The sequence below is a fragment of the Rhinopithecus roxellana genome, chromosome 14 (assembly GCF_007565055.1).
Source record: "Rhinopithecus roxellana isolate Shanxi Qingling chromosome 14, ASM756505v1, whole genome shotgun sequence".
Lineage (NCBI taxonomy): Eukaryota > Metazoa > Chordata > Mammalia > Primates > Cercopithecidae > Rhinopithecus > Rhinopithecus roxellana.
Window position 1 is genome coordinate 107,225,011 of NC_044562.1, and position 144,179 is coordinate 107,369,189.

At 37.2% G+C, this 144,179-nt stretch overlaps 1 protein-coding gene across 1 annotated transcript; it reads left to right on the plus strand.

Moving 5' to 3' along the window:
• The first annotated feature begins 4,485 nt into the window (after positions 1-4,485).
• ACVR1C (activin A receptor type 1C) lies at positions 4,486-106,935 on the plus strand. The gene is made up of 9 exons (XM_030915936.1): positions 4,486-4,799; positions 47,588-47,818; positions 80,577-80,816; positions 86,558-86,788; positions 90,033-90,200; positions 94,328-94,484; positions 95,947-96,071; positions 98,397-98,527; positions 102,819-106,935. Exons 1-9 carry the CDS (start codon positions 4,727-4,729, stop codon positions 102,942-102,944), a joined length of 1,482 nt encoding a protein of 493 aa, XP_030771796.1. The 5' UTR covers positions 4,486-4,726; the 3' UTR covers positions 102,945-106,935.
• The last annotated feature ends 37,244 nt before the right edge of the window (positions 106,936-144,179 follow it).

A 144,179-nucleotide genomic window follows, 5' to 3' on the forward strand; every position in this document is an offset into this window, starting at 1 on the left:
AACACTTATACACTGTTTGTGGGAATGTAAATTTGTATGACCTCTATGGAAAGCAATATGAAGGTTTCTTAAAGAACTAAAAATAGAACTACAATTCAACCCAGCAATCTCACTACTGGGTATGTACCCAAAGGAAGACAAATCATTATTTCAAAAAGACACCTGAACTTGTATATTTATCACAGTACTATTAACAATAGCAAAGTCATGGATTCAGTCTAAGAGTCCATCAACAGATGGTTGGATAAAGAAAAAGTGGTATATATACATCAGGGAATACTAATCAGCCATAAAAAGGATGAAATTATATCCTTTGCAGCAACATGGATGGAGCTGAAGGTCATTATCTTAAGTGAAATAACTCAGAAACAGATAATCAAATACTGCATGTTTTCACATGTAAGTGGGAACTAAACAATTCCATGGGTACACATGGACATGAAGATAGGAAAAATAGACACTGGAGACTCCAAAAGAGGGGCAGATGAAGGAGCCAGGTGGTAAGGGTTGAAAAAGTATCTATTGGGTACAGTATTCGCTGTTCAGGTGCTGGATACACTAAAACCACAGACTTGACCACTATGTATTATATGCATGTAACAAAACTGCACTTACATCCCTTGAATCTATAAAAATAATTTAAAAATAAAGAAAAGAAAATTAGTGAAGGAGTGTAACCACTTTGGAAGGTGGTGAAAACAGATAATGTAAGTACTGAAAATAGACTTTAAGATTTAGCAGTAGCAGTTGAGCTAAGAAACAGTTTGATATCTCCTCGTTAACCATGTCCACAGAGGGGTCCATATTTTTCTTCTTTATGAAACCAGACCTGCCTCATGAGGTAGATGCATTGAGGACACATTGCAAATTTTCAATAAAGGTCCTGAAACACATGAGTATTTTCATGGAATGGAAATTAAGAATTGAAAAAAAAAAAAAAAAAAAAGTAAAAAAGAATAGAAGTGAAACCAAATTTCCCAAAGCAAAGATTTCTGGGATTAAGAGATGAGATGACATGAGTGGAGCTGAGTGTGCCATGCACTTCTTGAGGGGCAATATGAGTTTGGGGAAGGAAAAATGCAGTAAAATGAGAAAAGATTAGGCCTTGATAGTGCATAGCAAATTATTGTAGCATGCCTCCTCACCATATGCTCATTCCATGATAAATTCATGTTCCAAGATGAAATGAGAAATTAAGATGCATGGGTTTGGAGATTCTGGAAAGCGTAATAATAAAAGGAACCTGCATGATAAAAAAAATCCCAAGCCAAAAAACCACACCCAACAGATAGTCTTTTTCAAAGTTCAATTATTACACACATTTCTCTGCCTTATCAACTTGGGGTGTTATTCTGCAATGTATCAAATCTTTACAATTTACAGTTCCCATACCTGGATTCCTTGCTTATATAAGATTTACTCAGACAAAATCTGTTTTACTGATGGGCTATGAACCCCTCAATTATTTGTTGTTGTTATCTTTTGGTTTACGAGAATACAGGAGTCATGATGTAATGTTGCTATGGCAATGAATATGTACAAATAGATGATTAAGGTGGCGGGGGGGTGTTAAATCTTGAAAAACACATTTGCATGTAAATTCTTTCCAGTGAAATAAAAGAATCTTGCATGTAAATCTTTTTCTGTTATGTGCAAAAATATGAAAGAAAGATGTGTTATATCACATCTTGAATAATGCATTTATATTGTTTATATTAAATAACATGAACAACTAAATATGGTCCAAAGAGTATTTTTTATTAATGGTTCATTTTAAAAGATACTGGATTAAGACTGGATTAATTTCCATGGGGTGTGTGTGTGTGTGTAAATAAAGTATAATTGGGACACCTTATAAGGATTAAGATCTTTTCTTGGTTGCCATGAATGTGGCATTAAGAACTCAAGCATATAAGGAATATTTATAATTTCCTAAGAGTATACTTCGCTAGCTATTAGGATTCAATACACTGAGAGTAGTTAACACCTTACTGCAAAGTTTTCATAGTACTGACATTGGAACATGCACAAGCGGATGGGGAAAATGGTATTTAAAGACCTAGTTTAAAATATTCCTACAAATAAAGTACTTAGGTTTTTGATGTACTAACCTTTCTTGATGTTTTACAGAACTTTCAACCAAGAATTTAAAAGATCCTGATTCCTTTATTGGCTGACCATATACTGACTGACAAGATACGTAACTACTCATATATATATACACACACACACACACACACACACACACACACATACATACTGTTCTTAAGACAAGGTAAGGATCCTTGCCATCTGATGAGGATTCTTTAGACCAGTACTGTCCAGTAGAGATGTAATGTGGGCCACGTATGTAATTTAAAATTTTCTAGTAGTCACACTAAAAAGTAAAAAGAAATAGGTAATATTGATTTAATAATATATTTTATTCAACTCAATATGTCCAAAATACTATCATTGCAACATTTAAGCAACATAAAATTATTAGTAATGTATTTGATACATTCTTATTTTTGTACTAAATCTTTGGACCTAGCATGTATTTTTTATTTACAGCATATGTCGATTCAGTCTAGACACATTTCAAGGGCTCAATATCCACCCACATGTGGCTAGTGGCTACCGTGCTGATAATGCACCATTAGACTAAGCATTGAGTTTGTGTAGAATATTGAAATTATTCAAACTTCGACTTCTTGGAATAATAAGCTTTTTTATTGTTTTTTTTTTTTTTTTTTTTTTTTTTTTTTTTTTTTTTTTTTTTTTTTTTTTTTTGCAAATGAGAGCTTTACAACTTGCAGAGGATGTTGCTTACTAAATTTGAGACAAAATAAGTATGTGGGGAGTAAATCCCTGCCATTGTTGTAATGTGTATGGTTTAACAATGCTCTCTCATACACTTCCCTTTTTGATCCTGGTCAAAATTCTGGGAAATAGGGAGGAATTAAGTTCCATTTACTTTTGAGGAAGGAGACCCAGAAAGTTCACTACATTCTGCTCTTAGGCTCCTGGTATCATGATCTGTTGGCAGATCACAATTTAAGGTGCAGTTATCAAATAATGAGCAAGCCAAACCAGACAAAATATAATGTGTCCTAGCATTTTCTTGCCTTTTTAAAAAAGCATCTGTTTTGTGGGTGTCTGAAAGGGCTCAGATTTGTCCCACATCTCCAGTTTTTTGTTTGTTTGGATCCAGGATAAAATGAGAACAAAGTTTCTTTGTGCTTAGGAATATTTTGACTTATCCAAGGTGGTGGCAGAAGGGATCCTCAGCATGCCACCCACATCTCAAAGTCCAATGACCATCTCACCTCCAATATTGTGATGCTTTGATAATAAAGGCAATTATATACAACATTTCACCATAAGTCTTTCACAGAACTTAGACACCTAGCATATAATTTAGTGCTGAGCTAGTGAAGAAGCAAGCAATGTTTTACTCTAAAGCAATTTTTATGATGCTATCACTTTTCAAGGAACCCCCAACAGTAGTAATAATACCAGTACTGTACTCTTGCTTTTTCGTGTTGTTCAGGTTGAAATAATCCCATTCACTTTAATGTTCAGACTCCATAGGTGAATTGAATTTAGGTTAATTTCTATTAATTGGTAATGTTGCCGTTGTCCTTATATTTTCAGGCACAATCCACATGGGAAACATACCTATTTGACAGTTAGCCTCTGGGGATTAAACAATACTCAAACAAATTTCTCATATATTACTTTAAACAATTCTTCCCTTTCCCTTAATCCGTGTGTGTGTTTGTGTGTGTGTGTGTGTGTGTATGTGTGTTCCCCTAGTTCTTCAATTGCTGAAATTGTAGCTGCCGAAATATCTTCCATAAGTGAGGTCTTTTACTACCAGACCTGGGTCACACATTGTAGATGGCCACATTACCTGGCGCAGGTGGTCCAACTTTGGTCGCCATTCATAGAGGGGAGAGTTCCCAAAAGGCACCCGAGAAGAGATGAAGTTTGTTAAACCAAAGCTTATAGGTCCAGAAGGCAGTCGGACAACTGGTCATTTCCAGGGATGAACAGAGAGGGCGCCCTTCCCCAGAGGCGCAAACGGCTAGGACGTAGTGGTGGGACAAGCGAGTAGAAAGCCCGCGGGGCTCTCACAGCGCAGCCTGGTTGGACTTAAGGACCCTGGACAACAAACGTCAGGAGAGCTAGGGGGCTGGCTCTTCTGCGGGAGGCTATAGAGCGGATCACCAGGGTGCAATCGCCACGTAGTTGAAGTTTCCCTAAAGTCTCAGTGGGGCTTTCCCTCTCGTGCGGAGCCCCCTTCCGGAGTATCTAGTCCCGGAGGTTCCGCGACGCTTCCCCACCTCCCCCTTTTCTTCGCCCCAGCTCTGGGCTCTCACTGCTGGGTACAGGGCCGCCTTTGCCCGCCTGCCCTGCAGCAGCAGGCCCGGGCGGCTGCGAGAGGGCGCAGGGGGCGGAGGCGCGGCAGGGGCGGGCTCTGCCGCCCGCCCCACCACCCCCTCCCCGCCCGGCTGCGGGGCCAGTGGCAGGAGCTCCGCGCACTGCCAGCCGCGGGGGGCGTGGGATGGGGGCGGCCGGGGAGGGGGGCGCCCACACTGACTAGAGCCAACCGCGCACTTCAAAAGGGTGTCGGTGCCGCGCTCCCCTCCCGCGGCCCGGGAACTTCAAAGCGGGCCGTGCTGCCCCGGCTGCCTCGCTCTGCTCTGGGGCCTCGCAGCCCCGGCGCGGCCGCCTGGTGGCGATGACCCGGGCGCTCCGCTCAGCGCTCCGCCAGGCTCTCCTGCTGCTCGCCGCGGCCGCCGAGCTCTCGGCAGGTACGTTGCTGGTTTCTCCCCCGGCGTCCGCGAGAGTGGGAGCTGGGGGGAGGTTTGCGGGTGGGCACGGGGGTGGGGGACAGCGGGTACTCCGAGCAAACTGACCTTCGGGGCGGACCGGGAAGCGCCAGTCGGATTGAGGGGGCGCGGGATAGGGTGCAGCGTGGGCACCTGACGTCTGGCAGCCGTAGGGGTAGACAGGTGTGTTGGGGACGAAGCCACCGGAAGAGGGAAAAGGCGGCAGGGACGTGGGGGAATAAGTAGTAGGGGTGAGGTGGGTGACTAATTTGTGGGCAGTTTGCAGCGGAGAAAATAGGAGAGCGTTTGTGGGTGCGCGCATGGCTAGGAGCTGGGTTCACCCTGCAGGGACCGGGAGGGCTGCAGGTGTGCGTCGGACGCGCTCTGTGCTAAGCCCCTGAGAGCTGCTCAAGGATGGTGGCATGGTGGTGGTGGGAGGTGGTGATTTAGTCTGAGTTTTAGGAGGCGGGGAATACCCCAAAAGCCGCAGATGCCAAGCTATGGAGGCGAGAGTGGGAGCTTAAATCTGTGTGGTTTGCAACGCACATTGCTTTCGAGGTACGATCTTTACTCAGAGTTCCTGGGGAAAAAAATTCTGGCAAGCGCCCCAGAGTTTATAACAGGTCTGTGCCTTGATAGGCTAAATAGAGCCCTCTACCCAATCTAGAAGCCAGACGTTTCTTTATAATGTTTACTAGAAAGTGGGGCAAATGCATCTTTGATAAAATCATAATATGCTGTGACTAAAAGCCCTTTACCTAGAAAACTGTTTTCATTACATTGTCCTGGGTTATGCAGAGGAGGAACAGATTCTTTGCTAACTCGTTCTTTAAAAATTTCTATCAGACATTGAAGTCATTTGCACATAAAAATATGGTGTTTTCCCGTAGAGCTGTGTTTTGTCCGAAGCTGATTATGATGCATTTTGTTTTCCCAGATGACAATCTGTTTGACATTAATAGCTATATTCCTGGTGGGTCGTTTTCCTCTTAGTGACATGTGCAACAGAATGATTTGAATGATGTGATTGCTGTCATGTACAGATTTCAGTGTTTCAGATGGCCTGAGAGAATCACTAAATACAATATTCAAATACAAATTTGATTGTTGACAAAATCTGAGGATTAAAGCATTTCAGTTATCTTTTAGGAAAACAGCCCAAGACTGTCAGAAAGATAATGGGATAAAGTGAAATATTAGCGTTTAGAGTTAATAAATTTATAAGTGGGAGAAAACCAACTATGGGAAAGTCTTTAAAAAATGGGTGAAAACTCTGCTAACTTGGGATACTGAAAGTGCTCTTGACAATTTAATAGAATTTACAAAGAAAAGTCTTCAAGATATCACAGTTTTGATGGGGTGAAACTGCCTCTGCAGGCTGTCTGTACAACTCTTTTTATTTGGAGGAGCTGATAACTTGGCTGCACACATTTTAAAAACAGATTCAATTTTTTTAATGTAGCTTCAAGGGTATATTTTGTTGTATATCCAGAATCTTTAGAAAATTTCAGAGACCTTGAGCATAGCAACATGCCTCATGTTCTTGAAAAGGCGTGGAAACTTTTGACATTGAAATATGCAAAAAATAAAAAAAGATAATCCATTCAAAGTCGCTCACTTAAAATTTGAAGTCTAAGAAAAATGCATGATATGGAATAATATAGTAGAGACGTATTTATTGAAGTTGAACTTTTACAAAAAACTTTTCTATGTCAGGTGCAATCATTTTCAAATCTTCTTAAGAAATTTTTACCCCTCTGTGTCCCACATTAACAATGTATATTGCTACTTACAGTATTTATTCTTAACTTTGTAAAAATCTCTGGCTATTGGTAAAAAGATTCAAGGTAGTTTTGTTTTGCTTTTCATTTTTTCAGTTGGTTTTATCACATGCTTAGCCAACTGTATTTTTACCTGGTCACTTTTACAAATTACACTGTTAATCATATTGGCCATTTATGACATGTACTTGCCATTGTTGGAATGTTATATGAGAAGTCGTTCTTGATGTAATGACATAGTTAGTGAAACGGTGTGACAGAAGGCACCACCTTTCATTTGGCTCTGCAGAACAGGCCTAGAACTTTAAATATCTGAACACATGATAAACCAGTAAACCTTTTTTACTTTGGCTGCTCATTCCCCACATTGTTGTCACCTTAGGGATGTCCATTGCTCCTTTTTGAGAATCTCAGAAGATAACAGCTGGTGGAGACTTAGAAAAACTATTTATTGGTCTGGACTGTAATTTAAAAAATCAGGCTAGCCAGGTGCAGTGGCTCATGCCTCTAATCCCAGTACTTTGGGAGGCCAAGGCATGAGGATTGCTTGAGGCCAGCAAGTTCAAGACCAGCTTAGGCAACACAGTGAGACGCTGTCTCTACAAAAAATTTAAGAACAACTAGCCAGGTCTGGTGGCACACACCTGTGGTCCTAGCTGCTTGGGAGGCTGAGACAGGAGGATTGCTTGAGACAGGAGTTCAAGATTGCAGTGAGCCATGATCGCACCACTGCACTCCAGCCTGGGTGACAGTGAGGCACCATCTCTAAAAACAAAAGAAACGAAAAAATCAGGCTGCTCTGAGTTGCTCTGATTATGTAGGTACTGGATGCCTTGATGTCTGATAAGAGAGACCTGACATGGCTTCACAACATTCATCATGTGTACCCAAAAAAGAAGTGGCAGAAAGTGTCCTGGAGTTCTCTATTTTGAAGCTGTGATTTAGATGTTTCATAGATTTACATATTGTGCATTCTCTTCTAATTTCTTGAAATTCCTTTGTCCTCTGGTCCAGAAAGCATTATAGTCCAGAAAGCCATATGTTGTTACTCTAAAAATGGAATAAGTATCTCCTTAATAACCAGGGTGAGAGTGAGGGTTTCAAGTAATGAAATTCATCCCCCCCATCCCCCTGCACCCCTGCAATACCACCGCAAACAATAATTAGCAGTTTCCACTAAGAGTTTTCCACAGTGTTGCTGGAAGTGAAAGTGAAAGCTCAGGGCTGACTGAGTTTATAAATGCAAAAGATGTTGCCACCTTTGCCCTTCTTTAAGCATAGTCATTTATTGGTTGATTGACACAGGTGTGGCAAGAGGCTCCCTGGTTCCAAGGAAGACATCTCTGGCCCAGGAGAAACTATGATTAGAGATTTCCTCTGAATTGGTAAACTCATACAAAAAATAAAGGACTTTGAGCTGTGAAAGTGAGTAGCTAAGGAAGACTTACCCAAGCAATGGAAGAATGGACCCTTAATTGGGGTGGGGCAGACTGCAGGAAAAGCTGGTGTGGGGAGAGAAGGGTTGATGGTGACAGATACAGGAGCTCTGTTTTGGATATGTTGAGTTTAAAATACCTCTAAGATGCTGAAACGGAGATGTCAAGTAAGCAGCTGGTTTTCTGGGTCTGAAGTTCAGGGGATAAATCTGGACTGATGATAAAAAATTGAGAGCCAAGGGCATTTACCGATAACTTTTCAAAGACGCATTAAATAGAGCCACAGACTTAGCAAATAACGCAGAGAATACCTTGTTAAATTGAATTTGAGATAAACAATGAATACCTCTTTAGTGTAAGTGTGTCACAAGTATGACATGGAACACAAATATATTAAAAATTAATTGCTGTTTAATTCCAATTTAATTGGGTGTTCTGTACTTTTATCTTGCAAACCAACATAAATGAAATCCTGTTGTGAGATAAACTGTTGCTGATGCATATATTTCTGGCTCTTTTATTAAAAAGAGAAGTGAAGACCTATTTTCTAGCCTTCATCTCTAAAAACCTCTCCTGTTCTAGCTCTGTTACTGTCTTCATGTGCGTCTCTGGATGTGTCACTCCCAACCCTTTGCACAGGATAGCTCTCTTCTTCTGTATGAACCTGAAAGGCTGCCTAGCTTTTCCTAATCCTACATGAGTATCTAGACATGAAAATATGGGTGAAAAAAACAAGAATAACTCTTGATTCCCTTGATTGTTGCATGAAAGCAGTTGGTTTTTCCCAAGTTTGCTGTATTTTGAAACTGGTTATTTTCAGATGCAGTTTTGGAGTAGTTTCCTTTTGAATAAACTTTCATGTTTCTCTTTTAGGGGAAATGCTTTCAGGCAATGGCCAAGACCCACTTTGTTGTACTTTTCTTGGCAGTACTTGCATCTCTTGCCATAAATAAGGTTAAGAGGAGAGGAGATTGGATAGAGGCAGGAATAGGGAGGCTGCTGAGCCCTATGGGACCTGTTACTCCAATGTAGTTTGAAGTTTTAGAGCATGTTCCTAAGAGAGCAATGACACGTTTTTTGGGGAAGGGGCTTGGATACATAAATATCATCCTGAAGCTGTTTAGTTCCTGCTCTAGCTTAGTCTTGACCTGTAAATGTGGCTACCAAATAATTAATGTTATCTTCAATTTGAGATCTGTAGTGTCCTCTAAATGGACAACTGCAGGCATGGATCATTACAAAGCTCAAACAGATTATGTCGACATGTATATGAAGAGTTTATTTTAATAAATAATAGAACAAGAGAATTTTCAAGTATAATTCATAAACAGAACAAAACAAAGGAAAAATTCTAAGCATAAGGAGTGTACTACGTATTATACCTTATCATTACACAGTTTAAAATTATTTAAAAACATTTTGTGGGTACATCATAGATATATATATATGTATGGGGTACATGACATGTTTTGATACAGGCATGCAGTGTGAAATAAGCACGTCATGGAAAATAGGGTACCCATCCCCTCAAACATTTTATCCTTTGACTTACAAACAATCCAATTACATGCTTTATTTTAAAATATGCAATTAAGTTATTACTGACTACAGCCACCCTATTGTGCTATCAAGTAGTAGGTCCTATTCATTTTTTCTTTATTTTTGTACCATTAACTGTCCCCACCTCCCTGCCAACCCCCTGCTACCCTTCCCAGCCTCTGATAACCGTTCTTCTACTCTCTCTGACCATGAGTCTAATTTTTTTGATTTTAAGATCCCACAAATAAGTGAGAACAGGTGATGCTTGTCATTCTGTTCCTGGCTTATTTCTGTTAACATAATGATCTCCACTTCCATCCATGTTGTTGCAAATGACTGGATCTCATTCTTTTTATGGCTGAATAGTTCTCCATTGTACATATGTACCACATTTTCATTATCCATTCATCTGTTGATGGACACTCAGGTTGCTTCCAAATCTTGGCTATTGTAAACAGTGCTGCAACAAACATGGAAGTGCAGATCTCTTCCATATACTGATTTTCTTTCTTTTGGGTTATATCCATCAGTGGGATTGCTGGATCATATGGTAGCTCAAGTTTTAATTTTTTGAGGAACCTCCAAAGGGTTCTTCTTAGTGGTTGTACTAATTTACAATCCTGCCAACAGTGTACAAGTGTTCCCTTTTCTCCACATCCTTGCCAGCATTCATTATTGCCTATCTTTGGAATGCAAGCCATTTTAACTGGGGCGAGATGATATCTTTGTAATTTTTATTTGCATTTCTTTGATGATCAGTGATGTGGAGCACCTTTTCATGTGCTGTTTGCCATTTGTATGTCATCTTTTGAGAAATGGCTATTCAAATCTTTTGCCCTTTTTAAAAATTGAATTATTAGATTTTTTCCCCTACAGAGTTGTTTTAGCTCCTTATATATTCTGGATATTAATTCCTTATGAGAGAGGTAGTTTGCAAATATTTTCTCCCATTCTGTGGATTGTCTTTTCACTTTGTTGATTGTATCCTTTACTGTGCAGAAGCTTTTTAACTTGATATGATCCCATTTGTCCATGTTTCCTTTGGGTGTCTGTGCTTGTGGGATATTACTCAGGAAATTTTTGCACAAACCAATGTCCTGGAGATTTTCCCCAATGTTTTCTTGTAGTAGTTTCATAGTTTGAGGTCTTTTATCCATTTTGATTTGATTTGTTTTGTATATTGTAAGAGATGGGGGTCTAGTTACATTCTTCTGCATATGGACATCCAGTTTTCCCAGGACCATTTATTGAAGAGACTATCCTTTCCCCAGAGTATGTTCTTGGCACCTGTGTCAAAGATGAGTTCACTGTAGGTGGGTGGATTTGTTTCCAGGTTCTCTATTCTGTTTCATTGGTCTATGTGTCTGTTTTTATGTCAGTACCATGCTGTTTTGGTTACTGTAGCTCTCTAGTATAATTTGAAGTCAGATAATGTGATTCTTCCAGTTTTGTCCTTTTTCCTTAGGATAGCTTTGGCTATGCTGGGCCTCTTGTGGTTCCTTATATATTTTAGGATTTTTTTTTTCTATTTCTGTGAAGAATGTCATTAGTTACACCTTATCATTTGTATCTGTGAGGTTTCTTCTTGGTTTTCCATTGCTTTGGTCTTCTAGGTCGTACATTTTTCACAGTCAATAGTCAAAATCTCAAGATTTATCCTTACATTGTTTAAGAAATTGGGGTAGTATGTTTAAGAAATTGCGGTATGTTCATAAATGATACAGAAATGACTCTTTTGCTAATGGGACCTAGGAATACCCAAACACTGTCTTCTGAGTCTCATCTTCATTTAAGAGGTGACATCTAGAAAAAGGAGGTGAAACGAGGCAAAGTAACTTTTTCATATTACCTGGAGCTTTTGCCCCCAGTAGCATGGCAAACTTGAATACACTCTTCTTTTCAACAACTAAATAGCCCAAGCATAAAGGCAGAGGAGCTGTGATAAACCCGAACCCTGGATCCTAACTCCAGGAAACCACTGAAAAGCTATTCAGTCCTGGCAAAATGAAGCCATAGAGGTTGTGGAGAAAGGGACCTCTATTTACAGTACCTCACATTAGTTCAGCTCTCATGGAAACTCGAGCAGGAGTTCCAGGCAATAATTTCAGGGGCAACTGTTAAGTGAGGGAAAAAGTAGAAAGTCTAGAAAGAGGTGGCGGGATCTCTTCTACCAAGGAAGCAGGTTGTACCCTTCCCACACTTGCTGTGGAAAAGATGGGAGACATGGCCATGACCATGAGCCCTGTGTTTTTCTTATTATTTGAAAGTTGGATCCCTAAAGCATGTAGGCCACTTGGTTCCCTGAAACCCGAACAATACAAATCACTACTCCTCCTACTTAGGGATCCAGTAGAAAGTAAAAGGATGGAGGAGGTGAGTGGGAGTATGAAACAGACAAGGAAGACTTTATTTCCATAGAAGCCAACACTTGGCTACTTCTCAGGGCCTACCGTTACCTCATCCTGTGCCCCTTGAATTCACTGCTCTGATTGGCCAGCCAGGCTAACACAGCCCTGCTCTGTCCTGATTCTTCACTTTTTTTTCTCTGGAATAACTTCTCCTTTCTGTTGTTCTCTTCTGTCTTTTAGAGAGTAGGCATGCAAAGATACTGTTTCTTTGGAGCTGTTTTAAATTAATCTCAAGAATTCATGGGTGAATCACTCAGTATGACTCAAGAGCTTGGCTTATTATTATTTTTTTAAAACAATTTAAATTTGCCAATGACTTAAACATCCCAAATTAGATCAATCCACTTTTTCATTAAACTTTTCACTTCAAGAAAATCATTAGGATGCTCCCATTTTGAAAGTGAAACACACATTTTCTCCCAATCTATTTTGTCTTTCTTATCTCATGGTTAGTAAAAAGACAGGGATGGATGCTACATCTCTGCATGTTGATTAAGCACCTTATACCTTTCTGTGTGCAACTCCGTAATTGACTGAAATAAAGACTATGATCAAAAACAGGACTAGAAAAAAATCTAATTCATCAGGATGTGGATGTGTTCAAATAGCTAGAAGACCAGATTTTGAATGTTCTCAACATAAAGAAATGATAAATGTTTGAGGTGGTGGATATGCTAATTCTCCTGATGTGATCATTGGACATTGTATACATGTATCAAAACATCACATTGTATCCCATAAATATATGCAATTATGTATCAATTAAAAATAATAATTAAAAACAACAAATATTTAGTTTTTTAAATGCATACGTATCTAAGCGATGTTAATTGAGAAACTGGTAATCCAGATTAATACAGCTTTAAAAAAACAAGATTGTTTTACAACAGAGCCAAAATACATTAAACAGTATTAACTAATCACGTCTCACAACTTTATCTGGTGACATTTTCCTGGCCTACTCCCCTGGAAGTGTATTTTTTTTTTTCTTTATCATCCCCATTTTCATTCTCCAAGAGTAAAAATTCTACTCTGTGGACATTTGCCTGCTCTGATAGTCATGGTGAGATTGCATTCTCACTTAAATTCTGCTTGCAATCTGTCATTTGTATTTCCAGAAAATAGACATTACACAAAACTTGACAGGTTGAATACAGAATAATTATATAATTAGCAGAAGATTCCTTATAGAATAATAAATGTGTAACTGAATGAGACTCTTTTTGAAAATCTTTATTTCCTACAGCTACTCTTTAGCTATGTTATATTAAAAGGCATTCCCTTTTGTAGAGAGAAGAAAGTTGACTTCATTAAAACAACTGGACCCCTTTAGAAGTATAGAGAGTTATTGTGCCAAATCAAGATGATGTTCCCCAGAATGGCTTTTACTCAACTATGTTTTGGATATTGCCATTACCATGAAGGTTTCTTTTTGCCATATTTCCTTATTATACTTTTAATATTTATAAGATTTGTAGTGATGGCCCCTTTAATATTTCTGACATAGGGAATTTAAATTTTCTCTCCTTTTACCGTGATCAGTCTAGCTGGAGGTTTATCAGTTTTATTGATTTCTTGCAAATAAATAGCTTTTGGTTTTATTTATTTTCTCTATTTGTTTTCAGTTATTTTCTTCTCTTCATTATTTTCTTCATCTACTTTCTTTAGGTTTAATTTATTGCTTTTTATTCCAGGTTCTTTAGCAGGTACATTATACCAAGTGTTGGCAACATTTTCTCAAAGGGTCAGAGTTTATCCTATTTTAGGCTTGTGAAATGAATAGTCACTGTTGCATTCACTTAACCCTGCCTTTGTAGTATGAAAGCAGCCATGGACAATACATAAACAGATAGGTGTTGCTGCATTTCAATAAAACCTTATTTATAGTCAATGGCCCACAGTTTGCTGACCCATATTAAATTGTTAATTTAAGACCTCTCTTCTTTTCTAATACAAGTATTTAACTGCTAAGTTTCCTTCTCAGCAACTGCTTCAGCTCATCCAGAAATTGTGATATTGTGTTTTTATTCATACTGAATTAAAAATACTTCCTAGTTTCCTTTGTAATTTTTTGGAGCCGCCTGTGTGTTATTTGGATGTCTGTTATTTAACTGCCAAATATTTTAGTACTTTTCAGAGTTTTTTTTCTTACAGAATTCTACTTTAAATCCATTTGGGATGAAATAACATAATCTGTATGATTTCATTTATTTTGAATTCATTTGTGTTTGTTTTATAGCCTGGCATATGTCTGACCTTGTGAATACTCCATATGTACTTGAAAATACTATGTATTCCCTTTGGATGAGTGGAGTGTTCTGTAAGTGTCATTTAGGTCAAGTTGCTAGACAGTGTTATTGAAGTCTTTTCTATCTTTACTGATTCTCTGTCTTCTTGTGTCACCAGCTATTGAGAAAGGATTGTTGACATCTCTAATTTACTTGTGGATTTATATATTTCCTTTTTTTTGTTTTTTTCTAATTGTTGCTTCCTATATTTGAAAATTTTGTTTTTAGGTACATACACAATTAGAATTATTATGTCCTCTTGATTCATAGTTATGATTGGGAAAACTCCTACTTTATCCTTGGTAATATTTGTTTTTATGACATGCTTATCTTTTTTACTGGTAATATGCTTTGCCTTGAAGTCCACTCTGTTGATATTAATATAACTATCCCACCTTTCTTATGGTTAATATTTATATATCTACTTTTTTAAACTATTGATATAGTTACTCTGTTATTCCAGTTTTCTTGTGCTGAATGTCTACATGTTATAAATTTTCCATTCTCTTATGCTTAACTCATATATATCTTTATATTTAAATTGTGTTTCTTATATAGAGAGCATATGTTTGGGTCCTGCTTTTTTTATCCTGTCTTGCATACTTGTCTTTTAACTGGAGCATTTACAACATATACATTTAATGTATTTACCAATATGGTTGTATGTAATAAATCTGTCATCTTATTTTTATATATCCTCTTTCATTTCCCCCTTTTGCCTTCATTTCGTTAAATTGACTAAATATTAGCTTTATATATTATTTTCACTATTAGTTTCTAAGCTATGCCTCTTTATTTTTAGTGATTGTTCCAAAATTTATAATACCTTTGATTACCACAGTTTATTTAAGAACTTTACCATCATATGCCTCCATTTCCCTCTCTTTGTCTTTTGTGCTATTAATCTAATATGTTTTACTTCTAAATATTTTATAAAACTTAGAGTTATTATTTTGGCTTTAAGTATTTAGTTACCTTTAAAGAAGTTTTAAAAATGAACGTAGTATTTTACATTTACCCACCTATTTATCACTTTTAGTACTCTTCATTACTTGGTATAAATCCAAGTTTATATCTGTTGTCATTTTCTTTCAGCCTGAAGATCTTCCTTCAATTTTTGTAGTTCAGTTCTGATAGCAACACATTCTAATTCATTTTTGTTTGGGGAAAGTTTGATTTTGCTTTACTTTTCCTCCTAAGTTTTATTTTTAAACTTCAAATATACACCAGAATTAAAAGAATTTTAGTTATCACCCATATACTGACCAATTGGATTATACCATTATTATTTTATCATATTTGCCTTGTCACATATGTATCCATTTATCTATCCTTCTGTCCATTAATATATGTTATTTTCTGATGCAACTCCAAGTAAATTACAGATAGCAGTATACTTCATTTGAAATACTTCAGCATGCCTATTACTACACAGAATTCAGCACTTTTCTCTTTGGATAAAATATTTATATATAATGACATTCACAAGTCTTTTGTGTGTACTCATGAAATATTGAGAAATACATTCACCTAATCTCTTTCAAGGTATTAAAGATAAACATCATCACAGTGAGCTCCCTCATGTCTACCTAGTCATATCTCAAAGCAGTACTCCCAAAGGCATCCGCTGTTCTTTATTCCACCATAGATTAGTTTTGGCTGTTGGGTGTATTGTTTTGTAAATGCCAGTTAGGTGAGGTTTACTGATAGTGTTGTTCTCATCACCTGTATTTCTTACTAAGTGTGCAGCTATACTCATGTATTTGTTTCTCCCTTTAGTTTCATTAGTTTCTATTTTATGTATTTTGAAACACTTAGGCACGTACACATTTACAATTTCCATGCCTTCCTGATGCAATGACTATTTCATTAATAAAAGATGTCCCTCTTTATCTCAGTAATACTGTTTGTCTTGAAATCTTCTCTAATAGTAATATAACCATGCCAGTTTTCTTATGTTTAGTATTTGCATGTATTTTTTCCCTTTCCTTTACTTTCTATCAGCTTCTTTAAAACAAAAGTGCAGCCTTTGTACACAGCATATAGTTAGTTCTTAACTTTTGCCTTTTAACACTTGGACAGTAATTAAGGTGTTTAGTTCATTAACAATTAGTATAGTAATTTGTAGCCTATTTATTTTTCTTTTTATCATTCTGCTGTTCCTCTTTTTTGCCCTCTGTTTGACTAGTAATTTTTTGAGTATTTCATTTTACTTTATGACTTTCTTAACTCTCTCTTCTAATTATTATTTATAAGTGGTTGCTCTATGTTTAACTGTATTCTTTCTTAATGTTCCTTTTGAATCAATACTGTGTCATTTCATTCATTACTCTTCACATCTGACACTTCAATCTTCTTACTTCATGCTTCTCTCTTTACCCTGACACCTCCAGTTTTAGTGTAAAGACCTTATGATAGTATGATTAAATTTACCAATAGTATAATTATATTTATATCAATCAATAATAATGAGGAGATACTTAAGAAAAAACCCTACTCACAAGTGACAGAGCACTCAATAGAACCTGATTTAGATATGATGCAGATGTTAGAACTATTAGGCAAGAAATTTAAAATAACTATGATTAAAAGCTGTAGTGGAAAAGGTGGAAAATATGCATGAACAGATGTAGCATTTCATTAGAAGGGTAGAGAGTGTAAGAAAATGTCAAAAGGAAAGGGTAAATATGAAAAACAAATGAAGAATACCTTTGGTGTGCTCATCAATTGACCTGAGACAGCCAAAGAAAGAATCATAAATTTGAAAATGGATCACTAGAAATTACCTAATAATAGTGTACTTATACTTGTTTAAAGCCATTACACTAAAGAGGGAAGTGTCCAAAGGTAATAAAGAGGGAGGAGCAAAAAGACTCAATAGAGCATCCAAGAGGTATAGGGTAATATCAAGTAATATATTAACGTATGTGTAAATGGAATGCTAGAAGGAAAAAAAGGGAGAATGGGACAAAAGAAATAGTTGAAGAGATATTGGTTAATAATTTCTAGATATAATGAAAGACATCAAACCACCAAGCACAGAAGCTTGGCGAGCCCAATCCAGACAAATTTCTCTACTTCCAAACCTTACATCTATAGACAACATCCATCACATTCTAACTGATGACATTCAAAGATGAATAGAAAATCTTGAAGGCAGCTTGCATTAAAAAATACCTCTTACATAAAGAGGAACAAAGTTAAGAATTGCAGCAGACTTCTTAGCAGAAACTGTAAAACACAAACCAATGAAGTGATTTTATTTTTTAAATTTTTAATATTTTTACAAGAACAGTCTTAATGCAATAAAGTGACAACTTTAAATGCAGTGAGTAAAAAATTGCCAACCCAATATTCCATACTACATGAAGTTTTTTTTTTTTTTTACTGAAAGAGAAATAGACATTTTCCAATAAATAAGAACTTATGTAATCCCAGCACTTTAGGAGACCAAGGTGGAAGGATTACTTGTGCCTAGGAGTTTGAGACCAACCTAGGCAACATAGCAAGACCCTGTCTTTACAAAAAATGAAAAACATTAGCCACGTATGGTTGTAGACACCTGTAGTCCCAGATACTGGGGAGGCTGAGGTGGGAGGGATTGCTTAAGCTCAGGCGGTCAAGGCTGCAGTGAGCTATGATCATGTCACTGCACTCCAATCTGGCTGACAAAGTGAAATCCTGTCTCAAAACAAACAGACAAAACCCACAAAAGCTCAGAAGCATGCACCACACCTGGCTAGTTTTTTGTGTATTTTTTTTCGTATGATTGTTACTTGTAGAGATAGGGTCTTACTACAGTGCTTAGGCTGGTCTTAAACTCCTGGCCTCAAGTGATCCTTCTGCCTTGGCCTCCTAAAGTATTATAGGTATGAACCACTGTGCCCAGCTGCAAGGACATCTCTCAAAAATATTTTTAAAATGGTAAAAATAATAAGCTAATAATGTAAATAAAATGGAATAAAAACATTCAATTAATCCAAAAGCATGAGGATAAAATATCCAAGGGATCAAAAACAATGAAGAGAAAACATGAACTATACGGTAGATTTCAATTCAGTTATACCAATAGTTGCATTAAATGTAAATGGTTTAAGTATAGTGATGAGAAGACTGAGATTGTCAGACTAGGTAAAAAAGCAAGATCTATATGCTATCATAAGAAATCCACTTTAATATAAGAAATGCACTTTAAATATAAAGAGACAAATAGATTGAAAGTAAAACTATGGAAAAAATTATACAAACACTAATTATAAGAAAGCTGGGGTGGCTATATTAATAACAAACAAAATAGACATCAAAAGATAAGATGCTGCAAGGGATATTCCATAGTAATAGAGATATCACTTCACTGACAAGATATCGTAATGTTGTGTATGCTTCTAGCCAAAGAGCTTCAAAATGTGTGAAACAACAATGGATAGAACTGAAAGGGAAATAGACACATCTTTAATTATATTTTGAGTCTTCAAACTCCTTACTCATATCTGATAGAATAAGTAAACCAAACTTTAGTAAGGATATACAAAATCTAAAAAATAATTTTAACTAACTTGATCTAATTGACATTTATGTAACATTCCAACTAAGAACAGCAGAATACACATATTTTAAAGTACATGTAGAATATTAGCCAAGATAGACCATATTGTGGGGGCATAGAACAAACCTAATAAATTTTTTAAAAATTAAAATATGCAGAATATGTTCTCTGAATATAATGGAAACAAACTAGAAATCAACAACAGGAACTTATTAAGCAACAAACTTCTAAATACTCATAGGTCAAAGTGGTTCACCTTAGCTAGATTTACAAAGAAAATGGAATACACAAATTACTGATGTTAGAAATGAAAGAAGGACATTGCTCTCTACCCTACAGACATAAAACTAAAAATAAAAGAATATTGCATTTTATTCACAATTAAAATATTTAGGTAAAATGAGCAAATTCCTTGAAAGATATAAACTTCCAAAGACTAATCAAGAAATAATAGATAACCTGAATAGTCCTAAAGAGATTAAAGATGTTCATTTTGCAGCAAAGCTTGAAAACTTCTAACAAAAAAGTCTCTAATCTCACATGACTTCACTGGTGAATTCTATCAAAATTTTTAGGAAGAAATAATGTCTATTCTACATAAACTTCCAGAATATGCAAGTGGAAGGAACATCTTTCAGTTCATTTTATGGAACCAGTATAACACTGAAAGCTAAACTAGGTAAAGACATCACAATGAAAGAAAACTACAGACCAGTATCTCTCATAGAGATGCAAAAATCCTCAACAAAATGTTATCAAATTGAACAAAAATGTAACAACAGGATAATACATTATTTTCTTGTGGAGTTTGTCCTAGGAATGCAAGGCTAGTTCAACATTCAAAAATCTGATATTTCAATTTACCATTTCAGCAGACTAAAGAAAAACCATATGACAATATCAGCAGATGCATTTAAAACAAGATGACAACACTCAACTATAAAACACAGTTGAAATAATTTGAAGTAAACCTAAATGAATGGAATCCTATACAGTTGGCCCTCCATATCTGCGGGTTTCACATCTGCAGATTCAATCAACTGCAGATTGAAAATATTTGGGAAAAAAAACCAACAAAAATTAACAATACAGCAATAAAAATGATGCAAGTAAAAACCCAATACAGTATTAAAACTATTTATGTAGCATTAAGTATTATAAGTAATCTAGAGATTATTTAAAGTATAGAGGCGTTAAGATGGCTGACTAGGGACATTAGACACTCACCTTCCCCAGAAAGAAGAACCAAAATTGCAAAGAGATAATCACATCTTGAATAGAAAATCTAGGAGATATCACTGGAGATCAACAGAAAAGTCATAGGAAACAACCGAGACACGGAAGAAAAAGGAAGTGAGCAGCCAGTGGCTGAGATTGGCTGGGAGCCCAGAGGGGCTTCCTATTGCAGGGAATGGGTAAGTGAGAGACCCTTAGCAGTCCATATTCCCACTAGACTGTTGCCATGGGAGAGCTTCTCTACCTGTATGAACCCTTAGACTAACATGGTCAATGATCTAGAGACTCTTCGTGGACATTACACTAGACAGGGAACTTGTACTGGGTCACACACCTCCCTGAGACCTAAGGAGCTGCAAAACAGCATAATTGTGAGAGTTCTGCTGTCAGTTGGATTCATCCTGCCCTGGTAACCATAGGCCCTATAGTTCTACATTCTGGAAGCCTCCACTGACATTCCCCAGTGTCTAGCTAGAGGGCTACAGTGGCACAGTGCTGGCTGGACCCAAAGGTGTTGTGTGGTCCTTAGTACTCTAGTCCACATGGAGTACTACTCTTTGGGGAAGGAACTGTGCAGCACACCAAGGAGGTGGCTCCTGGGACAAAGGAAACCAGAGTGTATACTTTCCAGAGCCTGAAAGTTCCCTGTCTGGGGCAGTGAGAAGTAACCCTGTCCCCAGCAGTGGCATGGACTCTGTCGTTGGGCTTGCAATCAGAGAGTGGGACCCATTCCCAACTCCACACACTTCTGCAGCAGTTGCTGCCACCAGGAGCTGAGGTGGGTGAGCCTGAGCGCTGATGGACTGGGAGTAGAAATCCTGTTCCTGCTGGCAGTGTAGCCCTTGTGCTCAGGCTAGCACATAGAAAAGTAGGATCCTGCGTCCCTCACCCATACCACTGCAACACAGCTGCCCTTGTGCTGCCAGAGGCTGGAGTGGGCTGCCTGTCTGGAACTGCCTGTCTGGGGCTGTGAGTGGTGACTGAGCCCCCACTCTCAATGTAGCCTCTGTTCTGGGGCCCATGCAAGGAGGGCAGGATCCCTCCCACTAACCCCCCAAAACATTACAGTCACTCCTGCAGCCAGGAGCTGAAGTAAGTGCTACCTAGAACTAAGAGCTCCCTGTTTGGGATTGTGGTCTCACAGCCTCTGCACTCTAGTGTGTGGCCTGAATACAGGCTCCCCACACATTTCTCTGGCCGCTGCTATTGCCAGAGACAAAGTGTGCACTTCTCAGACCCTGAGAGCTAGCCACAGGGGACTGCTAAAAGCAGCTCCATTTATTCCAATAGCGTGAATGCTGTGCTCTAGAATGAGTCCTGGAGTCGTGTTCTCCACACCCTTCACCACAGATTACCTCACCTTGTCTACCACAGCCCATGCCCTGCATACCACCAGGGGACCAAGGTCAGACCTGTCCACCCTGGCACCACATCCACAGATCCCAACCATTCTGCCTGAGAACATGGGGATCACCCTGCCCATTTCACCACCTCTGGCATGTGTGCACTTCCCTCAGGAAGTTGAAGAGCTGGCCCACCCAGCTTGCTGTCAACACCCCTGACAAAATACACCCACACATGCCACCTAGGAGCCTGGGGACTGGCCTACCCAGCCCATTACAGATACTGTCAACACCAGCACACACTGCTCAGGATCCAGAAAGTTGTCCCACAACTGCTATTGCCATTACCCACAACAAGCCTATTGCCCAGGGGCCCAAGAACCCACCCACCCACCTGCCAGCATCCCAAGCAGCTACCGGAGGCCCAAGAATGGACCCATCTGGACCCACTAACATCACAGTCAACATATGCCACCCTGGAGTCTAACAACAGGCACTCTCAGCCCACTGCTGCCACCACTCATGCCTAAAGACTGGCCCACCTGGAATTCCTGTCATCAGCACAACTTTACCACAGCCTCCACTCATAACCATACTATAACTCACTGAGGAAATCATAGATACCACTGATGCTATTTACCACACAAAAGTCATACAGAGACTACACTACTGCATGCACCCAAAATCGAAGAGTAAGGGCCCTACCGAACCAATGCCATAGATACATCTTTAAGAAAAAGTCCTCTCCTACAAAAGGAAATTTGAAAAATTGGAAGAAGTAACTGTTAAATCAGATGTGCAGATATCAATGTAAGAACACAAGAAACATTAAAAAGCAAGGACATATGACACCTTCGAGGGAACATAATAATTATGTAGCAATATATCCCAATTTAAAAGGAATTCTACAAATCCCAGACAAAGAAATCAAATTGTTGAGTTTAAAGAATCTCAGTGAGATACAACAGAACTTTGAAAAATAGTACAAAGAAATCAGTAAAACAATTCAGGATATGAATGAGAAATTTACCAAAGATATAATAATAAATACTGGAACTGAGGAATTTACTGAATGAAATACAACATACATTTGAAAGCTTCAACAAAAGACTAGATCAAGCAGAAGAAATAATCTCAGAACTTGAATACAGGTCTTTCAAAAAAGTCTGATCAGAAAGAAAATATAAAATAATAAAAAAGAATGAATGAAATATTCATAATATATGGGACACAATAAAGGGACCAAATATACAAATTATTAGTATCCCAGAAGGCAAAGAGACACCAAAAGGGTTTAAAAACCTATCCAGTGAAGTAATAGATGAAAACTTTCCCAACTCTAGCAAGAGATTTAGACATTCAAATATAGGGCCCAATGATCCCAAACAGATACAATGCAAAAATGTCTTCTTCATGGTACATTATAATCAAGCTGTCTAAAGTCACAGAGAAAAGAGAATTCTAGAAACAGCAAAAGTATGTCATAACCTATAAAGGAACTCCCATCTTTTTAAAGGCTGAATTCTCAACAAAAACCTTATAGGCCATAAGAGAATGGAATGATATATTTAAAATGCTGAAAGAAGAAAACTGATGCACAAGAAAACTATATCCAGTGAGAATATCCTTCATAAATGAAGGAGAAATAACGTGCTTCTTAGACAAGCAAATGCTGAGGGAATTGATCACCACTATCAGAAATGCTCAAGGGAGTCCTAAACCTGGAAGCAAAAAGACAACCATCATTGAAAAGATTACCATCATGAAAACACATGAAAGTATAAAACTCACTGACATGACAAACACACACACATTTGGAAGAGAAATAACTCAAATAGGACCACTATAGAACCACTAAACCACAAGGACAAATATTAAGAGAAAAAGAAAGGAACAAATAATTTATAAACAACTAGAAAACAATTAACAATATGACAGGAACAAAACCTCACATATCAATAATGACCTTGAATAGAAATGGATTAAATTCTCTACTTGAAAGATACAGACTGGCTGAATAGATACAAAAAATTATCCAACTATACACTGTCTACAAGAAATGCACTTTACCAGTAAAGACACATATACACTGAAAGTAAAGGGATGAAAAAAGATATTTCACACAAATAGAAACCAAAAGTGAACAGGAGTTGTTATACTTATATCAGATAATAGAGACCTTAAGTCAAGAACAGTAAAAAGGAAGACAAAGAATGTTGTTGTATAGCAAGCAGATATAACAATTCTAAGTATGTATGTACCTCGATTCATGAAGCAGATATTACTAGTTTTAGAGAAAGAGCGAGACTGCAATACAATAGTGAGAGACTTCAACATCCCACTTTCAGCATTAGACAGTTTATCTAGACAGAAAATGAACAAAGAAACATTGGATTTAAACTGGACCTTAGGCCAAATGGATCTAACAAACATATACAGAGCATTCTATCCAACAACTGCAGAATATTCATCCTCTGCATCAACACATGGAACATTCTTCAGGAGAGATCATGTGTTAGGTTGCAAAACAAGTCTCAACAAATTTTATAAAATTAAAATTATATCAAATATCTTCTCAGATCACAGTGGAATAAAACTAGAAATCAATACCAAGAGGAAATTTGGAAACTATACAAATACATAGGAATTAAACAACATGCCCCTAAACAACCATTGAGTCAAGGAAGAAATAAAGATGGAATTTTTTTTTTTTTTTTTTTTTTTTTTTTTTTTTTAGTATACTTTAAGTTCTAGGGTACATGTGCATAACGTGCAGGTTTGTTACATATGTATACTTATGCCATGTTGGTGTGCTGCACCCATCAACTCGTCAGCACCCATCAATTCATCATTTATATCATGTATAACTCCCAATGCAATCCCTCCCCCCTCCCCCCTCCCCATGATAGGCCCCAGTGTGTGATGTTCCCCTTCCCGAGTCCAAGTGATCTCATTGTTCAGTTCCCACCTATGAGTGAGAACATGCGGTGTTTGGTTTTCTCTTCTTGTGATAGTTTGCTAAGAATGATGGTTTCCAGCTGCATCCATGTCCCTACAAAGGACGCAAACTCATCCTTTTTTATGGCTGCATAGTATTCCATGGTGTATATGTGCCACATTTTCTTAATCCAGTCTGTCACAGATGGACATTTGGGTTGATTCCAAGTCTTTGCTATTGTGAATAGTGCCGCAATAAACATACGTGTACATGTGTCTTTGTAGTAGAATAATTTATAATCCTTTGGGTATATACCCAGTAGTGGGATGGCTGGGTCATATGGTACATTTAGTTCTAGATCCTTGAGGAATTGCCATACTGTTTTCCATATGGTTGAACTAGTTTACAATCCCACCAACAGTGTAAAAGTGTTCCTATTTCTCCACATCCTCTCCAACACCTGTTGTTTCCTGACTTCTTAATGATTGCCATTCTAACTGGTGTGAGATGGTATCTCATTGTGGTTTTGATTTGCATTTCTCTGATGGCGAGTGATGATGAGCATTTTTTCATGTAACCCTAGAAGAAAATCTAGGTAGTACCATTCAGGACATAGGCATGGGCAAGGACTTCATGTCTAAAACACCAAAAGCAACGGCAGCAAAAGCCAAAATTGACAAATGGGATCTAATTAAACTAAAGAGCTTCTGCACAGCAAAAGAAACTACCGTCAGAGTGAACAGGCAGCCTACAGAATGGGAGAAAATTTTTGCAACCTACTCATCTGACAAAGGGCTAATATCCAGAATCTACAAAGAACTCAAACAAATATACAAGAAAAAAACAAACAACCCCATCAAAAAGTGGGCAAAGGATATGAACAGACATTTCTCAAAAGAAGACATTCATACAGCCAACAGACACATGAAAAGATGGAAATTTTAAAAAAAGTTTTGAAACCAATGAAAATGGAAACACAGCATATCAAAACCTGTGGGATATAGCAAAAGCAGTGCTAATAGAGAAGTTTATAGCAATAAATGCCCACACTAGAAAAACCACACCCGATTTCAAATAACCTAACAAGGCACCTCAATGAACCTCAAGAGCAAACCATACCCCAGATTACCAGAAGAAAAGAAATAATAAAGATCACAGCAGAACTAAATGAACTAAATAACAACAAAAAAATTCAAAGAATCAATGAGATGAAAAATTGGCTCTTTGGAAAGATAAACAAAAGTGATAAACTGTTAACTAGACTAAAAAAAAAAAAGAAGACACAAATAAAATCAGAAGTGAAAAAGGAGATACTATAATTGATACCACAAAAATACAAAAGACCATCAGAGACTGTTAGGAACAACTATAAAGTAACACATTGAAAAACATAGAGGAAACGGATAAATTCCTGGAAACATACAGCCTACCAAGATTGAATCAGAAAGAAATAGAAAACCTGAACAGACCAATAACTAGTAGTGAGACTGAATCGTAATGACAAGTCTTCTAGTGAGAAAAATCTCAGGACTAGATGTATTCACTGTGGAATTCTACCAAACATATAAAGAAGATCTAATACCAATTATCCTAAAACTATTAGAAAAAATTGGAGAGCAGGAAATTCTCCTAAACTCAGTTTTTAAGGCCAGCAATACTCTGATAGTCCTAGACAATGACACAACCAAACAAGAAATCTACATGCCAATATCTCTGATGGACAAAGATGCAAAAATCTTTCACAAAATACTAACAAACTGAATCTAACAGCACATCAAAAAGATAACATATAATGATCAGGTGGGATTTATGTCAAGGATGCAAGTATGGTTCAACATACACAAATTGATAAATGTTACACTTCACATCAACAGAATGAAGAACAAAGATCATATGATTATTTCATAGATGCAGAAAAAGTATTTGATAAAATTTAGCAACTCATTTTGATAAAAAAAAAACTCTCAATAATCTAGGCATAGAAGGCATATACCTCAAAATAATAAAAGTAATATGTGACAAACTGACAGCTAATATCATACTAAATGGGGGAAAACTGAAAGCCTTTCCTCTAAGAACTGGAACAAGACAAGAATGCTGACTCTCACCACTCCTTTTCAACATAGTACTGGAAGACCCAGCCAGAGCAGTCAGACCAGAGAAAGAAATAAAAGGCATTCAAATTGGAAATGAGGAAATAAAATCATCCCTCTTTGCAGGGGACATGATCTTATATTTAGAAAAATCGAAAACCTCCACCAAAAAAACTCCTAGAACTGTTCAATTCAGTAAAGGTACAAAATACAAAACTGACATTAAAAAATATGTAGCATTTATATACTTCAGTAATGAATTAGCTAAGCAAAAATCAGGAAGGCAATCTCATTTAAAATAGCTACAAAAATACATACACAAACTTAACTAAGAATGTGAAACATCTATACAAGAAAAACCAGAAAACAATGATGAAAGAAATTGAAAAGGACACGAACAAATGAAAAGATATTCCATGCTCATAGATCTGAAGAGTTAGTATTGTTAAAATGACTGTACTACCTAAAGGTATCTATAGATTCAATATAATTTCTATCAAAATACTAATATCATTTTTCACAGAAAAAAAAATCCTAAAATTCATATGGAATCAAAAAAGAGCCCAGATAACCAAAACAATTCTAAGCAAAAAGAGCAAAGCTGGAGACATTATCCTAACTGACTTCAAAACATATTGGAAGGCTATAGTGACCAAATGTCATTTTTCACAGAAATATAAAAAAAGAATCCTAAAATTCATATGGAACCAAAAAAGAGCCCAGATAACCAAAACAATTCTAAGCAAAAAAGAGCAAAGCTGGAGACATCATCCTAACTGACTTCAAAACATATTGGAAGGCTATAGTGACCAAGCAGCATGGTATTGGTATAAAAATAGATGCATAGACCAATGAAACAGAATAGAGAACTCAGAAATAAATCCAAGTATTTACAGCCAACTGATCTTCAAAAAAGCTGCCATGAATACACATTGGGGGAAAAGACACCCTTTTTAATGAATGATGCTGGGAAAAGTGGATAATTATATGCAGAAGGATGAAACTGGACCCCTAGTCCTCACTACATACAAAATCAACTCAAGATGGATTACAGATTTAAGTGTAAAACCAGAAACTATAAAACTACTAGAAGAAAACACAGGGGAAACACTTTATGACATTGGTCTTGGCAAGGATTTTATGGCTAAGACTGTGAAAGAACAAGTAACAAAAAGAAAAATAGACAAATGGGACTATATTAAACTAAAAAAAGCTTCTGTATAGCAAAAGAAGCAATCAATATAGTGAAGAGACAACCTGTTGAATGAAAGAAAATATTAGTAATTTCTTATTTGACAGGAGACTAATATCCAGAATATAAAATGAACCCAAACTCAACAGTAAAAACAAACAAACAAATAATCCTATTAAAAATGGGGAAAGATTAGGAATAAACATTTCTCAAAAGAAGACATACAAATGGCCAACAGGTATATGAAAAAAATACTCAACATCACTAATCATCAGGGAAATGCGAATCAAAACCACCATGAAATATCATCTCATCCCAGTTAGAATGGCTATTAGTAAAAAGACAAAAAACAACAGATACTGGCGAAGTATCTAGAGAAAAGTGAACTCTTATACACTGTGGGTGGGAATGTAAACTAGTACAATCACTATGGAAAACAGCATGGAGATTCCTTAAAAAACTAAAATTAGAACTACTCTTCAATCCAGCAATCCCACTACTGGGTATTTATCCAAAGGAAATGAATCACTATATCAAAGGGATACCTGCACTCACATATTTATCACAGCACTACTCAAAACCTACATTGTGGAATCAGCCTAAGTGTCCATCAGTGGATGAATGGATAAAGAAAATGTGATATACATACATGATGGAATATGTTCAGCCATAAAACAGAATGTAACCATGTTATTTGCAATAACATGATGGAACTGGAAGTCATTTTGTCAAGTGAAATAAGCCAGGTATGGAAAGACAAATACCATATGTTCTCATTCATATGTGTGAGCTAAAAGACTTGCTCTCCTGAACATAGAGAATAGAATGATAGATATAGATACCAAAAGCTGGGAAGGAGGGAAAGTGGGAGGGGGTGCTGAAGAGGGGTTTGTTAATGGGTGCAAACCTATAATTATTTAGAGGAAATAAGTTCTAATGTTTGATAGCAGATTAGGGGTACTGCACTTTCCAACAATATATTGTATATTTCAAAGTAACTAGAAGAGGGGACTTGAAATGTTACCAACACGTAGAAATGATAAATCTCAAGGTGGTAGATACCCCGACTTGACTATTATACATTCTGTGCGTGTAACCAACACTGATATGTACCTCATAAGACATTATGTATCAATAAATATTTAAGTAAAAGTAAAATGAAGTATAAGGGAGGATGTCCATAGGTTATAAGCAAATGTTATGCCATTTTATAGAAGAGACTTGAACATCCATGGATTTCAATATCCTCAGAAGACATGGAACAAATTCCCTGCAGATATTGAGGGCATATTGTACTATATTCACAGAATCAATTGCTCAGTGTTGTCAATTTATTAATTTTCTCTAAATTGGTCTATAGATTGCAAAGTTTCAGTCAAAATCTCAGCAGGAATTTATGTAGAATTCACCAAGGTAATTCTAAAATTTATAGGGAAAGGCAAGGGAATGAGAATACCCAAGTCAATTTTGTAAAACAAGAATAAAGTTGGAATCCTCGTAGTACCTATTTCAAGATTCATTATACATCTACAATAATTAAGACAGTGTGGTATTGACAAAAGGAGAGGCACATTGATCAACAGAATAGAATAGAGAAACCAGAAATAGACCCACATACATATATATGTCAATTGATTTTTTGGACAAAATTATAAAGGCAATTTAATGGAGAAAGAATAGCCTTTCAACAAATTACACTGGATACATTCATAAGCAAAAATAAATAAATAAAAAAAATCAAAATCCCTTGCATGTTTACACGTATTAACTAAAATGGACCTAAGAATAAAATCTAAAACTATGAAAACTTCTAAAAGAAAACATAGAAAACATTTTGATCTTAGGTTAGGCAACATTTCTTAGATGAGGGTACTAAAAGCATGATCTGTAAAAGAAAAATACTGAATAAATTAGACTTCATCAAAATTACAAACTTCTGTTCCTTGAAAGATGCTGTTAAGAGAATGAGAAGACAAGATGCAGGCCAGGAAATAATGTTTGCAAAGCACATATCTTATAAAGCACTTGTATCCAAAAAATACAAAGAATACTCAGAACTTGATAATAAGGAAACAACTCAGTAAGAAGTGGATGAAATATATAAGTAACTGGAACTCTCATACATTACTGGTGGAAATGTAAAATGATACAAGCCCTTTGGAAAACACTTTGGCAATTCTATGTAAAGTTAAATGTACACCTTCTATACAAAATAGTAATCCCACTCCTAGATATTTAGCAAAGAGAAATAAAACTTACTTTACGTAAAAACAGTATATTAATGCTTATTACAGATTTATTTCTAATCCAGAAAAATGGGAAAAATCCAAATGTCGTTTAACTGATGAATGGATAAACAAACGGTTGTATATGCATTCAAAAAAGCTACTGATGTATGCAACATGGTGAATAAATCTCAAATGCCTTAAACCAAATGCAAAAAGCCAGACTCAAAAGACTGCCTTTGTTTGACATGCTGAAGAAGGCAAAAGTATAGGAACAGAAAATATCACTGCTTGCCAGCAGTTGGGACAGAGAGAGAAACTGTCTTAAAAGTAGTATAAGTTTGGCAGGAGGGATTATGGAATTGTAGTTGTCAAAACTCATACAACTATACTAAAATAGTTACTGTAATAATTGCTATATGTAAATTACAGCTCAATAAACCCGGCTCTCCTCCCCAAATTGGAGAGTCTGTAGATAAACTAAGAAGTTATACAGATCAGGAAGTCAGCAGATTATGTTTCAAATTGGTTAATCAGATATATTTTTAGAATTAATGTCCTAACATAATGTCCTAAATAATAACAATAGTTAAAAGTGGGTGCCTCTGGGAAGTGAGAGTGGGGAGTTGTGGGTCACTAGATGGATGCTTTTCTTTTAAGTTCTTCCTATACTATTTTTTTTTTTTGCCATGTGCACTTATAACATTAAATAGAAATATTTTAAAATTATAAATAATTAAAATTTACCCATGTTTTATAACTTCTTTGAAAGTAAGGAATTTCTGTACATATTAAAATGTTTTTTGTCTCTGTAATCTTCATTCTGCAAAATGGTATTAAGTAGATAGAAATGAAATCAAATTAGGATAAATTAGGTTATGTTTAATTTGTTAACATGGAATAGTGATTTCTTCTCTTAGCAAAGGAAATTGCAGTCAGGACATTGTCCATACACAGATAAAGCTCATTGTAAATGCAACATTTGCTCACCTGTTCTTTTAGGTGAAAGCACTTGGTTAGACTTGAAAGGTCATTTATCACCTACAGGAGAACACTTATGGGCTACTTGGGCTCCTTTTCTCGCTTTACTATAGAATTAAGCTTGCTTATGGAGAATTTTGCTTGCATCTGCAGTTTCTACAGAGGCTCATTAATGTGTTAACAAACCTACTTTGCTGAGTCAGATTAGAGGTACCCCTTGTTGAGTACAGTGCCATGCACATAGTGGGCAGTCAGCATTTTCTTGATTATTTTCTTCAGTCAGGGAAAGTCACTGTGTCTGTTGTAACCCTCTCTCAACAATTAAAAGGTAAGAGGAAAAGTTATGGAAAGATCATCAAACTAGGCTAGTCTTATTTATGTCCCAGAGATCAGGTAAATTTCCATGTAGAGTGGGAGTCATTTTATGATGATGATGTATTTGAATTTCCAGGGACAGCCCTGCTTTCAAGTATGCTCACCTGTTTCAGACCACAAATTCCAATTTTTGGACTTGAAAACAGATTTGCTTTAGCTATGGTGTATAGTATGGCAGTCGCACCTGCGGGTGTTTACCCAGACCCCACCATCAGGATTATGTTAGAGGCCTTTGCTGAAAAACTGACATCTCTATGATATGTTTAACTACTCCCTGTGAACTAAATACTTTGACAGAACAAGAAGTGAACTTTAACAAAATAAAATAATATTCATCCCTGATCACAGCATATTAATATATTCTTTATTGGAAATTAGGAAAAGTGTTGAAAAATGTAAAAATCATCTTTATTCCCACACCTCAGAGATAACCACTATTAATACTTGAATGTGTTTTATTCTATTTATTTCAATACATGTATAAAAATTGAGCACATATCCTGTATGTTTAGTTATTTTACTTTTCATATTTATAGTGAACAAGTTCCAATCTAAATATTACTAAAAAGGAGGATATTACTTGATTTGGGGGTGTTTAGTCTATTTCTGTTTTTTACTTTAGTGAATAATCACTCTGTAATGGAAGGTTTAGAGAAACTTTTGTGTTTATTTCATGTAGAAGTAGAAATACAACCACAAATATCATAAATATTTTTAGGACTTGAGATAAATATTTCAGATTGTACATCTAAGAGTTTGTGCCAACTGATACTCTACCAACTGTGTATGAAGATGAAATTTCATTGACCAACCCCCCAACCATTTCTGGGTGTTATAACTTACAACATCGTTTCTAATTTGGCAAGTGAAAGTTATGTCTTTGCATTAATTTTCTGTTTTGATTATTAGTGAGATTTAAACTTTTCATGTTTATTGATAGCTTTTCTTTCTCTGTTCATCTACTTTGTTCATTTTTCTGTTGAAATTATCAGGCCCAAGAAATAATTGATTGAAAAGGAAAAATTAGTATAGTAACCAATATGGGAGTTAATGTTCCAGATACATCTACCCGTTCATTATGTATGGATACCATTTTTTTTTTTAATTTTAACAAAAATGTCTATCTTGATTTGGAGCTGCTGATTTTATCACCTTAGTGTGGCAGTGTCACTACCAAGGAAAACGTTAATCAGAACCAGAAAGTTGTGAGAAACACTGAAAGCTATTTTTAAGGAGTGTGGTTTGTGCCTTAAATGTTGAGCTCTGAATAGCCCATAACTTGTAATAGCAGGAGCTTAACTTTTGGGTGTTCTTTTTTTTCCTTTTTTTTTTTTTTTTTTTTTTAACATCTGTGGTGTGTTAAATGTGTTATCTAGAATATCTGTTTTTAAAATTTTCATAATCTGTGAGATAGGAATTATTATCCCTACTTCATCAGTGCATGGACAGATTTAGAGAGGTGTGGTAACCTCTCAGGCTGCACAGCAGGGTTAGGGGTGACTCAGGATTAGAACTACAGATAGGCATCTTCCAAAGTGCAGGATCTTTTTTACTGCACCTTGCCGAATTCCAACAATGTTAAACACAGACACAGCTACAAACAAGGTTTCTGTTTGTTTCTTTCCTATAGTTTTTGTTTAGTTTTGTTTTGTTTTATATCACTATAAAAGAAGCAGCAAGACTTAGATGACCTACCTTAGACTTTCCTTTTCTTCTGGCTAATATGAATTTTTTGAGACTTTTTGGAGGTCCTATAACTTCTTTCTTATGTTTCCTCACTTTTATACTTTTATGTCTTGAAATATATTTGGGCAGCTGCAAACAAGCAGCAGGCAATTACATTACTTAACAGTATCCTGATAGATAAAAGGAACCAGGAAAAGCCAGGTAGCCTACCTTCTTTTTTTAGTTTATTTTTATTTTTATTTTTATTTTTTGAGACTGTCTTTTTTTATCACCCAGGCTGGAGTGCAGTGGTGCAATCTCGGCTCACTGCAACCTCTGCCTCCCGGGTTCAAGTGATTCTCATGCCTCAGCCTCCTGAGTAACTAGGATTACAGGAGCCTACCACCATACCTGGCTAATTTTATATTTTTAGTAGAGATGGGGTTTCACCATGTTGGCTAGGCTGGTCTCGAACTCCTGACCTCAAGTGATCCACCCGCCTCAGCCTCCCAAAGTGCTGGAATTACAGGTGCAAGCCACCGCGCCTGGCCAGTAACCTACCTTCTGAAATAGTTATGATAATTCCTAGAAGTCTAAGAATTATATTTTAAAAAAGCATTATGGATTTTTAAAATGTTCTCTCCATTCATCAGCTCCCTTTCCCACCCATCTTCTTTGAAGGGAGTGGTAGGTGATGCTGCCCTTTTTATGTTTGCACAGTATATGAGTTCTTCATATTATCCAGGCTAAACGTTTGAGCCTCATGATCAATGTTGGAAAGATGCTCAGCTAGGATCAGCCTTAATGAAACAAAAAGATCCTTCCAAATCACTTGTCCTCCTCTTCCCTTTTCAACTGTGAGCTTGCCACCCTATTTTTTAGCTAGATCAGCTTCTTAGGATAGTTCCCTTTTATTTCTAGTGAGAATTATCTATTCTTTACCATATCTGATCATATATAAATATGCAGCTGTGGATTGTGGTAAAAACTTCTGACGAGTGAGCCCCTGAGAACCCTTGAGGACTTTACCTTTTCAATTTTCTTTGCTACTTTCATTCTAAACTTGAGACAGACAGTTCTGTTCTTCTATCTCTTCAATCTTGTAACTGCATAATATGACTATCAATTGTTGATTACTTACTGGTTACTTTTAATTGCTTCTGCTTAACAAGTCAGAGCTTTCTTAGCTTTTAGTTTGGAACTTAATATTTTTTGTGGTTAATTGTTTTTTTGCATTTCATGGCATATTTCCCAAATAGATTGAGTATGCCATATACTCCTTTCATCACTGAACTCTGCTCTTCTCTCATTTGTTTTCTATATTCTCCGCTTTAATAGAGTTTGAAAACACAAAACTAGATCTCACTGACTGAACAGACCTTCAAAATATGAACTCTGATTATTCATGTCAGTCTTTATCAGAATACATTATTCTCCTGAACAGTTTTCTTTGCTATCTGTGATTCTAGGGCAACAACTTGGTTTTCTGGGTATGCTGTCACTCCTGTTGCTCTTTCTGATACTGGATGGTGGCCATTGATGCCTTCTGCTTTTAGGGTTATAGAATGTTACAACTGAAAGGCACATTAGAGATCATTTAATTGAATTCTTTCTTAAACAGATCAGTTGAACACATAAGACTCAGCGGCCATATTACTAGAATTAGGATTAGAACCCCAAGTCTCCTAACTTGTTCCCTAAATGCCCTGGACTGGATTAGGGATCCTGTGGTGTTTTTTCTTTACACAGGTTCACTTCTCCGTGCTACAGAGTAGCAATCCCTGCTTATCACTGCAAGATATTGCTGGAAATAGTATCCTTCAGGAGTTGATTATAATTGGTAATCATTTCCTGTGGAAACAGTGTTAAAAGTGTATCATGTATTCTTGATCAGAAGTTAATCACAAGTAAATCATAGATTTGACAAGCAATATATTGAACACAAGACTGTACTAATTCAAAAAATGCATACTATCTTCCAAGTTCTGTAAAATAGACCAACGTGTGCAGGCTGATCAAATACACTGTTAAGATTTGTGCTCCAGTACTGACGGAGGCATTGCCAAGTGAATTTCTGGTGGGTGAACATCTATCTAGAGTGAGTTTGTTGAGCCAGGAAAGCTCAGCAGCCCTGTTCCCTGGGCAGAGATGTGGCTTGTTAGCTAGACACCTGGTCGGCCATTATTAGCTTTCTCTGTTGCTTGGGGTGGGTGGCTATTATTATTCAGCTGTTTTTTTTTTTTTTTGAACTCAGGCTGGAGTGCAGTGGCGCCATCTCGGCTCACTGCAAGCTCTGCCTCTTGAGTTCACGCCGTTCTCCTGCCTTAGCCTCCCGAGTAGCTGGAACTACAGGCACCCGCCACCACGCCTGGCTAATTTTTTGTATTTTTAGTAGAGACGGGGTTTCACTGTGTTAGCCAGGATGGTCTCGGTCTCCTGACCTTGTGATCCGCCTGCCTTGGCCTCCCAAAGTGCTGGGATTACAGGCGTGAGCCACCGTGCCCGGACTATTCAGCTTTTTTCAGTTTCCAGACTATTCCATATTGAGTAAAAATAGCACTACAGAAAATTGCCCCTTCCACTTGAGACAGCATTTCCATGTGGAGGATGGCCATTCATTGTGCACACAATAGGTTGGAATAATAACAGGTTGGACACTCAGCTCCACTTTCTGATGCAGTCAACCCCCAGATTAATAATTTTTATTAGAAAAAGGCTGTTAAAGCTGGGTGGGTGACTCATGCCTGCAGTCCCAGCACTTTGGGAAGCCGTGATGGATGGATCATTTGAGGTCAGGAGTTCGAGACTAGCCTGGCCAACATGGTGGAAACCCTACCTTTACTAAAAATACAAAATTAGCTGAGCTTGGTGGTGAGCGCCTGTAATCCCAGCTACTCGGAAGGCTGAGGCAGGAGAATCACTTGAAACCAGGAGGTGGAGGTTGCAGTGAGGCGAGGTTGTGCCACTGTACTCCAGCATGGGCGACAGAGTGAGACTTCATCTAAAAAAAAAAAAAAAAAAAAAAAAGACCATTAAAAGAAATAAAGGAAATGTAACATTATAAAATGCAATTATATTTATCCACATTTGAAAATTTTTAAAAGATATCCTTGATTTTGGTAAAGTCAGACCTTAATTCTGGGATTTATGTCTTTACTTTCTTAATGGGTATTATAATGCTGTTTTTTTCTTTTTTTAATGTGAGCTATTTTATTTTTTTCTTTTAATAAATATTTTAATTAACAAATCATAATTATATATATTTGTGAGGTATAATGTGTTGTTTTGATGTGTATACAGTGTGAAATGATTCAATCATGTGAATTGACTTCTTTTTTGAAATGATGGTAATAGAGGATGGGTTTTTTTTTTTTTTTTTTTTTTGACGGAGTCTCACTTTGTCACCCAGGCTGGAGTGCAGTGGCGTGACCTTGGCTCACTGCAAGCTCCACCTCCCGGGTTCAGGCCATTCTCCTGCCTCAGCCTCCCGAGTAGCTGGAACTACAAGCGCCCGCCACCATGCCCGGCTAATTTTTTGTATTTTTAGTAGAGACGGGGTTTCACCATGTTAGCCAGGATGGTCTCGATCTCCTGAACTCATGATCTGCCCGCTTCGTTTTCCCAAAGTGCTGGGATTACAGGCATGAGCCACCGCTTTTTTTTTTCAATGTTTTTCCTTGACAACACAAAAATTTGTTGTAACCTTGGTTGGGTCCCCAAATTATTTTTGAAATTTTACTGGTCAGTGAAATTTCCAAATCTGGTAACCACCATTATCAGGTATGATTTTATGTGAGCGTAAATATAACAGCTGTAAGACCAACAGGACCTACGTGAATATGCAAATTATTATTATTGTTGTTATTACTTTTTTTTTTTTTGAGACGGAGTCTCGCTCTGTCGCCCAGGCTGGAGTTCAGTGGCGCAATCTCGGCTCACTGCAAGCTCCGCCTCCCGGGTTCACGCCATTCTCCTGCCTCAGCCTCCCGAGTAGCTGGGACTACAGGCACCCGCCACCACGCCCGGCTAAGTTTTTGTATTTTTAGTAGAGACGGGGTTTCACCGTGTTAGCCAGGATGGTCTCGATCTCCTGACCTCGTGATCCGCCCGTCTCGGCCTCCCAAGGATATGCAAATTATAATACACATTAAGGGCTTATCAGTTTCTCATTTCTTCTTACAATTTGGAAAGACTTCACTGGCAATAGTTGGATAGGTGGAATCTTTTGGTTCAGACAAGAGGTTTCTCTCAATAAATACCGGTCTAGCAAATCCTCCCAGGCTAAAATGGTGATCTTCAAGGGTGCTGGAGAGTGGAGGGCCACTATTTCCAAATGAAAAAGCGTCATCAAATCATCACTGCATTGATTTGCTTCTAGACAAGGCATTTTATTTTAAAATTTCAAATAACAGAAAATCGAGAGTGTGACATTTTATGATTATTTTAAAGACACACAGGTTTTAAAAATGCTCGAGGAATGCTAATCCGGAGTGGAGGTCATTCTGTAAAAAATAGCCTGCGTCCTGCCTCTGCTGCCACTAGATGGTACCCTGGTGCGCCGGGAAGCCGTCGGAGCACGTTGCGCTGCCTTCGGGCAGGTGGCTGAGCACCGCGGGAGCTGTCGTCGGGGCGGAATTCACTGCACCAAGGTCCAGCGGACAGCTAGGGCGTCCCGGCGACCCCAGGGTGCCCCTTCGCAAATTCAGCAGACGAAGGGGAGGCGGAAGCCCCTGACCGCTGCTCTGGGGGAGGGCTCCGAGCTCCAACCTGCAAGTCCAGGCAAGGGGAGCTCCGCGGGGGCGTGTCGGGGTGCCAAGGTCATTGTTGGGGTGGGGAGCGGGCTGGGGACCGGGAATGGAGTTCCATCGGGGCAGTGAGTTTTACCAAACCCATTGACAAAGTGGGGGCAGTTAGTGCCCATGCGGTGCCGCCTCGCAGCAGGAAGTATTTCCACACTGCCTGGTGGGGGAGGACTGCCGCGTTTTCCTCAGGCTGGTGGGTGCTCTCTGGACAGTCTTGGGAGGACTACTGAGAGGATGGTCTGGGACTCGTCCTCTGAACGGCAGGAAGGGTGAACAGGTGTGCTTCTCAAGATTCACCTCCAAGAAACCTTCCCGCCCCTGCCCCTATCTCTTACCCCAGCACCAGCCGGATTCAGTAGTGCTTCACCTCTGTGTCCCAACGCAGCTCACAGCTCCTACATGTGTCCCTGGCTCAGTTTACCACACTGTCCTAACATCCTTTAACTTACATGGTCAAGTTGCTTTAGTGCATGCCTTTTCTCTTTCCTCTCTCCCTCCCTCCCTGCCTTGACTCTTTGCCAAATAATTTGGCGTATAGTAAAGTACTCTTTAAATAATGATTTTAAAAATTTATCTAAAGACTTGCCATAAAGCAATTCACTTACTACTGTCAAGGAGATTTGTATATTATCTATGGTTTGGATGATCCATGTCAAAATTGCATATATATTTAAGTGTCTAAGAAACAGATCAGAAACTGGAAGAAAATATTGACTAGAAAATATCTGGATGGGAGATTTTCTAAGCTTTAAAGCAAAATAAATTGCAGAGTAAAATATTGATAGACACAGTTTATGTCTATCATGTTATTAGGATTTTAATGAGAACATCACTATGCATATCTAGTGTGAAACTCCACAAAGTAATATTTGGAGAGGTTGTATACAGTAGTGGTTTGGGGGATTTGGGATTAAGGGTGATGTATTTTATTTTACTTCCTTCTTTATGTGTAGTACTTGACTTCTTTTTGACAAGGGGTAAGTATCTTTCCGCCCCCTACCCCCCAAATAATGAAGGTAATGTGTTAGGGAAAAAAGCAAATACATATGAAAGTGGGAAAAGCTATATGTAACACATATGACAAAGGATTTCTATATCTATTCTATATCTATTTCTATTCTATTCTATTCTATTCTATTCTATTCTATTCTATTCTATTCTATCTTTATAAAAACCTCTTTCAAACTGAGAAGAAACTTTAAAATTCATCCAAGAGATAAATAGCATGGACAAAAATTTCTTCTGTACTTTGCAGTTTTCTACAATTTGTAATTCAATACATCTTTATTGAATTTTACCACACTGCCAGACCCTATTCTAAATGTTGGGGAAGTGATAGCAGATAAAACAGGAGAAGGACCCTGCCCTCATGAAATTTTCATTCTAGTGGGGCTAATACAATTAAAAAGCGAATTATAGATTGTGATACGTAGCAGGAAGGATGGGAAGCAGATCCTTGAGCAAGGGTAGTCACTGAAGATTTCTCTGAGGTGGTGACATTTGAGCTAAGACCTGGTGAATGAGAAGAAAGGGGAGGGCACTACAGGCAAAGGGAACAAGATGAGTAAAGGCCATGAGGTGGGAAACTTGTTATATCACAGCTGCGAAAAGGAGACAAGTGCTCCGGAAGGCTGAGTTATGAGAGATGAGGTTGGAGGAGTGGGATGAACCCAGACTATTAGCCTATCAGGTCATGATAATGATTGTGGATTTTGCTTTATTCTAAATGTAATTGGAATCCATTAAACACCAATATTCTCCTAAGCAGAAGACAGTAGATTAAGAAACCCCAACTACTGGGGAACAGTTTGATGGGGAACCATTTAGGCTGCCAGGGTAAGAAAATAACCTTTCAAACCAAGCAAGAATTGTATGTGAGGAGCGGCAGAGGAAATGTGTCCTGTGATTGGGAATACTCTTTTCTTTGACCCTTCAAATAGGGTCTGTTTTTTCCCCTACATGGCTGCAAAGTCTAAACTGGGCCAGAGGACTCCAGATAGGCTGTATTTAAGGAAACAAAGATTAAGCCTTGGAGACGCTGCTATATACCCAAGAGCAGTTATCACCAACTGTCACCCCTGCTAGCCTGTTGCCCACTCATGCCTTGACTTCCAAAGGCAGGAAGGAGAAGGCTGCCATCTTCCTGTCTAAGAATCCTGCATTTTCATCCTTTCAAAGGGATGTTTTAAGAGAATCCACACAAACAATTTTGTCATGAACCATTTTGATTATGTTGTATCCCTTTATGGTTGATTACTAATTGTCCCACACTGGAGGAGCTTAGCAGCGAAGGTTATTAATGGTATTTCTGGAAAAAGCGTTCTTTGAAAGGTGAAACTTTCAGTTAATCACCACGCTGATAAGCAAAAATGTTAAACAGAAATTTTCCCGTCAAGTTTTAAAATTGCACTAAAAGCTTTGTGACATTGTGCCATCATACGTGTCCTTTCCATATGTATTCAAAGTTTTGAGGCAATAAGTAAATAAATAACATCATTCTAGTCAGTTTTAAGCTCTAATTGCTGTCAGCCATTGAAGTATTTTTGGGAAATGTTTTCATATCTACTTAGTAGAATGTAGAGTATTCAGATTGCTGAATTGTGGTGCTCTTTTGAGTTGCTTTTGGTCTTGCATACCGTTTCTGTGATCCTGTGGATACTAAGATTGAGGGACTCAGCAACAGTCTCTAGATGTCTCACATAACTCTGAGAGGCTATGAACATTTTCAGGCCTCCATCACTTTTCCCCCATCGCCCCCAAATTTCATGCTGATATTGGAAAGAACATTCAATTCTCGTGTAATATATATAGTACAAGATAAACAATCTTTAATATTAATTGGAGAAGTTTTGCTGATTTAGAAACCAGTAGAATTCTCTCACCCTCTAAAATAGCAGCGTGTGAATTTGGGGGGCACAGACCAATCCTGTTCACATCCTTAACCCCAGCTCTCTCTTTTCATCTATCATAGATAATCCTTAAGTCACTTATATTGAGAACTGTGACACAAGTTCAGAGTAGCAGAGGACTATAGAACTGGAGGGGTCTTTAGAAGTCTTCTAGCCTGCTTCTTGACCTCCTCATTTTACAGGTGAGGAAGATAAGATCTGGAGAGATTGGGGAACTTGTCTAAAGTCTCAGGTGGCTGGTGGTCAGGTGAGCTAAAACCTCGAGTTTCATCAGTGTTGCCTTTGGACTGAGAAAATTCCAAATGGTTAGTACTAATAATTTACAATGTGCTGAACTCTAACTAAATTGAGCCCTACAGCTGGAAGTTTAAGCAGTTCTCCTGGACAGAATCCCTGCTGGTTTCATTCCTTCTCAGCTCTAAACCTTTTTTAATGGGGAACGTAATTGCTACTTTGTGCAAAGGAACAGTTTTTCTTTGTGATGGGTGTCTTCCCTTATTTATGGGAGTTCTGAATTTTTTTGGTTGCAGCCTGAGAAGTAGTATTTCTACCAGCTGAATCTTTATTGAAAGCTCATTTGACTAAAAAGTTTGCGTTTATATTGACCATATTTTATTAATGCTATTTTCATTCTTTGTTCTATTTTTCCTTACCATTAAGAAAGGTGAATGCTTTGAAATGACCACATGACAAGAAAATAAAATTTTGACAAGGAATAGAAAAGGAAACTAGATCTTTGCCTGATTTTCTTTGACCCTGTCTGGCTTTCCTTCAGATTTACTAGTGCTAGTTTTCCTGGCTTCTTTCCTGCTGCTGCACTTTTCATATTCAGCACACTGAAAAGCTTGAATTGTTCCCTTTGTTAACTCAGAAGCCTGCAAATGATGAAAAGATTACATATTCAGCAGGTCAAATCCGAGACGGTTTTCTGAATTAAAAAAAATATTTTGTGTTTCATAGCCTGGTCTAAAACTAGAGAAACTGAATAAACTGATGTCTGGAAAAGAAGAGTTTATGTCAGATGTTTATGTTAAGCACTGGTTAATTTTAGCATATAGACCCCAAACATAGGGAACATAGTAATATGTAACCAACATATTGAAAATACTGTCTAATTCAAAGCACCTAGTATTTGCCAAATAAATATTTGGCTTTCTAATAAGAATAGCACATAAATGCAGATCAACGAATTTGGTTCTTTTTTGTAGTCAGATGGTTTTTATATTTCTGGACACCAGGGTGTGCTAGCCATCACATGTAAATATGGATGAATATTTATTTTCTGGTTGGTTAGGAATGTGCACATCCTTTAGTTGATGTGGGTAACAGATGTCTTGTGGGTAACAGATGTCTTGCCTTTTAGAGACGAATTGGCAGAGTGGATAAAAGGGGATAATTAAAGGGGTAGGAGGAGACAAAAGCAAAGTACAATCTTCCTTGTGGTGAAAAATCTAATAAACCTCCTTATTATGGGTAATTGTTTTCCTCCTTCAGCCTCATTTGCTGTCCCTTTCCATAGGACTCAAGTACATTGTAATGGGAAAGTATAAAATAAACATGAGACAAGACTACTGCCTGCTAACAACCAGATTTGTTCTGTCACAGAATATTGTAGTATAATTAACTCAATGAACATCAGTTTTTTTTGAAAAAGACAAAATACGAAATCATGTCTAATCACTAATGGCAACTTATATTGTAATTGGCAGCACAAAGGTTCTATGTTGAGGATGGTTAATATAAATATAGTTGAATTATATGTCAAATGCAGTGAAATAGTGGACTGGTGGGAAATGAAATATGAGAGTCTGAGTATGTTGTATGTTACTTCATCTTAGGTCCTATTTAGTTTGCTGTTTGTTCGCTGTCAGTCCTATCGTACTGCCAGCTGAACTGGAATAAATGGGAACATTTAGCAGATGTTTGAAGCCATTATCATTAACAAATCCTCAATTTTGCCAGTGTTTTTCATCATGCAAGATTTAAAGTAAGGTGTCACTTTCTGTCTTAACTATATCACCTAGGTATATATTATTCTTACGATTTGTGCCTTTTACTTTTAACCAAAGTAAATTTTTATAGCTTGTTAAACATTTAGTGAATATCTGCATAATTCCTTGCTAAGAGCTATTATGTAATCATTTTTATAAGGAGCCAGTAGTGCTTCAAAAAGAAAGTATCAGATTATGTACTCAGAGCCTTACTTAATACAGAATTTAGATAAAGCTGTAAGGTGAGATTATTTATTTTAGATGCAAGGGACATGATACTGAATTTTATTTGACTGCATGTCCCCTCAGAAAATAGGTAGGTAAAATTCATTTCAAAAATACCAACTGTGTTTTAAAGGCTATTAGGATAATACCAATCAGAATCCTAGTTTTCAATTGTTAATTCGTTAACAGTTTCTTTCTGCTGTATTAGAATTCTATTTTATTCACAATTGCTAGAAATTTGTGGGGTGGGAGAATTGTTCACATACCCATTTTTTTTTTTTATGGCACCTTTCATGAGTAAGGTGTCGTTAAAAAATGGTACCATTGCTTGACTAGTCCAGAGACTGTTACATAAGTCAATCACTTTATCTTTTTCAGCCTCATTTTGTTATATATGAAATGGAGATAGTGACAACTAACTCCCACAGTTGCAGTGGGATTATATGAGATGATGAATGCATGTGAAACTGACATATATTTAATTGTTGAGTGCTTTATGTTTGTCTTCACTCAGCGGATTCATATTCCTTAGTTGGTTGTGTCAGTTGCTAAACTTCTCTTGGAAATAGAGCGTCCAAGGAGATTCTGATGAAATGTCTAGTGACAAATGGTTTGAGATTGTGTGTTGGAAGAGTTACTCTTTTTCCTACCTTTAGCCCCTTAAAATATGAAAGTGAAGAATAACCATAGTTCAGCAAGTTTCTTAACATTAAATGAATTTTCCTATTTTGTAATTGTAGATTTCCATAAGGTATAAATAAGTATGGTTATAAAATATTGGTGTTATGTAAGAGTTTAAGATTTTTGGACCCACTTTCCCTATGCTGTTCGTTTTCTATTTTCAGAGCACAACATTGAGACTCTGTAAGGTTAAATGTCTTCTCCAAAGTCAATCAGCAAGTTAGTGACAGAGTGAGGGCTGGGACTTTTGTCTTTTCCTGAGTTCTTTGGCTGGACCATTGCCAGATACTACCTGCTGTGTGACCATCTAGAATCTAGTCTGGGTCATTAAAAGAAGGAGAGCAGTCAAATCCCTCTTGACAGAGCAGAAAGAGATGCATTTCTTTATTATGGCTTTTAAATGGTCTCTGCACCCTAGTTCATTTGGCTATTCCTTTATGTGTTACAAATGTATTTTGATTGTTTTGCTTGTTTGCATAAGGCAACTGGCTTTACCTCCTTCAGTAGTAGGAGAGATAGTCCCTAAGTCTTTATATAGTATTTCGTATGTGCCAGAGATTTGTCTAAGGGCTTTACATAGGTTAACTAATTTATGCTCCACAACAATGTTATGAGGAGATATATTATTATTAGTCCTGCCTTTCATATAAGAAAATGGAGGTACAGGAGACAAAGTAATGCCTAAGATTGCAAAGCTAGTATAATCAAATTTCTAAGATTGGAACTGGAGAATGCTAGAAAGATTTCATTTTCAGTAGAAACCTAGATGAATGGTTGCCCATGAGTTCTCTTTTTGCAAGGAAAGTGCCTTGAAACATATTCTAAAGCACTAGATTTTATCTATATAGCTATATAGAATCCCAATCAAGTTAGAATATATGGTTCTTCTGTATCATATAAATATTGGTGACAAAGTATATTTATTAATGTTGGTCACCACTGGAATAAATAGGAAAGTGAGCTGTTATGTTTGGTTCAATGTTGATAACAAAACAGTATTTTATTTTAGGATTGTATTTCCCTTAGGATACCAGTATTAAAAATGTTTTTAGAAATGATGCTTCATCAGTTAAGAAAAATTATTGATAGAAGAGAATAATTTCTGTATGATTGATATAGAATTTGTTCTTTGTTAAATATTCAGTTATATAGGAATAGTACCCATTTTTGCTCCCAAATCGGTATTTGAAGTTAAGTAAAAGTTGTCATTTATGTATCAAATATTTTACAAGTGTAAAATCAACTCCCATTTGAGCGATTAACAATTTAAAGACTTTAATTTACTAACAATGATTATATGGTAAAAATTTGGACATTTAGATAATTATGGGAGGACAGTTGTGATTTAACGAAAAGTTCATTACATTAATAATATATTTATTTATTTTTGTTTTTGTTGCATTTGCTTTTAGGGTCTTAGTCATAAATGTTTTACCTAGGGAATGTTGAGAATAGTTTGTCTTTGTAGGTTTTCTTCTAGAATTTTTCTTGTTTTAGGGCTTAGAGTTAAGTCTTTAATTCATCTTGAGTTAATTTTTGTATAATGTGAGAGGAGGATCCAGTTTCTTTCTTCTACGCGTACCTATCCACTTTTCCAAGCACCGTTTATTGAATAGAGTATCCTTTCCCCAGTGTGTGTTTTTGTGTGCTTTGTTGGAGATCAGTTGGTTGTAAGTATGTAGCTTTATTTCTGGATTCTCTAATCTGTTTCATTGGTCTATGTGTCTACTTTTATACCAGTATCATGCCATTTTGGTTACTGTAGCCCTGTATTTATAGTATAATTTGAAGTTGGGTAATGTGATGCTTCTAGATTTGTGCTTTTTGCTTAAGATTACTTTGGCTATTCAGGCTCTTTTTGGATTCCATAAAAATTTTAGGATTTTTTTTTTCTAATTCTGTGAAAAATGATGTATTTTGATAGGAATTGCGCTGAATCCGTAGAATGCTTTGGGCAGCATGGTCATTTTCACAATATTGATTCTTCCAGTCTATGAGCATGGATGTTTTTCCATTTGTTTGTGTCATCTATATCTCTGCACAAAGAAATAATAGAATAAACGGATAACCTATAGAATGGCAGAAAATATTTGCAAAGTATACATCCAAAAAAGGATGTATCCAGAATCTACAAGGAACTCAAGAGAATCAGCAAGAAAAAAGCAAATAATCCCATTAAAAAGTGGGCAAATGACATGAGCAAACACTTCTCAAAAGAAGACATACAAATGGCTAACAAATATATGAAAAAATGTTCAACACCGCTAATCACCAGGGAAATGCAAATTAAAATAACGGTGAGATATCAGCCTACCCCAGCCAGAATGGCCACCATTAAAAAGTCAAAAAAAAAAAAATAGATGTTGGTGTGGATATGGTGAAAAGCAAATGCTTATACCCTGCTGATAGGAATTTAAATTATTACAATGTCTATGGAAAACAGTATGGAGAGTTCTCGAGGAACTAAAAATGGAACTGCCATTTGATCCAGCAATCCCACTATTGGGTTATCAAAAAAGATACCTGCACGTGTATGTTTATTTCAGCACAGTTCACATTGCAAAGATACAGCATCAACGTAAGTGCCCATCAACCGATAAATGAATAAAAACATATGGTGTGTGTGTGTATGTGCATATATATATATGCACACACATATATATATGCACACACGTATATAAGCACACAGGTATATATATACACAAGTATATATATATGGTGTGTGTGTTTGTGTGTGTGTGCATATATACCATAGACTACAACTCAGCCATAAAAAAGAATGAAATAATGTCTTTTGCAGTGACTTTTGGTGGAACTGGAGGCCGTTATCCTAAGTGAAGTAACTCAAAAGCAGAAAACAAAATACTGCATGTCCTCACTAATAAGAGGGAGCTAAGCTATGAGTATGCAAAGGCAAACAGGGAGACGTAAAGGATATTGGAGACTCAGGAGGTGGGGGAGGGTGGGAGGGAGGTTAGGAATGAAAAATTATCTATTGAGAACAATGTACACTATTCGGGTGATGGGTACACTGAAAGCTGAGACTTCATCATTATACGGTTCACCCATGTAACCCAAAACAACTTGTACTCCTAAAGCTATTGAAATTTAAAGAATTTTAAAACAGTAATACAAAGCTTATTTAGTATTATGCTATTTAGAAACAATATATTTACATAAAATTTGAATAAATAACTCACAACCACTAGATGCTTCATGCTGATGAATATTTTGCATCAAAACATAAATAGGCACCGCTTTGGACATGTGACTTAGTGGTGACTGTGTGTGTGTGTGTGTAATAAGTGGAGAATGTTGGAGAGGTGTAGATAGTGAACAGATTAGTTTAACAAAGTGTAATTTTTCACAGTTGTATTGGTATAGATATTCTAAATTCTGTTATTGGTGTGCCTTACTTTATGGACTGGATGTATGAATTAAAGAAAATTACCTGAAAGTCATGGTGTCTGTTCAAATGATTCATTCTAATATATGTTCTTTAGTGAAGAGGGGAAATATAGTGGCTCACCAATGTCTTAAAGGAACTATGACAATAACAATTGTGTTAAAGTATCACAGAAAATAAATATAAAGTGTCACAACTATTTTTTAGAGACATAAATGTCTATGGTTAGCTTTGCGTTTAGCACATTTGCTTAAAAGTTTAAAGGAAGGAGGGCAAATGAACAGAACACACTGAATTGTTTGGTTACACAGCTGCCATAACCCCACTTTAATGCTCTATGAGTGTTGCTGGACAGCTCCTTTTGGTTGCTGTGATACTGTTTCCTAGCATTTCCTAGGAGCTATTGATTTAGGAATGAGCTGATTGAACTTAATAAGGGGGTATTTAGAGCATGGATGGGAAAAATGCTTTAAATATAGTAGCAACTGAATAAATCACAAAAATATTAGCAATAGTAAATGATAATTGGACAGGATGTTTAGTGAAATACAGATGGAGAGGGAGTAAGAGCTTAGCATGTGTTTAGCAAGTGTTTTTATTTAAACCCTTTTCCCATTTTCATTAAGATTGAATTTATATTCTGAGGTATTATCAAGTAAAGTAGCATGATGTCTTTTGTATTTTAAATCTTTTTGCCTTACTCTTTCCAGGACTGAAGTGTGTATGTCTTTTGTGTGATTCTTCAAACTTTACCTGCCAAACAGAAGGAGCATGTTGGGCATCAGTCATGCTAACCAATGGAAAAGAACAGGTGATCAAATCCTGTGTCTCCCTTCCAGAACTGAATGCTCAAGTCTTCTGTCATAGTTCCAACAATGTTACCAAAACCGAATGCTGCTTCACAGATTTTTGCAACAACATAACACTGCACCTTCCAACAGGTAAGGGGTTTATCTTTCTTCATTCCAAATTTAATTTTACTCTTGGGAAACTATAAGAAATGGTAGGAATCAAACTGTCTTATGTTTCTTTAAATAAGAAAATCTGTTTTACAGTTCTGTTTTTGATTTTGGCTTGTAAAATTCTCTAGAGTCTAACTGAGGTTGAGTTTTTAAAAAATTGCACATCATTGTCAAAACATTGACAACAACGTAACAATTTTGAAGAAATTTGTCCACGTGATGTATTTTTGAAATGATTAATGGACCTAAAGTCAAATGTAAATTTTTTTGGATTTTTAAAAAGGAAATTGAGATTGCTTCTCGGCCTTTTGGCTAAGATCACGTGTAAAAGACATTGAGAAATATACTGAGAAGAAAAAGAGCATAACTAAAAATAGCAGATTGCCAACTTTTCTGGGGACAGAATATTTTTTTCAGGAGCATCCTCTGCATATCTTCTCCATCTACCCACATTCAAGTGGGAGCACACCCCAGAGAGATAGAGGCACAGTGGAATTTGACCCTTCATCATTGTTCAGATATTTTTCTGCCTTTCATCCAATTATACAGTGCTTTACCCCAATTTATAAGATGCTAAAAATCCTGATCTGGCCCTTTATCAGTAACTGGGATCTGAAACTTTGGGAGACATTAAGGGGCATGCAATTCTGAATTTAAAACTAGTTTATGATGTGAAAATAGTCCTGCCATTGAATTTCTTTAATATTTTTAATATAACAATAATTTAATGATTATCACTATAGATGTATCTATACAGAGATACATATACTTCCTTACAAATTAACATTTTAAGGTAATGTTATCCAAGCTTAGGTGTTCATATGTCATCATATCAGTATACCACTAAAGTACTTTTTACCTATTTTTAAAATAAGCTAACCGCCTTTTCATTGAAAAACATTTATTGTATAAAATGTAGTATCACTATCACAAATGTAAAAACTTGCCCTAAATAGAAGATAACTATGTCAACAAAGACACAATGCTCCTGCATTTCAGTTAGGTATTTGCATTTTCTCCTTTTTAAAAGAGAGAAGAAAGAAGAATAAGATGTATTAGCAGGAAATGAGACTTTTTGTTACAGAATCCAAAAAAACTAAGAGAATAACAGAAGGAATCATAATATGACTCAGTGTTATTTAATATCATGTTTGTTTGCCATCCCAATTCGTCTCAGAAAAACTCTTAAAGTAATTCCGTGTACTACCACTAGTACTTGTCCCAATCCTTGGAAACACTGTTGTAAGGCATTATCATGTATATTGCAACCTCAAAAGTTATACTTGGCATATTTCATCCCTGAATGCTACTTGCAGTCATGGATTTTAGACCATATTTATTCTTTTTATTTATTTATTTACTTATTTATTTATTTATTTATTTATTTTTTATTCTACTTTAAGTTCTAGGGTACATGTGCATAACGTGCAGGTTTGTTACATATGTATACTTGTGCCATGTTGGTGTGCTGCACCCATCAACTCATCAGCACCCATCAATTCATCATTTATATCATGTATAACTCCCAATGCAGTCCCTCCCCCCTCCCCCCTCCCCATGATAGGCCCCAGTGTGTGATGTTCCCCTTCCCGAGTCCAAGTGATCTCATTGTTCAGTTCCCACCTATGAGCGAGAACATGCGGTGTTTGGTTTTCTCTTCTTGTGATAGTTTGCTAAGAATGATGGTTTCCAGCTGCACCCATGTCCCTACAAAGGACGCAAACTCATCCTTTTTTATGGCTGCATAGTATTCCATGGTGTGTATGTGCCACATTTTCTTAATCCAGTCTGTCACAGATGGACATTTGGGTTGATTCCAAGTCTTTGCTATTGTGAATAGTGCCACAATAAACATACGTGTGCATGTGTCTTTATAGCAGCATGATTTATAATGCTTTGGGTATATACCCAGTAGTGGGATGGCTGGGTCATATGGTACATCTAGTTCTAGATCCTTGAGGAATTGCCATACTGTTTTCCACAATGGTTGAACTACTTTACAATCCCACCAACAGTGTAAAAGTCTTCCTATTTCTCCACATCCTCTCCAACACCTGTTGTTTCCTGACTTTTTAATGATTGCCGTTCTAACTGGTGTGAGATGGTATCTCATTGTGGTTTTGATTTGCATTTCTCTGATGGCCAGTGATGATGAGCATTTTTTCATGTGTCTGTTGGCTGTATGAATGTCTTCTTTTGAGAAATGTCTGTTCATATCCTTTGCCCATTTTTTGATGGGGTTGTTTGTTTTTTTCTTGTATATTTGTTTGAGTTCTTTGTAGATTCTGGATATTAGCCCTTTGTCAGATGAGTAGATTGCAAAAATTTTCTCCCATTCTGTAGGTTGCCTGTTCACTCTGATGGTAGTTTCTTTTGCTGTGCAGAAGCTCTTTAGTTTAATTAGATCCCATTTGTCAATTTTGGCTTTTGCTGCCATTGCTTTTGGTGTTTCAGACATGAAGTCCTTGCCCATGCCTATGTCCTGAATGGTACTACCTAGATTTTCTTCTAGGGTTTTTATGGTATTAGGTCTAACATTTAAGTCTCTAATCCATCTTGAATTAATCTTCATATAAGGAGTAAGGAAAGGATCCAGTTTCAGCTTTCTACTTATGGCTAGCCAATTTTCCCAGCACGATTTATTAAATAGGGAATCCTTTCCCCATTTCTTGTTTCTCTCAGGTTTGTCAAAGATCAGATGGCTGTAGATGTCTGGTATTATTTCTGAGGGCTCTGTTCTGTTCCATTGGTCTATATCTCTGTTTTGGTAACAGTACCATGCTGTTTTGGTTATTGTAGCCTTGTAGTATAGTTTGAAGTCAGGTAGTGTGACGCCTCCAGCTTTGTCCTTTTGACTTAGGATTGTCTTGGCAATGCGGGCTCTTTTTTGGTTCCATATGAACTTTAAAGCAGTTTTTTCCAATTCTGTGAAGAAACTCATTGGTAGCTTGATGGGGATGGCATTGAATCTAAAAATAACCTTGGGCAGTATGGCCATTTTCATGATATTGATTCTTCCTATCCATGAGCATGGTATGTTCTTCCATTTGTTAGTGTCCTCTTTTATTTCACTGAGCAGTGGTTTGTAGTTCTCCTTGAAGAGGTCCTTTACATCCTTTGTAAGTTGGATTCCTAGGTATTTTATTCTCTTTGAAGCAATTGTGAATGGAAGTTCATTCATGATTTGGCTCTCTGTTTGTCTGTTTACTGGTGTATAAGAATGCTTGTGATTTTTGCACATTAATTTTGTATCCTGAGACTTTGCTGAAGTTGCTTATCAGCTTAAGAGGATTTTGGGCTGAGACAATGGGGTTTTCTAAATATACAATCATGTCATCTGCAAACAGGGACAATTTGACTTCTTCTTTTCCTAACTGGATACCTTTTATTTCTTTCTCTTGCCTGATTGCCCTAGCCAGAACTTCCAACACTATGTTGAATAGGAGTGGTGAGAGAGGGCATCCCTGTCTTGTGCCAGTTTTCAAAGGGAATTTTTCCAGTTTTTGCCCATTCAGTATGATATTAGCTGTGGGTTTGTCATAAATAGCTCTTATTATTTTGAGGTACGTTGCATCAATACCAAATTTATTGAGCGTTTTTCGCATGAAGGACTGTTGAATTTTGTCAGAAGCCTTTTCTGCATCTATTGAGATAATCATGTGGTTCTGGTCTTTGGTTCTTTTTATATGCTGGATTACGTTTATTGATTTGCGAATGTTGAACCAGCCTTGCATCCCAGGGATGAAGCCCACTTGATCATGGTGGATAAGCTTTTTGATGTGCTGCTGAATCCGGTTTATCAGTATTTTATTGAGGATTTTTGCATCGATGTTCATCAGGGATATTGGTCTAAAATTCTCTTTTTTTGTTGTGTCTCTGCCAGGCTTTGGTATCAGGATGATGTTGGCCTCATAAAATGAGTTAGGGAGGATTCCCTCTTTTTCTATTGATTGGAATAGTTTCAGAAGGAATGGTGCCAGCTCCTCCTTGTACCTCTGGTAGAATTCAGCTGTGAGTCCATCTGGTCCTGGACTTTTTTTGGTTGGTAGGGTATTAATTATTGCCTCAATTTCAGAGCCTGCTATTGGTCTATTCAGGGATTAAACTTCTTCCTGGTTTAGTCTTGGAAGAGTGTAAGTGTCCAGGAAATTATCCATTTCTTCTAGATTTTCTAGTTGATTTGCATAGAGGTGTTTATAGTATTCTCTGATGGTGGTTTGTATTTCTGTGGGGTCGGTGGTGATACCCCTTTATCGTTTTTTATTGCGTCTATTTGATTCCTCTCTCTTTTCTTCTTTATTAGTCTTGCTAGCAGTCTGTCAATTTTGTTGATCTTTTCAAAAAACCAACTCCTGGATTCATTGATTTTTTGGAGGGTTTTTTGTGTCTCTATCTCCTTCAGTTCGGCTCTGATCTTAGTTATTTCTTGCCTTCTGCTAGCTTTTGAATGTGTTTGCTCTTGCCACTCTAGTTCTTTTAATTGTGATGTTAGAGTGTCAATTTTAGATCTTTCCTGCTTTCTCTTGTGGGCATTTAGTGCTATAAATTTCCCTCTACACACTGCTTTAAATGTGTTCCAGAGATTCTGGTATGTTGTATCTTTGTTCTCATTGGTTTCAAAGAACATCTTTATTTCTGCCTTCATTTCGTTATGTACCCAGTAGTCATTCAGGAGCAGGTTGTTCAGTTTCCATGTAGTTAAGCGGTTTTGATTGAGTTTCTTAGTCCTGAGTTCTAGTTTGATTGCACTGTGGTCTGAGAGACAGTTTGTTATAATTTCTGTTCTTTTACATTTGCTGAGGAGTGCTTTACTTCCAATTATGTGGTCAATTTTGGAATAAGTGCGATGTGGTGCTGAGAAGAATGTATATTCTGTTGATTTGGGGTGGAGAGTTCTATAGATGTCTATTAGGTCCACTTGGTGCAGAGATGAGTTCAATTCCTGGATATTCTTGTTAACTTTCTGTCTCGTTGATCTGTCTAATGTTGACAGTGGAGTGTTGAAGTCTCCCATTATTATTGTATGGGAGTCTAAGTCTCTTTGTAAGTCTCTAAGGACTTGCTTTATGAATCTGGGTGCTCCTATATTGGGTGCATATATATTTAGGATAGTTAGCTCTTCCTGTTGAATTGATCCCTTTACCATTATGTAATGGCCTTCTTTGTCTCTTTTGATCTTTAATGGTTTAAAGTCTGTTTTATCAGAGACTAGTATTGCAACCCCTGCTTTTTTTTGTTCTCCATTTGCTTGGTAGATCTTCCTCCATCCCTTTATTTTGAGCCTATGTATGTCTCTGCATGTGAGATGGGTCTCCTGAATACAGCAGACTGATGGGTCTTGACTCTTTATCCAGTTTGCCAGTCTGTGTCTTTTAATTGGAGCATTTAGTCCATTTACATTTAAGGTTAATATTGTTATGTGTGAACTTCATCCTGCCATTATGATATTAACTGGTAATTTTGCTCGTTAGTTGATGTAGTTTCTTCCTAGCCTCGATGCTCTTTACATTTTGGCATGTTTTTGCAATGGCTGGTACTTGTTGTTCCTGTCCATGTTTAGGGCTTCCTTCAGGGTCTCTTGTAAGGCAGGCCTGGTGGTGACAAAATCTCTAAGCATTTGCTTATCTGTAAAGGATTTTATTTCTCCTTCACTGATGAAACTTAGTTTGGCTGGATATGAAATTCTGGGTTGAAAATTCTTTTCTTTAAGAATGTTGAATATTGGCCCCCACTCTCTTCTCGCTTGTAGAGTTTCTGCCGAGAGATCTGCTGTTAGTCTGATGGGCTTCCCTTTGTGGGTAACCCGACCTTTCTCTGGCTGCCTTAAGATTTTTTCCTTCATTTCAACTTTGGTGAATCTGGCAATTATGTGTCTTGGAGTTGCTCTTCTGGAGGAGTATCTTTGTGGAGTTCTCTGTATTTCCTGAATTTGAATGTTGGCCTGCCCTACTAGGTTGGGGAAGTTCTCCTGGATGATATCCTGAAGAGTGTTTTCCAACTTGGTTCCATTTTCCTCCTCACTTTCAGGCACCCCAATCAGACGTAGATTTGGTCTTTTTACATAATCCCATACTTCTTGCAGGCTTTGTTCATTTCTTTTTCTTCTTTTTTCTTTTGGTTTCTCTTCTCGCTTCATTTCATTCACTTGATCCTCAATCGCTGATACTCTTTCTTCCAGTTGATCGAGTCGGTTACTGAAGCTTGTGCATTTGTCACATATTTCTCGTGTCATGGTTTTCATCTCTGTCATTTCGTTTATGACCTTCTCTGCATTAATTAGTCTAGCTGTCAATTCTTCCACTCTTTTTTCAAGATTTTTAGTTTCTTTGCGCTGGGTACGTAATTCCTCCTTTAGCTCTGAGAAGTTTGATGGACTGAAGCCTTCTTCTCTCATCTCGTCAAAGTCATTCTCTGACCAGCTTTGATCCATTGCTGGCGATGGGCTGCGCTCCTTTGCAGGGGGAGATGTGCTCTTATTTTTTGAATTTCCAGCTTTTCTGCCCTGCTTTTTCCCCATCTTTGTGGTTTTATCTGTCTCTGGTCTTTGATGATGGTGATGTACTGATGGGGTTTTGGTATAGGTGTCCTTCCTGTTTGATAGTTTTCCTTCTGACAGTCAGGACCCTCAGCTGTAGGTCTGTTGGAGATTGCTTGAGGTCCACTCCAGACCCTGTTTGCCTGGGTATCAGCAGCAGAGGTTGCAGAAGATAGAATATTGCTGAACAGCGAGTGTACCTGTCTGATTCTTACTTTGGAAGCTTCCTCTCAGGGGTGTACTCCACCCTGTGAGGTGTGGGGTGTCAGACTGCCCCTAGTGGGGGATGTCTCCCAGTTAGGCTACTCAGGGGTCAGGGACCCACTTGAGCAGGCAGTCTGTCCCTTCTCACATCTCAACCTCCCTGTTGGGAGATCCACTGCTCTCTTCAAAGCTGTCAGACAGAGTCGTTTGCGTCTGCCGAGGTTCTGCTGCTTTTTTGTTGTTGTTGTTTAGCTGTGCGCTGTCCCCAGAGGTGGATTCTACAGAGACAGGCAGGTTTCCTTGAGCTGCTGTGAGCTCCACCCAGTTCGAGCTTCCCAGCGGCTTTGTTTACCTACTTAAGCCTCAGCAATGGCGGGCACCCCTCCCCCAGCCTCGCTGCTGCCTTGCGGTTAGATCGCAGACTGCTGTGTTAGCAATGAGGGAGGCTCTGTGGGCGTGGGACCCTCCTGGCCAGGTGTGGGATATAGTCTCCTGGTGTGCCCGTTTGCTTAAAGCGCAGTATTGGGGTGGGAGTTACCCAATTTTCCAGGTGTTGTGTGTCTCAGTTCCCCTGGCTAGGAAAAGGGATTCCCTTCCCCCTTGCGCTTCCCAGGTGAGGCGATGCCTCGCCCTGCTTCAGCTCTCGCTGGTCGGGCTGCAGCAGCTGACCAGCACCGATTGTCCGGCACTCCATAGTGAGATGACCCCAGTACCTCATTGAAAATGCAAAAATCACCGGTCTTCTGTGTCGCTCCCGCTGGGAGTTGGAGACTGGAGCTGTTCCTATTCGGCCATCTTGCTCCGCCCCCCCATATTTATTCTTTCTATCTCAGATTCCATAGACTTCCTTGCTTTGGTAGTGATCTGGGATCTATTATGGGCACTTGTTTCCTTACATTTTATCTCCCAGTTTATCTGTGCACCAGAGACACCCTAAAGTGAAGGTTCCTTATGTTTGATGGTCTTCTCCATAGCCAAATACAAAGGATTTTAGGGGTAAAAAAAGAGTCTCCTCATTAGCTGTGGCAGTGACTTGTAATGTGTCTTCCCAATAGTGAATGATCCTCAAGACTATATTATTTGACTACAACAAAAGGTATTAGAGGGCAAGATGTCTCATATGCAATTGGGCAAATCAAATGTACTCAATGCAGCTAGAATGTACGTCCTTCCCAACCCAGCTGTAAGCTCTGCCAAAGTACTGACAGGTCTATATGTTCTACCCTTAAGTTAATCAGTAACCAGTCTTTCTTTTTCAAAAATCAACTTTATTAAGGTCTAATTTAGGCATAATAAAATGTGCATGTTTTATTATTTTGTTTTTATTTACAAAAAATAGTTTCTTTATTGAGAATGTGTGTGATGAACAGTGGGAGGACAGTGGGTGATTAGATCTGGGTAATTAGTATATTCATCATCTCAAACCTTTATTATTTAAAATGCACACATTTTAACTATATAGTTTGATGAGTTTAGACACATACATATGCCCTTGTAACCACCACCACATCTCCATTACCTCAAAATGTTCTCAGTCCCACTTCCACCAGGGCTAGACCACTGATCTATTTTCTATCATTGTAGATTGGATTTATTTTTCCTAGAGTTTCCCATGAAAGGAGTCATTATGAAACTTTTTTTTGAGGGGGGAGGAATTGGCTTTCTTCAGTCAGAATAATGTTTTTGAGATTCATTCATGTTGCTGGGTTTATCAGTAGTTTATTCCTTTTATTGCTGAATAATGTCCCATTCTACAGATATATTACAATTTTAAAAAATCCATTCATCCATTGATGTGCATTCAGGTTGTTTCCATGTGGAGGCTATTATTCGCAAAGCTGTTATGAGCATTCACGTACAAGTCTTTGGATATGTGCTTTCATTTCTCTTTGAAAATACCTAAGGGTGGAACTGCAGGGTCACATGATAAGTATACTTTTAACTTTATAGTCTCCCAAATAGTTTTCAGATTGCTTATAATATTTTATATCTCTATCAGAAATGTGTGATAGTTTCAGTTAGTACGTATTGTTGCCAACACTTGGTATAATCAGTCTTTAATTTTAGTCATTCAAATGGTTTTGTGTTGGTATTTTATTGTGGTTTTAATTTGCATTTCCCAATAATTAATAATGTTAAATTATTTTTTCATGTGCGTATTAGTCATCATTTATGTATCTTCCTCTATGTAGTGTCTATTTGAGTGTTTATTAAAAATTGAGTTTTTTTGGCCAGGTGTGGTGGCTTATGCCTGTAATCCCAGCACTTTGGGAGGCCAAGGCGGGCAGATCACAAGGTCAGGATATCGAGACCATCCTGGCTAACACAGTGAAACCCCATCTCTACTAAAAATACAAAAAAAAAAAAAAAAAAAAAAAAAAAAAAAAATTAGCTGGCTGTGGTGGCAGGCACCTGTAGTCCCAGCTACTCGGAAGGCTAAGGCAGGAGAATGCCGTGAACCTGGGAGGCAGGGTTTTTTTTAATCTTTTTCTGGTTGAATTGGAAGAGTTCTTTATATATTCTGAATACAAGTCCTTTATCACATAGATTAATTGTGACTATTTTCTTCCATTCTGTGGTTTGCCATTTTGTTTTCTTGAAGCTATTTTTTACAGAGCACAAGGTTGAAATTTTGATGAAGTCTGATTTATTTTTTTAAATAATTATGATAGTTTACTAGTTTCATGTCCTGAGTTTTTGTCTACCCAAAATTCATATATATTTTTATGTTTTCTTCCAGAAGTTTTAATATATCAGTTTTTACAATTAGTTTCAATTTTTACATTCAGTTTCAACTTGATTTGTGTTATTATGTGAGGTTAAGGTGGAGTTTTATTTTTTCCATATGGATTTGAAGTTGTTCTAGCATCATTTATTGAAATTCTATTCTTTACTCATTGCGTGATGGTTGCACTTTGGTTGAAAATAAAGTTACTTTAGCCTTGTAGTATAGTTTGAAGTCAGGTAGCGTGACGCCTCCAGCTTTGTCCTTTTGACTTAGGATTGTCTTGGCAATGCGGGCTCTTTTTTGGTTCCATATGAACTTTAAAGCAGTTTTTTCCAATTCTGTGAAGAAACTCATTGGCAGCTTGATGGGGATGGCATTGAATCTATAAATAACCTTGGGCAGTATGGCCATTTTCATGATATTGATTCTTCCTATCCATGAGCATGGTATGTTCTTCCATTTGTTAGTGTCCTCTTTTATTTCACTGAGCAGTGGTTTGTAGTTCTCCTTGAAGAGGTCCTTTACATCCCTTGTAAGTTGGATTCCTAGGTATTTTATTCTCTTTGAAGCAATTGCGAATGGAAGTTCATTCATGATTTGGCTCTCTGTTTGTCTGTTTACTGGTGTATAAGAATGCTTGTGATTTTTGCACATTAATTTTGTATCCTGAGACTTTGCTGAAGTTGCTTATCAGCTTAAGGAGATTTTGGGCTGAGACAATGGGGTTTTCTAAATATACAATCATGTCATCTGCAAACAGGGACAATTTGACTTCTTCTTTTCCTAACTGGATACCCTTGATTTCTTTCTCTTGCCTGATTGCCCTAGCCAGAACTTCCAACACTATGTTGAATAGGAGTGGTGAGAGAGGGCATCCCTGTCTTGTGCCAGTTTTCAAAGGGAATTTTTCCAGTTTTTGCCCATTCAGTATGATATTAGCTGTGGGTTTGTCATAAATAGCTCTTATTATTTTGAGGTACGTTGCATCAATACCGAATTTATTGAGCGTTTTTCGCATGAAGGGCTGTTGAAGTTTGTCAGAAGCCTTTTCTGCATCTATTGAGATAATCATGTGGTTCTTGTCTTTGGTTCTGTTTATATGCTGGATTACGTTTATTGATTTGCGAATGTTGAACCAGCCTTGCATCCCAGGGATGAAGCCCACTTGATCATGGTGGATAAGCTTTTTGATGTGCTGCTGAATCCGGTTTGCCAGTATTTTATTGAGGATTTTTGCATCGATGTTCATCAGGGATATTGGTCTAAAATTCTCTTTTTTTGTTGTGTCTCTGCCAGGCTTTGGTATCAGGATGATGTTGGCCTCATAAAATGAGTTAGGGACGATTCCCTCTTTTTCTATTGATTGGAATAGTTTCAGAAGGAATGGTACCAGCTCCTCCTTGTACCTCTGGTAGAATTCAGCTGTGAATCCATCTGGTCCTGGACTTTTTTTGGTGGGTATGGGTAGGCTATTAATTATTGCCTCAATTTCAGAGCCTGCTATTGGTCTATTCAGGGATTCAACTTCTTCCTGGTTTAGTCTTGGGAGAGTGTAAGTGTCGGCAACAGTAACCAAAACAGCATGGTACTGGTACCAAAACAGAGATATAGACCAATGGAACAGAACAGAGTCCTCAGAAATAATGCCACACATCTACAGCCATCTGATCTTTGACAAACCTGAGAGAAACAAGAAATGGGGAAAGGATTCCCTATTTAATAAATGGTGCTGGGAAAATTGGCTAGCCGTAAGTAGAAAGCTGAAACTGGATTCTTTCCTTACTCCTTATACGAAGATTAATTCAAGATGGATTAGAGACTTAAATGTTAGACCTAATACCATAAAAACCCTAGAAGAAAATCTAGGTAGTACCATTCAGGACATAGGCATGGGCAAGGACTTCATGTCTAAAACACCAAAAGCAACGGCAGCAAAAGCCAAAATTGACAAATGGGATCTAATTAAACTAAAGAGCTTCTGCACAGCAAAAGAAACTACCACCAGAGTGAACAGGCAACCTACAGAATGGGAGAAAATTTTTGCAATCTACTCATCTGACAAAGGGCTAATATCCAGAATCTACAAAGAACTCAAACAAATATACAAGGAAAAAAACCCCATCAAAAAGTGGGCAAAGGATATGAACAGATATTTCTCAAAAGAAGACATTCATACAGCCAACAGACACATGAAAAAATGCTCATCATCACTGGCCATCAGAGAAATGCAAATCAAAACCACAATGAGATACCATCTCACACCAGTTAGAACGGCAATCATTAAAAAGTCAGGAAACAACAGGTGTTGGAGAGGATGTGGAGAAATAGGAAGACTTTTACACTGTTGGTGGGATTGTAAAGTAGTTCAACCATTGTGGAAAACAGTATGGCAATTCCTCAAGGATCTAGAACTAGATGTACCATATGACCCAGCCATCCCACTACTGGGTATATACCCAAAGGATTATAAATTATTCTACTACAAAGACACATGCACACGTATGTTTATTGTGGCACTATTCACAATAGCAAAGACTTGGAATCAACCCAAATGTCCATCTGTGACAGACTGGATTAAGAAAATGTGGCACATACACACCATGGAATACTATGCAGCCATAAAAAAGGATGAGTTTGCGTCCTTTGTAGGGACATGGATGCAGCTGGAAACCATCATTCTTAGCAAACTATCACAAGAAGAGAAAACCAAACACCGCATGTTCTCACTCATAGGTGGGAACTGAACAATGAGATCACTTGGACTCGGGAAGGGGAACATCACACACTGGGGCCTATCATGGGGAGGGGGGAGGGGGGAGGGATTGCATTGGGAGTTATACATGATATAAATGATGAATTGATGGGTGCTGATGAGTTGATGGGTGCAGCACACCAACATGGCACAAGTATACATATGTAACAAACCTGCACGTTATGCACATGTACCCTAGAACTTAAAGTAGAATAAAAAAAAAAAAAAGAAAAAAAAAGAAAATAAAGTTACTTTACATATGTGAGTATATTTCTGGCCTCTTTCTTCTGTTCAATTGTTCTATATGCCTTATACTATCACCAAACTGTTTCGATTATTGTAGTTTTATAGTAAGTATTGAAATCAGGTTTTGTGAATTCTCCAACTTTGTTTTTCCAGATTAATTTGCCTATTATCCTTTGCATTTTTATCTAAATTTTAGAATCCAGTTGACAATTTCTACAAAAATACCTGCTGAGATTTTGATTAAACTGAGTTGAACATATAGATTAATTTGCAGCAAATAAAGCATGTTCACAATATTGAACTTTTAATCCATGAACCTAGTATTTTTTTTTTCTTCACCTATTTAGTTCTCTGGTTACTCTTAGCAGTGCTTTGTAGTTATCAGAGAACAGGTCTTATAAATATTTTGTTGACTTTATCTCTAGTGCATGTTTTTGATGCTATTGTGAATGGTATTTTAAATATCTCAATTTCTAAATGTTAATTGCTATTATATGAAAATAAAATTAATTTTCCTTTTATCTTATGATTTCCTGAAAGCTTGTGAAAATAACTTATAGACTTGGTGCGGTGGCTCACACCTGTAGTCCCAGCACTTTGAGAGGCTGAGGCGGGCAGATCACTTGAGGTTGAAAGTGTGAGACCAGCCTGGCCAACATGGCGAAACTCCATCTCTACTAAAAATTAGCCAGGCGTGGTGGCACATGCCTGTAGTCCCAGCTACTCGGGAGGCTGAGGCGGGAGAATCGCTGGAACCCAGGAGGCAGAGGTTGCAATGAGCCGAGGTCGTGCCACACTGCACTCCAGTCTGGGTGACAGAGTAAGACACCATTAAAAAAAAAAAAAAGGAAAGAAGGAAAGAGAGAAAGGAAGAAAGGAAGAAAGGAAGAAAGAAAGAAGAAAGAAAGAAAGAAAGAGAAAGAAAGAAAGAAAGAAAGAAAGAAAGAAAGAAAGAAAGAAAGAAAGAAAGAAAGAAAGAAAGAAAGAAAAGGAAAGAAAGAGAAAGGAAGGAAGGAAGGAAGGAAGGAAGGAAGGAAAAGAAAAGAACTTATATTAGTTCTAGTAGCTTTTTGTTTCTAGATTCTTTGGCATTTTCTGCATACATAATCATCTTATCAATGAATATAGACCATTTTATATCTTCTGTTCTGATATAGAGAAGATACAGAATTTTATTTCTTTACCTTGAGTTTTTGAACTGAATGGAACTGCCAATATAATGATGAATAGGAGTGGTGAGAGTGAAGATCCTTGCCTTTTTCCTGATTCTAGGAGGAGTGCATTCATTCTTTTACCCTTAATTATGTAGTTAACTGTGGGCTTTTTGTAGATTCCTATTATCAATTGAGGGAATTTACTTGTATTCCTAGTTTGGTGAAAGTTTCTCTTTAAAATCATGAATGGATATTACATTTTTAAAAAGTAGCTTCATGAGTTTGTTGAGATTATCGTGTGATTTTTCTTCTTTAGTCTGTTCACATGATGGATTGCATTAATTGGTTTTCAAATATTATCTGTAATAGGGAAGATATGTGTTGTCTGGCCACTAATTAATGTCTACAAGAAATGCTATGTAACATTTAATTGAATTTAAGCTTCTTTTTAATTAAAAAAAATTTTAAGACAGTGTCTTGCTCCATGACTCACTGCAGTCTTGAACTCCTGGGCTCGAGTGATCTTTCTACCTTAGCCTCTTGAGTAGGTGGGACTACAGGTACATGCCACCACACCTGGCTAATTTCAAAACAAAAAAATTTGTTTTGAGATGGGGTCCTACAGTATTGCCCAGGCTTATCTTAAACTCATGGCCTTAAGCAATCTCCTGCTTCAGCCTCCTGAAGTGCTGGGATTATAGGTATGAGCCACTGGACCTGGCCGGATGCAAACCTTTTTATTTGAAAAAGTTGGGGACTTTCAGGCTGAGTACTGGATGATGAAGCTAGTGCCAACAACTCCACTATTTCTGTGTCATCAGTGAGTGTGATTGACATCTCCCCTTCTGCCTGTAGGGATTTGTCAATTTCGAAGTGATCACAAAACAGGAAATATAGAAATGTACTCTGAAAAGTAGACAGTGTGATATTTCTACAGTACTTGATAGTCTGCGTCATGTCCATGTACAGTAGAAGAAAGGTCAGGAGGTGACCAGAAGAGGTTGGACAAAATCTCGGACTTCCCTTTACAGTTTCACCTGAAAGCCAAGTGGATTCTTGCCTCTCTGACTCTTTCATCAGTCACCCCAGACAGTGGGGTCATTTCTAAGGGTAGCTGACTTGATGTAAGTGCAGTAACTCAGTCTCATGCTTCAGCTGATCCTCTCTTCTGTACTTAGATCCTATTTGTTATGGTGGGGACTTTGCTTTATTTTTGTGTGTGTGTGACAAAATTTTTCTCCTGACTAGAGCTCATGACTCCCCTCCCCTCTTCCCCTTGTAGGTGTGTATCCTTACAGTGGTTTCTGTCTGTGAGGCCCCTAATCCATCCCCCTCAGTTCTCACAATTCCTTCCTGATTTCGTGTAATTTCAGCCTTCTGTCTCTATTCAACATGTCTCTTAAACCCTTTTTTCATATTTTCTAATTTTTGAATCTTTGATGATTTCAGTATCTATAGTCTCTGTGGGTTTGGTTCTGCTGTTTTTGGTTCTGCTGTTTTTGGTTCTGCTGTTTTGGTGACTTCTTTCCTTGTGTTTTTTAATGATTTATTTTATTGTGAGCTCATGGTCTTGGGAAACCTTATCTGGAGGAAAGTTTTGAAGCCTGTATTTAAAATTTGTTCCTCCAGAGAAGATTTATATTACCTTCTGCCAGCTGCTTGGGGGAGTGTTACCAACCCAAAACCATTCAGTGTTTTGATTAGGTTTTTGGGGGCAACGTAATGGAGTGAATTCTAACTCTGAGCCTCCCTGTAAGGGATACGCACTTGTAGTGAGGAAATCTCAGACTTTTTTTCTTTGTCTTTTTTCTGCTTTACCCAAAGTCAGGCTTGAGACACACAAGCATATACCCTATCTCTCTCTGTAGAACTTTTTGTTTTGTTGTTTTGTTTTGTTTTCATGGCAGTGCCATTCTTAGTTGTCTGATTTATGCAAGAATCGCTGATCTGACCTTTTACTGTTTCAGGAACCATGTTTTATTTCCCAGCCTTGTGATACAGTGTGGTAAACTGAGCACTTCACCACCAAGAGCTGGCAGATGCCTCCAGGGCCAAGGCAGCCACAGTGCTCAATCCCCTTTCTGGATTTGTACTTTATTCGTGGCTGTCGAGCAATTCATTTATTTTTGCACCAGCTTTATCATAAAATAGAAAAAAATTATTGATATTTTATTCAGCATTTTTATGTGTACTGTAGCAAGAAGGGTTTCTGTGGACATCTAAAGTGTAACTTGGCAAAAATGGAAATTCTAAGATAGTTTATTTTTGAAATGATGCTGGCATAATTATCTATCCATCTGGAAGAAAACAAGACTGTACCACAGTGTCATACCATATACAAAAATAAATTACAGCTTGATTAAATATCTAATTGTGAAATATAAAACAATTTAAATGTCAGAGAAAAATTTAGAAAAAAAGATTTTTTATGACTTTATAGTATGGAAGCTGTTCTTAAATAAGACAGGAAACCCAGCTGCTATAAAAGGAGAAGAAAGATATAATTGACTTGATGAAAACTAAAATAAAAATGAATGACAAAAGACAACATAAATAAAACCAGAAAACAATTTAAATATTGGGTGGAAATGTAGAAATATTTGTAGTATATATGACTGGAAAAATATAACTATTTAAAAGATAAAGAGGGTGTGTGTGTGTGTGTGTGTCTGTGTATGTGTTAATTGCAAGATGGGTTGGGGAAAGAGAGAGGGTACATGAGAGAGACTGAGAAAGGGAAAATGCTAAATGAACAAAAAATGAGAGGGCATAAACAAATTTTACAGAGGAGAAAATCTAAATGGTCAAATACCGAAAAGATGTTTAACCTCACTATTAGCTGGGATTCCATTTTTCCCACCTATTAGATGGGCAAAAGTTAAAAAAATGTTGTATCAGCCAGAACATTTTTAAATAAAAGTATCCAAAACTTAGATAATAATATCTTAATAAGGAAATTCAGTGACTCACATGGCAAGAAATCTGGAAGTAGTCAGGGTCTATTGTTTGTTAATAAAGAGTCTTGACAATGTCACCAGCCTACTTCCATGTTTCAGTACTTCCAACAACCAAGCATACAAGGATGCGAGGCAGTATGAATAAGGACAGCAGAAAAGAGCATATACCAGAAACAGACGATGGCGTCATATATTGGAATTAACAGACAAAAATTATGTCTATTTTCCAAATGTAAAGAAACAAAAGGCAAACCTGAAAATATTTTTAGAGAATAGGAAGCCATTAAAAAGTGAACTAGCAGATTTAAAGAAGCACAGAAGAAAACTCTTAAAAATGAAAAATACAATAACTAATTTACCAAACTTAGGGATGGGTTTAAGAACAGTTAGCATTAGAATGATTGAGGAGAGAAATAGGGGTCTTAAATACAGGTCAGAAGAAATAATTTTGTATGCAGTACACGGAGAATAGAAATGGAATGTATGGAAGAGAGGATGACAAACAGAGGAAAGTGAAAGAAGAGCTAACACATGCTTTCACATAGGAGTCCAAAAGAGAGGGGAGAGAAAATGGGCCAAAAGTGGTACCTGCAAAGATAACAGCTCAAACATTTCCAGAATGGAAAACACTGGTCCCCAACCCCAAGAAAGTCAATGAATATCAGTAGGACAAATAAAAAGACTTCCAAAGCTTAATACATTATAGTAAAACTACAGAACACCAAAGACAAAGGGAAGTCCTAAAAGTTGACAGAGGAAAAAAGTTAATTAGAGCAGAATTTAATTTAATGTTCATCAGTTTAATTGAATATAATGTTAAGTTCAATTTAACATTAAATTTAACATTAAATTCAGTTAAACTCAATTTACATTAAATTTGAGTAAATAGATTAACATTAAATTCAGCTCCTTTGAATTGTCTTAATTAAATTCAATTAAATTGAATTAAGTGTTAATCAATGAACATTTATTAACATGTTAACCCAGGTAGAATTAACATTGTCTTCTCAATAGCAAGAAGTGAAAAGAGAAACAGTGCAATTATATGTGCAATATTTTGAAGGAAAATAGCTAGTAACGCAATTCTATATCCAGCAAAAATATCTTTAAAGAAGGAAGGTAAGGAAGAGGCCCTTGTAAAGTAACAGAAATAGAGTGAGTTTGCTATTAGTGACACCTTGATAAAGGAAATTCTGAAGGATGTACTTCAGGCAGAAAGAAAGTAACACCAAAGTTCTGACATGCAAGGAGGAACGAAAAGCAAAGAAAGTGAGAATATGTGACTAATTCTCAAGAATATTATTGACAATAACAGCAATAATCAGATAGGGCTTTAAAAATATTAATATAAACCATTCAGTGTAATAATGGCATACTGGATGTGTCAGGAGAGGGGCCAATGGAGTTAAAATGTTCTAAAGACCTTATTCTGTCTAGGAGAAGGGTAAAAAATGTTTTTAAGCATTAATGCTTTAAAATGTGCCTGTTGTCATTTCTATGTTACTTTTAAAAGAATAGAGTGTGAGTATGTTCTTTCTAATCTTCAGTAGGGAAAAATAGAATAATAAAAACAATCCAAAAAATGTCAAGAGGTCTGGGCACGGTGGCTCACACCTGTAATCCCAATGCTTTGAGAGGCCGAGGTGGGAGTATTGCTTGAGCCCAAGAGTTTGAGATCAGCCTGGGCAACATGGCAAGACCCTGTTTCTACAAAAAATTTTTAAAAAGTAGTCAGGCGTGGTGGCGTGTGCCTGTGGTCCCAGCTACTTGAGAAGCTGAGGCAGGAAGCTTGCTTGAGCCCAGGAGGTCAAGAATGTAGTGAGCCATGCTCACACCATTGCACTCCAACCTGGGTGCCACTGCACTGCAGCCTGGGCAGGAGCATGAGACCCTGTCTCAAAACAAAAACAAAAACAAAACAAACAAACTGACAAAAAAACCAAAAGAAGTCAAGAAAAGAGAGAAAAGGAAGCACACAGAAGATGTGACAAAGAGAGAACACCCAAATATGTCAGTAATAATTAAATGTAAATAGTTTAATGTAAATAGACTCAGCATTACAGGTAAAAAACAATGATTATCGAAGTGTAGAAAACAAATTCAATTAAATATTTAAAATACGTATCTAAAATGAAAGTTTACAGAAATGTTGAAATTATTGTGATGGTAAATATATACTATACATTCTTTAACTCTTCCCTTGTCAATTTGTATAGTGTCTGGCTTGTTTTGTTGCACATATATTCTTTTTCTAATAAAAAAGCCTAATGAGTCAAAAGTTAATATGACTATAAATAAGTGTATCCAAGACATCTGGTTTTCTTCCATACTCATTTCACAGGAGAACTTAGACTTTTTAGCTGGTTATGCGGCTGTCTCCCTAACAGATAATATTTTCGGCTACTCTTGCAGCTAAATGTGGTAATGTAACTAAATTCTGGCTAATTAGATAAATGGCAGTGTTTTGGAGGACTTTGGAGAAGACTCATTAAAACAGCACTGGTGGCCAGGCATAATGTTTCACACCTGTAATCCTAGCACTTTGGGAAGCCCAGGCAGGAGGATCTGTTTAGCCTAGGAGTTCAAGACCAGCCTTGGCCAGATGATGAAATTGCATCTCTACAAAAAATAAAGGAATTAGGCTGGGTGTAGTGGCTCAAGCCTGTAATCCCCACATTTTGGGAGGCCAAGGTGGGTGGATCACCTGAGGTCAGGAGTTTGAGACCAGCCTGGCCAACACGGTGAAACCCTGTCTCTACTAAAAACACAAAAATTTGCTGGGCATGGTGGCACATGCCTATAATCCCAGCTACTCACTAAGGAGGCTGAGACAGGAGAATCGCTTGAACCTGGGAGGTGGAGGTTGCAGTAAGGCAAGATCACAGCATAGCTATCCAGCCTAGGTGACAAGGGCAAAACACCTTAAAAAAAAAAAAAAAAAAAAAAAAAAAAAAAAGAACTAGCTGGGTATGGTGGTGCACACCTGTAGTCCCAGCTACTTGGGAAGCTGAGGCAGGAGGATCCTTCAAGCCCAGAAGACCAAGGCTGCAGTGAGCTATGATTGCACCAATACACTCTAGACTGGGTGATAGAGCAAGACCCTGTCTCTTAAAAAATTAAATTAAAAAAAAAAAAAAAAAACAGAATTGGCATATGAGTGTACCACCATCATCATGCTGCCTGGATGCAAAGGTTGGAGTTATAGCAGTTATAGCAGCTGCCTTGGATCATGAGGATGATGGTTTCACTGTAGGACAGCAACAAGGGAACTGACAGGGGCCTGACTGAAAACTTTATAAAACCATCCTTCTACTATTGGACTACCCATCTTCAGATCTCTTTCCCATGAGGGAGAAAAACAATTGATTTATTTGGTTTCCTTTGTTATTTGTAGTTAAATTCAATGTTAACTAACATAAAAGCAACAAAGCAAGTCATCCAGAGAGGCAGCAAAGCAAGCCTACCTGCCCACAGAAGGTAGAATTTTTGTTTGTAGATCAAATAAAACCTGTCTATGAGATAGGCCCTTAGACAGGTTTTATTTGATCTACACAGTTTCTGGGAAAGAAAATTGAATTTGTTTATAATGTTAAACATTAAGAGTCTGCTATGGTCTGAATATGTTCCCCCTAAGTTCATATGTTGAAATTCTAACCTCTAAGGTGATAGTACTAGAAAGTAGCAGTCTTTTGACTTCATTAGGTCAGGAGAGTGGAGCCCTCATAAAATGGGTCCAAGGGAGTTCCTTTGCTCCCTCCACCATAAGAGGACACAGGGAGAAGGTGCCATCTATGAACCAGAAAGCAGCCCTTCACCAAACATGGAATCTGCTGGCATGTTGATCTCAGACTTCCTGCCTCCAGAACTATGATAAATAAATTTCTGTTCTTTGTAAGTTACCCAGTGTATGCTATTTTACAGAATGGATGAAGATAAAGTGTTAATATAAAAATCCAGATTCCTGGCTGGTCTTGAAAATTCAGAAGATACGACATCCTTGAAGTCTCATGCTATTAGTTGGCCGAAGCTGAATAGTGACTGACTCTTCTGTGTGGGGCATGGGCTTTTCTTATTTATTTCATTCATTCATGATGTATTGTGCTTACATCCACTGGCCTAGAGTTCCCACTATCAATAGTTTAGTTATATTTTAGCATAGTTGAGTTGTTCTGTTTAATACAATTTTGTATGTTACTTCCTTAATATTGGACAAGTATTTTTTTCCTGTGTGAAGGAATCCCATTTTTTTGCTTGGTTCCTCTATGGCTGGGTTGTATTTTGGTTTGTGACAGAACTGATTTCTGTAGACTCTGGGTAATAGCGGAGACATGCTCAGAGAAATCATGATGATGTCAAATAGCACCATGAGCACCTTAAAATTGTCTATGAAAATTCATCCAGAATAAGATCAGGAAGACTGGGCTAGAGAAGCTGGCACATTTTAGGGTTAATTTTGATAAGAATTGCTACTTAGTTCATGCTTGCACTAATTACAGCCCTTCATATGGAAATAGACTATTCAACAAAAAAACCCCTTCAAATTCCAGTTATCTTTGTTCCCATTTTGCTACCAAAACATACAGTGCTTAAAAGGGTAAGTGTTGTAGTAATTTCTGATTTTTCCCTCCAGATTTCAATATACTATTTTAATAATGCCATTATATTTTTCAGTAATTCAAATAATTACTTTGATAAAGAAAATATGACAAAACATTAAAATGTGGGCGCTTTATTAACTTCAGTACAATTTCTGCCTTCCTGTTCTGTTCTCAATTGCATAAAGAGGAAAAGGAAAATTGATAATTTATATCAATTGTGGTAGGTATATAATACATATTGATTAGGCACATGTCTAAATTAGACTTTTTAAACCAAACCAAAGTTTGCATTTGAAAGAAGATAAACTGCCAAAACATTAAAATCTAATTTATCAAAAACTAATAATTGTAAAGCAAACTGTAATTATAAGAATTGCAGACTCAGAAAGTGAATGTTATTCTTTTGGGAGTTTAAAAGTCTTGTTATTTTCATTCATCTTAAAAGACTCATTGTTGTTTCTTAACTTTCTTTTGGTTTTCTATTTGATACATAAATTCATTGCTCTAGTCAGGCAAAGGTGACATGTGCATGCTGGGAAATACTCACGGGACCCGTTGTGGAATTGTTCTGCCATCACACGAACAAATCCATTTATAGCTCACTCTCTGGGGACTCTGGCTTTTTTCCCCCCTAAAATGAAAGGTGCTATGATTTTTATTGTTTGGAAAGTGCTCTGAAATATAAGCATCTAAAAGTCAGACTTGTGTTTTAAAGTTTAATATAGGAGGCATTTCCTGTCTCCAGAAACAAATACACTGATTTACATTATGAAATTTTGTTCATAGAGATGTAATAGGAAATTGAAAGCAAAGTTTATAGCCAATTCTAAATTGAGGATTTTACATTATATAAGGCTTTACTCTCTCAGTTATTTAAATACCTTTACTTTTTTACTCAAATATTTTTGAGGCGATTATTACGTATAGGACATTGAGCTATATGTAAGCTATATGTGAGCTAGGCCAAAATGTGATTATCTCACATCAGTTTTTTCCAAGTGAACAAGCTGCTTTGTGTGAATATATTAGCTGTGGGAGAAGTTATGCTAGCATAGACTTTAGGACAGAGAAGTATAACTTTCCCCTGTCGTCAATATTTTAAGTGTCTTCTGTGAATAACGCTCTGTATTATGTGCTGGGGAAACAGAGAGATTGAGATATGGGTGCTAATCCAAAGACTTTCTTCTTTTTTTATGTAAAGGGTTGATTTAAGAAAAGAGGAACCCTAAAATATTTATTGAATAATTACTATCTAAGTTCTTTACAGACATGCATTATTTGAGAATATGTGTTTTGATAACAAAGATTAAGAGACTATCATTTCTGCTAGGTATGTGCCCTGAAATTAAGAACACTGATTATGGAACCTATTTATATTCTGTTTACATTTTATTAAGCTTACCTCCGCTTGAGTGAAAGTTCTTCATACTTTTTATGACAACGATTATATTATTTAATCCAAGATTGTTTCTTTAAAGCATAAAAATGTTATTCTTCTTAAATTCCAATGCTAATGGATGAAAGAAGATTTGCAGCCTCTTGATGTTTGTCATATACTCCCAGAAAACCAGCAGCACAAGGAGAACACATACAGGAAATATTTTAATGTGTGGCACTCCATTATGAAACATGGCCAGAAGAAGATAGTTTATGCAAATAGCCATTTATAGACTGAGCACCAAACAATGGAATGACCCATCAGTAGCTCTTTTGATTCAGTTAAAAGGGAGAAATAATTGTCATGTTATTTCTGCCTCTGTCATGGCTCGATTTGATCTCTGGATTAGAAAATCTTCTGCCCTTATTCAGTATATAAGGTTCATATTGATCCCAAATAACCCCTCTGACATAATTATGTTTGCTATTTGCAAAAGGGAAGCCATTTGCTGCATGGCAAATGGAGCATGTTGGAGGGATCTAAGCGAATTAACTTGTAATTGGATGATTCTTGATGAAACTTACAATGGTCACTGTGAAGAAATGACCATTTTAAGGGAAGGAAGTCAAGGATGGGAGAGTGGAGGGGGTATCTGCCTGCAACCAGTAAGTACAGATTTACACGAGAGGAGTAGACAAAAAAATTGATGTTTGTGACTTAGTTTCTTAGCCCATTCTACTTTAAATGCCTATCAAAGTGCAGTTACATATTCTTTTATGAATGTTCCATTCATCATGAATGAAATATCTCATGATAATCTTTTTCTTATTTCCCTCCTCCCCTACTCTTTTTTTTAATTTTTAAAAGAATTTTACTTTAAAATCTGGGATACATGTGCAGAACAGGCAGGTTTGTTACATAGGTATACGTGTGCCATGGTGCTTTGCTGCACCTATCAACCCGTTATCTAGGTTTTAAGCACCACATGCATTGGCTATTTGTCCTAATGCTCTCCCTCCCGTTACCCCCCACCCTCTGACAGGTCCTGGTGTGTGTGTTCCCCTCCCAGTGTCCATGTGTTCTCATTGTTCAGTTCCCACTTAATAAGTGAGAATATGGGGTGTTTGATTTTCTGTTCCTGTATTAGTTTGCTGAGGATGATGACCTTCAGCTTCATCCATTTCCCTGCAAATGACATGATCTCATTCCTTCTTATGGCTGCATAGTATTCCATGGTGTATATGCACCACATTTTCTTTATCTGTTCTATCATTGATGGGCATTTGGGTTAGTGCCATGTCTTTGCTATTGTAAATAGTGCTGTATTAAACATAATGTGTGCATGTGTCTTTATAGTAGAATGATTTATATTCCTTTGGATATATACCCAGTAAGGCCATTGCTGAGTCAAATGGTATTCCTGGTTCTAGATCCTTGAGGAATTGCCACACTGTTTTCCACAGTGGTTGAACTAATTTACATTCCCACCAACAGTGTAAAAGCATTCCTATTTCTCCATAGCCTTGCCAGCATCTGTTGTTTCTTGACTTCATAATCACCATTCTGACTGGCATGAGATGGTATCTCACTGTGATTTTGATTTACATTTGTCTAATGATTAATGATGTTGAGCCTTTTTTCATATGCTTGTTGCCTGCATGAAGGTCTTCTTCTGAGAAGTGTCTGTTCATATCCTTTGCCTACTTTCTGATGGGATTGTTTGTTTTTTTCTTGTAAACTTGTTTAGGTTCCTTGTAGATTCCGGATACTGGACCTTTGTCCAATGGGTGGATTGCAAAAATTTCCTCCCATTCTGTAGGTTGCCTGTTCACTCTGATGATAGTTTCTTTTGCTGTGCAGAAACTCTTCGTTTAATTAGATCTTATTTGTCAATTTTGGCTTTTGTTGCAATTGCTGTTAGCATTTTCATCATGAAATCTTTGCCCATGCCTATGTCCTGAATGGTATTGCCTAGGTTTTCCTCTAGGGTTTTTATGGTTTTTGGTTTTACATTTAAGTCTTTAATCCATTTTGAGTTAATTTTTGTATAATGTGTAAGGAAGGGATCCAGTTTTAGTTTTCTGCATGTGGCCAGCCAGTTCTCCCAGCACAATTGTTGAATAGGGAATCTTTTCCCCATTGCTTGTTTTTGTCAGGTTTGTCAAAGATCAAATGGTTGTAGATGTGTAGTGTTATTTCTGATATCTCTGTCCTGTTCTATTGGTCTATATGTCTGTTTTGGTACCAGTACCATACTGTTTTGGTTACTGTAGCCTTGCAGTATGGTTTGAAGTCAGGTAGCATGATGCCTCCAGCTTTGTTCTTTTTGCTTTGGATTGTCTTGGCCATACAGGCTATTTTTTGGTTCCATATGAAATTTAAAGTAGTTTTTTTCTAATTCTGTGAAGAATGTCAACGGTAGTTTGATGGGAATAGCATTGAATCTATATATTAATTTAGGCAGCATGGCCATTTTCATGATATTGATTCTTCCTATCCATGAGCATGGAATGTTTTTACATTTGTTTGTGTCCTCTCTTATTTACTTGAGCAGTGGTTTGTAGTTCTCCTTCAGGATCCTTCACATTCCTTGTTAGCTGTATTCCTAGGTATTTTATTCTCTTTGTAGCAATTGTGAATGGGAGTGTATTCTTAATTTGGCTCTCTGCTTGTCTGTTGTTGGTGTGTAGGAATGCTTGTGATTTTTCCACATTGATTTTGTATCCTGAGACTTTGCTGAGGTTGTTTATTAGCTTAAGAAGTTTTTGGGCTGAAATGATGGAGTTTTCTAAATATAGAATTATGTCATCTGCAGACAGACAGTTTGACTTCCTCTCTTCCTATTTGAATACCTTTATTTCTTTCTCTTGCCTGATTGCCCTGGCCAGAACTTCCAATACTATGTTCAGTAAGACTGGTGAGAGAGAGCATTCTTGTTTTGTGCTGGTTTTCAAAGGGAATGCTTTCAGCCTTTGCCCGTTCAGTATGACATTGGCCATGGGGTTGTCATAAATAGCTCTTACTATTTTAACATATCTTCCCTGTGTACCTACTTTTTTGAGGGTTTTTAACATCAAGGGATGTTGGATTTTATAGAAGGCCTTTTCTGCATCTATTGAGATAATCATGTGTTTTTTGTCATTGGTTTTGTTTACGTGATGGATTACATTTATTGATTTGCATATGTTGAACCAGCCTTGCATCCCAGGGATGAAGCTGACTTGATTGTAATAGTTAAACTTTTTGATGTGCTGCTGTTTGCTTAGCCAGTATTTTATTGAGGATTTTTGCATTGATATTCATCAGGGATATTGGCCTGAAGTTTTCTTTTTTTGTTGTATCTCTGCCAGGTTTTGGTATCAGGATGATGCTGGCCTCATAAAATGAGTTAGGGAGGAGTCCCTCCTTTTCAATTGTTTGGAATAGTTTCAGAAGGAATGGTACCAGCTCCTCTCTGTACGTCTGGTCCTGGGCTTTTTTTTTTTTTTTTTGGTTGGTAGGCTTTGTATTACCGACTCAATTTCACAACTTGCTATTAGTCTATTCAGGGATTCAACTTCTTCCTGGTTTAGTCTTGGGCCTCCTTCTCCAATCTTAAAATTTTCTCCATGTATGTATGTATGTGTTTATATATATATATAAACTTTTTTAAATGTGTGTGTGTGTGTGTGTGTATATATATATATATATATATATATATATATATATACACACACACTTTTTTTTTTTTTTGAGACGCAGTCTCTCTCTGTTGCCAAGGCTGCAGTGCAGTGGCACGATCTCAGCTCACCGCAACCTCTACCCCCCAGGTTCAAGCAATTCTTCTGCCTCAGCCTCCTGAGTAGCTGGACTAGAGGCACGAGCCACCATGCCAGGCTAATTTTTTGTATTTTTCGTAGAGACAGAGTTTTACCATGTTGGTCAGGATAGTATCGATCTCTTGACCTTGTGCTCTGCCTGCCTTGGCTTCCCAAAGTGCTAGGATTACAGGCGTGAGCCAACACACTCAGCCTTCTCCATATTTTTACTTGTGAATTTGCTTGGGAATTGTTCTCTAGGTGGGTCATATATTATATAGTATTTCTTAAATTCCACAAGCTCATGGACTTTGCCCTGCTTTTCTGGCATTCCCTCTAAAGAGTTTTTCTCAGTCAATGCATACAAAGCAATCCATTTGGAGCTAATCTTTGAACCAACTTAGTAAAGCATCAAGAAACCGGTTAGAAATGTGTTCTCATTACCATCTAGCAAATATTGGAAATAGTGGTACCCACATTTTAGGATGCCGTGAAGTGGCAGGTTAAGGGAGGTCCATCATGACAATTTGGGAGATTTCTCATTGCTTAACGGGTCACTCTGTTTTTTACAAAAGCAATTATTCCTATTGAACTAATAAACGAGCTATCTTTGAATGTTGTAGTGGTAGTGTATTCTCTCTTCTATTTCAGCTGTACATATTATTTCCACTTATTTTCCCCCAGAAACCTGTGAACTAAATAAAGTCCCTTTAATTGAATTCACAGGACTGTGTCATAGGTTTATAGGGGTGGATGGGCAGAACATCATCATGTCATTCAGTTGACAGTGGTGGCATTTCTTCCAGGTGCCAGGACAGAAACAGACCCATCAAAAAGCATCTCCGGCTGGGCGTGGTGGCTCACGCCTGTAATCCCAGCACTTTGGGAGGCCGTGGCAGACGGATCACGAGGTCAGGAGATCGAGACCCTCCTGGCTAACACGGTGAAACCCCGTCTCTACTAAAAATACAAAAAATTATCCAGGCGTGGTGGCAGGCGCCTGTAGTCCCACCTACTCGGGAGGCTGAGGCAGGAGAGTGGCGTGAACCTGGGAGGCGGAGCTTGCAGTGAGCCGAGATTGCACCACTGCACTCCAGCCTGGGTGACAGAGCGAGACTCAGTCTCAAAAAAAAAACAAACCAAAAAAACAAAACAAAAAAAACAACAAAGCATCTCCAGCAATATTCCCTTTTGGTTGGTGTGTTACCTGAGAACATTTCAAAGTCACAAGCTGGAGAAGGAAATGCTTTCTTTTTTACAGGTGAAGGGGAGTGAGAAAGCATTTGAAGACTTGATATTAATAGTTATACCTTCATGAACTGGACCTTGTAAAATGTTATCTTTTTACTTGGGAAAAACTATTCATAATAGGAGGGAGAGTGGTTTTAATGCAAAATGACAGTGACTTTTGGGATGGAAGCACTAACCTTGAAAGGTTTTACAGGAATGGACTTTGTTTGGATGAAGGTCTCCGGTTGGTTGGTTGGTTGGTTTGTTTCTAAACAATTTTCCAGCAGGACATATCTCTTCACTCCCTCTATTCTCAGAGGGTTTCTGATATGTCACTCCATTGTAATGCTTTGGTTTTTAGTCAGCTGATTGCCATTTTAATATAGTGGGGAAATGTGTCTGTAATTTGAAATGTAGCTATTATGCTAGAAGACTTCCATGCCAGTAGTCCATATGATTATTTGAAGCAATTGATCAAGTACACACCTCCACTTCTAAGTGTGAGCAAAAGTTCTGAGAAGGAACTTAGAGGAAAGAGATTTTATTCTAGTAAACAGCTTGCAAACTGGGTAGAAATAGCCCTCAGCTTAAACTGAAGGTGCATTCCAGAGAACAAAGGCAGGGTTTGTTTGGCTTTTATAGAGAAAGTTCCCATTTAGGTTTTCAGTCAGGTCCTCCTATGAAAATGAAAGATTAGAACTTGCTTAGTTCTGATTGGTTGATGCAGGCCACAGTCTATTGGTTGATTCAGGTAACATGGGCAAGAACAGTTAATTATGAAAGTTTCAAAGTTAAGCAGATGTATGGCTTTTCTGGGAACTCACAGTATGTGTGTAACCTCTAGTCAGCAAATGGCCGCTTGGTTCTATTTTAAATTTAGGTCCTGTTTGCCACTCAGGATTCATCTTGAGGGATTGACTTTTTCAGGTTCACATAGCCATCTCCTTCTTATAGCATATGCTAAGGAAATGTAAATTAATTAAGTTGAAGGTCATGTAAATCTCATAAACATCAATATTTTCTCGTACTTTCAATGACGAAGGAGCAGGGAAGGAAATGTGGGGAAGATGTCTACATTGTCTTATCTTTTTCTTTTCATCTTGAGGCTCTCCTTAAAGCAAGAAATAGGAAGTAGTGAGGAGGTAATGGGAATAGTAAACTGTTCTGGGAGAAGCTGCTGCATCTAAACTAAGTCTTCACTTGGACAGTGGCAACCAGTGGTGACTTTCACAATCACCAGTTCCACGCAGGTCTCCAGGGAGAGTTGCAAAAGTCACAAAGATAAATTAAAAATTTCCTTCCTTCCTTCCTTCCTTCCTTCCTTCCTTCCTTCCTTCCTTCCTTCCTTCCTTCCTTCCTTCTCTCCCTCTCTCCTCCCCTCCCTCCCTCCTTCTTTTCTTCCTTCCCTCCCTGCCTTCTTGCTTCCCTCTCTCCTTCCTTCCTTCCTCCCTCCCTCCCTCTGTCCCTCCTTCCTTCCTTCCTTCCTTCCTTCCTTCCTTCCTTCCTTCCTTCCTTCCTTCCTTCCTTCCTTCCTTCCTTCCTTCCTTCCTTCCTTCCTCTTTCCTTTCTTCCCTCTCTCCTTCTCTCCCTTCCCCCTTCTCTTCCTGCCATCTTGTTAATACTTCCTTCCCTTGCATTTTCTCAGTTTAACATATTGTAGGGCTTATTTTGGGGAAATATTTGTCAGCTAGGCCCTCACCCTTTCTGGGTTAGTGCTTTTTTCTCATTTTCCCCATCCTCTTCAATCTAATTTTCTAAGGAGTGAAATCACTTGAATTAACAATGCAGCCCTCCTCCCACCTCACTTTTGGGATTTAACGTGTCCCTCCATGGAGCTGCTAATTCCATGGGGAATGCATCTCACTTGGCACAGAAAATCCCCTAAATTGCAAAGCATATAAATCATGAGTTTTCCTGTGATCAAGAATGTAAAACTGCTAGAAAAATTAATATGTTCATCAAAGTTAGTTATTATTGAAACCTATTCTTAGCTGCATGATTGTTTTCTTGTACCATGATTCGCTGGATGTAGACTACAGTTTTGTTTTGTTTTTTTTTTTTTCATTTATCTCCTCTAGTGATTATCATCAGCATTAGGTTTAAAGCATAGTTTTACAAATGTTTGCTTTTAAAATTCCTCAGTGTTTAAGGAGTTCTTACAGAATGGTGTTGCTAGACTTTTTCTAGCTGAGTAATCTTTTTTCTTTACTGACTCATATTGGTAAATTTGTTCACAAAAGTAGAAACATTGTTCATCTATAATAAACATCTCTGAGAGCCATAGCCATCGCTAGAGTGGTGCACTTTTATGGAGATTATTCTATTTTTAGGGTTGCTGACCTTTTTGCTTTTTTATTAGTTGCTATAGTGATGATCTGAGCTCTGCTTAATAGAGCTTTACAAAAATGATGACGATCAATAAGCTTGTTAATGCTAGTGTTTTATTGATGGTTCCTAATAACACATATCAAAATAAAATTTAGTCATTGTAATTGTATTCAATAGTGGAATTGTGTATTTAAAAACACATTTAAGTAGATGTTTATGTAAGATGCAGGAGATTAAATGCATTCTGTGGCTTTTTTGGAAAAACTGGAATACCTCTGTGCAGACATAAAAATATAGAGACAGTTTGAAAGATGATTGTGAAATACACAATTTTGGAACAGCAAACTTCAGAAGTTGGAAGTACCGTGGCTAATGATTACTAAAACAAAGTCAAGTCAGAGAATTCTTTTAGTACCTATTCTAAGAACACTGTGGGCCAATTTCTCCTCATATGCACCTGTATAACTACTAATGATTTCAGAGGAATTCTGAAACACTCAGGGAAGAAAAGTTGGTAATCAGTTAAAATTCACTAGGCAAAGTAGTAGAACAGCACGGATTATGATCGTTTCTGAAGTTCACTTAACAATTTTAAATATTTTACTTACTGATAGTAGATAAACTACTATCTTTGGCATTATAGTGAAATTTCTATGAACACATTTGTGGGAAATTTGATTCTTTTTCCTTCAGAATTAAATAATATTTGTTTTCAATGATAGTCATGTGTTTTTTGACACATTTTGGTAAAGTGTAAGAACGTCTAAGATATTAAGCTCTTTAGCATTGTCAGTGCAAAGAAGGACATCTGGGGAATGGCGAAACTATCAAGGCCCATTATCATTGCCATTTGTTTAGATGCCCTGGTGCTGGTGTCAGGCTATTGATTTCCAAGCATAGTCTCCCATTCTTTGATCTGTGAGGAATCAGCTGGGGAGGCAGTTTGCCAAAGGTTCATAGCAAGAAGATGGCAGCCCACAGGTGGAGCTGGTTTCTCTCTCTCTAAAACCTGGATTCCTCTCCTTCTCCTTGATGTTTGAGAACCTAAGTCTCTTCAATTCTGTTCCCATAGTCTATCAAATATGCTGTAAGATTTATTAAAAACAAAAATCAACACCACAGTAGTAGGACAAAGGGATGAAATGGGATTGATGCAGAGGCTATCTTTAGTCAATGAAAAGGAAATGAACAATGTGTCAGTTTCAAGTGTCAAAATTACTTCTTTGAAAAACACAGGAAATTATCTGTCATCATAGATTTTTCATGTATCACTTTTTTTTCTAAATTAAAAAAAGATTTCTTAAAGGCAAGATGAAGTTTAAGCAAAAAAAAATTGGCTTCATGTGTTTTTAAAATTAGAATCACAAATTTAATTATATCCTTATGTTACTTGGTTTCAATGATCACATTTATTTTTCTAAAATGAAAAGTCTTGTCTCTTATAGGAATACCACTAGTAGAACTTTTAGTGATTCTGTCATTTAAGAACTATTTACTGATCATCTACTATGTGTCAGGCATCATTGTAAACACTGGACATATGGCTGAGAACAAAGCAGGCAGACTTCTTCCTCTCCCGAAGCTTATGTCTTCTGGAGGGAACTGGGTAATCAATAAATGAATATATGATGTGTTAGGTGGTGACCAGAGCTAGGAATTAAAATCAAGCAGGGCAAGGGTCTTGAGAGTGTACAGGGAATGGGAAAGAAGTGCTGTTTTGGTAAGGTTGTCAGCCAACACCATGGTCTCCCAACTGGTTTCTTGCATTAGGTTTCTAATTGGCCTATTCACGTTTATTCTTGCTTCTCTAGTGTCTATTCACACAGCGACCACTCAGAATAAAAGTTAGATCATGCTTCTCACCTACCAAAACCCTGAAACAACTTTTTAGAATAAAATTCACAGTCCTTTTCTTAATCCTTTTCATCCCACCATCACTCCCTCTCTCTTCCCTGCTTCATTTTTTTTTTTTCTGTAGCACCATTCTTTCTTGCTTTTGTGTTAAACATCTGTTTAGTAGATGAGTGAGAACATATATGACTCAAGAACAGGAATTTGGGCTCTTTCCTCACCATTGTATCTCCAGCACCTGGAATAGCAGCAACACATTGCAAGAGCTCAATAATTATTTTGGCATGAAAGAATGAATGTACATGCTTTAAAAGTGGACTGCTGTGGCCAGGCATGGTGGCTCATGCCTGTAATCTCAGCACTTTGGGAGGCTGAGGTGGGTGGATCACCTGAGGTCAGGAGTTTGAGACCAGCCTGGCCAACATGGTGAAACTCTGTCTCTAATAAAAACACAAAAATTAGCCAGGTGTGGTGGTGGGCGCCTGTAGTCTCAGCTACTCAGGAGGCTGAGGCAGGAGAATGGCTTGAACCTGGGAGGTAGAGGTTGCAGTGAGCCCAGATTGCACCCCTGCACTCCAGCCTGGGTGATAGAGTGAGACTCCATCTCAAAAAAAAAAAAAAAAAAAAAAAAAAAAAAAAAAAAAAAAAAAAAAGTGTACTGCTGAATAATGGAGGAAAAATAGTAGACAGAAAAGAGTGAAATGCTTCAGAGATCGTAAAACAGATCCCACGTGCTAGTTTCCATTATCCTAATCATATTTCTTATTGTCACCTGCCATAACCATTCCTAGCTGCAGCCTAATCTCATTTCTTTTTCTCCATCTTTTCTTATACCACAGAGAGCATTTACCAATGAACATAAGTGCATACTGTGTAGCTGCATACTCTGGATGTGAAATTTTGGTGATTGCAATTCCAATTCCAAAAATACTTAAAATGGGTTGATTTATGGTCATGTTCTTTCTTCTTTAAACTTTAGCGTCACCAAATGCCCCAAAACTTGGACCCATGGAGCTGGCCATCATTATTACTGTGCCTGTTTGCCTCCTGTCCATAGCTGTGATGCTGACAATATGGGCATGCCAGGGTCGACAGTGCTCCTACAGGAAGAAAAAGAGACCGAATGCGGAGGAACCACTCTCTGAGTGCAATCTGGTAAATGCTGGAAAAACCCTGAAAGATCTGATTTATGATGTAACTGCCTCTGGATCTGGCTCTGGTATGTTACCATTGTCCATTTTTTCATAAGCAAACTCTTTATTTAAAAAGTAAATAAAAACTTTTTAACAAAAGGGCCCAAATACTATGAATTCCATCTTGAAAGGATACATGGTGAGCTCTGGTATAGGAACTCCTTTTAGTACCTGAGGTAGAGAAAAACCATTGTGGCCTGTAGAATTAAGTCTTCTCAGTTGCTTTTTGTAGCTTTAGGTGTTCAGATTCTTACGTTCACTTTCCTTCAGAATTTATTTCTGAAGCAAGAAAGCAGTTTCCTTTCTCTCCTCCCTATCTCACCCTATTATAGTTACTGACAATCACTGTTGCTTTCTTGGTAATGTTTTATGGACACAAAAGAGTTAGGGTTGTAGTATTTAAGGTGCTGAGTTCTGAGGGAGAGATGTTGGTTATACAAAGTAGTGTTCTTTGAGCACTTTTGCTTGTGGTTATGAGGATTTTCAGAATCTACAGACACCGCCTGGGATATGTGTGAAGCTAACAGGGAACACACCTGAAATTAAATCAAGAATATGTTCTTAAAGCAAAGAAACAGAAGATTAAAGACAGCAGTGCAGCATTCCTGTGCTGGCTTTTGCTGGCTGCAGTTGTATATTAATAACTCTCTTCCTCTTTAATGGAACTCCAGAACCCCAGGTAAAGCATTCAAAGTACCAGGCTGTGTTATAGCCTAAATGAGCCTTTCTCACAACAGAAAGCATTTGAAGTTTTTTTTTTTTTTTCAGGAGGTTGTGGGGAGTGGGGAGACAGTTTTTCCCAGAGTAACAAACTCCATAAAATGGTAGGGGATTCTATATATATATATATATCCAGATATCCTGCTAGTTCATGGTTTACGGAAATAGGAACAAGAGTAACCCTAGGTGAACCACTTCAGAGGCCCCTGCATCTCTTCTTGTTTTGGAAGGATCATTAAGATTGTAGCCTAACATTTTGAAGAACTCGCTTGCCAATGGCTTTCAGGCAAATCCACGCAGACACAATTAACAGAGGTAGGGGACAGAGGGGTGATAACATCTCTATGTGCATCCATATTTAGCGTGAAGCAGCTTTGTATTCATCAGAAAAGAAAAGCATGATCGAACCCAGAGAGTTTGCTCCTTCTGGGGCAAAATCACCTGGCCCCCCACTGACGAAGTCTAAATGTTTACACCATCACTGTACACATTAGGTAGCATCTTTCAGGGGAAGAATACTGGTAAGAAAACTCCCAAACTGCAAAGTTTTAAAAACCGGAAATTAAATTAAATTAAATGATTGGCTAGAAGACTGGCATCTTCCTTCCTTCCTTCCTTCCTTCCTTCCTTCCTTCCTTCCTTCCTTCCTTCCTTCCTTCCTTCCTTCCCTCCCTCCCTCCCTCCCTCCCTCCCTCCCTCCCTCCCTCCCTCCTCCTTCCTTCCTTCCTTCCTTCCTTCCTTCCTTCCTTCCTTCCTTCTTTCCTTCTTTCTCTCTCTCTCCCCTCTTTCTTTCCTCCCTCCCTCCCTCCCTCCCTTCCTTCCTTCCCTCTCCTCTCCTCTCCTCTCCTCTCCTCTCCTCTCCTCTCCTCTCCTCTCCCCTCCCCTCCCCTCCCCTCCCCTCCCCTCCCCTCCCCTCCCCTCCCCTCCCCTCCCCTCCCCTCTTCTCTTTTCTTTTCCAGATTCTTACCCTGTTACCCAGGCTGGAGTGCAGTGGTGCTATCTTGGCTCACTGCTACGTCTCCCTCCTGGGTTCCAGTGATTCTCCTACCTCAGCCTCCCAAGTAGCTAGGATTACAGGTATGCCCCACTACACCTGGCTAAATTTTGCATTTTTAGCAGAGATGGGGTTTCACCATGTTGTCCAGGCTCATCTCAAACTCCTGAACTCAAGTGATCTGCCTGCCTCGGTCACCCAAAGTGCTGGGATTACAGGTGTGAGCCAATGCACCAGCCACATTTTTCTTTAAAATTAAAACTTGATATTCAATACTCTTTCCTTCTTTGACTCTGACACTTTGAGGCCCACTGTGCCTTGATTTCTTGATTATTGACAACATTCTAGGCACAAAGACCTCTGATTTATGGCAAGTTTCTTGAAACCTTATATGATTTCTTTATAAGGTTCAAGGCCGGGTGCGGTGGCTCAAGCCTGTAATCCCAGCACTTTGGGAGGCCGAGACGGGCGGATCACGAGGTCAGGAGATCGAGACCATCCTGGCTAACACGGTGAAACCCCGTCTCTACTAAAAAATACAAAAAACTAGCCGGGCGAGGTGGCGGGCGCCTGTAGTCCCAGCTGCTCGGGAGGCTGAGGCAGGAGAATGGTGTGAACCCAGGAGGTAGAGCTTGCAGTGAGCTGAGATCCGACCACTGCACTCCAGCCTGGGCGACAGAGCGAGACTCCGTCTCAAAAAAAAAAAAAAAAAAAAAAAAAAAAAAAATATATATATATATATATATATATATATATATATATGGTTCAAGAGGTTACATAGCTCTCTGCTTAATCCCCATCCCCAAAAACATTTTAATTTATCTGAAGATGTTAGGTATTTTGGAGCTATTCCTTAAATACATTTGAGATAACCAAAGATTTTCCTTTCAAATGAAAGTAATTCAGATTTTAATACTAGAGATTGGGATTTAGTTTGAGAAAGTAGTAATGGACTTGGGCATAAATCGAAAATTAATATTACATTTTCTGGTGTTTTTTGCATGTTTAAACCTAAATCTGGAATTACTGATTCTGGACTCTGTCCTTTTCAGATTATTCTAAGATCTCTCGTTTAAAAAAAATAAAAAGTAGTAAATGTACCCAAGCATGGATGATTTCTTTAAATACCAATCTGAAAAAACTTTAGGCATTTTTTCCCCCAAAGCCAGTTGCATATGTTTGGCAGTGACCAGCAGCTGAAAGTAACAGAAGGCCTCCCTGCCTATGATAATCAGAGAATGGGTGTATCCGCAGTGAGACCTCAGTCGTAAAAACTCACCTGTAGGGAGGGGATTGGAGGAAGGGGGAGTCTGCTTCCCTCTGCTTTTCTTAATTGGCCAATAACTTTACATGTGAGACGGTTTTGTCGGATGCTGAGGAACAAAAACTGGGAAGCTTATTCTTGACCTGGTCAGGGACAAATTTTGAAGACATATATAATGCCTGCAAGAGGGGAAAATGGACTGATGAGAATGGATGGTGTCTCAGATGGCTTCCAAGAAACTGGGTAGGCTGCTGCTTTTCCCTTGTAGTGTAACAATTCTGACTGATGGTGACATTATTGAAAGCTAACCTTCTACAACCCCTGCTTAAAAGATTGAAATTAACCTACAGGGAGAAGCAAAAATCCATGTATCTTCAAATCAAATGTCTAGGTGCATACCAGAAGAATTAGATTCATTTTGGTGATTGCTTTGAAAGATACCAAAGCAAGTTTTATTGAGTTTTAATGTCTCAATTTAATTGCTGTCTTGAGTACTTTATATGTTGTTGTCTTACTTTGTTCCTGATCTGCACCACTGATTATATACTTGATTAATTTTCAGTTTTAAAGCATAAGCTTATCTAGTTCTCTATCCATTTGTTGTGTTTTGGGTAGTGCTGGTTGTTGGTAGTGATGTTTCTGTGAGTGTGTGTGTATGTATGCAGATAAGACTATAGGGTAGCAGGAGGAAGGGAGAGACTGAGATTGAGATTTGATGTAATAATTGTTAGTACAACTCTTAGTGTGTGGTCAAGTAGTAAAATTGATTGTTGCCTGCAAAAACAGTCCAGGCCAGGCGCGGTGGCTCACGCCTATAATCCCAGCACTTTGGGAGGCCGAGGTAGGTGGATCACTTGAGGTCAGGAGTTTGAGACCAGCCTGGCCAACATGGTGAAACCTCTTCTGTACTAAAAATACAAAAATTAGCCAGGCATGGTGGTGCACACCTGTAATCCCAGCTACTCAGGAGGCTGATGTGGGAGAATTGCTTGAACTTGGGAGGTGGAGATAGTAGTGAGCTGAGATCATGCTACTGCACTCCAGCCTGACAGAGCAAGACTGCATCTCAAAAAACAAAAACAAACAAACAAAAACAGTCCTTATAGTTTGCTTCTAGGGAGGAAGAGTTTGCACTGAAGATCCCTGTTTTAATTCTAGGTCTGCCTCTCACTAGCAGCATAATCCTGGGAAAGACTTTGATTATCGAGGGACCTCAGTTTTGCCATCTCTAAAATGATAGGGTTGAACCAGATGATATCAAAAGAACTTTCTGCCTGTAGGGTTTTGTGACTAATTGTTGAGATCTGTAACAGCAGATTTGTAGTCTGTGCTTATGAGGACATATGAACGAACAGTGACCCGTTTTAGGTGCAGGGACCAAAGCCCTCGCAAGACAGGGTCATTGCTATGAGGGCTCCCTAGCTGAGTACAAAAACAGTAACTGAATGTGCCTTTTCAGAATACATGTAGACTGTAACCTCTTTAACTATTTTTTCCTTTGATTTTAAGAGTAATAAATATTTATTGTGGAAATTAAGAAAATGTGGAAAATTAGAAAGAAGACTATCATAACTCACCCCAGTTTCACCAAGAGAAATAACCATCATAACATTTAGCATATTTCCTCTTGAGTCTTATTTTTTGTGCATATTTTGAATAGCTAGGTACACTTATATTTATAAGAATAAAATGTACTATGCTGTTTTTATTTAATATTATAGCAAAATTATTTTTTTCATGTTATTAAATACCTCTTCATAAGCATCATCATTATTATTGGCTCTGAGTAAGCCATCCTAAGATTAACATAATGTTAACCATTATTGAGCATGTAATAGGCCAGATACTGTGCTAGGTGCTGAACATGCTTATTAATTCTCATATCATCTCTATGGGATGGGTAATGTTGATTATCCCCCGTTTTTCAGATGAAGAAGGTGAAGCACAGACAGGTGAAATAACTTGTGCGTGATTACCAGGTGGCAGAGCTGAAATTTGAACCCACCTGTGCTCTGAATCGCTGCACTTTATTTCACAATTATTCCATTACCTGACACTTTTATTTATTTTTTTCCTATAAATAATAAGATATTAAACATATTGACATACATTTTTCTACATTTTGCATTAGGTATTTGCGACAGAATTCTAGAGGTGGAGTTAGTAGTTCAAAGAATAGAAGCATCATACATGCATTCAGGATACATTTTCTTTGACATTTTTTTTTGTTCCTCAGAAAATATTTATTTGATATCTTATTTGACTGTATCTTGCCTTTAGTGTAATATCGTTATCTCACATCATTATTGCATTTGATTCTTCACTTTCCAATTTCAGCTTGGTTTTGAAAAAATTCACAAATAATTATTTTGTTCTTCCAGTTGTACCAGGAACCATACATTTTATTTTAGAGGCTAACACGTTTTTTTTTCTTTTTTTTTTTTTGCTTTTACTCTTGTGTACTTAGTAATCTGACTGGCTTTGATGGGCAAATGAAGGAGATTTGCAGCAATTCTTGGAAATCAGATATCTGCAGCAGCAGGCTATGTTCAAAAAATTTTTACTTGTGAATACGAGAAGACACATTCATATTCATAATTTGAAGTATTTTTTTCAGCATGCTTTGACATTAAATAAGTTTGCTATAATGGTACTTATTCCTTCAAAATAGACAAAATTATTAAAGCACTTAAATGTTTGCTTTTTTAAAATCTGAAAACAGAGATTATTATGAGAGTTCTTTTCTGGCATTTGTGTTTAATCATCAATTCCATCTTTTCTTTGGTTAGGTCTACCTCTGTTGGTTCAAAGGACAATTGCAAGGACGATTGTGCTTCAGGAAATAGTAGGAAAAGGTAGATTTGGTGAGGTGTGGCATGGAAGATGGTGTGGGGAAGATGTGGCTGTGAAAATATTCTCCTCCAGAGATGAAAGATCTTGGTTTCGTGAGGCAGAAATTTACCAGACGGTCATGCTGCGACATGAAAACATCCTTGGTTTCATTGCTGCTGACAACAAAGGTATTTCCAATCTAATTGTGTTCAACAAGTGAAAAAATGTTGTCTAGTATCAGATAAGAAAAAATAAATTCATCTCTTTGTTTTAAGAAAGTCTATATGAAAGTCTAATTTATATAAAATCCTTTCCTCTTTCCCACAGATAAATGTACATAATCATACAATGAAGCAGGGCAAATGAATGATAGGAAATCATGATGTCCAGATAGCCAGGGTGGTGCTTAAAATGTTTGCTGACTTATTGGTGCAGAAACCAACTAATCAGAACAGAAGCCTCAACTGGAACAGAATCCTGGAGAACTCTGCCGTGCTAGGTTTTATCCCATTAGATGCTGCTTGGTCATGAAGAGATATGGAGGCATCTGGATGTCTAGGGCAAAGGAGTATCATTGGGAGGTTGTTTTTGTTTTTTTTTTTTTTTTTTTTTTTTTTTTTTTTGAGACAGAGTCTTGCTATGTTGCCCAGGCTGGAGTGCAGTGGCATGATCTCACCTCACTGCAACCTCCGCCTCCTGGGTTCAAGCGATTCTCCTGCCTCAGCCTCCCAAGTAGTCCCAAGTAGCTGAAACTACAGGCACCTGCCACCACACCTGGCTAATTTTTGTATTTTTAGTGGAGACAGGGTTTTCACTATGTTGGCCAGTCTGGTCTTGAACTCCTGACCTCATTATCCACCCTCCTCGGCCTCCCAAAGTGCTGGATTTGCAGGCTTGAGCCACTGTGCCCAGCCCAGGAGTTTTGAATAGCAGCTGTTTACCAACCAGGACAGAAATATTTCAATATTTTAATAACCAGTACAGACATACCAATTAATACTAGCTGAATGCTCAACTTTGTTAGGGCTGTATTTTTCACCCGTATAACAGCCTTCATCTTCAAGACTCAAAATTTCTGAAAATATTATCTCTTTTGATTGTATTGGAATGGTGGCAAGCAAGACACTTTTAGTGAACTTTTCTATGAAATGTTACTTTGTGCACAATTGGTGTCTTGAGACCACCATTAACGGTGCAAAGTAGTGTTTGTTATTTTTTGAGTTTCGTGGAGCAAGTCAGAGCATCAGCTTTCTGATATTTAAAATAAGTACTCATAAAATATTGTACCTACGCTTGTATAATCACAGATTGGGTATAAAATTCGTTGATTATCTATGCTTTTACTCTTCTTTTTTACGCAATTGTTATTTAACTGTTCGTTAGTGCCCCTAATAGGTAACGAAAGTGAGGAAAACTTGATTCAGTCGGCTTTTAAACCTTAACTCCTGTTAGTAATACTCAGGAAGAACTTTGGTAGAGTCGAGGTTGTAAGCCCAGTCTAAAAAAGGGTTAAGACAAATTATCTATGAATGTCAAGGATCCACCATTGCCTGTGAAAATTCAGAACCTATAGTCAATTTTATCTAATATAAACTTAATCATAAAAATATTCATTATTACTTGGATGGAAAAAGAGAGGCTTAGCATTTAGCATACATTTTGGCCATAATTATGTTTGTTGATGATTTGCCATTTCTGATTTGCTAAGGAGAAACGGGGTAAAGGCAAGATGGCTAACAAAAAAAGTTCTTTCCAGATTTGTAACTACATATACTTTGAAATTGTATCCAGATCATTGAGGAGACATTTCTTATTTAGCTGTTAAGAATGTTTTCTTTTCCCTCCTAATCTTGAGCTGAACTGCCTGCTGGTTGGATTAAGCAGCAACGCTGTCAAAGCAGTTATGACTGTACATGGATCATCTTCATGGGCTAGTTTAATCATGATGTTTATTGGATTATAAAATAATATGCATTGGCCAGGCGTGGTGGCTCACACCTGTAATCCCATCACTTTGGGAGGCCAACGTGGGCGGATCACATGAGGTCAGGAGTTCAAGATTAACCTGGCCAACATGGTGAAATCCCGTTTCTACTAAAAATACCAAAAAAAAAAAAAAAAAAATTAGCTGGGCTTGGTGGCAGATGCCTGTAATCCCAGCTACTCAGGAGGCGAGGGCAGGAGAATTGCTTGAACCCGGAAGGCAGAGGTTGCAGTGAGCCGAGATTGCACCACTGCACTCCAGCTGAGTGACAGAGCGACATTCTGTCTCAAAAAATGAATATATAAAAATAAAATAATAATATGCACAAGAGATATTATCCTTGGTTTTCTCTTCTTGAGTTTAACTGGTCTACCTCTATCATCTCCTAACTTGTCAGTGGCTTTTTGCATGATTCCAAATGATCTCTAACTTCACTTTCATTTTTTTAGTTCCTTTACCTTTTGCAACATTTACAGTTTCACTCTTTAGTCAACTGTCTGACAAAAGCATTGATGTTAGAGGGCAAGATAGTGTCAATCAGGGAAAGAAGTGTGAGTAAGGATTATTTTTATATGTTGTATGTTAATGAGCTTTACCATGTTATGTTGACTTTTAAATTCTTAGGAAATTTTATCACTATCCAGATTTGGAAATTAAATATTTGGATAACAAAGAGCTGTTATACATAAAGCATTTGGCCAGATAGGTCCTTAGCAAATGTTCATTATAGATCCTTTCCCTGAGTGTTAGAACTGGTCAGGACCGCCCAGGGTTACTGTAGACATTTTATTTCAAAAACTAAAGCTCACTCTACTAATATGTAGAAAAGTTTTAGGGTGATTGCTTTTCGAAACGTCTTTTATAAGCTGGATTAGGTGTTGGCTAAATGAGGTAAATTATTTGAAAATGTCTAGTAATTGTGTTTGGCTGTTACTATAAGCTTTTGGGGAAAATCATCAACTTTATATTTTGAAAGGTAAATAACATCAACATTTTTAGAATGTTAGAGCTTTTATGATAGAAATAATACTTTGCATACATTTGTTATATTTCTGATCTTTATTGGCACAATTTTTCTTAAAAGCTCAGAGTAATTTATAACACAACACTGAGCCTAAATTCATCTCTCAGTGATTTCTCCTGTAATGTGCTTACTATTGCTAGCAGGTATTGATAGAGAGGAAATAAGAAAGGAGTTGTTCAGTTGTTAGAATCAATCACAACCTCACAACTTTCTATTTTTATGGTTCCAACATATCAGTATCTTCAGGAATTCACTGAGAATTTTTTCTTTACTAACTTGGACTGTAAGCATTACTACTGAAGCAATTAACTTTGCTTTGTTAACAATACAGATTAAACACTGATTAAACACTGATATTTGTCAAAAGCTTTTGGCTTCTTTCTCAATATGTATTTACAACAACAAAATTACATTTTCTTGTTAGATAATGGAACTTGGACTCAACTTTGGCTGGTATCTGAATATCATGAACAGGGCTCCTTATATGACTATTTGAATAGAAATATAGTGACGGTGGCTGGAATGATCAAGCTGGCGCTCTCAATTGCTAGTGGTCTGGCACACCTTCATATGGAGATTGTTGGGACACAAGGTATGTATTTCCTTTTCATTTTTGTCCACTTTGAATATGAGGATAGAAGTATTTAGTTATATTTTAATTTATTAGAAAAAATTAATTATTATTTCTTTAGCCTGGGCACGGTGGCTTATACCCATAATCCCAGCATTTTGGTAGTCTATGTGAGAAGATCACTTGAGGTCAGGAATTTGAGACCAGCATGGGCAACATAGTGAGATCTCCATCTCTACCAAAAAAAAAAAAAAAAAAAGTTCGGTTGTGGTGGCATGTGCCTTTAGTTCCAGCCACTTGGGAGGCTGAGGTGGGAGGATCACCTCCAGGCTGCAGTGAGTTACGATTGCACCACTGCACTCTAGTTTGGGTGACAGAGCAAAACCCTATCTCAAAAAAAAAAAAATAAAAAAAATAAAAATAAAAAAAAAGAAACACTAAAGGTAATTTTTAAAGCTAAAGGTGTTGTCATGATATAGCCAACTCTCATCAATATACTCACTATTTTGTATCTTATCCATAATAATATTTTAAAAAAATTATTCCTAGTGGTTCTATCTTTGCCATTTAGCATATGTACCAGGAGATCTTGCTTTGGTGGCAAATGTCCTATATTCACAGAATACAAATAATTTAAATGTTTACCTTTGATAATTAAAAAAGTAATTGGAAAGTATAATGTAATTTTGAAAAAAAAATTTGTATATCATGTACTTGAAGCCAAATAGTACCTACTGCCTTTTCATTTATTGAGTTAAGAGGTTGACTCAAAGCCTGACAGAGACACAACAAAAAAAGAGAATTTTAGACCAATATCACTGATGAACATCGATGCAAAAATCCTCAATAAAATATTGGCAAACCGGATTCAGCAGCACATCAAAAAGCTTATCCACCATGATCAAGTGGGCTTCATCCCTGGGATGCAAGGCTGGTTCAACATTCGCAAATCAATAAACGTAATCCAGCATATAAACAGAACCAAAGACAAGAACCACATGATTATCTCAATAGATGCAGAAAAGGCTTTTGACAAAATTCAACAGCCCTTCATGCGAAAAACGCTCAATAAATTTGGTGTTGATGGAACGTACCTCAAAATAATAAGAGCTATTTATGACAAACCCACAGCTAATATCATACTGAATGGGCAAAAACTGGAAAAATTCCCTTTGAAAACTGGCACAAGACAGGGATGCCCTCTCTCACCACTCCTATTCAACATAGTGTTGGAAGTTCTGGCTAGGGCAATCAGGCAAGAGAAAGAAATAAAGGGTATTCAGTTAGGTAAAGAAGAAGTTAAATTGTCCCTGTTTGCAGATGACATGATTGTATATTTAGAAAACCCCATTGTCTCAGCCCAAAATCTCCTTAAGCTGATAAGCAACTTCAGCAAAGTCTCAGGATACAAAATTAATGTGCAAAAATCACAAGCATTCTTATACACCAGTAACAGACAAGCAGAGAGCCAAATCAGGAATGAACTTCCGTTCACAATTGCTTCAAAGAGGATAAAATACCTAGGAATCCAACTTACAAGGGATGTAAAGGACCTCTTCAAGGAGAACTACAAACCACCGCTCAGAGAAATAAAAGAGGACACAAACAAATGGAAGAACATACCATGCTCATGGATAGGAAGAATCAATATCGTGAAAATGGCCATACTGCCCAAGGTTATTTATAGATTCAATGCCATCCCCATCAAGCTACCAATGAGTTTCTTCACAGAATTGGAAAAAACTGCTTTAAAGTTCATATGGAACCAAAAAAGAGCCCACATTGCCAAGACAATCCTAAGTCAAAAGGACAAAGCTGGAGGCGTCACACTACCTGACTTCAAACTATACTACAAGGCTACAGTAACCAAAACAGCATGGTACTGGTACCAAAACAGAGATATAGACCAATGGAACAGAACAGAGTCCTCAGAAATAATGCCACACATCTACAGCCATCTGATCTTTGACAAACCTGAGAGAAACAAGAAATGGGGAAAGGATTCCCTATTTAATAAATGGTGCTGGGAAAATTGGCTAGCCGTAAGTAGAAAGCTGAAACTGGATTCTTTCCTTACTCCTTATATGAAGATTAATTCAAGGTGGATTAGAGACTTAAATGTTAGACCTAATACCATAAAAACCCTAGAAGAAAATCTAGGTAGTACCATTCAGGACATAGGCATGGGCAAGGACTTCATGTCTGAAACACCAAAAGCAATGGCAGCAAAAGCCAAAATTGACAAATGGGATCTAATTAAACTAAAGAGCTTCTGCACAGCAAAAGAAACTACCACCAGAGTGATCAGGCAACCTACAGAATGGGAGAAAATTTTTGCAATCTACTCATCTGACAAAGGGCTAATATCCAGAATCTACAAAGAACTCAAACAAATATACAAGAAAAAAACAAACAACCCCATCAAAAAGTGGGCAAAGGATATGAACAGACATTTCTCAAAAGAAGACATTCATACAGCCAACAGACACATGAAAAAATGCTCATCATCACTGGCCATCAGAGAAATGCAAATCAAAACCACAATGAGATACCATCTCACACCAGTTAGAACGGCAATCATTAAAAAGTCAGGAAACAACAGGTGTTGGAGAGGATGTGGAGAAATAGGAAGACTTTTACACTGTTGGTGGGATTGTAAAGTAGTTCAACCATTGTGGAAAACAGTATGGCAATTCCTCAAGGATCTAGAACTAGATGTACCATATGACCCAGCCATCCCACTACTGGGTGTATACCCAAAGGATTATAAATTATTCTACTACAAAGACACATGCACATGTATGTTTATTGTGGCACTATTCACAATAGCAAAGACTTGGAATCAACCCAAATGTCCATCTGTGACAGACTGGATTAAGAAAATGTGGCACATATACACCATGGAATACTATGCAGCCATAAAAAAGGATGAATTTGCATCCTTTGTAGGGACATGGATGCAGCTGGAAACCATCATTCTTAGCAAACTATCACAAGAAGAGAAAACCAAACACCGCATGTTCTCGCTCATCGGTGGGAACTGAACAATGAGATCACTTGGACTCGGGAAGGGGAACATCACACACTGGGGCCTATCATGGGGAGGGGGGAGGGGGGAGGGATTGCATTGGGGAGTTATACATGATATAAATGATGAATTGATGGGTGCTGATGAATTGATGGGTGCTGATGAGTTGATGGGTGCAGCACACCAACATGGCACAAGTATACATATGTAACAAACCTGCACGTTATGCACATGTACCCTAGAACTTAAAGTATAATAATAAAAAAAAAAGAGGTTGACTCTAGAGAGTCAATTAGTCTAGACAGGGCAGTGGTTCTCACATTTGAACTCATGATCTCTTTACACTCTTAAAATTATTGAGTACTACAAAGGTTTTTGTGTATGTAACTTGTATCTGTTACCGTTTACAATATTAGAAATTAAAATTGAGGAATTTAAAAGTACTTATTAATTTACTTAAAATAATAACCAATTAATGTTAACGTAAATAACATTTTAAATATAACAACATTTTTTTCTAATACAAAAACTGGTCAAGTGAAAATATTGGTTTTGTTTTACATTGTTGCAAATCCCTTTAATGTCTGTTTTAATGTCTGGATTTTCATACCTGTTCTTCATTCCGTCTGTTCTCATATGTTGTTTTGGTTGAAATATGTGAAGAAAAGGTGGTGTCACACAGATGCATAGTTAGAAAAGAGTTGCAAGGACCTTGGGGATCTTTTGGCCACAACTGAGAACTGCTGGTGTGGGGTAATAGAAGTTTTCAGACTTATTTTGTAAAACAATATTTGCTATGCTCTTATGAGGACGTAGCAGTACTAATTCTTTCCTCATCTATTAAAAAATGTTTATGAGTGATCTAGTCATCTAGTGCTCTAAGCAATAGAGGAATGGTGTTGAACAAAATAGTTACTGTCCTTATTCAGTTTACAGTTTACTTGGGAGAGACAGATGATTCAGCATGTACATAAATAAAGAAGATAATTTAGATAGTGACAGGAGCTTTGAAGAACACTCTTTTTGAATTAGCTCATTTAGAGCTAAGTCTTCAGGATGATTTCTCTTGAACAGTCTTTGGTAAAGGAAAAAATGAATCTGTTCTTCTTATGCTTCATAGGTAAACCTGCTATTGCTCATCGAGACATAAAATCAAAGAATATCTTAGTGAAAAAATGTGAAACTTGTGCCATAGCGGACTTAGGGTTGGCTGTGAAGCATGATTCAATACTGAACACTATCGACATACCTCAGAATCCTAAAGTGGGAACGAAGAGGTAAGATGACTGACTTGGGTAGCATAGTAAGATGTGAGAGTGACCAATAAGCATGAATGTCCTCATGTGTGTGGAGGAGGCTCAGGTCCAAATGGGAAACCACTGGGCCCAAGAAATCCGGAAGTCTTCTCTGGGTCACTGAGGAGTTAGTGGGCACAATGGTTATAAAGCAAGGAGAGTTGGCATTTTGGGCCACATGGATTGCAGCCATTTAGGTACCGAGTCCAGTGGAGAGAAACGGTGGAAGAGATAGTGATGTATTATTTTTAGTGTGCTATCTGCTTAGAATGCATTTCCCTACAGATAAGAAAAAAAATGTCAGCAGTATGTAGCTCCTCCAAAGCCTTTATATCCCATAAATGAACTGAAACTCAGGACTAGTTCTACATATTCAGGTTCTACACAACAGACACAGAATCAATATGTTGAAATAGATAGGTAGGGACTCTATATGCTGAGTACACTTATGTGCTACTATATTGCCTTATTCTATAAATAACAATTACCCATACTTTTACTTATCATTAAGTCTCCCAAATTGATATGTATTAAGATAATATGAGTTTGGATACAGTTCCCACTTTCAAGGAACAGAATCTCTGAAGATTAAGAATGAGCGTGAAGTAACAACATATACCACACATGTGTCAGGTCAGGCCCATTAGGAATGGGATTTCTGGTGTTTTTCTGGTTATAGCCAGCCTTTGGCCATATGGCCAGCCTACTTCCAATTCTTTTTACTTGAATTTCAGACTCTACATTACTTTGGCAAAATTCCAGAGTTCTTGACCTTGAAATCAGAAACAACCAAAATATTTTCTTGGAGTTGTTAAAGGCCCTTGAGAGTTCAGAAATTCTAAGCTGCTATAGTTGACCTTCAAGCCATATTTGAGATTCTCAGGACAGTGCCTGTGAATGCCTCTCATGATTCACTGGGAGACTTTAATGAGGCCCCAGGAGCACTTCCGGGCAGTTTATTCACACTGGGTAGCCCTAAGGGACTTCTTTTCCCTGTGCAAGAAAAGCCTTAGCTCACCCGTCTGATTATCCCCACATCAGGAACCTTCAGGGAAGCCTTGGATGCTGGATTCCTTCAGAGGATCTAATACCCTTGCAAGAACTTGGGAGGGTGTTGCATCCTCACTTCAGTATTCTGGGAAATCTCCAAAATCTCCCTAGTACAGTGAGGCTCGGTCAGGTCCATGGACTGTAGATTTCTTACACTGACTCTTGTTCAAACACTGGCTATATTTTTTGTAAAATAAAATTGTTCACTGAGAGAAAGTATGGGTGGAGTGCTGCTGAGCACACTTGATGGTTGAGTCAATAATGTATTCTTTAATGTTATTCATTCCTCAAATCTGCCTTTTAAAATGGCATAAGCTCTCCTAATTTATTAAGATTGTTTTATTGGACTGCTATAAAGTCATACACAGAATCTGAAATGTGCATGTTTTTGAAGGTATATGGCTCCTGAAATGCTTGATGATACAATGAATGTGAATATCTTTGAGTCCTTCAAACGAGCTGACATCTATTCTGTTGGTCTGGTTTACTGGGAAATAGCCCGGAGGTGTTCGGTCGGAGGTAAAATTTTGGAAATATCCTTTGTGTTTGCCTTTCCTTGATACTCTGAATACAAGATGTGATGTTCTATCTTTTTTCCCCAAGCACTTTATTGAATCAGTTTTTTAGTATTTAAGAGAATACCTTTTGGTGATATATTTCCAGTGGCAAAAGTGGGATATCTTGCATGTAATGGAGATTTTATATTGTGATTACTGCTTAGTGGGGTGACAGTTCTCCTGATAATTTTTATTTCCATATGACACTTTATGAAGGACTTGAAAATTATTTGAGTTTGTAAGCTGTAAGCTGGTATTCCTAACTTATATCCCAAAGAAGTTAAATGATTTGCAGAGGCAACAGGACTTGAAGCGTTCAGTTTCTTAAGCTTTTCTTGTTTTTTTTCTTCCCTGTGATATGATAAATGTTGTGGGGTTGGATAAAGGTTTGGGAAGAGGCGGACAAAGACAAACTTCCTACCTTTACTGCTCCCAGCAGTTTAGAACTTAATAATGCACCTGGGCATGGTGACTCATGCCTGTAATCCCAACACTTTGGGAGGCCAAGGCGGGTGGATCACTGAGGTCAGGAGTTTGAGACCAGCCTGACCAACGTGGAGAAACCCCGTCTCCACTGAAAATACAGCATTAGCCAGGCGTGGGGGCTCATGAGCTGAGATCGCGCCATCGCACTCCAGCCTGGGCAACAAGAGCAAAACTCTAGCTCAAAAAAAAAAAAAAAAGTACTTAATAATGAGAGAAAGAATTAGGGAGGGGGAAGCCCTGTAAATACGTCTGATGAAATTGTTGCATCAGTAGAGAAAAAGTTAAATGCTGGTAGAAAATGGTTTAGAGTTTCCACTTTCAAGTGAGACAGACTTAGGACTAAGCAATGGTTTAGCAATTCCTTGAATGTCCGACTTCAAGCAAGTTACTTAGTTGTAATTTCCTCATCTGTAAAATGAAGATAATACAAAAACTGATCCCTTGGGCTTTAAGGATTTAATGAATTAATTCATGTGAAGCTTTTAGTATAGAGCCTGTTCACAGTAAACATTCGATTAAAGAGCTGTCATTATTAAACTATTGTCATTTTTTTGCACTTTGTATTGATGTCATTTTGCATTACATTAATCTCATTTTTAAAAAAACCTTGCAGATTTTATGAAAAGCTTCTAAGGTTAAAATTATGTCTGAATGAGCAAACATATATACTTTTCTCTTTTATTCATAGATGATATTATAAAACATTATAAAACCCTAGTGGACACTAGTGTTTGAATTACAGATTTGCCGCTTACTAGCTCTATGTCTCTGAACAAATTCATAACATTCTGTGCCTCAGTTTCCTCGTCTATAAAACAAATAATATTGTACCTTGTTTAGTCAGTAGTTTTGAGGACTGATCAGTTAAAACCTGTAAAGACATTAGGGTAATTCAAGGCAAATAGCAAGATTTCAAACATGTTAATAATTTTTTTGTAAAAATTTCATATTGATATTAGTCTAGAGCTGCTTTTAGATTTTGTCCTTAACTTTTCTTCAACTGTAAAAGTAGTAATTTAGCAGACGTGGATTATAGTTAGTTGTCTAGTATTATAGCACGTCTTACATATTTTAACTTAAAAGCACTGCAGTTAATTAAAAAGATTTTATAAGGGATTTCTTGGAATTTAAGTAATATTCTAATAATTAAAGTCGTCTTTGTCTTTTTGTCTTTGAGACTCTTTAAATATTAACCTTCATGTTGAACTGTCTATCTTCAACTACCTTTGGCTTCTTCTCCAGAACGTTCTCAGGTTCAGTAGTTCTGAAGTCTAAATGTAAGAAACCCAATGTTAAAAAGATTGCCTAAAAGTTTTCAAAGAGAGAAAGCTGTTTTGTTTTGAAAAAGTTATCTGATGGGAAAAGATACTTACTTCATTCACAAAGCAATGAAGCTGTGCTACAAATTTCATAATCAGAAGAAAGGCATTACTTTTAAATTGTATAATGACATTTTAATTAAATAAAAATTTACATAATTTTAATAATAGAAACATGTAAAATTTATTTTGTATAATTATAAAATAGAAATTTTATGTATTATATAATTATAAAATTATTTTATATAATATATACATTTTACAGTTATGAAAAAATTTATAACATTTTATAACTTTAACTATTCAACTGGGTGATTTCAATTTATATCCTTGATTTTATAGTGACACATTATTTTAATAAACTTGGCTTTCCAGTTCCCTGGGGAGTCACCTGTGCCTAGAAAACTTAATTGGTATTATTTGAAACAGACATCTTTGTTTGTTATTTGCACATGGAAATTTATTACGCAAATTTCTTACAGGAATTGTTGAGGAGTACCAATTGCCTTATTATGACATGGTGCCTTCAGATCCCTCGATAGAGGAAATGAGAAAGGTTGTTTGTGACCAGAAGTTTCGACCGAGTATCCCAAACCAGTGGCAAAGTTGTGAAGTAAGGCTATGTTTATATCTTTATTTTTCTTATTATATTTTTGAGGTGAGTATCAGGGAGAATTTTCAGAGACCATATAGTTTTTCCTTTTTAATGTAAGCATCCAATTCATTCCATATATGTAGACATATGTCTTTTTATAAGTCTTCAGAAGGGTTTTTTTTTCCCTTTAGTGCTATGCATGCATAATGCTAGGTTATGTGACAGTAACAAATCTTGAAATCTCAGTGACTTTTCACTTTATTTCTTGCTTACAGAAACTGCTCTGCAGGTTAGGCAACTCCCCATGGCACCTGTTCTCACTGCAGTAACTCAGTAATCACTCTGATTTTGATCCTTGGACACGTAGTTTCCAGATCTCTAGGTCAGGTGAAGAGAGGAGCTGGAGGATCACACACTGGCTCTTTAATGCTTTGGCATCAGGTGACACACATCTCTTCCACTCATGGCTCCTACCAGAATTTGTCACATGGTCCCACCAAACTGCAGTGGGGCTAGGAACTGCAGGGAACACAGGTAGACTCAGTGGGCAGTTAATGTCTCTGCCACACAGAATATTACAATCCAATCATCTTTATATTCGATAAGTTATACCTCATCTCTAACCTGCTGAAGTTTGAACTTATTCTCTCATTAGAAAAGCTTCCTCACGTCAGAGACCATTGTTATTTATCTCATCATCTCCAGCAAACCAGTATTTAACCGTAATGTACTAGACAAACAGTAAATGGTTATTGCAATGCTTGTTATGCCTTATGTGAAGATAGAGATTTTTTTCTAGCTCTTACAAGGAAAAAGAGTAGAAGGTGGGAAAAAGAGTCTAAACCATCTAACTAGTTTCAGAACCATTCTGATACTTTAATCTCTCTCATTTCAGTTATTGCTGTCTATTTTTTGCCATATTTTAATGTAATGAATGAGGTCTTTTTTAGGTGATGTCTTTTAGTCTGGCATTGTTTTAGGGAACATTTCTATAGTTGCCTTTTGGTCTCATTTTTCTGTTCCTTCATGTTTCTCAACCCTTTTCTAATTTAATCATGTTTCTCAACCCTTTTTCTAATTTCTAATTTAAAACACAAGATTTGTGTTTTGTTATTTTTATATTTTATGTAGATATCTTACCTACATACTTGAGAAGCAAATTTTGAAGCATTTATAATTTAATTGAAATTAAATTAAAAATTTTCTAATAATAATTTATGTACATGAAACAATATAAACGTATAGTGTTTAAAGTATAATAGAATGAAAACTAGTGAATCCATTATCAGGTTTGAAAAATAGAACATTTTCAATACCTTTGAAGATTCCTTACCCCTCTGAGAGGTTACTATTATAATCAATTATTTCTTTACTATTTTCTTGCTTTGCTTTAGAATTTTACTATATGTATATTTTTTCAGAATATATACATATATCCAGAATAACAATATGTTGTTTACTTTTGCATATTTGTGAAACTTATGTGATTGAAACTTACTGTAGATATTATTTTCAAAATGTTTTCACTCTCCATTATATATATGTAGCTATAATCTGTCCATTTTCATTGCTGTGTAGTATTCCATATAATAGAAGCATATGCTATATCTGTGAGGTGATGATATAGCATTCTGCTTTAGTTTTTTAATGCAATGACTTACATTTATAGATTTCCCAGTGTTAAACCAAATATACATTCTTGGAATAGACCCAACATAGTCATTTTAGTGTGATCAATTTTGTACATTCCTGATACATGCAGTTTTTTTCCAGTACTTTGTTTCTGTCTTGTTTTATGTCAATCTCATATAATAGATATTGGCCTCTTTTTATACCATCATTATTTAGACTTATTCACATGTTGACCATTTTCTTTGCTCAGCATTTCTTCTTACCTCTCAAATCATTTTCTGACTTCCTGACATGAATCCTTTAAAAGTATTTTATTTTGGTTTTTTAGAGAAGGCCTAGTGGTTGTAAGATTTTTCAGTTTGGGCATATCCAAAATGTCTTTATTTTGTCCTCAATCTTGAACAAATAGTTTGTCTAACCATAGAAATTTAGGTTGACAGTTATTTTCTCTAAACACCTTAAAGTTATTATCCCACTATTACCTACTTTCCAGTTTGCTATTGAGAAGTGTGCAATAATCAATCAATAAATTTTTAGTTAATTTAGCTTTTCTTTATGACTACTTTAAAGAACTTCTCTATCTTCAGCATTCTGCAGTTTCTCTATGATGTCTTCAGTATAGATATATCTTGGTTAATCTTGCTTGGAATATTTGGATTATCTTATTCTAGTGCTTGTGACTTTCCTCAGTTCTGGAAAATTCAGAGTCATATTTCTTCAAATAGTTTGTTCTCTGATTGTTTCTGTTACTCAGTTTTGGAGAACTCATTAGATGCATGTTAGACCCTTCATTACACTTTGCTTTTTTAATTCACTCATATTTTCTGTATTTGTGTCATTATGGTATTATCCCTCAAGATTTATTTTTCAGTTCTTTAATTCTGCCTTCAGATATGTCTAATTTGCCATTTAACTCATCCATTGAGTTTTCTACTTTATTTATTTATTTTTTTGAGACAGAATCTTGCTCTGTTGCCCAGGCTGGAGTACAGTGGCATGATCTCAGCTTACTGCTACCTCCGCCTCCCGAGTTCAAATGATTCTCCTCCCTCAGCCTCTGGAGTAGCTGGGATTACAGGCACACGCCACCATGTTGGCCAGGCAGGTCTTGAACTCATGACTTCAGGTGATCCACCCACCTCAGCCTCTCAAAGTGTTAGGATTACAGGCATGAGCCACCACACCTGGCCAATTGTTATATTTTTTATATCAAGATGTTTTATTGGTACTTTTTCACTTTTTAAAATATTCCCATTTTTTACTCATATTTTGTATTTCTCTTTCCTTTTAAAAATGTATTTTATATACTTATATCATTTAATTCTAGCATCTAATGTTTTTATGGGCCAAAACTACTATTTACAACAGACTCTTGCTTATGGTACCTTTTTTCATGTGTTTGTGAATTTTCATTATGAGCTCAGGTTTACTGTAATGTTTAAAGGCATAGCCTTGATTGTTTTTTTCTTCACCAAGAGCCAAGACTTAGGCAGTTTCCCTAGAAGATTTCAGGGAAGTAGTCATCCTTAAATTGAGGGCTTTCTAAGCATCTTTTTTTTTTTTTTTTTTTCTTTTTGAGACAGAGTCTTGCCCTGTCACCCAGGCTAGAGTGTAGTGGTGTGATCATGGTGCACTGCAGCCTTGAACTTCCGGGCCCGAACAATCCTCTCACCTCAGCCTCCTGCATAGCTGGGACCACCACACCTGGCTAAGTTTTTAAATTTTTTTGTAGAGAGAGGGTCTCCCTGTGTTACCCAGCTTGGTCTTGAACTCCTGGGCTTAAGCAATTCTCTCACCTCAGCCTACCAAAGTGCTGGAATTACAGGCATGAGACACTGCCTGGCCGGCATCTTGATCTGAAACTTTCTGTGGGCTGTGGGCTGTACTCTCTATTACATGCAATCCACCAGTTCTGAAGTTCTAGACCATGAGAGTAGCAGATACCTCTACAGCAGCCACTTGCTTCAGCAGTTTCCTTTATTTCTCTGGTTTCATGCATTTTCATTGTTTTCCCCTCTTAGTATTTATCTTCTCTCTTTGCTGGTTCATTTTTAAAGTCCAGAATTTCTGATATTTATGCTTAGATCATAATGTTTATTATAGTATAATTTACATTTGGTAAAACTCACAAATGTTAGTATACAGATTGATGAATTTTTTTCATATGTCTACATTTGTGTACTCATCACCAACATCAAGATACAGGGAATTTCCAAGCCTTCCCATATCCCTTGATGTTTTTCATGTCCCATATTCCCAGAAATCAGTGGATTGAAACATTTTTTAGTTAGTCTCTACAAGGTTAATATTTGAGTTTTGATATAATTTTTGAAGGAATTTGACCCTAATCTTCTTCTCGTATTGTTTTACATTTACTATTTCTTCATCAAAGCTTAGTTAGCATCAATGGCAGATACAGTGGTGCATGCCTGTGTCCCAGCTACTTGGAAGATTAAGCAGGGGTATCGCTTGAGCACAAGAGTTTGAGGCTGTAGTGCACTATGCTTGCACCTGTGAATAGCCATTGCACTCCAGCCTGGGGAACATAGCAAGACCCCATCTCTTAAAAAAAAATAAAGAAGCTTGGCATCAATTCCTGGGTTTACGGCTTTACTTCTTTTGTGTTCTGTTTTATGTGAGTAGCTAAAGTCTTTAATATTTTTTTTCTCTCTTAAAGGCACTCCGAGTCATGGGGAGAATAATGCGTGAGTGTTGGTATGCCAACGGAGCGGCCCGCCTAACTGCTCTTCGTATTAAGAAGACTATATCTCAACTTTGTGTCAAAGAAGACTGCAAAGCCTAATGATGATAATTATGTTAAAAAGAAATCTCTCACAGCTTTCTTTTCCATTTTCCCCTTTATGTGAACGTTTTTGCCATTTTTTTTGTTCTACCTCAAAGATAAGACAGTACAGTATTTAAGTGCCCATAAGGCCGCATGAAAAGATAACTCTAAAGTTAAGCATGGGCAGGAATTGACTTCATCCAATCTCTCTGTTATGTTTAATTTTATTTTGAAAGCAACACCTCCACTCATCTTTTTATTTAATAAGAAAGAACTATATTACAAAAGTATAAAATAAGCTCTATAAAAATGATATAGTCATTAAGTTTTTATTTTACTTGAACCAAGAGCACATGAATGAACAGGAAAAGATGTTAAAAGTTTTTTTTTTTTTCTGAGACGAAAACTCATTAATTAATCATGCGAACTAGACCATGCTATCTTAAATAGAAATTTAGGTCATGCAATCTATGTTTCCCCATTTTTAAGTTAGCAGGACTTTTTAAAAAATAAATATTGCTCTAAATTTTAATATATCAAACATGTGAAAGTGGAGCTGCTCAGTGGAAGATGTAAGTGAGATCGGTGTCCCATGTGCTTGGTCTCCTCTTCTGCTGTTCTCCTTTGTAATCCACTACTGCAGCAGTCGCTGAACCACTAAACTTGTTCCTTTCTTTGCAAAAGACATACCTGATATCCTGAGACACTGAGAAATGTCCCAAAGTCACACAGCTAATGGCAGAACTGGCACTAGGTCCACATCTTGTGATAATGAGCACTGTAGTGCAATTATATTATCATTACACTGACTGTAATGAGTCAGCTAGCTTCCTACTTTTCCTTGAATAGTGCTTTTCTCCCTATGCAATATCTTTTATTATGATATTTGTGGTTTAGTCATGCAGAAGGCATATTGAGTTATTTTGCAGAATCATGATGGACCTGCATGAAATCTCAGAACCATATCTGTTGATATTTTTTTCTCATAGAAATATCATGGTTACCCCATTTGTTAATGAGTATTAATGTTTTCTGAACACTTCCAAAGATTAATCAAACATAAATATTCATTGTCTGAAAATGTCTTTAAGATACAATTCAGAGGTCCCTATTTCCTTTGTACATACACACTTAGAAAGAAAAGCCAGAAGAGGAAGAGGAAAGAAGGAAATATTTTGAGAATATATTGAGAAGAATTAAGAAAACTCTTCAATGAAGTGTAACAACCAAACCCTACAGAGGGTATGAGAAACAGCAAATACATATTCCTCTACCCTTTCACAATGAGCGAGTGAGTACAGAAGAATGCTCATGGTAGTTCTGCCTTCATTCTACTTTCTGTGGACACAGAGTAATGAATATTTAATGGGACATTAAATATGCCCTTCAAATCTATAATGCTATTTTGGTAAAGGAAGCTTAACATGATGTCTTTTATTCTCCTAAAACATCTTTTTTCAAACTCCATTCCATAGAACATTCTTCTGCTGAGATGATCCAAGACCAAAGTGTTCTTTGATATTGCTTAGAAAGTGATAGTACATGTTAGCATATAATGTATTTTGAAGAGTGAAGTGAATGCTATTGATAACAGTAAAAACAAAAAACAAACAAACAAAAAAACCAAAACTAATAACAGTAAAGAAATGCTACTTGAATTTTTTTTAAACTGGATTGCTCAGATTACCTGATCGTGGTGGAACCCTTTTATTAAGAGGAGGGGAAACTTTTTACTATCCCATATTTAACTGTTCTATAAAGCAAAGCACAGCTTGGGTAATAGTGTTCTGAAGGATATACTTCTGTATTTTCTCATAGAATACAATTTAGTGATTATGCTTCATTTCACTATGAAAATATGTTACTGAATCTGTCTTCATTTTACTGAGTTGAAATAAGGAAGGCAAAACACTGACAGCTATGGAGTTTGCGTGTGCTTCCATACTTGTTAATGCTCTCATCCACTTATTAAATAATCATAGAGTACCCATATCTTGCTTGCCACAATATCGGGTACAAGAAGGAATACAAAGATAGATAGGTCCTGCCCTCAGGGATTTTAAAGTCTAATTTGGGAATGTGAATAGGGATGTGAGTGTGTGGGGGAAGAAAATAAATTGACAGATAAAATATGAAGTGGGATGTCTTGAGTTCTGCATGACAGTGGGTTTCTAGGATAGGTCTGAAAATCGCTTTCATTTGCAATGCATTTAGAAAGTAGCTTTATTTGGATATTACAGACAATCTAAATATATCATCAGTTTTTAAAAGTGCCTATGTGAAGTGATTTTTCAAAAGAGCCTATGTGAAGGGGTAATCTTGCTTGTGCTTGTTACTAATTTCTCATAGATTGTTTTTCTGCATATATAAGAATGAAATTATTTATTTACTATGGTTGTACGTGCCTCAAATAAACAAGAATGATATTTCCTGTTTTATTTACTTATGTTGGGTAAATATGCTTATTGAATTTTTAAGAGAGGATTTTTTAACATCTCCATTCTTCTTGTCATTATGTTTTGTAGCTTATTTGAGGGTGTCTAAATATAATTTCATATTTTATTGGTTCAACTTTCACTCTGAAGAAATCCGTATGTTAGTACATTTTGAGGTATTTTTCTTGTTCTTGTGTTGGTTAACTATGACTCCTTGCTGGGTAGTCTTATATTTCAATTACAAAACACATTTTTAAAGAAAGGGAATAGAGCAGCAAAAATGATGAGGACAATGTTAAAAGTTGTAATATTTCCTTTACTCTTAACAGGATTATATATAGAATATGCTCACTTACAAAAATAGGATGATGAAGTTTAGAGCATAAGGCAGGCTTCTTGTATATACTTATGCTGTCAAATGTTATATTGTTTTTAATGGAGTCCCTTTGTGTAATATTTATTTCTTTTAAATTTTGTTATAAGCAAAAAAAAAAAAAAAAAAAAAAAAAAAATTCTTCTTAGGTTAGGTTCAGAGTATCAGTGTTCTTTACTCCTTACAGATATTTTGGCTTTGGGGTATAATACAAGACTTGGGAAAACGCTATTATAAATTTTCAGTACTGTATAAAGTGGTGATGGGATTTAAATGCAGCATCACTTTCTGAAAATAAGAGAAACATTATTTGTTGTCAGTATTTCAGCATGAACTTGTTGCCTTGTAAATTTTGCCTTTAAGTTTGTAATTGGTACAGATTCTGTTGTATGCTTTCTTCTATGTCTAAAATATTTGGCATGTCACATCTAGAATTCTTAATTTATGTTCTGACTTGAGAGTTAAGTGAAACATGACTGTCGTGCACTATTTTAGGCATAGCACTTGCTTTTCATCTTTATACTTTCAATTAACTTTGCATTTTAAATTTCCATGATTGTATGAAAATAGTAACCTGGTTGCAGTATCTGAAAAAATTAAAATTAGCTTTTATTTAAAAATGAAAATCTACAATAGATTCATTAGGTTAGAAGTTCCACAGTAATTTATTATTTTATTACAGCTACTATTGTAGAATTATTAATAAAATAAAACAAAACTACTTCTATTTTCCTGGAATTTTGCCACCACGTGACTCATTGGGGCAGAGAAAACTCAGGGTTATCTTTGAGTCTGCGCAAAAGTACCAGGGAACCTGCTTAGCAAATCATCTGAAAACAGGGAGTTGATGTTTGCCATTATACAAAGATTGAGTAAACAACTTAAAATTGCTTGTTAGGGCATAGTCTTTGATTGAAATAAGTATGAGAGTGTATTTGGCTAAATAAATGTATTTAAAATATAGAAATTTTATTTCCCACTGGAAAATTAAGAAAATAACAGTACCAAATGAATAAAAGCTGGCAGTTGATGTCTTCGATAATCATTCCTTTAAATAAATTCACAAACACATCATTACAAGCTACTTAGGAATGTTTAGTATTAGTATCTTAAAATGGCACCATTGTGGTTTTCGAAGATATTTTAAACATCTTTTGTGAAACATACCATTTCTGTTTGACAATGCTTAGTTCTAGCTCTGCGTGCTAATATCTACATGGAGTTTTTCTGCTATTTTAGTGAAAACAGTAATTGTTTTATCTTGAGAGCTGCTTCTAAATAACAAGTCAATTGGAATATAAGTTTTTAAAAAATGTTAATATTAAGTAGAATTTTTATAATATGGGCATTTTTCAAAACATTTTAATGAAAATATATAGATATTTGACTTTCTTTTTTCCATCTAGCCTTGCTTTATATTTCATTATTTTTCTCACTTTTTTCTTAATATTCCCTCACTATCTTTCAACATTATCATTAGTTTCTAATTAAAAAAATAACTATTATTTAACTTAACCATCTGGAATTTAGCCTTCTAATGAAAGAGAATCCCTTAGTACTCTCAGAGATTATATAACTTGATTCCAGTTTTGTTTAGATGATGAGACCAAGGATCAGAGATTAAATGACTACTAGTTATTAGCAGAACTCTCAGGAAAGCCTGGTGGTGACACCCAGCACTGTTCCCTGCCATATCCCCAACTTTTACTGATTAAAAATTAATTTGCATGCATCTAAACCTACCTTGAATGCACATTAACATAATGTGCCATTCAATGATGATGATAAAATCCCACTTCTTGTGTTTCTACTAAAATAATTTACTCACTCAGGGTGGGGTCACTGAGAAAAACTAAACTAGGCAAAGAGAGAGTTGTAGAATGGTTGTCAAGCTAAGTAGGCAACCACTGGGGTGCTGATAAAATTAATGGATAAAATTTAGGGACAGTGAGAGTATAGAATTTCTTAGTGCCAGTAAGGATTAGAGAAGCTTCCTGACATCCCCCACCCTTTCTGTAAGGATTGTTCTTTCTCTTTGTACTTTGGAATGGGGGTGAAAGCTGATTTAATAGCTGAATTTGGGACTATGTCCAGTGGTATATTATCTGACTTTTCTCCCTTTCTCTTTTTTTCCCCCCGTCAGTTTCTCATTAGTTTGTCTTTGGCGTTCATCTTCTTTTAGTGCATTAAAAAATGTTTGGCAGATCTCATCAATCCCAAGTCACTCTATAATTCCTGTAATTCTTTAGTTATCTTTTAATCTGTCCAAACTGCTACACAATGAACTTCTTAACAAGATTTTAAGTTCCCCACCGATGTATAAGAGGTTTCACCTCGTAACTTCTCCAGTGATCCTTCATTTGGCACTATAGAGTATTTGTTAATGGCAGAGATGATTTTTTTTTCAAAACCTAAAAAGACTAGCTGTTAATTGTATTCTAGCTTTTAGCTAACATATAAAGAATGTCTACTTTTGCTTTAATGCTAAATCCCACTTGAGAAATAGTGACTGGGAAAGACAATTTGAAATATATGCCCCATAATGTGGTTGCTAAATTTATTTCTGCTGTTCCATACCATTGCTTTGTTTTGCTTTTGACATCTCTTAAAACTAAGCCATTATGCTATTAGTTTGGAACATAATACTACAGCAAAATTAGGTAACAGTCTCTATTTTAAAATTCCCCTAACAATAATAGAACTGCCAGCATACTTTTCTCTTTCAGTTGTAGATGAATACATTTGAGAGAAGAGCTCTATTTCATTCTAGATTTTAATATTTTCAGATGTGACTGTATTTCCTGATCATTGGTCCAGGTTATCATAAAAGAAATTTTTCTCTCCAGACCTGTTTTAACTGCAAGAGTTTACTGTGGGTTACATTAATCTGAATTTTAATAGGGCCACTGAGAATCTGAGTGTTTTAGGGGATTACCCTTATACCCACTGCCATCACATCCAGTCGGGCCTGTTGTGCTCTATACAAATCTTCCCAGCTGAGGGGCAGATGGGGGCTAAAATCCAACTGCAATTGGCTCCCAGACATAATTTTATATTTTACAGAAAAGCATCTTGTTGGCTTATATATGTTTAAAGAATGGTCTGGCTTATACATCTTCAGAAAATGAGAATTAAAAAGCCAAAATAATTCTTGACATCTGCAAATTGAACAAAGAACTTAGAAGAAATAATACTTTATCTTTTCATCCTGGCATTCCTGAGAGAAAAGAAATTGTGTGTTTATCGTGTTGGTTTAATTTTTCAACCCAGACAATCTGCAGCAAGGCACATGGACCCTAATTTTGATATCTTACACACAGTTTTCATTCTATGCATGGAGCTAGTTACTGACTTTGCCTGTAAAGAGAGGATTGTGTGCCTAAATTTTGTCTAGCAAATGCAAACATAGAATGAAATTTACTAATATTTCTATTTCTTCCATGGGCTAAATAATAGTAACTATTTTTGAAGACCCAGCCCTTTTTTTCCTCTTCATACAAAATAAGAGTATCTGAGCCAAAATATTAAATTCTAGTTCATTTCTGCAATGACTAGTGTCGTGCTCATGTACTCTTCTAATTCTAGACTGGAGAAGATTATTCAAACTTGATCTGTGTTTCAGGTTTTTAAATGTCCTAAAAACAGAAAATTAGATTCAGATCTCAAAAAAGGAATTTTGGATTGACTTTCAAAGTTCTAATACTAATTATACTTTTCTTTTGGTAGCGTGACTCTTCTTATACCTAAGAACATATTACAAATGTCAAAACCATAGCATTTTGACATTGCAAAACATGCCTTGAACTCTTGAACTACTGTGAAAAGAATCACCGTTGTAAAGACTTTTTGTAAGCTAGCTGATACTCTTAAGTATGTAAAAAGATTGTCTGTCAGCCGATAGGCCCAAAGGAATGTATACAAGGAAGGAATATGAAAAAATAAATTAGGTTTTAAAATAAGAATTGGGCAATAAACTGTATCAAAAATATGTAGATGAATTTTAGTAGTTGTAATTTAAATGTTGAAGGTGAAGAGAATTTCAAACTCCAAAGAGAAGTGAATGATATTCAGATGTTTCATTAATTTCTAGTCTGTGAAAATATGCATTTTATAGTAATATGTATAGACTTATTTTATTTAGAAATAATAGTGTTTTAGAATTTATTAAAAACTCAGTGATAGCCTTTATACCAAAATGTTTAACTTTACCAACAGCAAGTCATAAAAGTATTTATTTTAAAGCTTTTTAATATTATCGCATAACTTTCATCTGTCTTCAGATGTAAATAATTATCTGCCTAAATGTTATATTTTTATGTATGCATTTTCTGAAAATGTATTGTTTTGTAAAGTGGGAAAGATAATAAATCAAGCACTTCTTGCACTTGTTTCTGTGAAGCATATAGAACTCTATTTTAAATAAAGGAAGATGTGTCGTAGTTTGGTTTCTATATAATTATGTTCGATTATTTTTAAATTGTGTTTTATTTGTATGCAGTGTATGCAGAGGGTGTTGGAGACTTAAAAGCTGGCTCCAGTGGGCACTGGAATTTTACTTCCTTCATTCCTTTCAACCAAGGAATTATAGAATTCCAGAATTTCGGAACTGGAAGGGATACTTCTTCAATAGCCTTTTCTCTACATGGCACTTAGGACAATAGATTTTGTTTCTTTTTTTTCTACCAAGCAACTGTTTGTTTGCACTTTTTAAACATTTACTAAATGACTACTGGGTTGACCTGCTCTTAAACCTAAAATAGCTCCCATTACACTTAAAATCACAAGCATGTGGTCTACAAGCTTTTTCAGGACACGGAACCAGACACTGCTCTACCTTCATTTCCAGTGTCCCCACATTCATCCCCAACTGTTCTGCAGACCCTGGCTTCATGCTGTTCCCTGAACTTGCCAAACACATGCCTGTCCCAGGGCTTTACTCCTGCTGTTTGGTCTTCCTGGAACATTAAAGGTCTCTGTAAGAATGCCATCACACCAAATTAACCTTTCTTGCTACCCTTTCAAAAGTAGCACACTTTGTCATTCACTACCCATTTCCCCTGTGTAATTTTTTCCTTACAGCATTTAGCATTAATCGGCATTCAATTATATATCTGCTAGTATGTATGATCAAAATGACTAAATCCTTGAGCACTGGAATTAGGGAATTAGGGGTCATTTCACTTATGTTTGAAGATATAGTTTTAAAATATTAAGAGTAATGTATTGTTTGGGACAGTAAAAAAATACTCTATGAAACTCATTATTCATACCCCAATATCTGCAATAAACCTTCGGATTGGGTTTCTTACCCAATCAAGAATAGTTCAGCTTGATTTCTAATTCATGATGGCTGTTTCAGAATGACATTATGAGAAGATTAGTTGTTTGGTTTACATTCTGAACCCTACAAAGTTGATGTTTTCTGAGACTTAACATAAGAGAGGCACAACACTGAATTGGTTTTACTTTTGGTATAGATTCTTAACTTCTTTTGCTTATCTATTTTTTTTCCATTTTGGGAGCAGTTTTGTTAAGGGTCCTGAATATTTTGCATTAAGTCAGTGCTAACCAGCTTCACCAACCAAATATTATTGGTTAGCAATCATTAAGTCAGGTTCTCAACTGCTTCATTATTAGCTGCTGCTTGGAGTTGCAGAGAAAGGCAAAATATTTATATCATATCAACGTAGATTGTGAAACCTAGGCATGAAATAAAATGAATGCTTTAGTTTCAGTGGCATTAGCCATAGCGTTTTCTTCCCTCAGTTGTAATTCTGCAATTTCAGCATCTTAATTTTAAAAAATTAATATGTGCAAACTTTGGTGAATGTTCACATTGATGCAATAGTTTACCTACAGTGTGAACATAAAATTGGATAGTTACTTTTTTGCCTCAGGATAAATTACTGGAGATTAGGGGATTACTGAATCCAGGCTGTTTTATGAGGTGTTCTGGAAGTGATTTTCAAGAAATGCTCTGTGACTTTTAGAAGAAATATACATATTTTGGTAGAGAGTTATTAAAACATTGATTTGAATAGTTTCTTTAAAATCTATTTATTAGAAATATTTTCCCACAGAGTGCATTTTTTTGTTTGTCTTGTTAATGATGTATGTAACAAAATTGTAATTACAATCACTTTTATATTTAAAAGAGGTTAATATTCTTTTTTCCTTCAAATATTAGTTAACAAGTCCTTATCAAACATTGCTGCTAAGTGTATAGTATCTTAGCAGTCATCTAAGTGTTAAGAAAACACTTAGTTCTTGCACTCAAGAAGATAATCTATTTAGGAAGACGATGCACATGGAAAGCTATCTAACGCTAGAAGATAGTGATATAAGAAAGGTTGTAAGAAAGAAAATTATTAAGGCCTAGTGTGGGTACAAATATTAAATGTGAATGGAGACATAGAAATCAGATATTGATTCTGTTGAAATAGTCAAGAAAATTGATGTGTTGAGGCTTGTGGGATGGGAAAGATTTGTTTAAGTAGAATACAAGGAAGAGGTTGTCCCTGGTTGGAAACGTGTCTAAAACAAGGGCCGATGCTCACGGCAGTGAGTAACCTACAGAGCTGGGATTGAGGGATTCTGTAAGGATTAGATTACAGCATTAACTTGATCCTGTCATTGAGGGAAAAAGGTTTTAAAGCAGCAGTGATATGTGAATTTGGCATTTAATAAAGGCAGTAAAAGAATTACCCTCTTAAGAGATTTATCAAAGTAACCAGAAGATTCCAACATACCCTTTCTTTCCTAAAGATAACTATTTAGAGGTAGTACGCAGGTGAAGAATTTCAAGACGAGCTATACAAGCGGTGTGATGTGAGTGTTTTTATGTGGTATATTTTCCCTACTTTTTAATGTATCTTAAATGCAAAACAAAATATTGTCATAAGGAAGACAAAAAAGAAATGACATTTAATCTTTAATCATTTAGTTTTATTACAATCATGACACAAAGAATTAAAAAAATACATACACAGAAAGAAACAATCATTTATAAAGGTCTACCTTGTAATTCCATCTTTGCACAAAGAAATTTCTAGATGCCACTAAACTATGCATTAAATTTCAAACATAATCAAATCAGGTTTAGAAATACTAATGGTATTTCATAGAAGAATCCTTGCTTCAGCAACTTAGGAAATTACACTTGATTCTCTTTTGAGTGTTATTCAATTGTGCTTGAAATTGTTCATTTGAACCCTTCTAAACAACAAGCAGGTGGTTAACTGTGGGCACTGTTTAACATTTACACAAAAAATTCCAAGCACAATGCACTTTTGCTCCGTGAATGTTGACTGGCTTTCCCTTCTCTCTCATAGCCTGTCCTTCCCTGGCCATTAGATTTGACCTTGCTACATCCCTGAAAAGAGAACTGGCTGAAATGTAGCTACTTGCTAGGGAGCATTAGACTATTTTTATAGTCCTGCAGCTAAAGCTTTTAATGTGGCAACTGCTGGTTACTGAAGCAGTTTAAGAAAAAGGAACTGCTGAGTTTGCCTTTTATTTTTAAATGGAGAAACACAAGGTGACAATCACATAAGATATAAGTGAAGCGGAACAGGGGAAGTACAGCCTAGGATTTCTGTATAGAGCAAAAGCAAGAATTTGCAAAACACATTTCAATTCTATACTGCAATCTGGCTCTTTACTTTTATATAATATATGAACTAGTTCAAAAAATGCACTTTTCTCTATGTCAGCTTTTCCTTTATCAGAAATACACGGGTGATACCATAAACATCTTACTGAGAATTTAGTCACTGTGAGGTATTTGTGAAATAACCAAAAATTTACAATTGGGTAGAAATATGACATTCGCAAAGACATAGACTTCGTAGTTCTTTCCTTTCCAAAGCACTTTTGTAGGTGTAGGGTACATTCTCTGTCCCCATCTTCTCTGCCCATTCACTCCTCCACCCACTACAATAGAACTTTTGACTCTTCCTGTAAAATGGCCTCCTCTGTGCTAAGTATTTTGTAGCAGTCTACTGCAAGGATATTTACCCTTTTCTTCCTTTGTCCCTCTCTGGCCTTTGCAACAGACTGTCCTCTCCCACAATTATTTTCCTTTCCTTGATTATCCTCCCCCTACTTCTTTTTGTCTGCATTCTGCACTTCTCCTTCTTGTCTGCATTCTGTTCTTCTTCTTCTTCTTCTTCCTCTTCTTCCTCTCCTTCTCCTTCTCCTTCTTCTTTTTTTTTTTTTTTTTTTTTTTTTTTTTTTTTTTTTTTTTAAGACAGTCTCACTCTGTTACCCAAACTGGCAAACATTGTAGCATCGACTTTTCCAGGCTCAAGTGATCCTCCCACCGCAGCCTTCCCAGTAGCTGGGACCAGGCGTGTGCCAGTAAACCTGGCTAATTTTTCTATTATTTATAGAGACAAGGTTTCACCATGTTGCCCAGGCTGGTCTCAAACTCCTGGGCTCAAATGATCCACCTGCCCGCCTTGGCCTCCCAAAGTCCTGGGATCACAGGTGTGAGCCACCGCGCCTGGACGGTATTTTCTTCTCTTTGAGTCCCTACAATGCTAATATTTACCTATGTCTAGCTTTGGCTGTCCTAAACACTCCTCCTTGGTGATCTCATCTACTCTTTTGTCTCTAATAAGGCTGGTGATGTTCAAACCTGCATATTTGTTCCAGATTTCTCTTCTAAGATCCAGGCTCTAATGTCCAGCCTCTTCTTTATGTATCCACTTGGTTATAACATAGTCACTTCTGATTGCAATGTCAAAATGTAATTTTTTGTGTCTGACTTTTTGCTTAGCATACTGTTTTTGACATTCAGTCATGTTGTTAGATGTATCAGCAGCTTGTTCTTTTATATTGCTGGGTACAGTTCTATTCTATTAACATATCACAATTTGTTTACGCATTCACTTGTTGAACATTTGGGTTGTTTCCAGGTTGGGGCTGTTATGAAGAAATCTGCTGTGAACACTGATGTTTAAGGTGCTTATGGATATGTGTTTTCAATTCTCTTGAGTAAATACCTAACACTATAATTGGTGGAGTGTAAATACGTACAAGTAGAATTAGGTAAATACTTAGGGGTGCAAAGTGTTTGTACCATTTTATACTCATTATCAGTGTATGAGAGTAATAGTTGCTCCAGAGTTTTTCATTGTAGCTTTTGTGGTGAAGTGCAGTAATATCTCATTGTTATTTTAAAATGCACTTCTGCGATCACTAATAATATTTAGCTTCTTTTCCTACAAATACTGACTTTGTATATTTGGAGTACATCAAAATATTTTGCCCCCTCCCCCCCTTTTTTTTAATGGTTGTTTGTTTTCTTATCATTGAGTTGTAAGTATACTTTATGGATTCTGGATACAAATATTTGACAAATATCAAGTCATTTTTTTCATGACACACTTGTTTCCCTGCCTGTGATCCCTCGTGTTCAACCCAACAACCCAGTCCTATGTCCCTTCTTCCTTAATATATCTATCCTTCCTCTTCATCTGTATGCCACCATACCACTGTCTCACTTCAGGCCCCTACCAGTTGTTACTTGGTGTCTGCCATGGCCTTTTCTCATATTGTGTCTCCATTTCCACTCCTATTAATTTACTCTCTTTCAGATAACTACCAGTGATTGTTCTAAATTATAAGGATAATCAGCTTATTTTCCTCTTTACAATATTTTAAAATTTCAATTTGAAACTGTTTATTTCTGGACAAAGTTAGAATTTCATAGCAACTCAATTTCCTTCCTTTACTCCTCCCTCAGCTAATCTCTCATATACCTGTCTTTCTCTAATACACCTGTCAACTAAAACTACTGGCAATGGTATAAACACTGCATGTGTATCTATGATTCTAGGATTTCATGTAATTATTTTTCCACCTTTCTGGAATTTCCCTGTCTCTGTCTAACTCACATGATTCACTTTTATTTCTGATCTTCTTTTGAATATTATCTCACTCATTCATTCTTGATGTAGGCACCTGTCTTAATCGGAGTTTTCTAGAAAGAGAGTCCGAGGAAGGGTCTAGATGTTAATGGTTTTCTTGGGAGGTGCAAAGCTAGTGCAGACAAAATGAGGACCTTCACTTTGATTATTTCCCTTAAATTCAGATGAATAATTGGGATAAATAAATAAACATGTGTATATTTGAATCTTACATTGTTTTCTGTAAATCACATCAAATCTATGAAAAACCTACAGTTATACCTAATGGCTAAAGACTATACTTTTTCCTAAGTCCAGAAATAAATTAATATTAATTTTCACAACTTCTACACAACATTGTATTGGAGATCTGGTTTGTGAAATAAGGTAAGAGAAAGGAAGAAAAGAAATACAGATTGGGGCTGGGTGTGGTGGCTCATGTCTGTAATTCCAGAACTTTGGGAGGTCGAGGCAGGAGGATCACTTGAGGTCAGGAGTTAGAGACCAACCTGGGCACCATAGTGAGACCCTGGCTCTACAAAAAATTTTTACAAAATAGCCAGGCATGGTGGCATGTACCTGTAGTCCCAGCTACTTGGGAGGCTGAGATGAGAGGATCGCTTGAGCCCAAGAGTTCAAGGCCACAGTGAGCTATAATCACATCACTGCACTCCAGTCTCGGCAACAGAGTGAGATCCTGTTTCTAAAAAAGAAAAAAAAAAAATAGAGGTTGAAAAACAAGAAGTAAATGGGGCCAGGTGACATGATTGTGTATATTAAAAAGTCCTAATGAATCTAATACAAAGCTACAGGAATTAATACTTTAATTTAGTGAGGCCACAAGATATAAGACTGATATGCAAAAATCAATTTAATACAAATGAATTATACAGTATGTACTCTTAAGTGTATGCATTGCAAATATTTTCTTGCAGTTGGTAACTTGTCTTTTCATTTAACAAATGTAGAAATGTTATTTTATTTATTTATTTTTATTTTATTATTTTTTTATTTCCATAGGATTTCGCAGAGCAGATGGTATTTAGCTACATGAGTAAGTTCTTTAGTGGTGATTTGTGAGATTTTGGTGCATCCATCACCCAAGCAGTATACAGTGAACCCCAATTTGTAGTCTTTTATCCCCCACTCTCCAGCAGAAAATTTAAAATTTGATGAAGACTAGTTTACTAATATTTTTCTTTGTGGTTTTGTTTTGTGCTCTATCCAAAAATCTTTGTCTACTTCAAAAATATGAAGAATCCTAGCCCATGTTTTCTTCTAGAAGTTTTACAGTTTTAGCTTTAACTTTTTATCCCTGATACATTTTGATTTAAGTTTTGTATAAGGTGTGAGATAGAGGTCACATCCATATGGATGTCTCATTGCTGCAGTATCTTTTGCTGAAAAAAATTCATATTTAAATATATTGGCACTTTTGTCAAAGTTCGGTTTGTCATATATTTGTGGATCTGTTTCTATATTTCCTATCTGTTTCTTTTATCTGTATGTCTTTGCTGTGTCAGTTGTACACTGGATTATTCTCACTTTATAGTACGTCTTTTTTTGTTTTTTTGAGACGGAGGCTCTCTCTGTCCCCCAGACTGGAGCGCAGCGGCGCCATCTCGGCTCACTGCAAGCTCCGCCTCCCGGGTTTACGCCATTCTCCTGCCTCAGCCTCCCGAGTAGCTGGGACTACAGGCGCCCGTCACCTCGTCCGGCTAATTTTCTATATTTTTAGTAGAGACGGGGTTTCACCGTGTTAGCCAGAATGCTCTCGATCTCCTGACCTCGTGATCCGCCCGCCTCGGCCTCCCAAAGTGCTGGGATTATAGGCGTGAGCCACTGCACCCGGCCACTTTATAGTAAGTCTTGAAATGAAACAGTTATAAGTCCTCCAACTTTGTTGTTCTATTTTGAAATTGTTTTGTGCTATCCTAACTCTGTTAATTTCCATATAAATTTTGGAACCAGATTGTCATTTTTGACCAAAAAAAAAAAAAAAAAAAAAAAACAAAAACCAAACAAAAAAAACCCCTGAGAGATTTTTTTATTGGGATTGCATTGATGTCATAGATCAATTTGGAGAGAACGATTTCCTTAAAAAATATTGAGCCTTCCAATCCATAAACATTATATATTTCTCCATTTGTTTATGTCTTCTTTAATTTATTTAAGCAATGTTTTGAAGATTTTCTCCCCATCTATTTGTATTGCACTTATTTTGCTTAATTTCTCGCTGAGTATTGCCTGCTTTTAAGATAACATTGTTAAAGGTGTTTTTAAAATTTTCCTTTTTCAATTTTTCCACTGTGGTAATGTTTGGAAACACAATCGATGTTACTAGATCAGTAACCTCAGGGCTTAGGCTTCACCTTAACGACTTTTCATTTATCCACAGTACTGAGAACTGTGGCTTAGACATACAAAGCAATTGGTAAATATATGTTTAATATAATGAATTTATGCTTGAGAATTATTTTAGCTCAAAGTCTAAGTTCAATCAGTGAAGCATTGAAGTTTTAGTCCCCAGAAAAATAGAGATGCCATATATTCTTCGTAAAGTTAAAAAATCTTGTGGCCGGGCGTGGTGGCTCAATCCTATAATCCCAGCACTTTGGGAGGCTGAGGCAGGCGGATCACTTGAGGTCAGGGGTTCGAGACCAGCCTGGCCAACATGGTGAAATCCAGTCTCTACTAAAAATACAAAAATTAGCTTGGCATGGTGGCGCACACTTTAAGTCCCAGCTACTCTACTGGGGAGGCTGAGGCAGAAGAATAGCTTGAACCTGGGAGGTGGAGGTTGCAGTAAGCCGAGATCATGCTACTGCACTCCAGCCTGGGCAACAGAGTGAGACGCCATCTCAAATAATAATAAAAATAATAATAATCATCATCATTATCATCATCATCCTAAGGTGACTTTTTTGACAAACTATGGAATAAGTAAATCAACAACAGCTTTTCATTTACAGGTGAGAAAACTGAGGCACAGATATTAAATAACTCGCGATGTATGGTAGTAGTGGTAGTCGTAAGCACAGAAATCTGAATGGTTTAGAGAAAAGAGACATGCTACGGTTTGAATTTCACAACTGGCTGTTGGCTCTAGATTGCTAAGGAACCCAAAGATGAATTTGAAAACAAGAGAGGCTATTCTACCTGGAAAACTTCAGTGGATAAAAATAGAGTGTGAGTGGAGGTAATATTCCATTCCCTTTTTTTTTACTTGTCAAAAAGGCACAAGTAATTTCTGCATGTATGGATTCTGCTGCATATATATTTTGACTAATAAGCCCCTGGAAAAAAAAGGGACACCTTCTCAAATGTTGGCAGTGTTTTTTCTTTGCCCGATAGCATGTTATAGTGGACCTGGCTACTAGAATCAATCTTCTGAGTTGAAAACTAGTTCACTTACTTACTGATAGCTTTGTCCTGAGTTGTTCAGATTCTGAATGGTTTCTATCCTTTTCAATTTATTGAGTTGTTTTATGGTCCAGAATATGGCTTATGTTGGTGTGTGTTCTGTGAGCACTCAAAAAGAATATATATTTGTAGTTTTGTGTATAGTATTCTGTAAATATAAAGTCAAGTTGTTTGACAGTGTTGTTCAAATATTTTTATCCTGATTTCTGTCTAATTATTCTACCAATTATTGAAAGAAAGGTGTTGATATTCTCAACTATAATTATAGATTTGCTGATTTCTTCTTGCACTATATCAGTCTTTATTTCTGGCATTTTGAAACTGTTTTTAGGTGTGTACGTATGCACACCTAGATTATTATGCCTTGGTGATGAATGAATTCCCTTATTATTATGAAATATCCCATTTTATGTTGGATAATAGTCCTTGATATGAAGCTACTTTATCTGATATTAATATAGCCACTGAAGCTTTGTTATGATTAGTATTTGCATGGTATATTTTTTGCATACTTTAATATATATGGGTCTTATATTCAGAGTAGATTTCTTACAGATAGTGTGCAGTTGGGTCTTACATTTTTATCTAGTCTGACGACTTTTTACTTTTAAAAATTAGAGTGTGCAAGGATAGAAAACCAAACTCTGCATATTCTCATTCAGAAGTGGGAGTTGAACAATGAGAACACATGGACACAGCGAGGGGAACGACACACACTGGGGTCTCTCATGGCTTGGGGAGCGAGGGGAGGGAGAGCATCAGGACAAATAGCTAATGCATGTGGGACTTAAAACCTGGATGATGGGTTGATAGGTGCAGCAAACCACCATGGCACACATATACCTATGTAAAAAACCTACACATTCTGCACATGTATCCCTGAAACTTAAAGTAAAATAAAAAAGATTGGAGTGTATAGACCATTCATAGTTAACGTAATTATCAACATAATTAATTTTAATTTTATTACCTTACTATTTTTTTCCACTTTTCTTATCTCTTTTTTTTTTTACTTTTTTTCTTGTTTTTGATTAGTTCACTATTTTTAATATTCCAATTTATTTTCTCTATGACTTATTAGTGATTTCACTTTAATTTTTTAGGGTTTGTTCTATGATTTACAATATACGTTTTTAACTTATCATAATCTACCTTCAAAAACTGTTATGCCACATTACATATAATAACAATCTTACAAAGTATTTTTAGTTTTCTCCCTCCTGTCCTTTTTATTTTTGTTGTCATACATTTTATTTCTGTGTTATAAATTTCACAATATAGTGATGTAATTTTTTGCTTTAAACAGTCCATTTTAAATAATTACATTGAAAATATTTTTAATATGAACATGTTTTCTCATATTTACTATAGCTAATGCTCATAACTTCTTTGTATAGATCTGAGTTTGGATTGATTTTTTTCAGTCAGAAAATTATTTTTAATGTTCCTTATAGAGCATGAAATTCTCTCAACTTTTCTTAATTTAAAAATATCTTCATTTTTGAAGGATATTTTCAGTGGACATAGACTTCTAAGCAGTTTTGGGAGTTTTCTGGTTTATTTTTGTCAGCACATTAAATACATTGTTTTATCTTCTAATTTGCATTGTTTCTGACAAGGTCAGGAGTAATTCTCTTTCTCTGTTTGCATTGTAACTTTTTTTTTTTTTTTTTTTTTTGCCATCTTAAGATTTTTCTTTTTTCGTGGGTTTTCAGCAATGTTATTATAATGGGCTTAGGTGTGGTTTTTGTTTTTTTTTATCCTACTTTTGTTTCACTGAACTTCTTGGATTTGTGTGTTTATTGTTTTCATTAAATCTACAAAATTTCTGTGCTCCACTATGTCTTCAGAGTTTTTTTCTTTTTTTCTATTCCATGCACTATTTCCTCTATTCTAGGGTGCTTAAATACATGTGTATTAGACAACTTGATATTGTTACATAGGTAACTGAGGTTCTCATTCTTCTGTAGCTTCTTTTTTTCTCTGTGCTTCAATTTGATTCATTTCTATTGCTTATTTATTAAAGTTTATTACTCCTTTATTTTGCATTTTAAAATCTCTTAATATACCCTTCCAGTGAAATTTTCATTTCAGATACTGTATTTCTCAGTCCTAGAAGTATCACTTCTAGAAGTATCACTTATCTCTTTTATATAGTTTCCATTTCTGTATTTACTTCAGTGCTTGACCATATTTATAATAGCTATTTTCAAATCTTTGTCTTCCTCTGAGTCTGTGTTTTTAAAACTGCTCTTTCATTTATGAATTATGTTTTTTCCCTTTGCATATCCAGTAATTTATTATTAGATGCTGGACATTGTAAAGCTTACATTATTGAGTGTCTAGGTCTTACTATAATCCTTTCAGGAGAGTTGAAGTTTGATTTGGAAGATGTCTAAGAGCATCGAAGAATAGTCTGATCCTTTTAAGTCTTTTAAGTCTTATTTGTAAGTTTTGTAAAGGTCTAGAGTAGCTTTATTGCTAGGACTAGTTTAATCTTACTACAAAGGATACTCCTGGATTTCAACTAAATGCCCCAGGTTTCAGTAAACTCTCTGCACTCTTCTTGGTCAGTACACAAACATCTCCCAAGCTCTGTGTGAACTCTGGGGATTGTTCTGTTTACTGCTTCTCAAAAATTGTTCTTTGCCTTGTTTCATGAAGATTCCCCTAAGTAGGTACTACGTAGTATTTCGAAAAAGACTCAAAGTTACCTCGCTGCAGACTTTTAAAGTTGCTTCCTTGTGAAGCTCCCTCTTGTTCTGCAAATACCAGTTATCTTAGACTTGTCAAACTTCAATATCTGTCTCCTTAACTCAGCAAGACTGCCGTGTGATAGCTTAGCTTGGTTCGGCCTTTCTCCTCACAATCTTTCAAGAAGTGCCTCTAGGAAAAGAAAGACCCTGGGCAATAGTGGGGCTCAGTTCATGTGTTTCCCTTATTTTAGGGATTATAATCCTATGCTGCCACCTGTTGTTAAATGCCTGAGTTTTATTTTATATGTGTATATATATAGTTATATATATATTTCACACATATTTCACACATATATTTCACACATATGTTATACATATATATATGTTTCATTCATATGTATATATCTTTTTTTCTCCTGATTTTTAGCTGTTTATGGCAGGAGGGCAATTTTAGTACCAGATAGTCTGTCATGGATGGAAGCAGAAGTCCCTGTTTTAATTTGTAAGATTTTTAATGTGTTATATTTGTTTATTCAATTACTGATTTAAAAGCTTATTTATTCTATGGACTAAGTCTTTTGAGACTGAATCAAATCAAGTGCAACAGAATAATAAATGCCTAAAATAAAATTTTGGACATGACCAATTTATTAAAATGTGTTCATATGACAGAGACAGACAGAGAAAGAGCGTGAGAGGGACAGAGATCAAAAGAGCTTCACAATCATTTATTCATATTGAGGGAACTCCTCAACATATAGTTCAAGGTGCTGAGTGAATAACAACTTTTCAAGGATGGGGTACTTGTAAGCCATTCACACATCTACACAATTACCTCTGCAATGATCAATCTCATTGTAGGAATGGCTGGAATATAATATTTTTTATAGTGCCTATGTTCCTTGTATGTTTAGGGTTAGTTATCTATGAAATTTGCAATTTTTACAGATTATTATAGATTTTTATTCAGTGTGAATGTAGGTAGTTATATACACGTTCAACATTTCTATTTTCTTTCTGATAGATACATTTTTTCCCCTCTGGCATGTTAGGGGCTGGAGGGGCAGGTGCTTGATATGCCCCCTAATGTGACACTATGCCTCCTTTTCTTACTCCCACTTTTTCTTCTTTTTCTTTCTGATTTTGTGTATTCTTCCATTTTCCAATCTTAGTTACTCAAGAAGCAATAGATAATGAGGACAGTAGTGCTTAGGGCTGGTTTAGAAAAGGAAAAGAATTTTGCTTCATTACTTCCTCCTTCACATGGCTTGGTCACCTCTGAATTATGACTCACATAAATCTAGCATAAAGCTACATTTAGGCTCTTTTGAGGCTAGCCTCATGAAACCAGAGCTTGTATATTGAAATTTGAGAAAGAACCACTCTAGGGGCAGGTTGACAGCAATCACCAGTGGCTTTTAGTTTCATCATAATGTACCGTCTTTCATGCCCACTCTAATGAAATAGGAATGCTGAATTACTGCAAATTGATTTCTGTTTCAGTTGAGAGAGCTTATTTAAGGGCAAGATGGAACAAAGAGAGAATACGTGTTTGCTTAAGTATATGCAATTTGTATCTATTGGATTAGAAAAAACAATTTTTAATTTAACCTTTTTTGTATTGATGTGCCTTTTTTTCTCCTGCTAATTTTTCTGAAGGAAATACCTGTAAAGTTGACCTTCAGCATTACAGAAAATAAGTCACTTTCCTAAAATATATTTTAAAAATACTCTTCTTAATGATACAGACCATAGAAATAACTACTTTTTCCTGGTCACTGATATTTTAAGAACTTGATGGTTTTGATCAACATTAAAAAAAGTATACACACATTTATATTCAAGATATTTTACGTTCAATCTAAGATATCTTTAAAGACCATCCATATACTTCATGTTAAGGCAATACTTTGGATTAAGACGGAAGAGGAATGTATATTTTACTTGAGGCAGGGAACTGACATGTAGTAATATATATATATATTTTTTTAATGAGGTGAGTCTTGCTGTGTCACACAGGCTAGCCTCAGGTGAGTCTCGCTGTGTCACACAGGCTGGACTCAAACTCCTAGGCTCAAGGGATCTGCCAACTGTGCCCAGTTGAGCATCTCTTTCTTAATGTAAATTATTTCATTAACCTTTTTGACATGGATTGTGTTATCCAAAAATGGCAGAAACAATATTTTTAGTCTCACACGCTCTTCTAAAATACGACCACCTGAACTTATGGGTCCTGTGTCACTGTCTCAATAAAAAGAATGTTTCAGAAGTGCCATACATGACTTTAAAATATATAAATCTAAGAGGTACAAGTGCAGTTTTGTCACATGGGTTTATTGTGCAGTGGTGAAGTCTGGGCTTTTAGTGTAACCATCACCCAAATAATGTACATTGTACCCATTTAGTTATTTCATATCACTCACCCCTCCCCTTACCCTCTCACCCTTCTGAGTCTCCAGTGTCTATTATTCCACACTCTATGTCCATATACGTGACTTTTGAGGCTAATTCATAAAAGGCAGTACTTCTTCCTGGCTATTTCTCTCACATTCTTGGAAACCTGCCGCCCGTGTTGTTTGGAAGCCCAGGACACATAGACTTTATATGTAGGTGTTTCGGCCAACAGGCCCAGTAAGATCTCAGCCAACGGCCGGGCGCAGTGGCTCAAGCCTGTAATCCCAGCACTTTGGGAGGCCAAGGCGGGCAGATCACCTGAGGTCAGGAGTTTGAGACCAGCCTGGCCAACATGGTGAAACCCCGTTTCTGCTAAAAATACAAAAATTAGCCGGGCGTGGTGGCAAGCGCCTATAATCCCAGCTACTTGGGAGGCTGACAGAATCGCTTGAACCTGGAAGGTGGTGGTTGCAGTGAGCCGAGATCACGTCACTGCACTCTAGCCTGGGCAACAGAGTGAGATTCCGTCTCAAAAAAAAAAAAAAAAAAATCTCAGCCAACATCCAGTATCAACCATTAGACATGAGTGTGAACAAGCCTTCAGAGGATTTCAGGTCCTAGCCTACAAGTTATCCACAGACATTAAGTCTACCCACTGAGGTCTCAAATATCATGGAGCAGAGACAAAATGTGAATTTAGCCTTCAGCTTTTGAATTGCCCCTGCTAAGCCTGAGTGGAGTAGAGATGAGCAATCCACACAGAATACTCCTCAAATTGCAGGTTTCTGAGCAAAAGAAGTGTCATGCTTTCAATTCATTAAGTTTTAGGGTGATTTTATTGGCAGCAGTAGATAGCTGGAACACATTTGGTTCCAGGAATTGAAGTGTAGCTAAAACTAAACCTAATATATTTGGCAATAGCTTTAGGGTCAGAGGCAGGTGGAAATGGGAAATGTCTTTAGGGGAGTGTTACCGAAAACGTAAAAGAGATCAAGGAAACTGTCAGAGGAAGCCTGATGACCTTGAAAAGGCTGTTGGTGAGAACTTGAAGAAAAGAGAGAAAAATGTTTTTGGAAGCTGGAGGAAAGGGGACTCATGTAGTGGCAGAAAGCTTAGCAATAATGTCTCCTGCAGTAAAATGGAAAATAGGAAAAATACCTATATTCTAGCTAAAGAGTTTTGCAGAAAGAGGGTTGAAAGTGCTTTGCCTTCTGTCTGCTTCCTAGCTGCCTGTAGTAAAATGCAAGGAAGAGAGATGAGCTAAAGAAAGCACTGTTATATATAAAGTCTCCAGGACTTGCTGGGTTGGAAAAGAAAACTGTTTCTCATTCCCAGCCTCTCCAGATGGCAGATGATGCTAAAATTAAGATGTGGCTTCTGAGCAGAGATCAAATCCAGGGTGCTGTCAGGAAAACATGGTCTAAAGATAAAACCTTTTGTTAAGGCCTCATAAAGTTTTGAGATAGTGTATTTTAGACCATTTAGAACAGACAAAAGCCCACTAATGACCTTAAGGGGTGTTTCACAGACTACTTCCATATAACAATAGGGTTTCTAAAAATTTTAAGGGAGGCATTCTTAAAAAGAGCCAAAGTTAGAAAAAGTCTTATCTCTGTGGGATTTGGGCATGTGGCTTTTCTCTAATGGAGTGGATTATAAATTGATTCATAAGAAACCCACAAAGTGTTTAAAGGAATTTTAGTATCTTGTATTGAAAAGGATGGAGACAGAACAAAATTAAAAGAGGATTTTAACTCCTAAATTTCCATGTGCAGGAAGCAGACCAAGAAAACTTTAACTACAAAGACAACTTACATTTTATGAAATGGGAAAGATAAGTCAGTGGGTCAAACAGCTCAAAAGGCAGAGCAAAGAGCTGTGGAGAATTCCTAGGTAGCAGGACTGATTCCTAATTAAGGAAATGGAAATATGTACATGGCTGTATTTCAGAATGATTCAGTATCTGCTATACTTCATCTGTTTTCTCCTTACTGAATGTGAATACACTTAATGGTTTTCTTCAATCTATCACATTGCATGTCAGGTGTGTGTGGAGTGGATGACTCATCTTTTAGTTCACAGATCTCCATTTCAAGAGGAATGATATTCAAAGGGCTAAACTTAAGGAATCACATTCAAGGAACTTCATCTGATTTAGATGACAGGATCCTGAACCTCAAGCTTGATGGGGTTGGGAGGGAGTCTTGGGGAAAGGGTTAAGTGTATTTGCATGTGGAAGAGATGTGAATTGTTGTCACCTGAAAGTGGATAGTGGTAGATTTTAATTTCCAGTAATGACCTCCATAATACTTTTGATCTCAATGTTCTTACAGAACCTTGCCACTCCCCCTTTAATGGACACATGTCCCACCCCCTGAATTCTGGGTAGGTCTTTGTGACTATTTCAAAGAAAATATGCTGCAAAAGTGATGCTATGTGACTTCTGAGGCTAAGTGATAAAAAGACATAGAGCTGCCACCTAACTGCTCTTTGTCTTGGAATGCTTACCTTTGAAATCTGGGCCCCATGTTGTGAGGAAGCCCAAGCTACAGGGAGAGGCCGTGTGTAAATATTCTGGCTGTCAGTACCAGCTAAGATCTCAAACAGCTGGAATCAATTGCCTGACTTCTGAGTAACTGAGACTTCAGATGATGCTTGTTCTCAGCCTTCAAGCTGCCCCAGACGCTGAGTGGAGCAGAGATAAGCTATCTCTAACATACCTGATCACATTACAAATTATGAGTGAAGTACGTATCATTTCTAAGTGATTACGATATGAGGTGATTTTCTAATGCAGGAGCAGATAATCCACCAAGAGCACTGTAAGTTAAGTACAATCATCTGTGTTACAAAAAGGAAATATGCTGACAGCTATATAGCATGTAAGTGGCAGCGCTGAGCTGTGAACCTGTGTGTTGGAATCCAAAGTTTGAGTTCTTTCTAATTTTTGACCCACTCCTATAAGACGGCATAGGTTGACTAGAAAGACGTTGAGTTGAACTAGAAAGTCCATTCAGCTCTAGCTCAGGATGATGGAGCCCAGTAGAATGAAAATGAGATTTTTTTTTCTTTTTATTTATTTATTTATTTTTATTATACTTCAAGTTCTAGGGTACATGTGCATAACGTGCAGGTTTGTTACATATGTATACTTGTGCCATGTTGGTGTGCTGCACCCATCAACTCGTCAGCACCCATCAATTCATCATTTATATCAGGTATAACTCCCAATGCAATCCCTCCCCCCTCCCCCCTCCCCATGATAGGCCCCAGTGTGTGATGTTCCCCTTCCCGCGTCCAAGTGATCTCATTGTTCAGTTCCCACCTATGAGTGAGAACATGCGGTGTTTGGTTTTCTCTTCTTGTGATAGTTTGCTAAGAATGATGGTTTCCAGCTGCATCCATGTCCCTACAAAGGACGCAAACTCATCCTTTTTGATGGCTGCGTAGTATTCCATGGTGTATATGTGCCACATTTTCTTAATCCGCGGCACTATTCACAATAGCAAAGACTTGGAATCAACCCAAATGTCCATCTGTGAAAATGAGATTTGTAACCAGCAAGTGTAGAGGCTATCCTTGAAAGCAAGGCATGTTTTGTGGTAAAAAAATTTTTATGGTCAAATTTTGCCCTTATATCTACAAAACTTAGCGGGACTTTGATCAAGCTCTATAATTTCTCTGTGTGCAAGTTTCCTCAATTGTGAAATGAGGATATAATATCTATCTTGCAAGTTGTAAGGATTATAATTTTGTATGCAAATAAGGGAAACTCTTATGTCTGAATATCTTAAAGTAGTCATCTAAAAGTCATGCTGGAGTATGAGTGGCACACACCCATTGCTCTCTGACTTTGGAACAAAAATGTCTACACTGAGCTTGGCCACTGCCCTTTTCCTTTTTGAAATCCTGCTACCACCTGCCATTTCTTCCCTACCTTCAGACACTCACTGCCCTAGGGGTGTTTGGCTGTCAGGAGTCTGACTGCCTCCTCCGCTATTCCTCCATAAAGCTCCTCAAATCTCCTGCCCCTGCCACAGGCTCTTCTGCCTTGAAATTTAGCTAATCTTGATTATTTGTTTAATAACATTCAGGTGCAAATGAAGCCTAACCCGTCAAGACCTTTACACTTTAAAAGAACAGCTCATTAACTACTTTGAATCTCTAATTGATAGAATTAGTGGGAGAGACAATTTTGTTCCCAGAGTTCTTTGCCTACTCTCTCTCTCTCTCTCTCTCTCTCTCTCTGCCTCCCTCCCTCCCTCCCTCCCTCCCTCTCCTCCCACAATAAGCAAAAAATACTCCTGAAAGTTACTTTGTAACCTCTCTGTACCCCTTTTGGGAAACAGACTGTACTCTGACAGGACCTAATGGAAATGAATTTGTTACCTGTGGGAGAACTGAGGTGAGCAGCAAACATAAATGAACTTTATTTTAAAATTGCAACAATTGTTTTTTTCTACCTTTTGTCCTTCTCAAATGGTGGATGGTGGTGTTGGTAGAGAGGCTGTCATTTATTGACTGTCTTGACAAGTACTTGATGTAATTCCCATTTAATGCCATTGTTGATGTATTTACTTTTTGGATTAGCCTGATTTGATCTTTTAAAAAATATATTCATTATTGGTGACTGTTTGAATTCTTTCTGGAGGGAAAGGGGAGAGAAAAGGATAATTATGCTATTCCTTTGACTATGGCAGAGTGACTTCCATCCAGTTTGTTTGACACGGAAGCACAAAACATTTCTGTACGCTATGCAGAGGAAGGTCATGAGATAGAAATGGCGTAGAACAAAGTATATCACTGGAAGGTCTTTTGAAAAGGTGTTTGTTTCACTCTTTAAGAAATACACAGAGATTTTCACAGTTCAGGATAAGGAGTGATACGAAGAAAGAGAAGGGAGGTGGATAGAGTTTGTGTTATATCACTTTTTTTTATACATTAATACTGTCCCCTAAATACATGAGATAAAACTTAAAATGCATTATAACCTGGGCTGGGTGCAGTGGCCCACACTTGTAATCCCAGAACTTTGGGAGGCCGAGGTGGGCAGATCATTTGAAGCCACGAGTTCGAGAACGGCCTAGCCAACATGGTGAAACTAAAAATACAAAAATTAGCTGGGTGTGTTGGGGTGTGCCTGTAAATCCAGTTACTTGGGAGGCTGAGGCACAAGAATTGCCTGAACCCGGGAAGCAGAGGTTGCAGTGAGCCAAGATCACACTACTGCACGTTAGCCTGGGTGACAGAGTGAGACTCTGTCTCAAAAAAAAAAAAAAAAAAAAAGCATTATAACCTGATAAAGATATAAACATATTTTGTACTAAACAATGTTAACAGCCCCCATCCGAATCTCTGGTTCCATTTTCAATCAATACAGAGTTGTCTAATTTATTACATTCTCTTTGGATTTACTACATTGAATTTTCATTTTGTTCAAATGTTCTATCTTACAGTAATTAAACGTACGATTTTATCATAGTAACCTCCCAGTTTCTGGTTCCCTTTGACCACTGAGCCCTCTGTCCAGGAGTCATGTCTTCATTAATGTCACCGTGTGGTACCAGTACCTCCCTAGTCTCAAACTTTTCACCATGTCTGACTATGTATCAGAAGTTTCTGGGCAGCTTGAAAATTTCTAAGGCCCGGCCGAGCACAGTGGCTCACGCCTGTTTTCCCAGCACTTTGGGAGGCCGAGGCGGGCGGACCATAAGGTCAGGAGATCGAGACCATCCTGGCTAACACGGTGAAACCTCGTCTCTACTAAAAATATAAAAAATTAGCCGGGCATGGTGGCAGGCGCCTGTAGTCCCAGCTACTCAGGAGGCTGAGTCAGGAGAATGGCATGACCCCAGGAGGCGGAGCTTGCAGTGAGCCCAGATCGTGCCACTGCACTCTAGCATCCAGCCTGGGCGACAGAGCGAGACTGCGTCTCAACAAAAAACTTCTAAGGCCTAACCAGAGCTACTGTACCATAATGCTTTCATTTCTGTTCCTTCCTTTTCTTTCACATTACCATGACCCGAGAAAAAAAACACCAGAGCTTCCTGTCTCTGCCATACAGCAAGATACAGCAAGAAGACAGCCATCTGCAAACCAGGAAGAGGGTCTTCACTAGATACTTGATACGGTGTGATTCAGTGTCATCACTCAAATCTGATGTTGAATTGTAATCTTCAATGTTGGAGGTGGGGCATGGTGGGAGGTGACTAGATCATTGGGGTGGTTTCTAATAGTTTAGTACCATCTCCCTAGTGCTGTCATGTGACAGAATTCTCATGAGATCTGGTTGTTTGAAAGTGTGTGACACCTGCCCCTTTGCTCTCTCTTCCTCCAGCCATGTAGGATGAGCCTTCTTCCTCTTCATCTTCCGCCATGATTGTGAGTTTTCTGAGGCCTCCCCAGTCATGCTTCTTATACAGCCTGTGGAACTATGAGCCAATTAAACCTCTTTTTTTTTTTCCCTAATAAATTACCCAGTCTCAAGTACTTCTTTATAGCAATGCGAGAATGAACTAATACAATATTGAATCTTCTAGTACCTTAATCTTGGTCTTCCCAGTATATCTTAAAGAGTGTATTTGTTTAAGAGGGAAGCAAATGCCTATTCAGAAGACCTTCCAGTGATGTACTTTATTCTTTGCCATTTCTACCTCATGACCTTCCACTGCACAGCACAGAGACATACTCTGTATTTTAGCATTAAAAAACTGGAGAAAAGTCATTCTGCCATAGTTAAAGAAACAACATAATTGTCCTTTTCTCTCCCCACCTCACCAATTTATTACATTCTATGTGATGATTTCAGCAAACTGACTTTAACTCTTCACTCTGCCACTCTTTGCTTCCCATTTTTATCATAGTAATTTCTCATTTTCTTTAGCCTCAATCTGGTTCCCTTTGACCACTGATCCAGTGGTCTAATCTTCATCTAGATCCAAGTCTAAATCTTCATTTCCTGGATTGTTGTGATTATCTATTAACTGATGTCTCCAACTAGACTCTTGTCTTCCATCTCTGGCAAAGAATGCCTTTGCCAGATTAATCTTTCGGAAATAATACCTTACACATGTGGTTCTCAAGTTCAGTAATTGTATTCAAGTTCAGTCATTGTTAATTGTATCCGTATCATCCCTGTAGTCCTCAGAAATAGAGTCAGTTATCCCTAGTTTGGCATGTAAGACATCTACAACTTAGCCTCTGCATACTCTTTCAGCATTCTTCAGTTTTTATCTCATTTGACCTCCTACCATAACAAAAGTTTGGTGAATACTTCTGTGTTAGTTTGGGCTGCTGTAACAAGATACCATGGACTAGGAGGCTTAAACAACAATTTATTTCTCACAGCTTTAGAGCCTGGAAAGTCCAAGATTAAGGTACTAGAAGATTCAATATTTGGTGAGAGCCCTCTTCCTGGTTTGCAGACAGCTGTCTTCTTGCTGTATGTTCACACTGCAGAGAAAGGAAGCTGTGGTGTCTTTTTCTCTTCTTTTAAGGGGACTAATTCTATCACCAGGCTCTACCCTCATGACCTCATCTAAACTTAATTACCTTTCAAAAGCCCCACTTCCTAGTACGTTCGGGGTTAGAGCTTCAACATATGAATCTAGGAAGGACACAAACATTCACTCTATAAGGCTCTCCTGATTAAAGTGCTTTCTTCCTATATTTCTTTAATGTCATACATTCTCTCTCTTTCTTTCTTTTTTTTTAACCAAACTTTATGTTGAAATAATTTCAGACTTACAGAAAAGTTGCTAGTATAAAGAATTCCTAATTACCCTTCACTCAGATTCCCCATATGTTAACATTTTACCACATTTGCTATATCATTCTCTCTCTCCATATAGATATGTATGTGTGTGTATATATATACATATATCTGTGTATGTGTGTGTGTGTGTGTGTGTGTGTGTGTGTATATATATATATATATATATATATATATATCCGATATGATGCTTCTTTACTTCTCCCTACTTCAGTATGCATCTCCTAAACACAAGAATATTCTACTGGATAACCACATGGCAATTATCAAATAGGAAATTAACAATGGCACAATACCATCATTTAATCTACAGAAAGTGGAACTGCAAGGCACCAAACAGGAAAAAAATACTGGCAAAATCTACATCTGCACAAGTGTTGCATTGAGAATATAAAAAGAACTCTTATAATTCAATTACAAGAAAATAAATGCCCTCTTCCCCATTGGGCCACAGACTGGAACATCTCACAAAAGAAGATTGACAAATGGTCAATAAGCACATAAGAATGTACTCAGTATTTGAAATGGAAGTCAAAACCACAATGAGACACTGCTGTATTCAGCAGAATACCTAAAATTATAAAGACAACATAACAACCCCAAATACTGGCAACAATGTGAAGCAGTTGAAACTCTCACACTTACATAACATTGTTTAACCGCTTTGCAAAACTGTTTGAAAGTTTCTTACAAAGATAAAGATACATTTTCCCTGTGACCCATGATTCCACTCCTCTTTAATTATCCCCCTAAATGCAAATATATGCCTACAAAAGGATTGTGCAAGAATATTCATAACCTCTTTATGTATAAAAGCAAATAATTAGAAACCACCCTAATGACCATGAGTAGGAGAAGAGATGAACGGTACTATACTCATACAATGCCATAGTACAGAAAAAAAGAGACAAACTGCTGATGAAACTCTATCATGAATATTATAGATATGATGTTGAGAGCAAGATGCAAGGCACAATAGAATAAAAATTATACGATTCAGTTTATAAAAGTTTAAAATCTGCAAATGTAATCCGTGGTTATAGAAACCAGAATAGCGTTTGCCACGGCAGAGAGTGTATTGACTGGAGAGGGGCATGAGAAGTTACTGGTATGATGGAAATGTTCCATATCTTGATTGGAATATGCATTTTCCAGGTGTATATATTTGTTAAAGTTGACTGGCTCATGCATTTCACTATGTCAATTTCACCTTTATAATAAATGTAAAACAAAAGTTGTTCATGGAGTACAACTACACTACAGGGATAATGCAGGAGCCCAGGTCTAAAAGCAGTGGAGCTGCTAATATCTCTAGATAGGAAGGCCACTGAATTGACTTCAATTAGCGATACAAATAATTCTTGATGAATTTGCAAGGATGAAACAAGTAAAATAAATAACCGTAACTCAATTTTTCTGTATTCCTCTTATTTCCTGCCAGGGTTCTCCATTGTTTGAACCATTTGAATGACAGAGGGCATAAGGCTCTGTTGCTGTAATCCTTATAGATCAGCTTCCCAGAACATAGAATGGGGAGAAGGAGGGACATTTGATCCTTGGGGGGAAATAAAAGGTATCTGGTATACATCTTGTTTTTATACCACTCTAAAGGGCACCATTTAATCGTAATAATGGTGGCTGGCCAAGGGATTGTACAAATTAAGAGAGGTCTGAGTAAGTTGATAATATATGAAAGTGATTGCAATGATTGATTTTGTAATTTAAGCTGTCTAGTAATGAAAATGAGGCTATGATGAGATGAGGGGCGGTGCAATTGTTGTAGAATCAATGGGATATATATCCAGATAGGGTCAAGGGATTGTTTGAATTGGGATACTAGAATGGGTGTTTGCAAATGACATTACGGAGGGATTTCAGTTAATGGTAGTGAAAGGTCAAGGGTATGTCTGTGGGAATCAGTGGCTAAGATAACATAGAATACAAAATGATTGTAAGAGGAAATCAAGGAACTAAGCAACTGTGATAATGGAAGGAGTATCTGCATATATATTGAAATCATCAAGAATCATGGCAGGATAGAGAGAATGACAGAGAGCAGGAAGCTAAAAGCTCCAAAAGAATGAGGAGGAGTAAAGAGGAGAGGACCTGAGATGACTGCAAGGAGAAGTGGGAGGTGTAGTCTGTTAACCTGAGTCATCCTTGATACATTTCGCTCTCAGCCCCCAGAGTCTCAACCAATCATTAAGTCCTGACAGTCTATCACTTCTCTCAATATTAGCACCACTCTGGTCGCCAAGTAGGATTAAAAAAAAATCATGTTTCTGTGCTTCAGCGCATTTGTTCTCTAATTGGTCTTCCACTAGCCACTTTTTCCAGTCTTGTGTGTGTGTGTGTGTGTGTGTGTATGCTGCAGCCCCAGTGAACTTTTCTCAATAAATCTGACCATGTTACACAAGCCCACGTCTTCTCTAGTCTAGCACTTAAATTTTTTCAGTGGGTTTCCAGTGCTTTTAAAATTAAGACCAAAATCCTTTAGGCCTAAAAGAGCTCGGATGATCTGGCCTTAGGTCTACCTTTCTGGTCTTACCAAGCAACATATCGCACCATAATCTCTATGTGCACCAGGCACACCAGCCCCACTGCAGGGTCATTGCCTGTACTGCTTGCTTTGTCTGGAATGTGCTCTCCTCTACCCACTGTGTTTCAACAGGTTAAGTCATAGTCATCAGTTAAAACTCAGTTCAAATGTCACCTGCCTGAGGAAATCATTCCCAGCATTTCCCAGAGTGGGTCTATGTCAGCCCCTTTATATACGAAATAGTATGAGTCCTTCTTAAGGGAGTCACTCAAAAGACAACCTCCTATGGGAGATAGTCAAAATGTATGTTGACTTCTTTTTTCTAGGATTATGCTCACCTGGTTGCTGGGACAGAAGGGACCCATTGACATGAATAAGACAATATACTTAAAGAGAAGTCTGGCTTAATGTGAAATAGGTTCCACTGGATTTAAAACAGCAGGGCGCTATAGCGTAGGAAAAGCCCTGTGCCTTCAAGTAGCAGGACAACAACACCATATGGTAGTGAAAAGCATCAGCAATAATGACCTTGTTTAGTTGCCTTATACTCTCAACTCTCATTAGAATCACATGGAGAGTTTTGAAAAGATACCAATACTGGTAATGCTTGAACAGTTGTATACATTTACTTTAAAGTTATTGAATCTTACGCTTAGAGTGAATTTATAGTACGTAAATTACATCTCAACAAAGGGGTACGAACTTTAAAAATAATACTAATGCCCAGCCTCTATCTTTGGCCAATTATGTTGCAATCTCTGGGGGTGCGGCTTGGACATTAACAGCTATTAAAAGTCCCTAGAAAAATTTAGGAATAACCAACAAAATCATACATGCATTTGCCTTTTGACCCATTAATCCTATTTCTAGGAAGTTATTCTGAAAGCACAGCTCCAGCAATACAAATAAATACGTGTGCACACTGCTATTCACTGAAGCACTGTTTGTAAATGCAAATTATGGGAAAACACCAGAATGCCCATACTTAGGGGGAATGGTTGAATAAACTATGGTGCATCTGCACAATCAAGAGTGTTATGATGCTGTAAAAATGAGTGAAGAATCTGGACTGATATTATACTGGTATCCAGTATATCCCCCCTTTTTTTTTTTTTCATTTTTTTAGATGGAATCTCTGTCGCCAGGCTGGAGTACAGTGGTGTGATCTTGGCTGACTGCAGCCTCCACCTCCCAGGTTCAAGCGATTCTCCTGCCTCAGCCTCCCGAGTAGCAGGGACTACAGGTGCATGCCACCGAGTCCAGCTGATTTATTTTTTATTTTTTATTTTTAGTAGAAACGGGGTTTCACCGTGTTGGCCAGGATGGTCTTGATCTCTTGACCTTGTGATCCACCCACCTTGACCTCTTAAAGTGCTGGGAAGATTACAGGTGTGAGCCACCACGCCTGGCCCAGGATATGCTTTTAAGTGAAAAAAGTGAAGTGCACATATATCTGTAGTATGGTGCCATCAGATGAGAAAGAAGGAGATATAACAAAATAAACATATATTTTCTCATCTGCACAAAAAGAAGTATGGGAAGGTAAAAGTAGAAACTACTATTATTGGTTATTTACAGAGATCAGTGGGAATGGGGTGGAAAGAATAGGGGAATGGAAATGGTTAGAAGGAATGAGGCAGGATATTTCTGCAAGTACATCTTCTGGGATGTTTCTAACTTCTTGAACCAAGTAGTGTTTCACATATTTAAAAAAACTAATTAATATTAACCAGGATGTGTGGGGAACCAAAATAGAGCACAAACAGTAACCAATGTATATAACTATACCAAAAATTAATACCACCATAATAAATGGGATAAAAAAGAATGAATCTAAGTAATACTGAAAAACAATCTTTTAAATATGTTCTATAAGGGCAAAGACAAAAAACTGCAAAAAAATATTGTACCCTTCTCAGGGAATTCATTTTTCACAGGACAATGTGCTAGTAATTCTAAAACTATATGTATTCTAAGACCGAACAAATAAGTAAAAAAATGGTGAATAATGAGAGCCAGTTTCTCCCTATCAGACAAAAGAGTTACAGATGTGGAAAGAGGGAAGGCGAGAATGATCCTGATGGATTAGATTCACATGTATCAGTTTGAACTACTGTTTCTGTATAGACTGGTTCTGAGTACACACACACACTCTCTCACAGAGAGAGAGTGAAAGAGAGAGGAGATAGTTACAGAAATAGTCATAGATGTGCATGTATTTTTGTGTATATATGGTTGTCCCTAGGTATCCATGGGGAACTGGTTCCAGGGCACCCCACAGATGCTGAAGTCCCTTTTATAAAATGGCATAGTGTTTGCACATAACCTATGCACATCTTGTGTACTTTAAATCATCTCTAGATATTACAATGCCTAATGTAAATGCTATGAAATAATTGTTGAACTATATTGTTTTAATTTTTATTTTCTTTGAATTATTTTCTATGTGAGGTTGAACTCTGCAGACACAGAGGGCTGACTGTATATACATTAACTGTATTCCTTAACTCTGCTCACTTAGGACTGGAAGCAATGACACCCCAGCAGCCATGAGTATCCTGGTACCCAGAACTTGAATTCTAAGTACCATTTTTCAGTTAAATGGCTAATTTGAGGACTGGGATGCAGAAAGTAAAAGATGTGCCTCTATCTATCTGTCTGTCTATCTATCTATCTATCTATCTATCTATCTATCTATCTATCTATCTATCTGTCTGTCTGTCTGTCTGTCTGTCTGTCTATCTATCTATCTATCTATCTATCTATCTATCTATCTATCTATCTATTTTTGAGAGAGTCTCACTCTGTTGCCTAGGCTGGAGTGCAGTGGTGCCATCACTGCTTACTGTAACCTTGACCTCTTGGCCTCAAGGAATTCTCCTGCCTCAGCCTCCTGAGTAGGCCAAGTAGCTAGGACTACAAGTGCACCGGCTATTTTATTTTATTTTATTTTTTTAGAGACTGGGTCTCACTTTGTTGCCCAGGTTGGTCTCGAACTCTTGGGCTCGAGTGATTCTTCTCCCTCGGCCTCCCAAAGTGCTAGCATTACAGGCCCGAGCCACTGTGCTTAGCCTTGAATCATCTTGTGATGCCAGAATGTGAGTGTTCAAAAATGATGGGAGCAAATTGAAAGGACTGGAAGCCAACCTAAAGGAGCTCTTGAAGGTGAAAACTCGGACAATATGGGCCAAAAAATAAATGAATTATAATCCATTGAATAAAATAAATATCTACTAATTCATACTGATGAAAGCAAACAAATAAATAAATGGATGAGGGAGAAAGGACGTGTCTTCCTTACAGTAGAATTCCAAAGAGTAAACATAGAAGTGGTGGAAATATGAAGTTGCCATTTGGTTAATGGCACAGTAATAATTGTTTTAAGGACAATTCAATTGATGTTAAAACTAGTGTGCAAAAATATAAGCAGAAACAAGATACTTACACAGTTTCAGACTATCTTCACTAGCTAATTACAAGGGAAAATAGTATCTTTATTGTGGAGAAACTTGGCATATTAACTTAACTAAGCAATCAAAGTTAACATCATTAAAATATGACGCATCGACAACAGGGACTCCTGATATGATGCACTGAGAAGAGTATGGCATCATTTTGGGGGTATTCTTGCCAAAAATACACGAGTTTTACTTAATCATAAGGAAATATTAGACAAACAGACTGAAGAATATTCTATAAAACAGCTGACTATACTCTTCAAAAGTGTCAAGGTCATGAAAAAGAAAAGATAAGACTAAGAAGCTGTCCCAGATTGCAGAAGACTGAGTAGACATGACAACTAAATGCAACTTGAGATCCTGGATGACATTCTGCATTGAGGGTGGGGGAAAGGCCTAAAGAGAGCCAGGCTGGACTTCATGCAATTGGGACAACTAGTTGTTTAAATAGTTAATTAGACATGGCTGAAAGAATAATCTGGGAGGTGGTGCTAAGCATAGAATTTAATAACTCCCTTGTAGAATATTGTACTTCTCCAGTGTAACATTTCTCAAATGACAGTGACATGTCTATATCTTTTACTAGAATGTCAGCTCCATGAACACAGAGAGTTGTCACATCTATCTGGTTCACCACTCTGTCCAAGTGCTCAATTCATTGCCAATAGATGTGGTTTAAAACATAACCTTAAACTGTGGCTGGTTAAGTTCATGCAAGCAACTTTGCCCCTCACCTCTGCTCTGGATGGCTTTGCTGGTTGGGTGACTCTTTTTACCTAAGAATGACTAAGGGGTTCATCCCTTTATTTAATGAGTCCTTCTCTTTCAGGCTCAAAATAAGCCTCATCTTTTAGTCAAAAGTGTTAGGCTTTAGAGGCTAGATGGAATTCAAATTCCAGTTCCCTCACTGACCAGCCTACGACTTAGTTTGGTCTTTCCTCCTCTCCAGGAATGGTTTCCTCAACAGTGAAGAAAGGCCTTTGAATTTTAGAACAGTGATTTTTAAACTGTTTTTTAAAAATTTGTTTTGTTGTTGTTATGATTATTGGTGGGTGGATTGTTTGCTTACTTGCGGATCCCCTTTTGGAACTCTTTATGTAGTATCTAGAGGTGTACACAAATAATACAGGTTAAAATGGCATTGTTTTAATCTGGTTGGAGGTGGGGGGAAGTAAGGGTAGGGAAGTGGGTTTGGGGGTAGTACAAAGCCGGTCCAACTACCCATCCCTTTCCCTACTACCACCTCACCCTGGGAGCCTTTGAGGTCCTAATGATAAACTTGTAGTCCATAGTTTGAAAATTCTAGAAGTTTGCTACAATTATTCTGCTACCTTCAGAAGCACTGTTCTCTCCTGTGAACTGTGAGAGTTATCCTTGCTCTCTTCCATGTTACACTTACCATGCTACTATCTGGACTGGAAGGAATGAGATATATCTTTTTAGATCCAAGCTCTAGTACAAAACCTTCACCTAATAGTTCGCTTACTGTGAAAGTTAATTACACATATTGATTTATTATTGTCATACCGAACTAAATCAGATTCAAGGGGTAAGGGGGAAAATGACTAGGGGCACATAACAGCTACCCCAAGAATTGTTCACATGTCCAGTTGCTGAAACAACCTGCTGAGACTCTAAGATTAATTTTACCTACCACCGTCACTCACCAATCAGAGCTTGCCAGCCCCCCGAAACTTTGCTAGTGCCAATGAGTTTTCTTTCAAAATAACATAACATTTATCTTTCCAGTGAAACTCCCAACCCTCTCTTTGTTCTTCGGACATACTGAAGACCACCCCTGTGTTTGTGTATGACTCAAATTGCAATTCTGTGATTCCCAAATGAAAAAGTGAGTTTAGAGATTCTTCTTTATATTTTCTTTGACTTTGACATTGGCAAATGTTTCTTGATGATGACCACTGGGGCCAGGACTTCCAGCAACTTCCTGGAGAAGGTGGCCCATAAGTCGGGCTTGGGGAGAATTTGAATTAGTGGGCAGGAGGTCATTGTTTCTGATTAGTGGAGGTTATGCAGGGATGACAGACAGAGGAGGCCGTGCAATGGGTAGTTCTTAAGAGTTGTTTGGGACACAGGGAGATAGAAGGTATGGGAAACAGGCATGGAGCCCAAGAGTGGAGTAGCTCAGCTATGACCAGCAATGGCCTAAAGCCAGAAACAGAAACTATCATGGTGTATCTTAAATTAATTCCATAGCGTAGCATCCTCAGCAAGATATTCCAGGAAGATAATTGGAACTGGCTAGTTTCCAGGTATCTTTAGATCAAACAAAATGTGAGCGGCCTCTAAGGCAAAACTTTTATGGACGTTTCCAAGGGCACATCCCACATTCCCTATTTTCAGCACAAGCCTACACTGCATTTCGGATCCAGGTGAGAAGGTGATGATTGCTCCAGTGCGGGAACGCTGCACCAGGTAACCGCACTGGCTTGGCTAGAGGCACCAGCCAGCTGCTGGCTGTTGGTGGGAGTATCCTGCCCTCTGCTGGATTTGGCGGGAAACATGAATTTGCATTGTCTGCTAAAGAATGAATTAAGGCTGAAAGCTTTTAGAACTGAAAATAAATATTTGCTTGTGTGTTGATGAGGTTTAATTCACTTGGGAATGCATTCCTTAAATGGCATCGTGATTCTCAGGTAATTTCCAGGTATCAAGGAAAAAAATCATTTTATATAATATACAGACCTCTTGTTCAGTAAATTTGGGTGCATAATATAAAGTGCCAGCATTTTGTTCTGTAAAGAATAAAAGCTGCATCTGTAATAATTCTTAAAGTATTCACATAGTGTTGTAATTTGATGAAAGAATCCCCAGAGTACAGTTAGACTGTTGGGGTTTGTATATTAATTCTGCAAGATACTGAATCTCTCTGAGACCCAGTCTCTTTATCTGTAAAAAGATGCCATACTCACCTTGAAGGGTTGCTGTGAGGATCAAGTGAACTAAGAATATTTGCAGGAGTACTTCACTATGCCCACTAAAAGTATGTGCTTTTAAATATACATGCTATGCACAGGTTAAATTATTGATTTCCCTAAGTTTATTTTGAGTAAAACTGAAAAACAGACATCAATGTTTCAAATCTAGATAATGACAGGACTCTTCCTAAAATATTGACAGAGATCAGCAGCCCCTAATTTTTGCTAAAGCCTTTGAAGATAGGACAACTTTTTACTAAGTAGTATTTATCTCCAACTGCTGGTCATTCTGTTCTGTGCAATCAATAGAAATGTCTCTATTTCTCACTTTCATAAAGAGAAAAATAGCAGAACCTAACTGTAAGGATAATCTTTTCCAACAGCCATTCCCTTGGTTTCCTCTCCTCCTTTTCTTTTTTGTTCTGGATCCCTCCCTATCCCTTTTTTCTGTTCTCTTCCTATGTAAGTTGAAACTAGAAATAAGCAGTTTCAGCTTGCATTGTCATCGCTGTTGATGTTTAGCCATTTTTCATCCTCCTGTAGCAGTTCCACAGCTATATAGTTTTCCCTTCAGTGCTATTATTATATTTGGAGTAGATAGAACATGGCCCAGGCTCTGAAGTTTTTTGCCATCTAAGGTGTGAGAAGCTAGGTAATAATGGTATTATTAATGTAGCACCTTTTTAATAAAGAATAATAGATCTGCTTTTAACTTAATAATTTATTTAATTGATTTTATTCTCTTTATTAGCAGCTCTGCTTAATAAAAAGATTTTTTAAAAATCCCATTTGTGCAACCAGCTGAAGAGTAAACCCAAGTAATTGATCACCTTGCCCTCATTAGTAAGTGCTATATTGATGTGTTCTTGAAAATCCACATTCAACAAAGATTTGTACTAGTTGCTGAAGATATGAAAGAATAAGATATGATCTCTATACATGATATATTTTGGGAATAAATTGGCTAAGAAGACATCATGTGCTCTTGAAGAATAAAGTTTTTCAGGTAGAAAAGGGGTGTGTGTGTGTGTGTGTGTGTGTGTGTGTGTGTCTATTAGGGCTGGGCAGGGGCAGGCTTCAAGACGAGGATACCAGGTAAGAATCACATACTATTATGAAAACCTATGCTGCGGCCAGAGTGATAAGGAGGATGAGGATGAGGCTGAGGCTGGAAAGGTACTTTGGGGCCAAAGGACGGTGCTACTTAAATGCTAAGATGTGGAGCTTGCATTTCATTGGGTATGTGTGGTAACCAATACATTTGAGTGTTGGATCAATATTATACATCCATTATATTCTGTTTTGTCAGAGAGGTATTTATTAGAGAGGAATGTTGGGTTTTAAGTGGCATTATCATTCTCTATGACTTTAAAAATATATGTAAATGTCTAAGTGAGAACCACAACAGCCTTTATGTTCAGTCCAAACTAGGGTGGGTTAGTGACTCCCTGTGTAACCCAGGGCTCCAGGGTTGTGGGTATGCACTGTGAGGAAATCCCCACTTGTGACTGTTGTATCTTGAGTTCTTATTTCAAAAAGCCCTGGGAAGAAGCTCAGCCCTGGAAAAACTAAAACTGGTTGGATCCAGAGATGCCTGAGTTGGAGATGAACTTTGGCCAACTCTCCTCATTAACCATAGTAACAAACCCTGCTCAGGGAGGAGCTTATTTGCCATTTTCTGTACACATGGTGTATGTAGAAGCATGATCAGCAGGCAACTGCCCTGCCTTTACACCACTTCCACATACAATGACTCAGCTAACCAGCCTAATACAAGCCCTGCTTTTACTGTTGTTCCTGGAGGCACTGCTTGGGGAACTATCCCAGATGTCCTCCTTCCTTGTTGCAAATAATAAAATCTCCCTCTTAAATACTCCATGGTTGTGGTCATTGGACTGTCACCTGCCTAGCAATTTATCCCACCTGTTGTGTGGGTAACACCTGAACAGACTAGAATCCTCAGCTTGCATCTGTAAAAGACAACACCTTGAGTCCCTTTCGATTCATCAAAAAGTCATGCCTTTTTTAAAAGCAGCCACCAGCCTCTTCCATCCAATTAGTCTTAGACAACCATATACTCTAAAATATCTGGAGTCCGATGCCTAAGGAGAAGAATTTAGAAATGGCGTCAACCACTTTCTTTATCTGACCTGCCATTTTGTCACATAAAATAAAAGGGAGATCATAAAAAGACCCATGGATAAAGGCTCTCTGCATCACCGAACATGCTTGCTCATCTAATTAATGATTTAAAATATATAGATTATTTATATAAACTATTCGGCACGATATTACTGATCTTAACTCTCCTTATTCACTATGGCAATTCCACAGACTTTGAAAGAGACAAAGATTGCACACACTAAAGCTTGTTTATGGCATCTTAAAAGAAAGTACTTTGAATTGCTATTCCCCAGTTCCTAAAGTGGTAATGAGATTTATAGGTAACTTTAAAAGTTTTTCCTTTGTCTGTTCGCTTAGCACTTAGCACATTATAGGCATTCTGAAGAATGGAGCACATTCCATTAAACAATTTGGGCAAAAATAAAGTGTAAATAAACGTAACAACTAGTGTAGCCAGGTGCTTAGTGCCCTAACTGGGTTGGCAAAAGAACATGGAGTAGTGTGAGAGCCCATAGGAGCTCCTTCACCTCCAGTGCTCAGCACATAGTAGGTATGCAATAAATAGCCAAGGAATAATGAAACAATGAATGCGTTCTTTTTTTCCCAGTCACTTTGCTTGCAGTAGTTATCTTAAGGGTGTAATAAAGTAATAATTGCTTCATGACTATGTGAGCTCATAAGTTAATGTTTGCAAAGTGCTTTGAACTTCTTGGGGAAAAGGATGGTGTTTTTGTTGGCACTGTGTATTGTTTGCAGTGGCACACAAATTCCTCCTCCTCCTCTTCCTCCAGCTGCCAGCAATGTGCCCTCCCCCAGCTCTGTGCAGGGCCAGTGTCTCCCACAGGGCAGCTTCACGGCCTTTACTGCCTCTCTCCAGCCAGCTCCAGCACTACAGGACAGGTAGGGACACAGCAAACATCGGAAAGATTTCTTTAAGGCCACCGAAGAGAAATGAAACTTGGGTTGATACTAATGATTCTTACAGGGATTGGTGTTTAGAGGGATGCAGATGCTTGGCCACCCGTGGAAGGAGGTATTGGACAGACAGACTCATCCGTGAGGACACATCAAGCTAGATCCTGAAGGGGAGATAGAAGCATTATATAGGCAATTGGGGGTATGTGTGGAAGCAGCTGTTTTTTCAGTTTTATGTGGCCCATATACATAATACAAAACCTTGGCTAGTAACTGGC

Excerpts from the sequence above, each read along its gene's own strand:
- ACVR1C (XM_030915936.1), top strand. The coding sequence starts at position 4,727 with ATGACCCGGGCGCTCCGCTCAGCGCTCCGCCAGGCTCTCCTGCTGCTC. Across the intron at positions 90,201-94,327 it reads GGAGATTGTTGGGACACAAG|GTAAACCTGCTATTGCTCAT; the intron begins GTATGTATTTCC and ends TATGCTTCATAG. Across the intron at positions 94,485-95,946 it reads CCTAAAGTGGGAACGAAGAG|GTATATGGCTCCTGAAATGC; the intron begins GTAAGATGACTG and ends ATGTTTTTGAAG.